Consider the following 121896-nt stretch of genomic DNA (forward strand, 5'->3'; position numbering starts at 1 on the left):
TGGGTTTGTGCCGGGTCGATACGCATCTATGAACTTAATGAAGGTCTTGGGAGCGATTCATGACAGGGTAGGCAGGGGGGGACAAGAGGCGGTGGCGGGACTGGACATGGAGAAAGCATTCGATAGCATCTCTTGGGATTATCTCTTTTGGGTCTTACGTCGGGGCGGATTTCGGGGTGCCTTTCTGGCCTGGGCTTCTGCCCTATATCACAACCCCAGGGCGCGCCTAATGATCAATGGGGGTTTGACGGAAGATTTCGGTCTGCAGAGAGGAACTAGACAGGGATGCCCGCTCTCACCGCTCCTTTTCCTACTGGCTATCGAACCCCTTGCGGCGAAAATCCGGCAGGATGTGACAATTCAGGGAGTTGCGGTACGGGGACAGGAATGCAAAATCAGCCTGTTTGCTGATGACATCTTACTCTATTTGGACCATGTTTCTGTGCATTTGCCCAGAGCTCTGGAGGTGATTCGAGCCTTTGGAGCACTGTCGGGATTACAAGTAAATTGTAATAAATCGGAACTTCTGCTACTGGCTGGAGGCCGGGCGGAGACCTGGCACGCGGTGTTGCCTATCGCACCCACGACTAAACCAATGAGATACCTCGGCATATACCTCAGCACTGATCTTCCCACGCTTTACAACGCGAATATCCGCCGGCCCCTTGAGGCCATCGCAAAACTGTGCCAAGCTTGGCAGGACCTGCCGCTGGGGATTCTGGGTCGGGTGGCCTTAGTGAAAATGAGTCTGGTACCGAAACTCTTGTATCCCTTGCAGGCCATGCCACTTTGGCTCACCAGGAGGGACGAACTTGTCTTTAAATCTACTATCTCTCGATTTGTTTGGAGGTCTCGCACTCCTCGGATAGCGATGTCCAAGCTTGTTTTGGATAAATCACTGGGGGGACTTAATGTCCCGGATATTCGGCTTTATAATGTTGCCTCTCTCCTCCGTTGGATTCACGAGGGCTATAGTGAATGCCCCCGCTACTCCCCCCGAGGATGGTTGGCGAGCTGGAGTGCCCCCTTTCAATTTATGAACCTCATACATCGACATGACGATCCTGGGAGGCGCTATACGGTTTGTTCTCGTTTTCTGCGCCCGTTCAGACTGGCATGGCGTTGGTGGAGGCGACGACAGCAACTACCACCGGACATATCCCCTTTTGTGTGCCTGGAGGGCAACCCCAGGTTCCCACCGGGCAGGGGAAGATCTGTATTTCAGCATTGGTCGGCCCGGGGTTGTAGGCTGATGGAACACGTAATTGACCTGTCTCCGTCTGGATTTCCCTCCTTCCAGCAGGTCCGGGACGCGTGGGGCCTCCCCTCGAGCTATATGTTTTCTTACTTTCAGGTTCGTCACTACTGGGAGACGGAACGTAGGGGAGTGGCGGGGGCCTGGGTCAGGGGCCCTCTGGATATCTTGTTCTCGGCCACCCAGCCCGCGCTAAATTCCCTGGCGCGCTGGTATCGCATCCTTAAGTTGTCTCTTGTCACGTCGGTACTTACACCGGTGCGTACATCCTGGGAACGAGACCTGGGGCAGGATATTTCTGAATCACAGTTTACTGCCTGCTTTACAACACTATATTCTTACTCTAAATCAGCAGACTTCCAGGAACTCCAGTATAAGATCCTTCATAGGGCATACTTTACGGCACAGAGGGGTGCGCGAATGGGAATATGGGAGAGCGGTCTTTGTATTAAATGTAAGAGCAGCGCCGGAACATATATACATTCCTTTTTGGAGTGCCCACGGCTGGATGTGTGGAGGGAAGCCCTCCCCTTGTTGGAACGGGTGGTGCAGCGCACTGTGGAATGGGACTATGGGTTCATACTCCTGGGTCTGCAGACCTCCCTCCAGGACCAGGGATTCACCACACCCCAATGCAGGTTTCTCTATAATGCTATTTTAGTAGTAAAGAAAATGATCTTGACATACTGGATGTCTGAGGAGCCCCCTCCGCTGCCGCACTGGAGGGGCCGGCTTCGAGAGGTAGCTCTGTTTGAAATTCGATCCCAAGCGAGAACAACGAGCGTGCTTAAGCAACATTACGCTGGATTATGGGCGAGACTGCGGGACCTGGTGCCGTCGACCGCACGAGAGGGGGACCAGGGGCTTTCTTAGCAGGGAACTGATTTTCCGTTTCTTGGCCGGCCCTTGGGGTTTTGCCTCCTTTAACTGACTCTTTATAGCCGTCTTTTTCTCTCTCTTTTTCTTTTGCTTTTCCTTTCTATACTTTAGTGCCCTGGGATGGGGGGGAGGGGAGGGGGGGAGGGAGCTTCCTGGGATATGAGTGAATGGTCTGTATGAAGGGATGATGATGAGTGCGCTTGATGATTTGAGTGTTGCGTGGGTTTTTTGGGGGTTCTTCTCATGGAAAAAAGGCGGGAGATCACTGCTCCAGACGGGTGACCTTCCTTCTCGAATGTTCCTCTCAGCTTATACCCTCAAATGCTCTTTTTGTCTTGCTCTGTTTTTGTCTATCACATGCATGGGGGGGTACCCTGGGGGACGTATTGCTTTTGTTGTTGCCTGTTCTGAGTGTTGGACTGTTATTTGTCTCTTCAAATGATTGCTGTTGCGCCCTGCTGGGCGGTGTACTCTCTCGCTGTCAATAAACATATGTTTAAAAAAAAAAAAAAAAAGAAACCTTGCAGAGAAATTTAGACAATATTTTTCTAGGCATTTAAACTAGAAGGTGGGGGTGGTGTATGCACGAAGGACAATTATAGAGACCACCCCTGGCAAAAGAAAAGATGTGATAGTAGTAAAGGCTGCAACATAAGCAATATCAGCAACTCATTTCTTAGTATTGCAACGGAAAGTGAAACAACACAAAAATCCATACGAAAAAGGAGATTATCGCTGAAAAATAGCTGGAAAGCGATGACCACAAATGCTCGCAGTCTAAGCAACAAAGTTCATGATCTGCAAGCCCTGATGTTAGAGGCAGATCTAGATATTGTTGCTATCACAGAGACATGGTTCAGTGAATCACATGGATGGGATGCAAACATACCGGGATATAATCTTTTTAGGAAGGACAGAGATGGTCATAAAGGTGGAGGAGTAGCTCTCTATGTAAAGATCAATATCCAAGCGACCGAAATGCAAGGGACCTGGGGAGAGGAAGAAGAGATATGGATTGCTCTGAAAAGAGAAGATGGAACTTCTATCTACGTGGGTGTAGTCTACAGACCTCCGACTCAATCGCAGCAAATTGATAAGGATCTGATTGTGGATATCCAAAAGTTTGGAGGAAAGAGGAGGTTCTGCTGTTGGGAGATTTCAACCTGCCGGATGCGGACTGGAATGTTCCGTCTGCGGAATCGAAAACATAAGAACATAAGCAGTGCCTCCGCTGGGTCAGACCATAGGTCCATCCTGCCCAGCAGTCCGCTCCCGCGGCGGCCCAAACAGGTCACGACCTGTCTAAATCACCAGAAGGGGCCCCCATGCCTCCTTGGTTTCCTAATTGAGTCCTATCTTCCTATCAAAGTCCTAGCCCTCCGGTCTTGCACCTGCACGACCTGGTTGGGTTTCTACATTAATTTTCTGGTTAGCTTTCTCAGTATCCCACGATCCCTTTATCCCTCAGGAATCCATCCAGTCTCTGTTTGAATCCCTGTACCGTACTCTGCCTGATCACTTCCTCCGGTAGCGCATTCCAAGTGTCCACGACCCTCTGGGTGAAAAAAAACTTCCTTGCATTCGTTTTGAACCTATCTCCCTTCAATTTCTCCAAATGCCCCCTCGTACCTGTTGTCCCCTTCAGCCTGAAGAATCTGTCCCTATCCACCCTCTCTATGCCCCTCATGATCTTGAAGGTCTCTATCATATCACCCCTGAGCCTCCTTTTTTCCAGAGAGAAGAGCCCCAGCCTATCCAACCTCTCAGCATATGGGTAGTGTTCCAGCCCTCTTACCAGTTTCGTTGCTCTCCTTTGGACTCTCTCAAGTACCTCCATGTCTTTCTTGAGGTACGGCGACCAATATTGAACGCAGTATTCCAGATGCGGACGCAGTAGGGAGATTGTGGATGCCTTTCAAGAGGCTCTGCTCAGACAAATGGTGACGGAACCCACAAGGGAAAAGCGATATTGGATCTGGTTCTCACAAATGGAGAGAGTATCTCTAATATTCGAGTGGGTGCTCTCCTGGGAAGTAGCGATCATCAAACGGTTTGGTTTGATATAATGGCTAAAGTGGAGAGCGGCCGCACGATACTTAAAGTCCTAGATTTCAAACGTACGGACTTTAATGCAATGGGTACCTGAACAAAGAGCTGTTAGGATGGGAGGACATAGTGGAAAGACAGTGGTCTAAGCTAAAAGGAGCGATAAAAATGGCTACGGACCATTTTATGTGAAGAAAATCAATAAAAACAAGAGAAAAAGGAAGCCGATATGGTTCTCCAACCTAGTGGCTGAGAAAATAAAGGCGAAAGAGTTGGCGTTCATGAAATATAAATAAACCCAAGAAGAGGAGAGTAGAAAGGACTACAGGGTGAAACTGAAAGAAGCCAAGAGAGAGATACGTTTGGCGAAGGCACAGGCGGAAGAACAAATGGCTAAAAATGTAAAAAAGGGAGATAAAAATTTTTCAGATATATTAGTGAAAGGAGGAAGATAAAAAATGGAATTGCTAGGATAAAAGATGCTGGGAACAAATATGTGGAGAGTGAGGAGAAAGCAAATGTGCTAAACAAATACTTCTGTTCTGTGTTCACAGAAGAAAATCCTGGAGAAGGACCGAGATTGTCTGGCAAAGTTACACGAGAAAATGGAGTAGATTCTGCGCCATTCACGGAGGAGGGTGTTTGAGCAACTTGAAAAACTGAAGGTGGACAAAGCGATGGGACCAGACGGGATCCATCCCAGGATACTAAGGGAGCTCAGAGAGGTTCTGGCGAGTCCTATTAAAGACTTGTTCAACAAATCTCTGGAGACGGGAGTGATTCCTAGGGATTGGAGGAGAGCGGATGTGGTCCCTATTCATAAAAGTGGTTACAGGGATGAAGCAGGAAACTATAGGCCAGTGAGCCTCACTTCAGTTGTTGGAAAAATAATGGAAGTGTTGCTGAAAGAAAGGATAGTGTACTTCCTTGAATCTAATGGGTTACAGGATCCGAGGCAACATGGCTTTACAAAAGGTAAATCGTGCCAAACGAACCTGATTGAATTTTTTGATTGGGTGACCAGAGAGCTGGATCGAGGACATATGCTAGATGTAATTTACTTGGATTTCAGCAAAGCCTTTGATACAGTTCCTCATAGGAGGCTGTTGAACAAACTTGAAGGGCTGAAGTTAGGGCCCAAAGTGGTGAACTGGGTCGGAAACTGGCTGTCGGACAGATGCCAGAGGGTGGTAGTTAATGGAAGTCGCTCGAAGGAAGGAAAGGTGAGTAGTGGAGTCCCTCAGGGTTCGGTGCTGGGGCCAATCCTGTTCAATATGTTTGTGAGTGACATTGCTGGGGGGTTAGAAGGAAAGGTGTGCCTTTTTGCAGATGATACCAAGATTTGTAACAGAGTAGACACCGAAGAGGGAGTGGAAAATATGAAAAAGGATCTGCAAAGTGAGAGGAATGGTCTAATGTCTGGCAACTAAAATTCAATGCAAAGAAATGCAGAGTAATGGATTTGGGGATTAATAATAGGAAGGAACTGTATATGATGGGAGGAGAAAAGCTGATATGCACGGACGGGGAAAGGGACCCTGGGGTGATAGTGTCCGAAGATCTAAAGGCGAAAAAACAGTGTGACAAGGCAGTGGCTGCTGCCAGAAGGATGCTGGGCTGTATAAAGAGAGGCATAGTCAGTAGAAGGAAGAAGGTGTTGATGCCCCTGTACAAGTCATTGGTAAGGCCCCACTTGGAGTATTGTGTTCAGTTTTGGAGACCGTATCTGGCGAAGGACGTAAGTAGATTTGAGGCGGTCCAGGGGAGGGCGACGAAAATGATAGGAGGCTTGCTCCAGAAGACGTATGAGGAGAGACTGGAAGCCCTGAATATGTATAGAGGAAAGGAGAGACAGGGGAGATATGATTCAGACATTCAAATACTTGAAGGGTATTAACGTAGAACAAAATCTTTTCCAGAGAAAGGAAAATGGTAAAACCAGAGGACATAATTTGAGGATGAGCGTGGTAGATTCAGGGGCAATGTTAGGAAATTCTACTTTACGGAGAGGGTAGTGGATGCCTGGAATGCGCTCCCGAGAGAGGTGGTGGAGAGTAAAACTGTGACTGAGTTCAAAGAAGCATGGGATGAACACAGAGGATTTAGAATCTGAAAATAATATTAAATATTGAACTAAGGCCAGTACTGGGCAGACTTGCATGGTCTGTGTCTGTATATTGCCGTTTGGTGGAGGATGGGCTGGGGAGTCCAAGAAACTGCCAGTCCAAAAATTTTAATGTTCTTTCTTCTACCACGGTTCTCATAGTCCACCAGCCTTTTCTGTAACTCTTTAATGATTTTATTATCTTCCTTAGCTTGAACAGCAGTTAGTTCCATCTGATCCATCCTGGATTCTAAAACTGTCATTCTTTGAGAAGCAGCCTCTAACTGCCTGTTAATGTTTAACACTTCTTCTTTTACATCCTGAATGCTTAATGCATTCTTCTGGATCTGTTTTGATATTTTTTAAAGTTCAGCCATTATATCCTTCTTCCCGATTTCTTCTTCCTCAGGAAGTGGGGCTTTTGCAGCTGCCGCCAAATCTTGCTTGAGGCGCTTTGCCGTACCGGATGTCGCAAAAGCCGCCTCAATTTTCCCCTGGCATGTGCTGGTCATCTTCTCACAGCACCCGGACGACAAAAATTTAATTTTTTGGCAAAAATGTATAATATATTTATAATAACCGCTGCCTGGCTATCAGAGCTCCACGATCACACCTCCATCCACTGCACGTGCCAAGCCACGCCCCCCTCTATACAAGGTTTTTTAATCATTTGTATAAATCCCGAACCAGTGCCAAACCATTCCATGGTCTGATACATAAATGTCCACTCCACCCGATCAAAAGCCTTCTCTGCGTCCAAAGATACAGAAAAAGCTGGATCTCCTATTTCTTTTGTTAAGTATAGCATCTGAAAAGCCAATCTAGTATTATTGGAAGAGTGTCTCTGAGCAACAAACCCTGTCTGGTGCATACCAATTATATAAGGAAGAGCCTTTGCTAAACGCATAGCCAAGTTTGGCTAATAAAAAACATTAATCAAAGAAATAGGCCTGTAATTTGAAACCAACATGGGATCTTTATTTGGCTTTGGCAAAACAATGGTTAACGACTCAGCCATAGTGCCTGAAATACAACCTTTATTTAGTTGATTTTGATACAAATTTATTAGATGAGGTAATAGGTTAATTTGAAATGCTTTATAAAACTCTACCGTAAAACCATCACCACCTGGAGCGGTCCCAACTCTAAGAGATTTCAATGCTGTTTGCAATTCCTTCAATGATATCGGTTCTTCCAAACTTCTTTTATATGATCCGAAATATTTGGTCCTTCAATAAAACTTAAAAATATACCATCCTTTTCTTTATCTGAATAAGACTCAGAAGAATACAAGCCCTTATAAAAACTTAAAAATTGTTTTAATATAGGCCCAATTTGAGATTGAGTATCTCCCTTTTCATCTTTAATTGCACTTATTTTCATCCTCCTTTTTTTTTTTTTTTTACTTTAAGATAATTAGCCAATAATCTTTCCACTTTATTTGCATTACCATAATATAAAGCTTGCTGACAAAGAATATATTTCCTAGCCAATTTAGAAGATATCTCATATTTGCACTTGACTTTTAAAAGAGCATGCAACGTAGAATTTTCCCATTTTTCAATCAACTTTGCCTCTAAAATCTTAATCTCTTTCTCTAGCTTAAAAAATTGCTTTTTTAATTGTTTTTTAGAATAAGCTGAAAATGATATTATTTGTCCTCTCATAGTTGCCTTAAAAGCATCCCACAAGATTTCTATCGAGGCTTCCTCCGTATTATTAATTTGAAAATACTCATTAATCTTTATCTGAAAGACTTTACAAAATTTTGGATATGCAAGCAGTGCATTATCAAACCTCCAAACAGGCCTATCTTTATCTTGATCAGCAAGATTTAAACTTATCCACACACTGCCATGATCTGATAAAATTATTGGATCTATAGCAGCTTGAGTAACATTTTGTATTAACTTATCAGAAACCAAAACATAATCAATTCTAGAAAAATATTTATGAACCTGCGAACAAAATGAAAATTCTCGATCATTAAAATGAGGAATGTGCCAGATATCTTTTAAACTACAGGAATTTGCAAAATTATCCAACCCTAATGATTTTAAAATTTTACTAGTTTTTTAATCTAGGATCCATAACAGCATTGAAATCTCCCGCCACTATCAAATTATTAGCAGCCAGTGGTAAAACTATTTGTTGCAGAGTTTTAAAAAATTCACCTTGATTCGAATTAGGGGCGTACACATTAAAAAGCGCCACAGCAGTACTGCCCATACTCATGTTCACATGCAACCATCTTCCTAATTGATCCGCAGCCACCATATTAAATACTGCATTACATTTTTTATTAATCAAAATAGCTACACGAGCTTTCTTCCCTACCGCAGGAGCAAAAAAGCAATCCTTCACCCAATTCCCAGTTAATTTCTTTGATTCATCCCCAGTAAGGTGAGTCTCCTGTATAAAACAGACATCCGCATTCTGCTGCTTCAAATATGATAGCGTCTTTTTCCTTTTAATCGGATGATTAAGGCCATTAACATTTAAAGAAAAAAATTTAAAAGCCATTAAATAAAATGAAACATAATAAATGCATACATCTGCAGAATAATTATTAAATAATCATTTCCCCCATATTGAAAGCTTAATTTAATCCCCAACCCACCTCTAAATACCTACCCAATACCTCCCTCACCCAAACCCACCACCCCCTCCCAATATAACAATGCCAACTTCGAAACGTACATACTTAGCTCAAGTAAATGAAAAACTCCCCCCAGGCTAAACTCATAAGAATTCTCATAAACATGCAATCAACCTAATTATTACAATGTAAATCATTTAATTAATCATAAATCACTTAAAATTTTATTTCCAATCAGTGTTTTTCCTCTCTTTTTTTTCTTAATAACATAAAGAAATATTTGCAATATACCACATAAAGCATAGAGTATTCTCCTTCTATTTAAACTCATAAAGTAGACTTCTATTAACCATAAAACACTTGATCCCATAAAATTTATATTCCCCATTCCCCCATTCCTTCCAAAACAATAAATTCTAATCATCCTTACATACAAAACATCCTTCATTATCATATATATTCACAAAATAATAAATACCCTTCATATAATTTACTTTCCCATACATTCAAATTACCATGCATCCTTCCACACTATATTCTTGGAACATATAAAAGGATATACCCAGAAATGAAGAAACCTCATAATATAATCTAAAATAATCCCAAAGTTAATACTTTTTTTTTCCTCAATCAAGTTAATCTATTTTCTATGAAAATTCAGGCTCATACCACCATGAAGTTCATTAAATGATGCACAAATAAATCAACCTACATCACCACCTTATCATGACTTTAAGCATTAATTATATTATACATATAATATAGCAGTCCAACAACTTTTCCCAAGCGCAGCAACATTCTATTCCCCACACCTCCAGGCAATGACAATACAGCAATTCATCCAATCATCTGAGAATCAATTCAAAGTTCTTCATAAATTCATCTGTATTTTCCATACATCTCCAATAAAACACCTATGTATCATCAAACTTTAAGCTAAACAAAGCTCTGATGTGAAATATAAATCAAAGTGATGATCAAGCCGTATCATACAAGCGATCCTCACAATCCCAGCATTTCACATCCTGCTCCATTGCATTTTCCCAATAGTCAAAACCTTCATCATCTTCCATTTTTATCCAGGCAATGTCTATACATCAATTCATCCAATTGTCTGAGAACCAGCTCCAGGTTCTTCTTAAATTAATCTGCAGTTTTATTACAGTTCCAGTAAAACACCTATGTACCACTAAGCTTTTAGCTAAGTAAAGCTCAGATGTGAAATATAAATCAAAGTGAGGATCAAGCCGTATCATACAAGCGATCCTCACAGTCCCAGCGTTTCACATCAAATTCCAGTGCATTTTCCAACTTGTCAAAATCTTCACCTTCTTCTATTTTTATTTATCTTTTTAAAGTTCTACTACCTCTTTGTAATATAAATATCATCCAAAGATATGTTTATTCTTCCATATTATCCCAGGACAAGCAGGCAGCATATTCTTAACACATGGGTGACGTCACCGACGGAGCCCTCGGTACGGACCTTTTTAACTAGAAGTTTCTAGTTGGCCGCACCGCGCGTGCGCGAGTGCCTTCCCGCCCGACGGAGGAGTGCGTGGTCCCCAGTTTCTTCGTTTCCGCGGAGCGAAGAAGACGCGTGTGTTTTTTCAACGGCCGTTGAAACCACTTTTTTGCCTTCCCGCTCACGCTTTTTTCCTTATTTTTTCTCTCTTTACCTTCGGGTTTATTTTTTCTTTGATTTGCAAAAAAAAAAAAACTTTGCTTTTTTCCCTTTTTTTCTTTCGTTTTGCCCCGGCGGGGCCTGTTGCCAGTATACAGGCCTCGGGCTTCGATTTTGCGGAGGCTATCTTCCCCTTCATGCCCCCGCAGGTCGGTTTTAAGAAGTGCCAGCGGTGTGCACGCCCGATCTCCATAACTGACCCACACAATTGGTGTTTGCAGTGTCTGGGTCCGGAGCATCGGGCGGACTCCTGCACCCGCTGTGCCACTCTTCAAAAGAGAACTCTTAAAAACCGAAGAATTCAACAAACTCTTCTCTTCGGCACCGAGTCGGCGATGGACTCCTCACCTTCAACGGCGGTACCTCAAAAATCGGCACCGTCGACCTCGACACCGACCGACCCCACATCGGCGTCGCTGGCGCCAGGTAAGCCGGCTAAGAAGCCTTCCTCTTCCCTCGAGCGCCCTCCAGCTACGGTGGCGACACCGTCCTTACCGGCATCGCACCGGTCCCGCAAACGCTCCGCCCCGATCTCGGTGAGTGCCTCGTCATCGGCCTCCTCATCGCCGGGGCGTGGAGCGGCATCTAAGGAACCGAAGAAAAAGAAAGCGGTTCCGATGCCACCCCTAGATGACCGTATCTCGGCCATCTTAAAGGCTCAACTCCAGGAGCAGTTGAAGAAACAACTTGAACAACTGTTGCCCACTATCCTGGCACCGCTCCTTCCGGTACCAGACCGGCCCGAGCCCCGTACCGAGCCCCGTACCGAGCCCCCGGTGTCCACCCCTTCGGTACCGGTGAACACCTCCATGCCGATCCTTTCGGCCCAACAACTTCATGGCGATCCAGTGGTTCATTCTCAGGCCACATTGGATCCTCCTCGGCACCAGGCGGTACGGCACTCTTCTCGGGACCGAGATAGACGCCGGTCGTCCTCCCCTGGTACCGTTTCGGTGCGCTCTGGAAAGTCTTTGTCCAAAACTCGCCATACCGCGCCCTCCACCCCGGTGTCTCGACATGCACCAGAGGTCAGGGACCCTGACTTATGGGAGGAAACTCCTCTCGGTACCGAGGAGGATCCCTCCTCATCTGATGAGGAACCATCGGCACCCGATGCCACCTCTAAACCAGAGCAGTCCTCATTTTCTAAATTTCTGAGAGAAATGTCTGCTGCCCTGTCCCTTCCTCTAGAATCTGACTCAAAAAAGTCTCAAGCCTTTCTAGAGGCTTTAGACTTTGAGCAACCTCCTAAGGAGTTCCTCAAGCTTCCCGTGCATGACATCCTACGGGAAACGTTCTACAAAAACTTGGAAAATCCCCTCACGGTACCGGGAGCCCCCCGTAAACTGGACAACCTTTACCGTGTCATTCCTATTCCTGGATTCGACAAATCTCAATTGCCCCATGAGTCCCTTCTGGTGGAATCCACCTTAAAAAAGACTCAGGGCTCCAGTGTCTATGCCTCTACCCCTCCTGGCAGAGAAGGTAAGACCATGGACAAGTTTGGCAAGAGGCTTTACCAGAATGCCATGCTTGCCAACAGGGCAAACAACTATTCCTTCCATTTTTCTTTCTATCTGAAACACTTGGTCCAACAACTGTCTGCCCTCCAGAAGTACCTTCCTGAGCGCAAGGTCCCGCTATTCCAACAACACATCTCTGGTCTTCTCCAGATGCGAAAATATATGGTCCGCTCAATATACGACTCCTTCGAGCTCACCTCTCGGGCCTCTGCCATGGCCGTAGCCATGCGTCGATTAGCCTGGCTCAGAGTCTCCGACCTGGACATCAACCACCAGGATCGTTTGGCCAACGCCCCCTGTCTCGGGGATGAACTCTTTGGAGAGTCCCTGGATTCCACCACCCAGAAACTCTCGGCCCATGAGACCAGGTGGGACACCCTGATCAAGCCGAAAAAGAAGGCTCCGCCTGCTCGACCCTATCGGCCTCAATCATCTTACCAGCGGAGGTTCTCAGCCAGGCCACTCAATCCGCCTCCTCAACAATCTCGGCGACCCCGTCAACAGCAGCACCATGCCCAGGCTCGATCTCAGGCCACTCAACCCTCCAAGCCTTCTCAGCCTGCTAAACAATCTCAGCCCTTTTGACTCTTCTCTCCAGGGCATAGCCAGTCATCCACCCTCGCTGCCTCTTCCACAGCCTATAGGGGGTCGTCTCACCATTTTCTCAAGCCGTTGGGAAGTCATCACGTCAGACCAGTGGGTCCTCAACATCATCCGCCACGGCTACTCTCTCAACTTCCAGACTCTTCCACCGGACAACCTTCCCGTAGAGTCTGCTTCACACTCCTCTCAAACCCCCCTCCTCCTGAGGGAGGTTCAATCCCTCCTCCTTCTCAATGCCATCGAAGAAGTACCTCCAGATCAAAGGGGTCAGGGATTCTACTCCCGCTACTTCCTCGTACCCAAAAAGACGGGAGACCTCCGTCCCATTCTCGATCTCAGGGACCTCAACAAGTGTCTGGTCAAGGAAAAGTTCAGGATGCTCTCCCTTGCCACACTTTACCCTCTTCTTTCTCAACACGACTGGCTATGTTCCCTGGACCTCAAAGAGGCCTACACTCACATCTCCATCCATCAGAACTCTCGCCGCTACCTGCGGTTCCAGGTGCTACACCACCACTATCAGTACAAAGTGCTACCGTTTGGCCTCGCTTCCTCCCCCAGAGTCGTCACCAAATGCCTGATAGTGGTGGCGGCCTTCCTCAGGTCTCACAACCTCCAGGTGTTCCCCTACTTGGACGATTGGTTGGTGAAAGCACCTTCATCTCAACTCGTGCTACAAGCTACTCATCACACCATCTCTCTCCTCCACCTCCTGGGGTTCGAGATCAACTACCCCAAGTCGCATCTGCTTCCCACCCAGCGACTTCAATTCATTGGAGCAGTTCTGGACACCACGCTGATGAGGGCCTTTCTCCCCTCCGATCGCAAGCAGACCCTGCTCCATCTCTGCCGTCAGGTACTCATGCATCCCTCCATTCCTGCCCGACAGATGATGGTCCTCCTGGGTCACATGGCCTCGACGGTGCATGTCCTTCCTCTGGCGCGACTCCACCTCAGGACACCTCAATGGACTCTCGCCAACCAATGGTCACAGACTACAGATCTTCTTTCTCATCCCATCTCTGTGACATCATCTCTTCAGCAATCTCTCCAATGGTGGTTGAACTCCTCAAATCTTTCCAGGGGTCTACTCTTTCATCTGCCCCCTCACTCTATGATCATCACCACCGATGCGTCCCCCTACGCATGGGGAGCTCACCTAGGCGATCTACGCACCCAGGGACTTTGGACCCCACAGGAGCGTCGTCATCACATAAATTTCCTGGAACTCAGAGCCATGTTCTACGCCCTAAAGGCTTTCCAACATCTTCTCTGCCCTCAAGTCCTCCTCCTGTGCACAGACAATCAAGTCGCCATGTACTACATAAACAAGCAAGGCGGCACCGGATCTCGCCCCCTTTGTTTGGAGGCTCTGCGCATCTGGACCTGGGCCACGGACCGCAATCTCTTTCTCAGGGCGGTCTATATCCAGGGCGAACAGAACTCTCTGGCCGACAATCTCAGCCGCATCCTTCAACCTCACGAGTGGACGTTGGACCCTCCGACTCTGCTCTCCATCTTTGCTCGATGGGGCACTCCGCAGGTGGACCTCTTTGCAGCACCTCACAACCATCAGCTGCCCCAATTCTGTTCCAGACTCTTTTCTCCTCACCGTCTGGCTCCGGATGCATTCCTGCTCGACTGGAGGGATCGGTTCCTCTATGCCTTCCCTCCACTTCCTCTGATGTTGCGGACCTTGTCCAAACTCCGCAAGGACAACGCCACCATGATTCTCATCGCCCCTCGGTGGCCTCGTCAACACTGGTTCTCCCTCCTGCTTCAACTCAGCTCCAGGGAGCCCATCCCTCTTCCTGTGTTTCCTACTCTGCTTACACAGCAGCATCAGTCTCTACTGCATCCCAATCTATCTTCACTCCACCTGACAGATTGGTTTCTCTCGGGCTGACCTCTCCGGAGAATCTATCTCAACCGGTCCGCCTCATTTTGGACGCCTCCAGGAAACCGGCCACTCTCCAATGTTACCATCAGAAGTGGACCAGATTCTCCTCGTGGTGTCTCCGGCATCATCAAGAACCCACCTCCTTAGCGGTGGAAACTGTCTTGGAATATTTGCTCTCACTGTCCAACGCTGGCCTCAAAACCACCTCCATCAGAGTCCACCTCAGTGCCATCACTGCATTTCATGAGCCTATTCTCGGAAAACCCCTCACGGCTCATCCTCTGGTTTCCAAATTTATGAGAGGGCTCTTCAATATCAAACCGCCTCTCAAGCCTCCTCCTGTCGTCTGGGACCTGAATGTGGCTCTCATGAAACCTCCGTTTGAGCCTCTTGCCACAACTTCGTTCAGACTTCTTACCTGGAAGGTGCTTTTCCTAATTGCCATCACCTCTGCCAGGAGGGTTAGCGAACTGCATGCACTGGTTGCCGACCCACCTTTCACGGTTTTTCACCATGACAAGGTTGTGCTGCGTACCCACCCTAAATTCCTTCCCAAGGTGGTCTCGGCTTTTCACCTTAACCAGTCCATTGTGCTACCCGTCTTCTTCCCTAAGCCTCACTCGCATCCTGGGGAACAGGCGTTGCACACACTGGATTGTAAGCGTGCCCTTGCTTACTATCTTGATCGTACCAGAGCTCACCGAACATCCCCTCAGCTATTTTTATCTTTCGATCCCAACCGTTTGGGTCGTCCTGTCTCCAAACGGACACTTTCAAATTGGCTTGCTGCCTGTATTGCCTTCTGTTATGCTCGGGCCGGTCTCTCACTGGAAGGAACTGTCACGGCCCACAGAGTCCGAGCTATGGCTGCTTCTGTAGCTTTCCTCCGTTCCACGCCCATCGAGGAAATCTGCAAGGCGGCCACTTGGTCCTCAGTTCACACGTTCACTACTCACTACTGTCTGGATGCGTTCTCCAGACGGGATGGACACTTCGGCCAATCTGTGTTACAAAATTTATTTTCCTAATGGCCAACCATCCCACCTCCCTCTTTGTTAGCTTGGAGGTCACCCATGTGTTAAGAATATGCTGCCTGCTTGTCCTGGGATAAAGCACAGTTACTTACCGTAACAGGTGTTATCCAGGGACAGCAGGCAGATATTCTTACGTCCCACCCACCTCCCCGGGTTGGCTTCTTAGCTGGCTTATCCTAACTGGGGACCACGCACTCCTCCGTCGGGCGGGAAGGCACTCGCGCACGCGCGGTGCGGCCAACTAGAAACTTCTAGTTAAAAAGGTCCGTACCGAGGGCTCCGTCGGTGACGTCACCCATGTGTTAAGAATATCTGCCTGCTGTCCCTGGATAACACCTGTTACGGTAAGTAACTGTGCTTCACTGTTCTTCCAACTTAACATAGCAGTAAACCACACTCCAATCTAATCACCTGCCTTTGTTAGAATATTGAGCCTTTTTCAAACAGTAACTGCTATAAATCCTTGTTGAAAGATATTATTCTTATTTTTCATTTCTTCAATAAAATATCTTTAAATTTTTCAGTAAAATAATATACAAACAAATCAAAACTCTAAACTTAATAAGTACAGTACCAAAATATTTTCCTGAGTCCATAGGTAAATCATATTGATCCAAAAATTATTTTATCTTAACTGCCTCCTCAAAATTGTAAGTTTTATTTTCATAGGTCACCCTCATAATGGCTGGGTATACCAGACCATATCTTGCCACCAATGCTCTCAGTTTAGGTCTTAAATCCAAAAGCTGTTTTTTTCTATAAGCAGTAGCTTTTGCAAAGTCTGGAACTATAAAGATTTTTGAATCCTGGCATTTAAGATTCTTATTATTTTTAGCTAGTTTTATAATTTCTGCCACCTGATGATATCTTAGCAGCTTGAAAATTAGTGGACGGGGACCCTTTTGGCTGCTTGATCTTTTCAGTGGGATCCGGTGCGCCCTCTCTACTTCTAGCGGGAAAGGACTTTTAAACGGTAAAATCTTTGGAATAAAATTCATCACAAACTTTATGGGATCATTCTGTTCAACCCCTTCAGGCACCCCGATCAGACGCAAATTATTTCGCCTTTCTCGGTTTGACAAATCTTCAAGGGTTTTTTTTTAACATCTCTATTTCCTTGTGATCCTTTTTATATACCAGCAAGTCTGCATCAGACTTTTCAGCGCGCTTCTCCAACTGCTCAATTTTGAAGTCAACCGCCTGCATTCTTTTAGTCAGACTCCATTTTTCTCCTAAACCTCTTTTATGTTTTTAGTGTTTTCCATTACAATTTCTTTAATTTTCTGTAATTCATTCATCAGGTCTCTATTTTCCACTTCTTCCGAAGGCAACGGGATCGCTGACGGGGAAACCGAATCCAGTTTTGTTCTTTTTACACTTCCCGCACCTAAATTCGCTGCGTTATTTTTACTGTGTTTGCCCGAAGCCATTTTCTCACTGAAATCTTCCTTTCTATCCAATTTACATAAATTTTAACTACCAAATCTTAACAAAAGTAGCCTTTCACTACGGAGCCATTCATCTACCCGACCATCTCCGTACGCTGCGAAGCCTCGCCCCCGTGCCACTATATCTTTTTTGAGATAAGGACACCAGAACTGAATGCAATACTCAAGGTGAGATTGCACCATTGAGTGATACAGAGGCATTATAACATTCTTAGTCTTGTTAACCATCCCTTTTCTAATAATTCCTAGCATCCTGTTTGCCTTCTTGGCCGCCGCCACAGCACATTGGACGGAAAGCTTCAGTGTATTGTCTACGATGACACCCAGATCCTTTTCTTGAGCGCTGGGACACAAGGTGGACCCTAGCATCTGATAACTATGATTTGGATGGATTATTCTTCCCAATATGTATCACTTTTTTTTTTCCAGTTCTTTATTATTTTCCAAACTTACAATAAGTGGAGGAAGAAACGACCAGTGTTATTGTCAAGTTTGCAGATGACACAAAGCTATGCCGGACAATCAGGTCACAAAAAGACAGCGAGGAACTTCAGAGAGATTTGAAGCTACTTGAGAGATGGGCAGAAAATTGGCAGATGAGTTTTAATGTGGAAAAATGCAAAGTGATGCACCTGGGCAGAAAAAACAAGGAGCATGAGTATAATCTGTTAGGTATAACATTGGGGAAGAGCGAACAAGAAAAAGACTTAGGGGTACTGATAGACAGGACCTTAAAGCCGTCGGCTCAATGCACAGCGGTGGCAAACAAAGCTAACAGGATGTTAGGCATGATAAAGAAGGGAATCACGAGTAGATCAAGGGAGGTCATAATGCCGCTTTATAGAGCAATGGTCAGACCACACTTGGAATACTGTGTCCAACACTGGTCTCCATACCTGAAGAAGGATATAACGCTGCTGGAGAAGGTGCAGAGGCGAGCAATGAAGCTAGTAGAAGGTATGGAGAACTTGAGCTATAAGGATCGCCTCAGAAAACTGGGATTATTCACCCTTGAGAAGAGAAGACTGAGAGGGGATCTAATAGAGATTTTTAAATTGCTAAAAGGAATCGACAAAATGGAGCAAGCTCCCTCACCAGCAGGGGGAAAGGATGGAGAGCAAGAAATAGCTTTATTCACATTGGCGAATGTGACCCAGACTCGGACCAGAGGTCATGGCCTGAAGCTGAGAGGGGACACGGCCTGGACAAATGTCAGAAAGTTCTGCTTCACACAGCGAGTGGTGAACGCCTGGAACTCTCTCCCGAAAGAGATGGTGGAGGAAACTACCATTCTAGGATTTAAGGGAAATTTGGACGCACATCTTCTTGCAGAACACATTGAGGGATACGAGTGACTAATGTATGCACCAGGGTACGCCTGGCTGAGCCTCCGCGTGTGCGGATCACCGGACTGGATGGACCCCAGGTCTGATCCGGTGTAGGCATTTCTTATGTAATAAATACATTTTATACTTCAATAGCACACTTAATATTCCATTAATATCCATTTCAGAAATAGTCCCTCCCCTCCTAAACAATCACAATGCCCATCACATAAAATTTCTATAATGAACCCCAATTCAATATATCTAAATTCATTAACCCTCAACCTCCCCCCTCCCGGATGTGCATGTTTATAGGGGAAAACAGTAATTAGATGTTACAATATTTTGCTAATGGCTCCCAAGTCTCATGAAATTTCTTAAAATTCCCTTTCTGAAAGGCTAATGTTCTTTCCATTTTATACATATGACACAATGAATTTCACCAAAAACTATAATTAAGCCTCTTCCAATTGCTCATAATTTGTTATATGGCAACTCCTGTCATTATTAATAAAAGCCTGTTGTTCTTAGATGATATTTGGCTTTTAGCTCTCATTGACATACCAAATAGCACAGTATCATAGGATAATGCCACTGGATTTTCCAACAAACAGTTTATTTGGCCCCATATTGATTTCCAAAAAGCCAAAATAAATGGACAATAGAACAATAAATGATCTTGATAAATGGCATTTGTCCACATTGAATTTCATCTACCAACGCTCAGTCTTCCAATTTCCTAAGGTCTTTCTGCAGTTTTTCACAGTCCGTATGCGTTTTAACAACCTTGAACAGTTTAGTGTCATCTGCAAATGTAATCACCTCGCTCGTAGTTCCAATTTCTAGATCATTTATAAATAAGTTAAATAACACCAGTCCTAGCACAGATCCCTGTGGCACACCACTTTTTACACTCCTCCACTGAGAGAAATTGCCATTCAACCCTACCCTCTGTTTTCAGTCCGATAACCAGTTCTTAATCCACAATTGAACATTGCCTCCTATCCCATCACTCTTTTCTCAGGAGCCTCTCATGAGGAACTTTGTCAAAAGCTTTCTGGAAATCTAGATATACTACATCAACCGGCTTGCCTTTATTCACATGTTTATTCACACTTTCAAAGAAGTCAGGCCCCATGGCTCACTCAGTTTGTCACTGGTCCCTTTTCTTTGAAACATTTATTTGTTATAAAACATATATGCCTTAATCTTTGAATATAGTGGTTCAATATAATTGTACTTAACTGAAAGGAGGACCCTGTGCCTTGCCAATATGGGTCATGTTTCGTAATAAACTTTTGCTGCTTCAGGGCGTGGCCCTCCTGATGAGACCAACAGCATTCTTCCTTTCAGTTAAGTACAATTATGTTGAACAACTACATTCAAAGATTCAAAGTTTTCAAAAATTAAGGCATATATGTTTTATAACATAAATGATTGAAATAAAAAGGATCTGTGTCAAAGTGAGTGAGCTAAGGGACTGTGTTTCTCATGTTAATTCCACGGTATGAGAATTTAATCATAAGCTATAAAAGAGATATTATCAGTACTGGGTTTCTCACCTCTTTATGAACTAATAAAGAGTATTTGGGGGCTTTGTTTTTGACAGGAACTGTTTTCTTCAGACAGCTATATTCATAATATGACGGCATCTCTGGACATGCTGCATCGTGAGGTAAGAAAAGAAACACAGGAGAATAATAAAAGTGACTGACCACCAGCTCCATAATATTAGGATCAACTGAGTCAGGCTGGCTTTGATCCATGTCTTATGGCTTGTGAATTTTCAGTATTCATAAGACAGAATGATATGATTCTGGGCCTGTTGGTTACCTCTTCAGTAGTATGTCTCAACCCTGCAGAATGTTTTCCATTTGCCTCCCACTCCATCACTGAGTTGGCTATCTTCTAGAAAGAAGACATGTCCAGATGTTTGATATTATTATAACTCGTATTTCAGAGGTAGGGTTACCAGATGTCTGGATTTCCTCAGATGGCTTTTCAAAACCTGGCACTTTGAGTTTTGAAAAGCTTCTGGCAATGAGCGACGTCGGTACAGCATTTGCGCATGAGTGGATGCAACGTGGTGACATCACACACATGCGGGTGACATCGCATCACACTAGCGCATGTGCAAATGCCGTCTGATGTTGCTCATGCATGTCGAGGGGGTGGGGCCTGAGGTGGGCCTAGGGGTGGAATGGGGCTTGGCAGGCCAGAATGGAGCAGGCCATGGGACGTGGCCATGGGTCCAAATTTTCCATCTGGAAAATCTGGTAACCCTACTCAGGGGTCATTTTACTAAAGTTTAGTGTATACTAAATGCTAAGAAGTTCATGTTATACCTATGGGCATCTTAGCATTTAGGGGGAAATTCTGTGCATGGTACACAAAATTTGGCACCCAAAAATCCAGGCTGAGCATCTTTTAGAGAATATAGTGCTGGGATTTATGCTTAACTTTGGGCATGAGGAATTACACCAATTGAAACCAGGTATAAATCCCAGTGTGAAAGTTGGGCATGGATCCCCAGAATGATATAACACTGCACATCCAGGCCTTCCCATGGCCACACCTCCTTTGTGGTTCTCCATGGAAACATTTAGGCACTATTATTTAAATTGTTTATTGGAAGCTTCTAAACCGCTACTAATGACTGGGGAGTGGTTTGCATGAGCTTCAGTAGTGGTGTTATAATACATGAGCTCCAGTAATGATGTTATAGTATATGAGCTCCAGTAATGGTGTTACAATACATGAGCTAAATATATGTGTACCTTACCTATACCATTTATATACATGTAGTACAATTATTAGATGGGAGCATACGTGTACTTTTTCACATTTCTGCCCCATTTTGGCAGAATTGCCACAGAATTGCATCTTTTAGAAAGCTTTTACGCACCGATAATTTAGAGCAAAATTAGCTCCTAATATTCAGTGCCATATACAGAATTACCCCTTAGGATGTGCTCCTCAGCTGTCAACATGGGTTATTAATCCTTCCAAAAGTGTTAAATTTAAGTATGAACAATGCTAAATGTCACCAGTACATCATTTCAGGTTATGCCATCCTGAATGGAAGATTTCCACTTCCCTAGAGAAATTTGGAATGGGGTTGGAACTTGGAATAAAGAATCTTGGAAACTTGATTTAGGATTTGTCAGGAAGAAAGGGTTTACTGAACATTTTTTAGATTAAAAAAATTAAGAATAAATTTGGATTTGGCAATAAATCTTTAATTTCAGTAAACATCCTCAAGCTTTGTTTAGTTAAATGTACTAACATTTTCTAGACTACTTTTCATAAATAAATACAACAAAGCAGAGAAGAGAGAGAAGATGAGAATGATGGAAAATAGATTCAAAGATTCAGCTCACAGCACCGAGGAAAATCAAAGGAAAGCCACCAAGGCACCAACTTCCTCATAAATCATAGTCCTTCGTCAATTAAATTGAGGTCAACATTCAATTGCATTTATCTAAGTAATGGCTATCATTAGCCAGAAATTTTTTTCAGATGGGCCTGCCAATATTCAGTGGATACCCTTACCGACTAATTCGGCACTATATATATATTGCCAGGGTGGTCCATACAGGAGTCATTTTCTGTTTAGTGGTGATATGCAACCTCCTAACCAGATAACTATCTGGATACAACAGTTAGGAGAGTGAGAAAGCTGGGTAGATATCTGACAGGTTGAATATCAATGATATCCACAGAATTCATATATTTAATGCTGACCACTTTCCAGATATGGGTACTGCATAGCTGGAAATCCAGTGCAACAGGTATGTCATTCTGTACAAACATTAATTTTTTTCTCCTGCACCACCGACACAGAAGAGGAGAGGAGCGTGGGAGCCCTGCTCCGCCCCCCCCTCAGTCCAGCGCGAGCCCTCGGGAGCCTGAAAAGTTCTCCCCCACCGAAGTGCAGCCTTTTCTCCTGCACCACCGACACAGAAGAGGAGAGGAGCGTGGGAGCCCTGCTCCGCCCCCCCCTCAGTCCAGCGCGAGCCCTCGGGAGCCTTAAAAAGTACTCCCCACCAAAGTGCAGCCTTTTCTCCTGCACCACCGACCCAGAAGAGGAGAGGAGCGTGGGAGCCCTGCTCCGCCCCCCCCCCCCCTCAGTCCAGCGGGATCCCCAAGCGATTCTATTCAGGGGAAGGACTCCCTGGCTGAAACCTGCAGCTAGCAGTGTTTCCAGAGTCCCTGACCTGACCCCCCCACGGAGCTTCTTCTTTTCTTTGTCTTTTTGCAAACTCCTCAGCAAAGCACAAAGCATTCTGGCTCAGACTTCTGCATGCCTAACCTGCATATATAATTCATGTATAACTGTTTAGCATACATGTATATCTCGTACAAGCTGCATGCTTTTAACTAATATAACTGCAGATACAACTTATTATAACTAGCAGCAGTTTAGTTATTCAGTCTCCATCAACTCAGCTTGTTTGTTCTCTGATCTATCTCTTCTTTCTGTTTTCTAGCTTTTTCTTTCACTAGTTGCTCCTCCAGTTATCCCAACAATAACAATTTGGCTCCAAACTCCTGGCTTAGCTCCGTCAAAATTGACCCTCCATCGGACCGTAGCTACAACAGCAGGTCTTAGCAGGGACTTGATAGTGGGACTCTCCTGAATTCCCTCCGACCCAACACCTCAAACCCCATCCTGCCATGCCCCCAACTCTTCAGCCCACCACCTTCCCCGCCCCCCCTCCCACCACTTTTCAAACCACCCTCCCGCCCACCCCCACCACTTCCCCTACACTCCTTACAACACTATACTTCACCATCCCAATTATTACAGGCCACGGCAGATACGGTGATCTCTCCCCCCAGCCCAAAAAAAGCCGTACCAGAAACCTTGCCAACCTCATCCCCATTCTTCCCTCCCTACAAGCCCCTCCCCGCAACACACTCAAACTGGCACTCATCAATGCAAGATCAGTTAACAACAAATCCTTTCTCCTTCACGACCTCATCTGTGACAAGACTTGGGACGCCCTCATGATCACTGAAACCTGGCTCCAAGACAATGATGGGATAACACTAGGCGAACTATGTCCTCCAGGCTACCAGGCCCTAGCCTGCTCACGTACCTCTGGGAAAGGAGGTGGAGTGACTACCATCGTCAAGACCTCCGCCACACCAAAACTGATAAACTCCATTAATATTCCCTCCCTAGAAGCAATTGCGTTCACCATAGGCCACAAACACAAAATCGCCCTCATACTCCTCTACAGAACTCCCAGCTCCCCAGCAGATACCCTAGAGACCCTCCTCGAATTCATCACTGAACTATTCATCTCACACAAACACGTGACAATCCTGGGAGATTTCAATTTCCCAGACTACCCCAACACTTCAGGACAAATTGACAACTTCCTCTCCTCCCTCACTGACTTGGGATTCCACCAAGCTATAACCACCCCCACGCACTCAGCAGGCAACACCTTAGACTTGCTCTTCACCCTCAGAGACCCAACTGCAGAGCCCCAACAAACTTATACCACCACACCTGTCCCATGGTCAGACCACCACCTCATTGAATTCGAACTCCTACTCGAAACTACCCTAGCCCCGCGTAAAGATCCTACCCCTCCCACCCTACGTCAACTCCCTAATTCAGTCAGCCCTCCAGCCATGGCCGCGGGTATTCGCACCCTAAATGAAACCTGCACCCAACATCCCCACTCCATTGACCTAGCAGCCTCCACATGGCACTCCAACATCCAATCCCTCTATAATAGCCTTGCCCAGACAAAAACAACCCAAATAATCACCAACAAAGCACCTGCTCCCTGGTACACTAGTGACCTCCGCTCCATAAAACGATCGCTGAGAAAAGCAGAAAGGATCTGGATCAAACACCCGTGCTCTGAAACCAAAGCACAGTGGAATAACATATCCATCACCTACAAGGCTGCCATTCTAGAAGCGAAAAAGACCTACTACACTCGCCTCCTACAACTAGCCCCTTCTAGATCCAAACAATTGTTCACCCTCACAAACCAACTCTTCACCAACGCCCAAAGAAAAAGTCACAACAACCAAACAGAACTTGATAGCGAGACTCTCTCGGACTTCTTCCAATCCAAAGTACAAACCATCCGAGATAATCTTGACACCAGCACCACACCCACTCCTACTCAGCCCCACCCGATTCCAAATACCCCATCCTCCGCCGCTCTCTCCCAATTTCAGATGGCCACTCATGCCGAGGTTCTCGAAACTCTGAGAGAACTCAAACCCTCCAACACCATCCTCGATCCCTGCCCATCCAGCCTCCTGCTGTCCACAGAAGACGCCATAGCAGAATCCATCCTCCCCATCATTAACGCCTCTCTAACCACTGGGACTGTTCCCCTCAGCTGGAAGTCAGCTATTATCAAGCCCACTCTCAAAAAGCCCACCCTTGATCCTAACGAACCTGGCAACTATCGCCCAGTCTCCAACCTCCCATTCGTCTCCAAACTCCTTGAACGAATTGTGCTCCACCGACTACACCCTTTCATTGAAGAACAAGCTGCTCTATCCCCAGCCCAGTCCGGCTTCCGAAAAGGCCACAGCACAGAGTCAGTACTCCTTGATATCATTCCAGGATGGCTCTTCCTATCTCCCCAGTTGAGATTAATGTAATTTTTGTATACTTGTTTAGACATAGATCTGACTTTGCTTTGGAAAAGCGGAGACTTAGAGGAGACATGATAGAAACCTTCAAAATCCTGAGGGGCATAGAGAAGGTGGACAGGGACAGATTCTTCAGACTGTGGGGAACCGCAAGTACAAGGGGTCACTCGGAGAAATTGAGAGGGGACAGGTTTAGAACAAATGCGAGGAAGTTCTTTTTTACCCTGAGGGTGGTGGACACATGGAATGCGCTTTCGGAGGTTGTGATAGGCCAGAGCACACTACAGGGTTTCAAGGAAGGTTTAGATAGGTTCCTAAAGGATGAGGGGATTGAGGGTTACAGAAAGATGTAGAGGTAGGTTAAAGAAATGATCAGGAACCACTTCACAGGTCACAGACCTGATGGGCCGCCGCGGGAGCGGACCGCTGGGCACGATGGACCTCTGGTCTGACCCAGTGGAGGCAACTTCTTATGCTCTTATGACAGCTGGTCAATACTCGACAAAGGCAGTGATGCCCTACTAGTCCTACTTGACCTCAGCGCTGCCTTTGATACAGTCGACCACCACCTCCTCACATCCAGACTCTATGACCTCGGAATCAAGGACACAGCCCTCCAATGGATCACCTCCTTCCTCCATCAAAGGACACAGACTGTCCTACTAGGGTCACACAAATCTAACCCCAAGCCTATCAAATATGGTGTTCCTCAAGGCGCCCTTCTATCCCCCCTTCTATTCAACCTCTACATCAGGCCTGTCATTGATATAGCACAGAAATATAGCATTAAAATCCACTCTTATGCAGATGACATCCAGCTGCTCCTCCCACTAGGTGAGAACCGGTCGTCCCAAATTGCTAACCTCCAACACTGCCTCTCTGACATGAAAACTTGGATGTCAAAAAACAAACTTCAACTGAACGCCTCTAAAACCGAACTCTTATGGATTAGAAAAAAAAGCACCAAATACACACGTCCTACACTAGCATGGGACTCCACTCTACTAACGGCAACAGATCAGGTTCGCAGCCTAGGAATAACCCTAGACGGACATCTATCCCTATCTGCCCACATATCCCAAGTAATCTCCACCTCCTTCTACTACCTTCGCCAACTGAAAAGGATCAAACCCTACATCTCCACACCTGACCTCGCCCAACTCCTCTACGCATATGTCCTCTCCAGAATGGATTACTGTAACTCCCTATTTAATGGACTAACCAAAAATAATCTCAAACGCCTCCAACGGGTCCAAAATGCAGCTATCCGCCTCCTACACAACCTCAACTACCATGATCCCATCTCCCCAGCACTCCGTGCTGAACACTGGCTCCCAATTAGCCAACGCTGTGCTTTCAAGGCCCTGGCAATAGCCCACAAGAGAATTTACTCCACCACCCCCTCCTACATAAAATCCAAGCTTCCCATCTACACCCCCACTCGCACCCTCCGCTCAAAATCGGAAATACGCCTATGCACCCCCCCCCCGGAAGGTCCATCCTCTCAGAAACTGCCCGCAATCGATCCTACAGCCACTTCATTCCACATCTCTGGAACCAACTCCCCTTTCAACTCAGACAACAGAACTCATTATTAACATTCCGTAAAATGGTAAAGACCCTCCTCTTCAGCTAAAGATCACACTCAGTCTACTCCCCCCCTTAAGCCCACCTCTCTCCTCTCTCCCCTGTCTTTCTTCTCCATAAATTTCAGTATAGTCCTCTCTTAGTCTATACTCTGACAAATCGTATCTAAACTCAAATAACTTATACTTAAACTAAACTACTTATTCTTAAACTCTGCTCTTAATTTGCTGTATACTCCCTGTATTTAAATTATGTATGTAAATCTCATATGTCCAAACACTTAAACCTATTGTACTTCTTATATGTCTAATTACTCTCCATTGTGTATGTTCACTTGTAGACCGTTCTGAGCTACTGGGAGGACGGGATAAAAATCTAAATAAATAAATAAATTTCCCCATTGCCGCGATCTATGCAGAAGGAATCGACGCTGGGGTTTTTTTTCTGTGACACCCTTTACTTCACTGGGAACTTTACTGTCTCCTGCAGTTTTTCCCTTATGCTTGTGAGCCTGAAGGAGTGTTTCTGTTCTGCTCTCCCTTTTTCTTGATTTTACATGGTGTTTTCCTATGAATTTTTGATGGTGTTGGTGCTCGGAGCGTTCCTATTTCGAGGTCAGCTCTGCCTGGGTGAAGGAGAAGCAGACTGAGGTCCGCAGCTAGCAGGCCAATACCTTGTGGTACCTGTTAGCCAGCCTGCAAAAGTATTTTTGGAGCTTGGGGTTGTTCCCATTTTCTGTCCTCATCTACTGCGCAGCAGGGGTTTGAGCGCAGGCTGTCGGGCATCCATAGGAGGCTCAGCAGTGTCTCGCAGGGTGCTGGCTGCATTTTCGCCTCCTTCCTTCGGTCTGTGGGGGTTCAGTCAGACATTGTATCTGACTGGCAGCCCGAAGATTGGCATTGGAAAGGACTTTCAGCATGAGGCAGTGTTTTCTTCTCCTATTCCAGCTACTGTAAAGAGCTGAGGCAGGCTGCAGCACATTTCCAGCACATTTCACAGAGAGTAAGGCTGTTACAGCCTATGAGGAGAATTGGGGGGTAGGGGGACTCTGAAAATACAGTTTTTGGTGGTTTTTGCTTGTTTCCCTGTGTTCCCCCTCCTGAAAAATCCTAATCTCGCTGTTTTATTTTTAACTTTTCTTTAGTGTTTTTTAAGCTATTTTTGGCACCAAAAATCTGATGGCAGCCATCTTGGATTTTTAGCAATCTTTTTTTTCTTCAAAAGTTTCTTGCAGCTCCAAATCGATTCTTTTTGCCTCAAAACTTGTTAGAATGGAATACCTACCAATTTTAAGGACTGCGCAAATCTTGCACCTCTGGAGCATCCATGCACTTGGGAGAGCATCTTAGGCATGGAAGGGTGCCTCCACATAGATGTCACTAGGCATCATAAGAATTTGCTGCCAAACTCTTAAATTGTTTAATTGATGGGATTTTTTGATTGGCTGAAAACCTTAACGGTCAATTACCATGCCAATTAAGCCAATTTTTTTTTTTTAAGTTACGTGCGCATCCTGAGCTTATGCATCACAAGACAGCCACAATTAGGACGCCTAGTGGTGCCTTATGCAGGCGCCGTTTATAGAATATGTCCGTAAGTATAAAATTTTGAAAAATCCTCTGCTTAACCAGAAGTCAGTGCTGTGGAGGGAAGTCACATGACTGTTTCCTTAATTCCCTGCCATGTTTTGAACTATTTGCAGCTGCCTCAATTCTGTTGTTCTTATGTCACAATATAAAGCATTACAGTAGTCCAAAAGAGTCATTATGAGGGAATGAATAAAGATTCTGAGGAATGAAGCAATAAAGAGATATCAATATTTCATAAACTTATCTTTAACTTTTTGCAGTGATGACAATTTAGTCTGAAGCACAGATATTCTGGTGGATTGTTAATCCAACTGTTGAGAATAGTCAGTAAGAACTTAGGAAATATCATTAACTTTATCCACGAACCTGTTAACTACCAATGAAAGGGAAACATTTCCATTCTGGATAGCATCCCACAGTAACTTGAGTAACACAACAGCTAGCTTTACCATCTCCCAACAATTCATGGGGAGTTTCCAGTCTCACACCCAAGTTCCCATCATTCACTGTACCTTATACCAACTAGATCCAGATCTTACCACCAAATCAACTGGAGAAGACTTAAACTAAACTAAAACTTAGTTTTATAGACTGAGTCATCAATCAAGAGGAGCTCGACTCAGTTAACAATGATGTAATACATAATACATAAACTTGACAAAGAAAAGTAGACTTAAATAGTTACTTTCCTAAATGTTTAGCGAACAAAAAAGTTTTCAGAACTTTCCTGAATAAAGCAAAAGAACCTAAACTTCCTAATGTAAGCAGTAAAGCATTCCAGAATTCGGTTAATTTAAAAGCAAAAGAATGACTAAATCTCTTAAAGGTTCTGTTTTTACCACTGAGAGAGGGAAATGTAAGTTTTAATTTTGGAGAACTTCTGGCAAGATGAGACCTATGAACATTCCAGTCTAAAGGAATCAAAGTGGCAAAAATGCCAAATAGGATTTTAAATGCAATCCAAATGCACTTAAACTGAATTCCCTCTGAAGAGAAAGTCAGCGTTTTCCCACTAGAGAACGCAGAAATTTGCCACAAACGACCACAGGATTCATTATTGGGTTGCGTAGAAGCTGGCTTTGGATCAGAGCTCAATGAAACCCCTTTTAGGCTGCACTCTGTCAATAATTGAAAAGGAATCACCCCAGGCTTCACAGAGAGTTTGGTTGGTATCTAGAATCACTCGTGAGCCTGTATGTTATTGTATATCGCAGAGTCATAGTAACATAGTAGATGACGGCAGATAAAGACCCGAATGGTCCATCCAGTCTGCCCAACCTGATTCAATTTAAATTTTTTTTTTTTTATTTTTCTTCTTAGCTATTTCTGGGCAAGAATCCAAAGCTTTACTCAGTACTGTGCTTGGGTTCCAACTACCGAAATCTCTGTTAAGACTTACTCCAGCCCATCTACACCCTCCCAGCCATTGAAGCCCTCCCCTGCCCATCCTCAAACAAACAGCCATACACAGACACAGACTGTGCAAGTCTGCCCAGTACTGGCCTAGTTCAATATTTAATATTATTTTCTGATTCTAAATCTTCTGTGTTCATCCCACGCTTCTTTGAACTCAGTCACAGTTTTACTCTCCACCACCTCTCTCGGGAGCGCATTCCAGGCATCCACTACCCTCTCCGTAAAGTAGAATTTCCTAACATTGCCCCTGAATCTACCACCCCTCAACCTCAAATTATGTCCTCTGGTTTTACCATTTTCCTTTCTCTGGAAAAGATTTTGTTCTACTTTAATACCCTTCAAGTATTTGAACGTCTGAATCATATCTCCCCTGTCTCTCCTTTCCTCTAGGGTATACATATTCAGGGCTTCCAGTCTCTCCTCATACGTCTTCTCGCACAAGCCTCCTATCATTTTCGTCGCCCTCCTCTGGACCGCCTCAAGTCTTCTTACGTCTTTCGCCAGATAGGGTCTCCAAAACTGAACACAATACTCCAAGTGGGGCCTTACCAATGACTTGTACAGGGGCATCAACACCTTCTTCCTTCTACTGACTATGCCTCTCTTTATACAGCCCAGCATCCTTCTGGCAGCAGCCACTGCCTTGTCACACTGTTTTTTCGCCTTTAGATCTTCGGACACTATCACCCCAAGGTCCCTCTCCCCGTCCGTGCATATCAGCTTCTCTCCTCCCAGCATATACGGTTCCTTCCTATTATTAATCCCCAAATGCATTACTCTGCATTTCTTTGCATTGAATTTTAGTTGCCAGGCATTAGACCATTCTTCTAACTTTTGCAGATCCTTTTTCATATTTTCCACTCCCTCTTCGGTGTCTACTCTGTTACAAATCTTGGTATCATCTGCAAAAAGGCAAACTTTTCCTTCTAACCCTTCAGCAATGTCACTCACATACATATTGAACACGATTGGCCCCAGCACCGAACCCTGAGGGACTCCACTACTCACCTTTCCTTCCTTCGAGCGACTTCCATTAACCACCACCCTCTGGCGTCTGTCCGACAGCCAGTTTCTGACCCAGTTCACCACTTTGGGTCCTAACTTCAGCCCTTCAAGTTTGTTCAACAGTCTCCTATGAGGAACTGTATCAAAGGCTTTGCTGAAATCCAAGTAAATTACATCTAGCATATGTCCTTGATCCAGCTCTCTGGTCACCCAATCAAAAAATTCAATCAGGTTCGTTTGGCACGATTTACCTTTTGTAAAGCCATGTTGCCTCGGATCTTTTAACCCATTAGATTCAAGGAAGTACACTATCCTTTCTTTCAGCAACACTTCCATTATTTTTCCAACAATTGAAGTGAGGCTCACCGGCCTGTAGTTTCCTGCTTCATCCCTGTGACCACTTTTATGAATAGGGACCACATCCGCTCTCCTCCAATCCCCAGGAATCACTCCCGTCTCCAGAGATTTGTTGAACAAGTCTTTAATAGGACTCGCCAGAACCTCTCTGAGATCCTGGGATGGATCCCGTCTGGTCCCATCGCTTTGTCTACCTTCAGTTTTTCAAGTTGCTCATAAACACCCTCCTCCGTGAACGGCGCAGAATCTACTCCATTTTCTCGTGTAACTTTGCCAGACAATCTCGGTCCTTCTCCAGGATTTTCTTCTGTGAACACAGAACAGAAGTATTTGTTTAGCACATTTTCTTTCTCCTCATCACTCTCCACATATTTGTTCCCAGCATCTTTTAGCCTAGCAATTCCATTTTTTATCTTCCTCCTTTCACTAATATATCAGAAAAAATTTTTATCTCCCTTTTTTACATTTTTAGCCATTTGTTCTTCCGCCTGTGCCTTCGCCAAACGTATCTCTCTCTTGGCTTCTTTCAGTTTCACCGTGTAGTCCTTTCTGCTCTCCTCTTCTTGGGTTTTTTTATATTTCATGAACGCCAACTCTTTCGCCTTTATTTTCTCAGCCACTAGGTTGGAGAACCATATCGGCTTCCTTTTTCTCTTGTTTTTATTGATTTTCTTCACATAAAGGTCCATAGCCATTTTTATCGCTCCTTTCAGCTTAGACCACTGTCTTTCCACTTCTCTTATGTCCTCCCATCCTAACAGCTCTTTCTTCAGGTACATTCCTATTGCATTAAAGTCCGTACGTTTGAAATCTAGGACTTTAAGTATCGTGCGACCGCTCTCCACTTTAGCCGTTATATCAAACCAAACCGTTTGATGATCGCTACTACCCAGGTGAGCACCCACTCGAACATTAGAGATACTCTCTCCATTTGTGAGGACCAGATCCAATATCGCTTTTTCCCTTGTGGGTTCCGTCACCATTTGTCTGAGCAGAGCCTCTTGAAAGGCATCCACAATCTCCCTACTTCTTTCCGATTCCGCAGACGGAACATTCCAGTCCGCATCCGGCAGGTTGAAATCTCCCAACAGCAGAACCTCCTCTTTCCTTCCAAACTTTTGGATATCCACAATCAGATCCTTATCAATTTGCTGCGATTGAGTCGGAGGTCTGTAGACTACACCCACGTAGATAGAAGTTCCATCTTCTCTTTTCAGAGCAATTCATATCGCTTCTTCCTCTCCCCAGGTCCCTTGCATTTCGGTCGCTTGGATATTGATCTTTACATAGAGAGCTACTCCTCCACCTTTATGACCATCTCTGTCCTTCCTAAAAAGATTATATCCCGGTATGTTTGCATCCCATCCATGTGATTCACTGAACCATGTCTCTGTGATAGCAACAATATCTAGATCTGCCTCTAATATCAGGGCTTGCAGATCATGAACTTTGTTGCTTAGACTGCGAGCATTTGTGGTCATCGCTTTCCAGCTATTTTTCAGTGATAATCTCCTTTTTCGTATGGATTTTTTGTGTCGTTTCACTTTCCGTTGCAATACTAAGAAATGAGTTGCTGATATTGCTTATGTTGCAGCCTTTACTACTATCACATCTTTTCTTTTGCCGGGGGTGGTCTCTATAATTGTCCTTCGTACATACACCACCCCCACCTTCTAGTTTAAATGCCTAGAAAAATATTGTCTAAATTTCTCTGCAAGGTTTCTTTTTCCTGCTGTAGTAATATGTAGCCCATCAGTGCAATATAGCTTCTTGTCCTTCCATGTATTTCCCCATCCTCCTATGTACCTGAAGCCTTCTTGATGACACCAGGCTCTGAGCCATCTATTAAAGTCCTCTGTGTTTTTCACTCTTTGCTCTCCCTTTCCATATGCAGGCAGTATTTCAGAAAAAGCTAAAGTCTTTACAAAAGGTTTCACGCCCTCACCAAGCTCCCGAAAAGCTTTCTGTGCTGCAAGTGTGGAGTTGTTGGCCAGGTCATTTGTTCCCAGATGGATAACATCATCAGTGTTAAAATCCTTAGTTTCTTCCTTAATTATAGTCAGTATTTGCCTGGAACTCCTGGTAGCTGAGGATCCTGGAAGACATTTCACTATTTTGGTCTCCTCGCCCTGTGTTCCAAGGTTAATGCCTCTGATGATGGAATCCCCCAACAGTAATAGTTTTCTGTTTTTGGCTTTTTTATTTGTACTTAGGGTGCGTTTGTTCTCTTGAGTTACCTTCATTGGTTCCAGTCCCACCTCCCTTCTGTTTTCCTGAGTATTGCAGTGCACTAGTGGAGCGAAGGAATTCTGTAGAGGTAATATTAGTGAAGGTGGATGTTTCTGTGTTACATGTCGCAGTCTTCCTGAGCCTACTGTGACCCATTTATTCCTGGGCTGTTTTATTCTTTGAGGTAGAGGTGGTAAGTTGATATGATTTTGTGGAGTGATGGAAGCTGCTTTAATTGTATTCAATTCCTGTTTAAGTTTGCAGAGCTCCTCCTTAATACTGGCAAGTTGAAGACAGATGGGGCAAGCCTTAAGCCTCCAAATAGTATGTCTTGGAATTAAAGCACCACAGTGATTGCATAGAATAAAGGTCATCTTGATTGGTTGTGAAGTGACTTGATTTGAGTAGTCCTGATTATATGGGTCTCTATATATGAATAGTGGTCCCTGGGGTTGGTGGGACTATAAGTCTTACCCTTATTCCTATGAAGGGAAAGAGGAAATAAGATTTAACAGAGGAGAGAGAAGGGTTTATTTTTTTGTGCTTTTTTTTTTTTTTAGTAAGAAATAGGGATGAGAAGAGAAATTAATCAGATATAATGCTGAAACCAGTGAAAAGAGCAGAATATGAAATGCTGAGTAACTTAGCTTTTAGAAGTTCACAGGGCAGCCTTGTTCACAGCACTGTCCCAAAGATAATGCAATTAACCTTAGAAGTAAAACAGAGCCCCTCCCTTCTCCACCTAATCAGCAGAAAACAATGGTTGAATACTAGTAAGACAGAAATATAGGCTCTATACCACCTAAAACACAGTATTTTAAACAAAAATGCAGGTTCTATCATTGCTACCCTAAAACACAGGATTTATAACAGGATTTTCCCTACTTTAGTCACCCTGAGCCACAGGCACCAGGATTTAATTAGAGTTAACAAAGTCTTACCCTTTTTCCTATGAAGAGGAAGAGGAAATAAGATTTAACAGAGGAAAGAGAAGGGTTTATTTTTTTGTGTTTTTTTATATTTTTTTTAGTAAGAAACAGGGAGGAGAAGAGAAATAAGCAGATATAATGCTGAAAACCAGTGAAAAGAGCAGAATATGAAATGCTGAGTAACTTAGCTTTTAGAAGTTCACAGGGCAGCCTTGTTCACAGCAGCTTATATGGGAACGAAAGTCCCTCTTTAAATTATTGCTAAAATATAAATACGGGTTCCAGAATTCATTTGTAACCTACTCCAAAAATCTCTTTACTGCTTAGGCCTTCAGAGTCTTAATTCATTCCCTCATAATGACTCGTTTGGACTATTGTAATGCTTTATATTGTAGCATACGAACAATTGGTTAAAGATAAGTATATGAAGAATCAATCTTAAGGTTAGAAGTGGAATCTAGATTTCACATTAAATTAAATAGGAGTGCAGAATAATATCCTTTTATTACAGAGCAAAATTTTTTATTTACGGTGGTCTAGCAGCTTTATAGAGTAATGCAGTCTTCCTTAATTGTTTATCTGTTTTAGCTGCCAAGAGCTATCGTCAATGTGGTACAGATATTTTGGATGGAACATCTCCGGAAAATTGATGATGGAACAATCGGCTGTCAGCTTCAAAAGTAATCCTCTCTACATTTTCCTAGAATCATAACCCTGCTTGTTAGCCTTAGAGCAGTGGCAGTGAACAGAGACTTGCTCTAATGGGCCATGACCCGTCACCTCCTTTACGCTCTCAGACACCATCAGACAAGGTTGAACCTGAGTCTCTTGGGCACTGCTGTTAGACCACCTGCCAGTCAGTTTGCTACCCTACAGCCTGTATAACCTTTTCTGTCTTCAAAATACCCACAAGTACCTCAGCTTGGAACAGGACACAACTCTTAATCTCATTGCAGGCAATTTTGTTCCTGTTTAGTCAGTCCAGCCGATGGCTCTGCAGAGTTACAGGAGCTGCTGAACCAAAATGCCTTATTCCAGGTATGACTAATTCCAAATGAAAAGGAAACAGAAAAAAATCCACAAGAAAAAAAAAAAAAGAAACATACTTTCACTCTTTCCACCACCTACTGATATTGCTACCAGCCTCTGCTTACCAAAACCCAACAATAATCCGACCTCCACAAACACCAGGGGTAGATCTTTAATTTTGCTCTCGGACCCTTTTGCAGATAAAGCTAGAGAAGCTGATAGGCTCTGGACGATACGACAAGAAAAATAACTTTGCAGTGGTGCTCCAACCATTTCTGAAGAAAGCTCTGCCCCCACAGAAGAGTGTGAGTATTAAGGATCCACAAACGAGTCAAAGGTATCTACTTGGGCAGAGGGGCTTGCTTCATGTCAGAGACAAAACTAAACTTGAAGAAAGCATCACTAGGCTTTAAAAACAAATGCAACCCCTCCTTGGCTACAATTAATATTGAGTGAAGTCTATAGTAGCTTCCAAGGACTGATGAGTCTCTCTATGCCCACTACTCTCTCAGTCCTTCTGTGGATTTGCTCTTTTGGGGAAAAATCTACTTCAGTGCTCAGATAGTAGGATGCATGAATATGACCACTAGAGAGTGCTGCAGGGACAAAGATTAATCCCAATTCCCTCTCCACAACAAAAGATTTTTTTCCCTGTTCCCATTCTGTCCTGGCAGTGAAGCATCCCCTCGCCGTCCCCATATATTTCATTCCCATCCCCACAGTCTTAATTTTCTTCCCTGCATCAACCCACTCAAAGCAGAAAGAAAAATTTTATGAGCCTAACAGGCATTGGGTATAAACTACTAGGCCGATGGGGGGGGGGGGGGGGGTTGGTTGGTAACTTTTTATGCTGATTGAAAGAATATCAATAAAAGTACAAATTGTGAGGCATGCCCTCTATTTTGCGCATATTGTAGGATTTGTAATGACCACATTTAAATGCATCTACGTGCATTTAAATGTGGTCTGTGCTAATGGTTTCAGCAACAGTGCTGAAAACATTAGAGCATTCTGCATACCTAATGACAGTGATATTTTGGCGCTAATCGCCTCTAGTGCTAGAATTAGGTTCTGAGCATTGGCCCGCTGGACAAGTAAGAGTTACACATGTTTACAGATGAGATTAAAGGAGTCCTTTTACTAAGGCAAACACTAAAGCGTCCTTTATAGTCTTTGCACGCATTAGCGTTTAGCACGCACTAATATTTAACGCACGCTAAAACAGATAGCACGCCTTACTAAAAGGACCCCAAAATTTGCTACAGAGCAGATATGCCAAGATGAAACGTGCATTTAAAAACTTAAGCTAATGGTTGATGATATAGTAGGAATACCATGTTTTTTTAAGGTGAGGAGCTAACAGTTGCCAAATAAGAAACAGACCCTGGAGCATCATCATTTCCTGTTTGATGACTGCTAGCCCTTTATCTAAAAAAAAAAAAAAAAAAATAGATATTTTACTCTTGGATTTCTCCTAAATGCAAGATTCTGCATTTGTTAGGGATGGGGGGAGGGAAGGTGAGTAGAATACAGTACACTATTACTTCCCCTCCTCCAACCTAACATTTGTAAACCCCATCCTGCCAGAGAGCTTTTGAGGACATGTCCGGGGATACAGAAGGCTTTTCAAAACCCAGCACTTTTAAAAAGCTTCTCGCAACGAGCAACGTTGGGAGGGCATTCGTGAATGTGTGGATACAAGGCAGTGACATCATCGCGTCACACCAGTACATGCGTGAATGCCATCCGACGTCGCTCGTTGCTCATACAAGTCGAGGGGGTGGACCTGGGGGCAGAACAGGGCGGGGCCATGGGTCCAGATTTTCCATTTGCCGGGGAAAGGGGAGGAAGGTAAGTATCGAGTGCTGCTGCTGCTCTGCTCCACGCTTTCCTGCTCACTGCTACTGCTCTGCCTTGAGACTGCTGCAGGAAGTCTCATCAGCCATTTTGAAGAAGCAGGCTCATCAGGCAGAGCAGCGACTGCAGGCAAGAAAGAGTGGGGTTGATCAGTGAGGGTGCCTAAATCATTTCAAGAACAGTAGTATGGTTCAGACAGAAAAGACTGTATGGAGTGGATCACTGAGTAAAAGTCAGGTGCAACTTGCTGTGACCTCCCAGGATAAATTCCCGATTCTGCCCCTGGTCCCAAATCAACAAATCTGATGTGTGCCCCTTCCACCCAGCTTCCGTGGCTTTCACCAGGCAGCCGCCTAGGTGTGCAGTCACTTCATTGGCTCCCTGTCCATTTCCGCGTATAGCTCAAACTCCACTTATTGACCTACAAATATATTCACTCTGCAGCTCCTCATTCAAGTCTCTGTTGCTTGTACCCTTCGCCTCTGCTGCTCATTTCTGACTCGGTCCCTTCTACTTTGCTGCACCATATGACTGAAACAAACTGCCTGGCTCAATACATCAGGCTCCATCTCTGGAAGAATTCAAATCCATGGCAAAAGCCCACTTGTAAAGCACCAATATCTGTTTGTTAGTCCCCCACCCTATCTGCCTTACCATTCCCTCTGTAATTCCCTACCTGAGTGGCGTGTCTCGATTCACCCTTTTTGTCCTGTGTAGATTGTAGGCTCTCTCGAGCAGGGACTGTCTCTTGCGTGTGAATGTACAGCACTGCGTGCGTCTGGTAGCACTTTAGAAATAAGAAATACTGTAGTAGCAGCAGTCGTATTTTGAATGTCTTTAATGAAATCTGGAAAGGAGGCTTGCATATCAGTTTCTCTGACTCATCAGCACTGAATACCATTATCCATGTCTTCTTTGGCGAAGACCAAAGCAAAGAATTCATTTAATCTTTCCACTCTGGCTTGTCTTCCCTTTGTACCCCTTTTACCCCTCGATCATCTAGCGATCCAACTGATTCTTTTACCAGCTTCTTGCTTGTAAACCTTAAAAGCCTCCACAGACTTCAGCGGATTCAGAACGCCGCAGCTAAGCTTGTTTTCGCGAAAAGCAAATTTGATCACGTCTCACCACTCCTGTCTAAGCTCCATTGGCTCCCAGTAATCCCCAGGATCCACTTCAAATGTGCGTGTCTGGCCTACAAGATCCTACATGGCATCCTTCCTGCCGTTATCCCTCTATCCTGGAACTCCCCAACCCCTACTTCCTCCAGATCCTCCCAAATTTTTAAACTATCCTTCCCTTCCATAAAAGGTATTTCCCATATAGGCAAACTTGGGTCATCCCTCCCCTTTAGAATCACTGAGATCTGGAGTAACCTCACCTCCCCTCTCCGAACCTCAAGCTCCCTCCAACTCTTCCGCAAACACCTAAAAACCTGGCTATTCTCAAAACTGTAACACTTCCCCCCTCTTAGGCCTCTCACCTTCCCCCTTTACACCTAACTCTTTAATCTCTCCACTGTAGTTCCTCTCTCATCTTTCTTCCTGTAAACCGTGCCGAGCTCCGCATTCGTGGAGATGGTGCGGTATATAAACCCAAGGTTTAGTTTAGTTTAGTTTATGTGCTTTTGCCTCCAATGCAATCTTCTTCCATAGTAGTGATTTGCATTTGCCTTCCCATTCTTTATTCCATTTTCGGAAGGATTTTCCTTTCGCTCTAATAGCTTCTTTCACCTGACATTTTAACAATGCCGGCTGTCGTTTGCAGGGCAGGTACTTGGTCCTCTCTTCATACCGAGTGATGTGGCAGCTCATTCTAATGCCGCTTTTGGGATCATTCTGGTCTTTATCTGCTGTCATCTACTAGGTTTACCCTTTATTATTGTGTTACCCAGTTTGCTAGCCTCCCTACTTTCTCGTAACATTTCTGCATCTGTCTGTTTATCTTGGCCAGATGGTCAGTAGTGCACTCCTATCACTATCCTTTTCCCCTTTATGCATGGAATTTCTATCCTGCAGAATTTTTAGTCTATCTGAGTCAAGGGTTAATGTATAATGCTACCAATCCACTAGTTTGAACCACCCTGTCACTATGATATAATTTGTACCCTGGTATCAGAGTGTCTCATTGGTTATCTTCCTTTTACCTGGTATCAGAAATGCATATTATATCTATCTTTTCATTTAGTGCAATATATCCTAACTCTCCTATCTTATTTATTTATTTTTAATATTATATACCACTTATAGTCTAAGTGGTTTACATTCAGGTACACAAGCATTTTTCCCTGTCTTTCCCAGTGGGCTCACACTCTTTCTAATGTACCTGGGGTAAGGGGGGGATTAAGTGACTTGCCCAGGGTCACAAGGAGCAGTGTGGAATTTGAACCCACAACCTCAGGCTGCTGATGCTGTAGCTCTAACCACTGCACCACACACTCCCCACTCTTGTTTCTTAGGCTCCTGATATTTGTGTACAGACATTTCAAATGCCATTTGTCATTCCTATTCAGAACTTGCTGAGCAATTGACATGGATAATTTGCAGTCTTTAAAATCAGTCTGCTCTGTATTTAAGAACACCTGGTCTACTGTGATCTCTACTGCAACCTCTATAGGGATGCTCTATCTTCCCTAATGTGGTGAAATCTTTTAAAGATATCTTGTTCCAAACTATTTGCTTTTGAGTGACTGTCAGCCTTTCCCCAGTTTCTAGATTAAAAGCTGCTCTACATAGTAACATAGTAGATGACAGCAGATAAAGAGCCGAATGGTCCATCCAGTCTGCCCAACCTGATTCAATTTAAATTTTTTAATTTTTTTCTTAACTATTTCTGTGCAAGAATCCAAAGCTGTACCCGGTACTGTGATTGGGTTCCAACTGCCAAAATCTCTGTTAAAACCTACTCCAGCCCATCTACACCCTCCCAGCCACTGAAGCCCTCCCCAGCCCATCCCCCACCAAACGGCCATACACAGACACAGACCGTGCAAGTCTGCCCAGTACTGGCCTTAGTTCAATATTTACTATTATTTTCTGATTCTAGATCCTCTGTGTTCATCCCACGCTTCTTTGAACTCCACTGTTTTCCTCTCCAACATCTCTCTCGGGAGCGCATTCCAGGCCTCCACCACCCTCTCCATAAAGTAGAATTTCCTAACATTGCCTTTGAATCTACCACCCCTCAACCTCAAATTATGTCCTCTGGTTTTACCATTTTCCTTTCTCTGGAAAAGATTTTGTTCTAGGTTAATACCCTTCAAGTATTTGAACGTCTGAATCATATCTCCCCTGTCCCTCCTTTCCTCTAGGGTATACATATTCAGGGCTTCCAGTCTCTCCTCATACGTCTTCTGGCACTATTTCCTTTGTAAATGTTGATGCCAGCAGTTTGGTTCCACCCTAGTTAAGGTGGAGACCATCTTTCCAGAACAGGCGCCCCCCCTTTCTCAGAATGTTACCTAGTTTCTAAAAAATCCTCCTCCCTGCACTATTGCCTCATTTATTCATTGAGTCTTCAGAGCTCTCTCCTTGTCTCTTGAGTCCTGCGTATGGAATGGGAAGCACCTTCTAAAAATGCTACCTTTGGGGTTGTGGACTTCAGCTTTCTACATAAGAGTCTTCCAGAACATATGTACTAAGACAGCAAACTTCTCCCGAGCACTGTCTAAAATCTTATCTAGGTGATATGAGGTGAGCGTCCTTTGCACCAGGCATGCAAGTGACTAAGCAACCCTCACATCCACCGAATGCCCAGGACCTTCACTTTCTGATTTAAGTAACCCTTCCCCCTCTTCAGTTGAGTTGTAAAAACATTTTCCCCAAGTCTCTATAACTTCTTGTAGAGTGATGTAACTGAGCTTTCTGGCTATCCGGCACTTCCTTAGACATGTAACAATAAACTTCTACATATTTCTTCCTTTGCAGGATGGTAGCATCGATTATTCGTATTTTTCTGTGGACTGCTTCCACTTTAGCATAAAGGGCCACGAACAGTTAGCATTGGGACTGTGGAATAACATGGTAAGTAGGTAATCGGTTCATGTAACATGCAGAAGGAGCTCATCATATGTTAAACCTAGAACAGAATGGAGTAAGGAAGACAATGTGCAGTGACACAGAGGTCTTTGCCTCACCTGACAGAAATGAAGCATCCCCCATGGGCTCTTGGGGATATTCTTCCAGGGATTATAGAAGAAATTCAGAAATTCTTCAAGGATAAAGTGAAGATAGCTGCAGCCAAGGATAATGGTTCACACACTACAATATTAAAGTGAATGAAATTCAACGTGATGGGGGGAGTCCTCAGTTTACACAACTGAATGCTAACAAGACCAAAGCGTCAGCTGTCGCTCTTTAAACCCACTCAGGGTTTAGGAAGTGTAACATCCCTGGTCTCATCCCCGTTGTGAATTACTTTATCCTTGAAGAATTTGGGTTTTTACATTTGAAATCATTTCCAGGGATTATGACAGCACTTGGGTTTAGTATACCATCACCAGTACTGGACGATTTCTTTTGAGGACCACATGAATGGCAGGTTCCCCCTCTTATGCTGATGTAAGAAGCCTCACTATGCTTTAGCTTGGCAGTATGCTCAGTTTTTGGATTTGGATCTCCCCGTGCTGATATTTCTACATCATGGGGTGAATTAAGGACTTTAGCACAGTAGAACCACATAAAAAGACTTGAAGTGGTTCAGAGAAAAGCAATAGAAATGGTATGGGTAAGGTTATCAGTCATCCAGATTTCCCCAGACAAGTCTTCCTTTTGAGGACATGTCCGGGGGTCTAGACGACCTTTAAAAACCTGACACTTTGTCCGGGGTTTGAAAAGAAATCGCGTCGGGAGGGGGCATCTGCACCTGTGCGGATGTAATGCATGTGCGTGATTTCATTGTGTCGCAGCCGCGCATTCGTGAATGCCTTCCTGCCCGATGAACAGGCAGCAGGGGCGGAGCTGGGGTGGAACTGGGCGTGGATGGGTGGAACTGGTAACCCTAGGTATGGAGGTTTGTGCCACCAGACATACGAGGAAAGACTTGATGACCTGAAGATGTACAGTACACTCTGGAGGAAAGGAGAGACAGGGGTGATATGACACAGACTTTGAAATATTTGAGAGGTATTAATATACAAACAAACCTTTTCCAGAAGAGGGAAGACATTAATTTAGATTGCTGGGGGGGGGGTGCGACTCGGAAATAAAATCAGGAAATGCTTTTTCACAGAGAGGGTGGGAGATGCCTAGAATGCCCTCCTGCGGCAGGTGATGGTGATGAAAATGGTTACAGAATTCAAAAATGCATCAGATAAACATAAAGGAATCCTTCATGGAAGGCATGGAACCGAACAAGCTTAGAATTAGGTGGCAATCTAGTAATTGAGAAGCGAAGCCAGTACAGTCTGTGCCTTGGAAATGACAAGGCCAATAACATTATTCGCCGATGATGCCAAACTGAGCAATGTAGTGAGCAAAAGCACAACAGACAAAAAAGCAATGGCAGACGATATGGTGCATGACTTCTGCTGGAGCACTGGTCTAGGTCCTGGCAACTCAGCTTCAATGCCAAAAAATGCAAAGTCATGCACCTGGGAAGCCAAAATCCATGCAAGATTTACACCCTAAATGGCAAGATTCTGACAAGAACTGAAGCAGAAAGAGACTTAGGGGTGATTGTCAGGGAAGACATGAAGTCTGCAAACCAAGTGGAGCAAGCTTCATCCAAAGCAAGGCAAATCATAGGTTGCATACGCAGGAGTTTCGTCAGCCGTAAACCTGAAGTCATTATGCCACTGTATAGATCCATGGTGAGACCGCACCTGGAGTACTGTGTGCAATTCTGGAGGCCACATTACCGTAAGGATGTGCTGAGACTGGAATCGGTCCAGAGAATGGCCACCAGGATGGTCTCGTGACTCAAGGAGCTCCCGTACGAGGAGCGGTTAGGGAAATTGCAGCTCTACTCACTCGAGGAACGTCGAGAGAGGGGAGATATGATTGAGACATTCAAGTATCTCACGGGCCGCATCGATGTGGAAGAAGACATCTTCTTCTTCAAGGGTCTCGCGGCAACAAGGGGGCATTCGTGGAAAATCAGGGGCGGGAAACTGCACAGTGACACTAGGAAGTTCTTCTTCACTGAAAGGGTGGTTGATCGCTGGAATAGTCTTCCACTTCAGGTTATTGAGGCCAGCAGTGTGCCAGATTTTAAGGCCAGATGGGTTAGACATGTGGGATCTATCCGCAAAGATAGATAGGGAGGGTCACTGGAGTGGGCAGACTTGATGGGCCGTGGCCCTTATCTGCCATCTATTTCTATGTTTCTATGTTTCTAAATCAAGTATGCATATAGTATCACACCGCATGTTATGAGTTTATAAGAACATAAGAATAGCCTTACTGGGTCAGACCCATGGTCCATCAAGCCCAGTAGCCCGTTCTCACGGTGGCCAATCCAGGTCGCTAGTACCTGGCCAAAACACAAACAGTAGCAAAATTCCATGCTACTGATCCAGGGCAAGCAGTGGCTTGCCCCACATCTTGTTAGGCAGACTGGAATAGGGTTACCAGACGTTCGGGAAAATTCAGACATGTCCTCTTTTTAGAAGACTGGACGGATTTTAGAAGTCCCTGAGCTCTGGGTCGTGTCTGGAGGGCCTTTGTGCATGTGCGGACATCGATGCAATGACATCATATGCAAGTGCACATGTGCTGATGTCATTGTTGATGTCATTGCTGATGCATCAACATCTGCGCATGCACAGAGGCCCTCCAGATAAGGCTCTGAGTTTGGGGACTTCCAATACCTAGACAGGCTCTGAGATTGAAGTCTACAAAATCCTAAGTGGAGTAGAACCGGTACAAGTGAATCGATTTTTCACTCCCTCAAAAGTTACAAAGACTAGAGGACCTCAATGAAGTTACAGGGAAATATTTTTTTCACTCAGAGAATAGTTAAGCTCTGGAACGTGTTGCCAGAGGTTGTGGTAAGAGCCAATAGCGTAGCTGGTTTTAAGAAAGGTTTGGACAAGCTCCTGGATCAAAAGTCTATAGTCTGTTATTGAGAAAGACGGGGGAAGCCACTGATTGCCCTGGATCGGTAGCATGAAATGTTGCTACTCCTTGGGGTTCCGGAATCTTTTGTTACTCTTTGGGATTCTAGAATCTTGCTATTCTTTGAGATTCTGCATGGAATCTTGATACTCTTTGGGGTTCTGGAACGTTGCTACTATTTGGATTTTTGCCAAGAACTAGTGACCTTGATTGGCTACTGAGAGAACGGGCTACTGGGCTTGATGGACCATTGGTCTGACCCAATAAGGCTATTCTTATATTCTTATGTGTGGGGTCTGGGGGTGGAATGGGGCAGAGCTGAAGATGGAACAGGGCAGGGCTGGGGGATGGAATGGGGTGGGGCCAGAACGGGCTACTGGGCTTGATGGACCATTGGTCTGACCCAATAAGGCTATTCTTATATTCTTATGTGTGGGGTCTGGGGGTGGAATGGGGCAGAGCTGAAGATGGAACAGGGCAGGGCTGGGGGATGGAATGGGGTGGGGCCAGATGCTCTCATTTTTTTAATGAGGAAATCTGGCAACCCTAGACTGGATGGACCATACAGGTCTTTATCTGTCATCAACTAGTATGCATATTAATAGATAAGCTAAGAGTGTGTGATAACTCAAGTAAATTGTCAAAATAAGGAATCACAAGAATTGCATTAAATTTTAATGTAGTTTGTTTACTTCTCGCTTAATTCAGAAATTTTACTCCATCTCGGAGTTGAAATAAAGATTGTGCAGTAGTGCAAGAGGCAAACAGGCGATGGTTATTGAAATGAAGAGAAAGTGGTTTATGTTGGCAGCAATAGGAAGAGTGGCAAATTAATGTTTTTCCTAGGGCAGGCTGGGGCAGAGGCAAGTGCAGGTGCAGATGAAGTGTTGATGAGTACCGGAATAGCAGGGAGGCACTGCCTACTCCAGAATATAATCATGATATTGCAGCTGCATAGGGATAGGGCTACCAGATTTGTTAATGTAAAAAAGAGGACACATGGCCCCGCCCCATTCTGCCCCCAGCCCTGCCCTCATGCAAAGCTTGTCTTTTCTTCCCTGAGTCCAGGCCGTATCTGGAGGGCCTCTGAGCATGCGCCAATGTGATGCAATGACGTCACACACATGTGCGCATGCTCGGAGGCCCTCTGGAAGTGGCCCCGGGCTCGGGGCCTTCCAAAACCTGAACAACCTGCTGGGTTTTGAAAATCCATCCAGGCACCCAGACAGCCCTCTAAAAAGAGGGCATGTCTGGGTTTTCACAGATATCTGGTAACCTGCACAGATTGTCATATGTATGACTACCTCCCCTTGGGGAGACAGTCATATGTATGCGGTTGGTGTCAGGAGCTGAAAAGCTTGAGAAAGAAGTCAAGCGACTTGAGGACAAGATATTGGAGCTAGAAGGACTTTACACCATGGAGGACCCTATCAAGGCATTTGAAGACACATCGAGAAGGAAGTGAGAGACACATCGAGAAGGAAGTCAGGGAACTCGAGGAATTCATTGAGGAAGCATACAGGAGGAGGGTGGCAGAGAACGAACTCCAGATGAAGGATGAAGTTACACCAACATGGAAGGGGGAGCAAGAAGCAGATGACCTCAAAGAAGACAACCACAGAGGAATACCACAAGACGGGGAGGAATTGGCTAGTCGATGCCTAGAAGAGAGAGAGAAGCACACCAAGGATATTGACCTGAGACCGAAGCGAAAACTGAAGAAGGGAAAGTCAGTGATCCTAGTGGGAGACTCGATTCTGAGGCATGTGGACAGCCTCATAGCAGGAGGAAAAGAGGATTGACTGGTGACCTGCCTCCCAGGAGCGAGAACCAAGGACATCGTGGACAAAATTGGGAAGATCCTGGAAGGAGCGGAGACAGAAGAAACCGCAGTAATGATTCACATCGGGACGAATGAGATGAGCATGGAGAGACTACAGAAGAAGCACACTCGTAGAATAGTTCAAGATTCTGGGAAGGAAGCTGAGGATGAGGACCCAGAAGATAGCATTCTCAGAGATCCTACTGGTACCGAGGGCAGATGTGAAAAGGCAGGAGGAACTACAATAAATAAATGCGTGGATGAGGAAATGGTGTGAGGAAGAAGGATTCCACTTTGTGAGGAACTGGACAACGTTCTGGGGCAAGAGCAAGCTTTACAGGAGAGATGGACTGCACCTGAGCACAGTGGGAACAAGACTTCTAGCAAACAACGTCATGAGAGGAATAGAACAGGCTTTAAACTAAAAGGAAGAGGAAAGCCGACAGTCGATCTAGCGTCGATGATTCGGAAGAAGGTATCCCGTGAAGATACTAAGGGGAAAAAAGGCTGGGAAGAAACAAGGGACAAATTACAGGAGTCGACTAACCCAGAAGAGGAGGTTAAAAAGAGTGTAGCAAAAGAGAAGACACCAAAGACCGAAGCACAGGGAAAGTAGTGAAGACAACAAAATGCCAGGACCTAAATTGCATATATACTAATGCAAGGAGCCTAAGCAACAAAATGGGGGAACTAGAAGCTGTGGAAAATGCAGAGGACATAGACATCATTGGAATCTCTGAAACATGGTGGAATGAGGAAAGCAAATGGGATACAGCACTGCCGGAGTACAAGCTCCATCGCCAGGACAGGTCAGGACAGAAAGGAGGTGGAATAGCCCTATACATAAAAGAAAACATACAATCGACAAGAATGGACACAGCGGAGACGACCAACAAGCTGGAATCGCTATGGGTTAAAATACCGGGTAGGAAAGGACATGAAATAAAGATGGGCCTATACTATCGTCCGCCTGGGCAAACCGGAGATATCGATAGAGAAATGGAAACCGAGATGAAGCGAGAATGCAAAAGCGGTTACACAGTTATTATGGGAGACTTCAACTACCCCGGGATAGACTGGAATCTTGGAAGCTCAAGATGCGCTATAGAGACAGAATTCCTGGAGGCTACACAAGATTGCTTCATGGAGCAGCTTGTTAGAGAACCGATGAGAGGAAATGCCACTCTGGATCTAATTCTAAATGGGTTAATGGGCCCTGCAAAGGAAGTGGAAGTAGTGGGACCGTTGGGAAACAGCTATCATAATATGATCAAGTTCAAAGTTGAAGTAGGAATACCGAAAGGAAAGAGAACCATAGCGACAACTTTCAACTTCAGGAAAGGAAACTACGAAGCAATGAGGGAAATGGTAAGGAAGCCAAGAAATGGCAAACGGTAGAACATGCCTGGTTTTTTTTCAAGGACACGGTGAGCGAGGCGCAAAATATGTACATAACCAGATTCAGAAAGGGAGCAAAAAGAGTCGAACAAAAGACCCGGTATGGCTGACTAAAATAATGAAGGAAGCGATAGGCAATAAGAAAAATTCATTCAGGAAATGGAAAAAGGACAAAACTAAGGGGAACTGGAAGGAGCACAGGAAGTATCAAAAAGAATGTCACCATGTGGTTCGAAAAGCCAAAAGAGAATATGAAGAGAGGCTAGCCAGGGAGGCACGAAATTTCAAACCGTTCTTCAGATATGTTAAAGGGAAACAGCCAGCTAGGAAGGAGGTGGGACCGCTGGATAATGGAGACAGGAAGGGAGTAGTGAAGGAGGAGAAAGAAGTCGCGGAAAGACTTAACATGTTCTTTTCGTCTGTATTTACGAACAAAGACACAACCAACATACCGGAACCTGAGCAATTCTTCAATGGAAATCAAGCAGAAAAATTAACATCCATGGAAGTGAGCCTTGAAGATGTGCGCAGGCAGATAGAAAAACTAAAAACTGACAAATCCCCGGGTCCGGACGGAATCTATCCAAGGGTTCTGAAGGAATTAAAGGAGGAGATAGCCCTGAAAACAGGCATGATACCAGAGGATTGGAAGATAGCCAACGTCACGCCCATCTTTAAAAAGGGATCAAGAGGTGACCCAGAAAACTACAGACCGGTGAGTCTGACCTTGGTTCTGGGGAAAATGGCGGAAGCGCTGATAAAAGAAAACATCGATGAACATTTGGAAAGAAAAGAACTTCTGACACCAAGCCAACATGGTTTCTGCAGGGGGAGATTATGCTTAACTAACTTATTGCACTTCTTCGAAGGAATCAACAAACGGATGGACAAAGGAGACCCCATAGACATCATATACCTAGATTTCCAAAAAGCCTTTGACAAGGTGCCTCACGAGCGTCTACTCCGGAAACTGAAAAACCATGGGGTGGACGGAGACGTACATAGATGGATCAGAAACTGGTTGGCGGGTAGGAAACAGAGGGTAGGGGTGAAGGGCCACTACTCGGACTGGAAGAGGGTCACAAGTGGTGTTCCGCTTGCTCGGTGCTCGGGCCTCTACTATTTAATATATTAATAAATGATCTAGAAACAGGGACGACATGTGAGATAATAATATTTAGTGGAGCTCGGACTAAAGAGGAATGCGAAGAATTGCAAAGGGACCTGAACAAACTAGGGGAATGGGCGACGAGATGGCAGATGAAGTTCAACGTTGAGAAATGTAAAGTACTTCATGTGGGAAGCAGAAACCCGAGGTACAACTATACGATGGGAGGGATGTTATTGAATGAGAGTACCCAAGAAAGGGACTTGGGGGTAATGGTGGACATGACAATGAAGCCGACGGCACAGTGCGCAGCAGCCGCTAAGAAAGCAAATAGAATGCTAGGTATAATCAAGAAGGGTATTACAACCATAAGAACATAAGAACCGCCATCTCCGGATTAGACCCATGGTTCATCGAGTCCGGCGATCCGCACACGCGGATACACCTGATGTATACACCTGATGTAGTTTTAGTCACCCATATCCCTCTATGCCTCTCGTAAGGAGATGTGCATCTAATTTGCCTTTGAATCCTAGTACAGTGGATTTCTTAATAACCTCCTTTGGGAGAGCATTCCAGGCGTCTACCACTCGCTGCGTGAAGCAGAACTTCCTGACATTTGTCCTGGACTTGTCCCCCCTTAGCTTCAACCATGTCCTCTTGTCCGTGTCACGTTGGACAATGTAAATAATTTATTTTCCTGCTCTATTTTATCAATGCCTTTCAGTATTTTGAACGTCTCGATCATGTCCCCTCGCAGCCTCCTCTTCTCAAGGGAGAACAGTCCCAGTTTCTTGAGTCGTTCCTCATATTCCAAGTTCTCCATACCTCTTATTAGCTTCGTTGCTCATCTCTGCACCCTCTCCAGCAGTTTTATATCCTTCTTTAGGTTGGGAGACCAATGTTGGACACAGTATTCCAAGTGTGGTCTGACCATTGCTCTATAAAGCAGCATTATGACTTTCTTCGATCTACTCGTGATACGAAAGAAGTTATCTTGCCGTTGTATCTGGAATACTGCGTCCAATATTGGTCGCCGTACCTTAAGAAGGATATGGCGTTACTCGAGAGGGTTCAGAGGAGAGCGACACATCTGATAAAAGGGATGGAAAACCTTCCATACGCTGAGAGATTGGAGAAACTGGGTCTCTTTTCCCTGGAGAAGAGGAGACTTAGAGGGGATATGATAGAGACTTATAAGATCATGAAGTGCATAGAGAGAGTAGAGAGAGTTATTCAAACTGTCAAATAATAAAAGAACAAGAGGGCATTCGGAAAAGTTGAAAGAGGACAGATTCAAAACAAATGCTAGGAAGTTCTTCTTTACCCAACATGTGGTGGACACCTGGAATGCACTTCCAGAGAACGTAATAGGGCAGAGTACAGTACTGAGGTTTAAGAAAGGATTGGACAGTTTCCTGCTGGAAAAGGGGATAGAAGGGTATAAATAGAGGATTACTGCACAGGTCCTGGACCTGTTGGGCCGCCGCATGAGCGGACTGCTGGGCATGATGGACCTCAGGTCTGACCCAGTGGAGGCATTGCTTATGTTCTTATGTTATGTTCCTATTCAGAGTTATCCTTTCAATAATAAGTCACAGACCTTAATATATATGGACTTTTGCTGGATCGAGTTGGTCAATGTTAATTTTATTTATTTTAGTACACTAACAGATGTTTGTTATGTGGCAGCTGCGTGCCGTTAGAACCTGTCTTGGCAGGTCAACTATATGCGGGCTATCAGTGGTCCAAAACCCCCTTTTTTATTTTACAATTTAATGTTTTATATACTTTTTTCTCTATTCTTTTCTGTTTATCTGAATGTCTTTGTGTTCATATATTGATATATGGCCTCTATAGGAGTCCTTAACCCAATAAACTTATACGTAGCTTGGGATTTTTAATGCTCTGAGGAGCGTAGAATTTTGATGTCTCTGCCTTAGGGGTCCAGGCGGCTATATGTGTTGGTCTTGTGGCTCGTGCCGTGTTTCGGTGGGCCGAGCGTGTCCTTAACCGCGAGTCTGATGACTGGTCCTTGGTGATTAGAAGGTGGCAGAAATTGAGGTAACATAGTAAATGACAGCAGATAAAGACTCGAATGGTCCATCCAGTCTGCCCAACCTGATACAATTTTAATTTTTTAATTTTTTTTCTTAGCTATTTCTGGGCAAGAATCCAAAGCTCTACCTAGTACTGTGCTTGGGTTCCAACTGCCGAAATCTCTGTTAAAACCTACTCCAGCCCATCTACACCCTCCCAGCCACTGATGCCCTCCCCAGCCCATCCCCAACCAAACGCCCATACACAGACACAGACTGTGCAAGTCTGCCCAGTACTGGCCTTAGTTCAATATTTAATATTATTTTCTGATTCTAGATCTTCTGTGTTCATCCCATGCTTCTTTGAACTCAGTCATAGTTTTACTCTCCACTACCTCTCTCGGGAGCGCATTCCAGGCATCCACTACCCTTTCCGTAAAGTAGAGCTTCCTAACATTGCTTTTGAGTCTACCACCCCTCAACCTCAAATTATGTCCTCTGGTTTTTCCATTTTCCTTTCTCTGGAAAAGATTTTGTTCTACGTTAATACCCTTCAAGTATTTGAATGTCTGAATCATATCTCCCCTGTCCCTCCTTTCCTCTAGGACAGTATTCTTCAACCTTTTTACACCCATGGACCGGCAGAAATAAAAGAATTATTTTGTGGACCGGCAAACTACTAGGACTAAAATTTTAAAACCCCGTTTACGCCCCATCTCCGCGAGCTCGGTCCCCGCAAACCATCTGATCCCATCTGTACAAGCCGCAATTATGATTTTATATTGAACGTATTTTATTAAAGTATAAAAAGAAACAATATTCTGAACAATTGTGATTTTATAAATACAAATATACAGAGCACGGACCAACAAAACCCCTGTCTCCCCTCCCCTTCACATATATCCCCTCTACTATCAAGAAAACTGAACAAGCCAAGTTATTATAGAATGCTACATAGAAATATCTGCAGTCCCCAGTTATGTCTCTAGCAGGATATATATTTCAAATCTGATATATTCTAATGACAAAATAGAAATAAAATTATTTTTTTCTACCTTTTGTTGTCTCTGGTTTCTGCTTTCATCTTCTTTTCACTCTTTTCCTTCCAGCATCTGCCCGTTCCATCCAATGTCTGGCCTCTCCCCCTTCCATATGTATCTGACTTCTTTCTATGCCCCTCTTCCCTGTACATCCAGCCTGTTCCTCCTCTCTCCTTTTTACATCATTCATTCCAGCTTCACTGCCTTTTTCATTTTTATCTCTCCTACACCAGATCTAGCATCTTTATCCCTCTCTCATTTCTCTGCTGACCCCCTTTCCAGCATCAATGTCTCTCTACTTTCTCATTCCTCTCTCTCCTCTTTCCCTCATCTGATCTCTCCATTCCACCCTGACCCCCTTCCCCTCTTGTAATCTCCCTGCCAGCTGTTTCCTTCCTTTTTTTCTTTCTCCCTTCCTTCCTTCCTTTTTTTCCTTCTCCCTTCCCTCCTCCCTCTATCCAACATTAACTCTCTTCCCATCCCTTTCTTTCCTCCCCTCCCAGCAGCATCTCTCCTTCTTCTCCCTTCCCTCCTCCCTCTATCCAACATTAACTCTCCTCTCTTCCCATCCCTTTCCCTCCTCCCCTCCCAGCAGCATCTCTCCTTCTAACTCTCTCCAAGTCCAGTAACAGCTCTCCCTTTATCCAGCAGCTTCCCTGCCTCCTACAGTGGCTTCCCTTCCAGCAGCTCTCAGTACTTGCCTGCAGGAAGTTGCCGGTAAATCACTACCCTGGCAAGTAGGAGAGCTGGTGGGAGGGGAGGAAGTCACTTTGAAGGCTCCCCAGGATCTTGCTCGCACACACTGACCTCCCTCCACCTGCACCTGAATCTGCAACTCTCTCCATTCTACTTGTAGCTTCCCCGCGGCCCTCTTCAGCAACTCGGCAGGGGCGGCGATCAAGATAGGCTGCCGACGTTGGGACCTTCACTCTCTGAGTCGCCTATTTTGTTTCAACTTCCTGTTTCCGAACAGGCGAGACTCAGAGAGGGAAGGCCCCGACGTCGGCAGCCTGTCTTAATCGCCTGAGGCTGGGAGGAACATTAGTGAGCAGGAACCGCAGTCGGCAGGAAATTTAACTGCCGACTTGATCTCGCTGGCCCTGCGCGGACCGGCAGAAATTTTCTGCGGACCGACACCGGTCCGCGGACCGGTGGTTGAAGAACTGTGCTCTAGGATATACATATTCAGGGCTTCCAGTCTCTCCTCATATGTCTTCTGGCGCAAGCCTCCTACCATTTGATGGCTGCCTCTTATCTCTCTGATGCCCTGTATAACTTATTGCAGATGTCAGCCAAGTCCATGTCTCTCAGGGTGGCCACGCATCGTACTTTATGGCTTCAGGCTTGGTCGGCAGATGCGGTATCTAAGGCTAAGCTGACAAAATTTCCCTTTCAGGGGTCTTTTTTGTTTGGCGAGGATTTGGACAAATTGATTCAGACCTTGACGAACTCTAAAGTGCCCTGTCTGCCTGAAGACCATGCCCGTCCACCTGCACAGGGTGGCATTTTTTGGGGGCATTTGCATGATTTCCACAGGTATCACCCTGGTCGATAGGCTGCTTCTTTTCCGGCCTCTTGAGGTTTCTCAGGGCCATTTCTTTCAGCGTTTGCACTGCAGTCCTTTCCGGATGCCCGCTGGGGGGATGCGATTCCTCCCTCGGCTCCTCTGCCTCCCGGCCCACCTAATGACTCCTTGTTGGCGCATCCCTTGGTTCTGCTTGGTTGTGAGGGCGCCTCCCTTGGTGGGCGCTTGGTTACAAGGTTTTTACCGAGGTGGGCCGAGATCACAACAGATCAGTGGGTCCTGGAGGTGATTCAAGACGGTAACGCTCTGGAGTTTTCCCACTCGTTCAGAACAAAAGTGGAATTGTCCCAATCAGAATGGTGCACAACAAAAAGTGTCTTTCAACTCATCTGATAAATCCAAATGCCTTTATTCATCCAAAATTCATAAAATGACTCTGCGACTCAACATGCACATGTTTCGGCCCAAACGGCCTGCCTCAGGAGTCTACAAGTGCATACATAAGCATAAATACATTAATAACATACATGGTATATATATAAAACATATATTTAAAAAACAGCAAAGAATAAAAACTATATATAAAAACATTATAAATGGAACAAAAGAATACATCTGACGTCAAATATTTGATCAAAGTATAGTCATAACAATTCATCATGCAAAGCAAATATAAAGAAATCCATCACACGAAACAAATATTAAAACATTAAGAATTATAGTTAACAATTTATATGAATGCCCAATATATCGTATATTACTGCTAAGAATTATGTTTTTGTTAATAAGTAAATAAACACTTTTTGTGCACCTATAAAAGTTGTGACTATAAAAAATATGTCTATGAAAAATAAAAACAATAAATAATGTGCTGTTTGTTTGACGATAAATATAAAATCAATTGAAACATATCAAAATACAAAAATATGTTAAAAACAGAAATAAAACCTTAAAAAAATCAATAAACAACAAAAATTTTCATGTGAAGTAAATTAATGACTTGAATAAAAACAATAGGCCATTTGATAAGACTGTAGGAGAACATTATTTAAAATAAAATAAGAGTGCAAAAATGCCTTGAGAGGTAGAGTAAGGAGATCATTGTCAAAATGCTAAATATTCAAAAAATATATAGATAAAAGGAACATACCTTATGAGTCTTTGAGTATATAAAAAAATGCACAATTTGAAGCTTTCTTTGGAACTTGAATAAAATTCCAAAGAAAGCTTCAAAATGTGCATTTTTTTTGCAAACAGTCCATCTCAGGTGGATCTGTCAGTTGTTAAACCAGAATCTAAGTAGTTCCTTCCGGGCCCTATAGACCCATTGATTGAAGCTTTTCATCAGTGTGTATCACATGATATTGCGACCTTAGAAAGAGATCATAAAAAAAAGCTGTTTCATAACCTTGACAAAAGTGAACTCTCTGCAATTAAAGATTTAAGGAATAATATGGACATAGTCATTAAACCGGCAGATAAAGGGGTTGGTGTCATTATCATGGATCACTTAGCTTATGTTACAGAAATAGAGAGACAAGTACAGTGGTACCTCGGTTTACGAGTGCACCGGTTTGCGAGTGTTTTGCAAGACGAGCAAAACATTCGCAAAATCGGCACCTCAGAAACCGAGTGCCCCCCAATTTGCGAGCACCCCCCCCCCCCCCGCGATCCGGCATCCCACCACCACCGTCGGGCACCCCCCGCCGTGACCTGAAGTCCCCCCAACCCACCCGAACCCTCTTCTTACTTTGCTGTAGCCTCCGCAGCGGCACCGGCACCAGCATGTCCTGTGCGTTGGTGCCGGTGCCTGAAGATCTGCCTCCTGTGCTGGGCCTTGAGCATGCATGCTCAAGGCCTGAGAGTTCACGTTGAACGTGAACTCTCATGTTCGATGTGAACTTTCAGGCCTTGAGCATGCGCACATGCTCAAGGCCCAGCACAGGAGGCAGATATTCAGGCACCGGCACCAACGCACAGGACATGCTGGTGCCGGTGCCGCTGCGGAGGCTACAGCAAAGTAAGAAGAGGGTTCGGGTGGGTTGGGGGGACCTCAGGTCGCGGCGGGGGGGGTGCCCGATGGCGGCGGGGGGGTGCCGGTTCACGGGGGGGGCCTTCGGGGGGAGCAATGCCGGTTCTCGTGGAGGGAGGGAGCAGCGCTGCTGGCCTCGGGGGGGGGGGGGGGGGAGGGGGGGAACCTATCAAAGTGAGTTTCCATTATTTCCTATCGGGAAACTCGCTTTGATAAACGTGCATTTTGGATTACGAGCATGCTCCTGGAACGGAATATGCTCGTAATCCAAGGTACCACTGTATCAGACTTATTATGTGCAACTAACTGAGGATCCCACTGTACAGCTTAAATCAGAAATTGACTCTGTGATTTCAGTAGTTTCCCCGTGTTTCCCCGACACCGTGTTTCCCCGATGATAAGGCAGGGCCATCAAATAAGACAGCCCCCCCTTTTTAGAAAAAATTGTAAAATAAGGCACCCCCCCCCCCGCATATAAGCCACCCACCGATACCTGCGCTTACCCGAATCGGGTGGTACAGTGGGTGACTCCGTGTGGTCCCTCCGTCTACCGCGGGGGTCGGCAACCCGCGGCTCCAGAGCCGCATGCGGCTCTTTTCCACCTTTGCCGTGGCTCCGGTAGTGTGTCACGCAGGCATGCAACTTACAAGTCCGGCGTCGCGGCGGGAAATAGCCATGATGAGCAGTGAGCTCAGCACGTACTGAGCATGGGGCATTGACGCCATTTGTGAAAGTTTCAGGTTTGAAAATAATTCTACATGCAAAATGACACCAGCGCAAGGTTTTAAAATTATAACCAGGATTTATTGAATTATTGGTTCTATTTTCCCATTATTAGATCAAAAGAACAGCATAATTGCTTACGTTGCGCTCATGGGAGATCATCATCGTGGCCAAAGGCTGGCCTTCTCACAATGGTCTCTCTTTCTATCTCATTACAGTCTATTATATAACTTTTGGTTTAGTGACATCATCAAGTTTGACGACCAATAACATTTCTCTGGGTGGTCTTAAAGTTTAGACAAAGAAACATTCCTCCATGTTTAAAAGTTAGTCAAAGTTTCAGATGATTTCTGAATTAACATTAACATTCAAAAGAATTCACAATTATTAACATGGTAAATTCTCAGTCCTTCCATGCTGACAAGTTCTGAGCCTTAAAGGAAAAAAAAAACTCCTAAGCTGACAGATTCAAATTGCACAGCCTTACACAGAAAGCTTACTCTGGAGGAAGGGGGGTTTAAATCCCCCTCCCCTCTGCTGGAGACTGATACAGCATCTCAAATTCTAACTTAACTACTTCCAGATGTTACTTTTAGGATTTTCCTCAGTGTTTCTTCTTATAAACCACATTCATGGGCCCCAAACATTCATAATTTCATTCATATCTTGGCCATTCATACTTCATACATTTTATATCTCAGTTTGGAATATGGAGTCTAATATGCTTTTCCTAACTGACCTGAGCACATCTGTTAACAATTAGAACCACGAGGCTAAAGGCGGGAAGCTGAACAAAGAACAGAAACTATTCACTGGCACAAGATGGTGACCTAAGACAGGACAGTTATAGCACATACAAAAGAACCTAAACTGGACTCCATGTAATCATGTAATCATGATTTCCACCATGATTTAGCTCAACAGCAAAGTACACAAGAAAACACCATTCTTTTCCTTATATTAATCTTTAGTGTGTTTTTTCTTCTGGCCTTAGCTACATTATATTTAAATGTTTTATTCACCTATTTTTCGTACACTTCTATTTGGGCGCGGTCCTTAACTAACACAGATGTTTGTCTAACTAGAATTACCCAGAATCATACGAAAAACTGGCGCTACAAAAATACTGCACTATCATGCTTCTGACATCCATTTCATCGTACCATAAACAGCGCTAGCCACGAGTCAGTCCCCTCTTGGATATTACTGAATTTATGAAGTAATATTCATAATTGAGCTCGTGGTCTTATCTGTGGCGCTGAGGTTTACTCTGGGTACGGTTCTTCTTATGGATCAGTGTGTGTCTGTGCAAGTATATTCTTTTAAATGCCAATTAGATAGCAAAAGCCAGAAAAATGTACTACCTAGGCCTGCAACGGCAGGTGCCTAGAAGATCTTACCCAAAGCTTACTTGAATTCTCTAGTGAGAATGCAAGCAAATCCCATCCACTATTCTAGATAAAACCCATTCAAGTGTACATTTATGTAAGTTGCTGTCTAAACCATATCATACAGGAAACTTACCATTCCAGTGGTAGTTAGACAGTGTCTGTTCTAGGTGCAAGTACAGTCCTAGAGCAGAGACGTCTGTTGTTTTATTCATAGAGGTATTCATGAAACTCCAGTACTTTTAAAGTTTAAAAGTCAGAAAATTTAGAGAAAGTATAGCTAAAGAAAAATAGAACCCTAGATTTCCCTAAGATAAAGTGAACCTTAGTATTACCTAATTTAATTAGTCCCTATGCTCAAAAGTGTTATGTTATAAAATTTTGGAATTAAATCAATAAAGTGTAAAATAATGCACAGTGTTAAGAAAACCCAAATATATGCTTAATATGGAAATGTACTTATGTGCAGATAATGCATGCACATCAGATATAAGTTTTCTTTTTTTGTGTGTGTTGCAGGAACTCATTTCTCAAATTTAAATTAAAATCATTAAATGGACTGATGATATCAGCTGTTAAACCCAATTAAACAATATTGTGGCACTGTGTAACAGCTTAGAAGCTGCCACTGTATATGGAAATACAGTCATATGAAATAAAATTTAAAATACAGGATACACAAAATATTTTCTGAGAACAATGCATGAAGACAATGATAAAGAAAATACAGTTATTAATACAATATCAGAATAAGTCTATGAAATTATGCAAAAGCATAATTAAAGTTCAGAAGCCTAATTCAAATGAAGTGATTTAAAGTAACATGGTTTAAGATAAAGTCTGTTTTTTTCGTTCAAAATTTTTTATATGAGTCCAGAAATGTCTTTTGCAAATAGTTTTAGCAACTTGTAAGGTCGGAGTCTCTAAATTAATTTCAGTGAAATTTAAATCATGGCTTTAAAAAGTTCATGCTGCAACGTTTTCAGAATTCAAGCTTGGCTTTTCTGTAACTATGGAACTGCTTTTTTCTTTACACCCGTACTGGTACAACTGAAAGGTAAGCACAGCTCATTAGTTGAAGACAAAGGAACACTGAAATTCCCGCCGAAAATTCAGCATCGGAATTTTTCTCTGTGTTCTCCACAGCTCTAGTGGTGGAATGTGGTACTGCGGGTCAGTGTAAATCCTGGAAGGAATGTAATGTAATGTAATGTAATTTATTTCTTATATACCGCTACATCCGTTAGGTTCTAAGCGGTTTGAAGAAAATATACATTAAGATTATAAATGAGAAGTAAAAATTAAAAAGCACATGTTCATTAACAAAAGAACAAAGAAAAAAGAAACACATGGCACGTTATCCCCTCTGCAAACTGTACTAATTCTTGTATTGCAGAGTTACAGTCTCTGTGTTGAATTGTTGAAAGGATTCAAAGAAGGTTCTTAACTGAAACACAAAACATACAGATTAAATAGACTTTTTTCAGGGTCCTGTAGTACCAAAATATGGCCACAGGAAAATTTAAACATGCAGACACATTCTCTACATGGTAAAATTAGACTTTCTTTTTTTCTAACATCAGGGAATTATTCTCAATTCCATATTCTTTATTAGGTTCCTATCCTGAAGAGCTTACTTGTAAAAAGTAAGCAAAATTTCAATTCCGAATTCATCCACTTACATAAAAGTTTATTATAATTGTTCTTTTCCGGTAACCAAGTTAGCAAGCCCTTTGTTTCACATTTATTTCGATTTTCAAAAAAATATAGGTACTTAACCTCTATTTTTGTCAATCTTTTTATTTTAAACTTCCCAATTTAATTTTAAAATGCATTTAAATTTAATTACTCCCTAATCATACATTTCGGACAATGCACAAGTTTAAAAATACTTTATAAACCATGCAGGGGCACAAAAATTCATATTCAAAACTAATTTGAACCCTGAGATAAAAATATAAAGGCAAGGAATTTTTTTTTTTTTCTCATGCACTGCTTTGCTTGCTCACAAAAACAATCTTTCTTGTAAGCATGGTATCTGTTTTTTGGAATAAATCTTTTTCTTTTCCACAAAATTATCCTTTCACTGTTGAATACATTCCCAAGTCCAGCAGAATTCTTCCTTTTCTCCCATCTTCCCTATCGAACCTTCTCCTCATCTTCTGCCCGATTCCCACTTAAAATATCCCTTATAATCAGGTCATAATTCATAGCACATCCTTCCTTAACACGTCTCACAAAACTTTCTTCCACATTCTTGTACGTTCGTTCTACAGACTATCTCCCTGCTTTGAAATCGCCAGACATTTAACTTTCTTTTCCTTTTCACTTAACCATCTCGTTTAAATATCACTTTCCAATTCCTTCAGATCCTACAGTTCTGTTCTTCCAACATTCTGATAACCTTTTTAAAATATAAAGAAACAACATACAGGCTACATAACATCTTTTTAATGCATTCTTTGACATAGCCCTAGGCTACAAACAGCTCTGAAGCTACTAAAGTACCTCAATTGTTCTTAACAGCACAGATCTACACTACAAAAACAACATACACAAACTTTCCGGAACTCTAAACAGCATGCTGGTAAAGTTTTATCAGAGAGAGACCACATTGAATCCTGATATTCACACTACATAAGCTTTTCTTTTTTTCTACTACATCGGAAACAAATTTAAGCCACGGATACATAGGATTCTCATGTCTTGCTAAACTACCAGTTCTCAATAAACCCTTTTAATATGCAAACAGACTTGCTCTGAGACTTCTCAAAAAAGAAGAATCAAATTCGTTAACTGACTAGTATATAAGCAAATACCTGTTGGAAAATCTGTAGCCCTGAGACAAAAGAACTCCATTGCTGCTCCATTCCCTCCCCCTCTTTCCTCACGTGATAGCTCTGTGGAAGGCATCGAGGGAGGAAAAAGGTGGGGGTGAAAATCCCCCATTTGCAGCCCGCTCTTTCAAACAAAGGAACAGCATAGAGCGAGAGGACTTCTTGTAAGATACCATTAACTTTTCTTTTCTTTTTCCAGAGACAAGAGAAACAGTTAGGGCAGAGCAAAAAAGACAGAGAGAGACAGAACTGGAGTTTAGAAAGACAAAGCTGAGAAACACAATTTCTTTTTTCTTTTCAAAGTAGTTACTTCAGATAGGCACTGAAAATGCAGAGGGAGACAAAGAAGGAGGGGGTGCCCTCAGCCCGTTTTTTCAAACAAAGAGACGGGTGAGGGAAACTTTTCAAAGTCAGATTAAAACAGACAGTTTTCTTTTTCACAGAGAGAAAGGCGTTAGTTCAAAGACAAAGCTTAGACACACAGCCGGAGAATATATATTTTTTTCTTCAAACTCAGTAACTTCTGTTATCAGACAAGCAAAAACTTACGTTCACAGAGGAGACCTGCTCTCTACTGGGCACTTCTACCTTAATTTTTTTCTTCTTTCAGACAGGCACTGCTCAGTTTAAAAGCCAGATGGAAAAATGCCAGCACTGCAAGGGATTTTTTTTTCTTTCTTTTCACAACATTCTTTCTGTGTTACTTTTATTTCTAATTTTTTCTTTTTCTTTTTCCATTAATATTTAATTTCCACTAACTTCATATCCCTCTACCCACAAATTTATACAATAATGTACAGATATATACAAGCAGCATGCTCCTTATTGTTAAATAAATTTTTTTTATTATTATTTTTAATTAATTTTTTTATTTTTTTTATTATTTTTAATTTTTTTTTTTTAATTTTTTTTTCTTTAAACAGGCGTAATACTCACAATTTTCCAGTTTTCCGGTCCCGTTTTATCTCTAATTTCCGCCATATTCCTGCGCAGCCAGTCAGCCTGTGACTACCTTTTGTTACACAACCATGCGAAATCTCTAGAGTTCCTAGAGTTTCTATGAATAACCTATAAGCTTTTTCAAGGCGTCAAATTAGTAGTTCCCGGGTTTCGGCACCAATTGAGCATGGGGCATTGACGCCATTTGTGAAAGCTTCAGGTTTGAAAATAACTCTACATGCAAAATGACACCAGCGCAAGGTTTTAAAATTATAACCAGGATTTATTGAATTATTGGTTCTATTTTCCCATTATTAGATCAAAAGAACAGCATAATTGCTTACGTTGCGCTCATGGGAGATCATCATCGTGGCCAAAGGCTGGCCTTCTCACAATGGTCTCTCTTTCTATCTCATTACAGTCTATTATATAACTTTTGGTTTAGTGACATCATCAAGTTTGACGACCAATAACATTTCTCTGGGTGGTCTTAAAGTTTAGACAAAGAAACATTCCTCCATGTTTAAAAGTTAGTCAAAGTTTCAGATGATTTCTGAATTAACATTAACATTCAAAAGAATTCACAATTATTAACATGGTAAATTCTCAGTCCTTCCATGCTGACAAGTTCTGAGCCTTAAAGGAAAAAAAAAACTCCTAAGCTGACAGATTCAAATTGCACAGCCTTACACAGAAAGCTTACTCTGGAGGAAGGGGGGTTTAAATCCCCCTCCCCTCTGCTGGAGACTGATACAGCATCTCAAATTCTAACTTAACTACTTCCAGATGTTACTTTTAGGATTTTCCTCAGTGTTTCTTCTTATAAACCACATTCATGGGCCCCAAACATTCATAATTTCATTCATATCTTGGCCATTCATACTTCATACATTTTATATCTCAGTTTGGAATATGGAGTCTAATATGCTTTTCCTAACTGACCTGAGCACATCTGTTAACAATTAGAACCACGAGGCTAAAGGCGGGAAGCTGAACAAAGAACAGAAACTATTCACTGGCACAAGATGGTGACCTAAGACAGGACAGTTATAGCACATACAAAAGAACCTAAACTGGACTCCATGTAATCATGTAATCATGATTTCCACCATGATTTAGCTCAACAGCAAAGTACACAAGAAAACACCATTCTTTTCCTTATATTAATCTTTAGTGTGTTTTTTCTTCTGGCCTTAGCTACATTATATTTAAATGTTTTATTCACCTATTTTTCGTACACTTCTATTTGGGCGCGGTCCTTAACTAACACAGATGTTTGTCTAACTAGAATTACCCAGAATCATACGAAAAACTGGCGCTACAAAAATACTGCACTATCATGCTTCTGACATCCATTTCATCGTACCATAAACAGCGCTAGCCACGAGTCAGTACACAGATGAAAGCCTTGCTTGCTGATTGGTCCGGCGGCCGTGCCACCGGACCAATCAGCAAGCAAGGCTTTCATCTGTGTAGTGCTGAGCTCACTGCTCAGCATGGCTATTTCCCGCCGCGACGCCGGACTTGTAAGATGCACGCCTGAAAAAGAAATCATCCTGGCCGGGGTCGGTGTCATGTTCCGGAGATCTACAGCCTTCCTATCTCCCTCTCCCTTCTACCTGCTTCCGGCCATATCCCCTGCTCCGCGACTCTCTTCGGCAACTCAGCAGCAGCGATCGCCACAAGCTTCTGACGTCGGGGCCTACCCTCTGCGAGTCCCACTTGTTTCAACTTCCTTTTTCCACAAAGGCGGGACTCGTAGAGGGAAGGCCTCGATGTCGGTAGCTTGTCTTCATCACCGCTGCTGACAAGTTGCTGAAGAGAGCCGCGGAGCAGGGGGGTGTTGCCAGGTGCAGGTAGAAGGGAGAGGGCCAGATGCAGGACTCGTGGGTGAGGGAGGAGAAGAGAGAGAGAAAGAGAGAGGGGAGGGAAACAAAAGGAAATATTTCATACTGGGCTGGGCCGGAGTGGAGGGAGGGTGGAAAGATTCTAGCTACAGGGTGCAGTAACAAAGGAAAAGGGGGGGAAAGCTGAAAATGGAGATAGTGACACAAAGAAGAGAAAGGGTAAGCAGGACCTACTGAATAAGGATAGAGATACAGAGGGGACATGAAAGGGTAAATAAGGCATCCCCCCGAAAATAAGCCCTAGAGCATATTTTGACCTTCCAAAAAAAATAAGACAGTGTCTTACCATCGGGGAAACACGGTATGAAGGAAAGTCTATTTTTAACTGTCAATCATCCTATAATCCCTACAATTTATGTACTCCCTAAGATACATAAATCGAATACAGACCCACTTGGTCGTCCAATCATCTCTGGGAATGGCTCTATTTTAGAACCCTTGTCGAAATTTGTGGATTTTTTCCTTAGACCCTTCATTCCATGTATAAAATCATACATCAAGGATTCATCTGATATGATCAACATTATTGAACAATATGATGGTGCTCTTTCTGATATCATTTTGGTCACGATGGACATTGAGTCATTGTATACCAACATTCCCCAATTGTCAGCATTAGGGATTATTGAAAGAACACTTAAAGGAAGGGAAACTCATAGACGGGTACCAAACCACTTCATTTTAACATTAGCAAGTATGGCCTTAATGAACAACTATTTTTGTTTTCAAGAGAAATTTTTCCAATAAATTAAGGGTACAGCCATGGGGTCATCCATGGCCCTAGACATTGCGAATCTTTATGTAGCAGATTTTAAAGAAAACTTTTTAGAATCACATCCGTTTCAAAGAAATGTTGTTCTTTACAAAAGATATATTGACGATGTATTCATGCTATGGAGAGGCAGCAGTGATGAGTTGATTAATTTTCATCAGTGGTTAAATACATGTGTTATTAATTTAAAGTTTAAGATTGAATATAATGAGCAGTCTATTTCATTTCTGGATATCCAGATTTATAAAACAAGATATGGCTTGAAAACTACAATTTATAGGAAAGAAACAGATAGGAATACTTACCTTCACTTTACTAGTTTTCATAACAAAAGCCTGAAAAAGAACCTTCCTTATTCACAATTTTTAAGATTACGCAGATTGTGTACCGATATGGATGAATTTGAATGACAGGCACCATTGATGGCAAATAATTTTCTAGCAAGAGGCTATCCGCAGGGATGTGTTAGGGAGTGTTATCGTAAAGCACAAATGAAACATAGGGAGGAATTGTTGAATCAAGTGGTGACCAGACCCAAACCAGATTTAGTTTGTACGCTCAGATTCTCTCATCTTTCTAATGACATACAGGGTATCATTAAGAAAAATTGGCATATTTTACAATCTCATGTATGTTTTGAAAAAATCACACCAGTAATAGCATTTTCTAGAAATAGAAATCTCAGGGATATGCTGGTCCCTTCCACTCTTCCTGAGCCATCATCTAACAACATTGGCCATGTTGGACATATACCCTGTGGGCATTGCTCAATATGTAAGCACAGCATGACCCAACATTGGCCATGTTGGACATATACCCTGTGGGCATTGCTCAATATGTAAGCACAGCATGACCATTGAAAGTTATGAACATCCAGTTACTGGTATTACAGTTAAATTAAGGGAATATAGTGATTGTCAGACTTCACAAGTGATTTATGCAATTATATGCCCATGTAAGAAGTGGTACATTGCTAAAACCAAACGTATGGAAGACGAGGATGATTGAACATAGGAGTTGTATCAGTAGGAATGTACAGTCTGCTCCAATTGTGGAGCACTGGTATGAAAAGAGTCACTGCATTGATGATTTAAAATTTTTTTATTGAGAGTGATTCGGACAAGGTGGAGGGGAGGGAACTTAGATATTACGCTTATGAGAGAAGACCAACGTTTTATCCATAATTACAATACCATTAATCCACATAGTTTGAATATGGATTTGGACTTGAGACCATTTATGTAATTTTCAAATTTCATGATCTTCATTGTATAAAAAATCTGTTATCCCAGGACAAGCAGGCAGGTATTCTCACTAGTGGGTGATGTCATCCGACAGAGCCCCGATGTGGACGTCTCACAAGCATACTTGCTTGAAGAAACTTCAGAAGTTTCGAGATGCCCGCACCGTGTATGCGCGAGTGCCTTCCCGCCCGATGCACCGGGCGTGTCTCTTCAGTTCTTTTCTTTCCGCGGAGAAGTTTGCTTCAACTCTCTGCGCTGAGTGAACCCGTGTTCTTGCCTTCTAGTGCCGCGGTTTTGAGTTTAATTTCTCTTAATCGTGTGTTTTCTTCTGTCGTTTTATTATTTTGTTAAAAAAAAAATTTTTTTCCAAAGATTCAACCGGGTCAGCCGCGTGGCTGGGGCCCCGCTCCTTCGATCTAGCGGCGGAGCTTTTTCGGCCTATGTCCCGGCCTATTACCGGTTTTAAGAAGTGTATCAAGTGCCAGCGCGCGATTTCGTTGACGGACCCGCGTCGACGCTGTTTGCAGTGTCTCGGGCCTGAACATCTTCCAAAATCGTGCCGGCCTTGTTCCACTCTAACAGCACATGCTTTCAAGCGTCGCTGTTTCCTGTGGGAGTCGATGTTCGCGATGGAAGCTTCCAAGGAACCTTCGACTTCGACCAGCGCTTTGCCTTTACCTGCGAAGTCGTCATCTACTCCTGCTGCATCGGGTCTTTTGAAGCCGGCTTCCTTCGTTCCGGCTTCGACCCGAAGAACAGGAGCGGACCCAACAAGCAGCTCCATCTGATGACCGATTCCCCCCCCCCCAACGAAAGAAGCGCAGAGTAATAGTCATTGGGGACTCCATGCTGAGGGGCACAGAGGGACCAATCTGCAGGCCGGATACACTCTCGAGAGAGGTTTGCTGTCTACCTGGAGCCAGGATATGGGACGTCACCACCAACCTGGGTAAACTACTCACACCTAATGACCATTTTCCTATGTTTCTTATCCACATAGGTACGAATGACACTGCAAGAAACACCCAGGAGACCATCACCAGAGACTTCGGAGCCTTGGGTGTGAGGCTGAAGCAGACGGGTGCGCAGGTGGTCTTCTCTTCAATCCTCCCAGTTAGAGGCAAGGGAAGAGCCAGAGATGAATGTATCCTAAGAACCAACGAATGGCTACAAGGATGGTGTCGGGATATGAACTTTGGATTCCTGAATCATGGAGAGGCGTTACAAGGACTTCTGGGACCAGACGGACTCCACTTGACCAGCAGAGGTAAGAACATCTTCGGACACCGACTAGCCCGCCTGCTTCGTAGGGCTTTAAACTAGGTAAGTTGGGGGAGGGTACCTACTCATGTACTGGTGCGGAAAGGAACTATCCTGATGGGATGAGTCGATACTCTGCTTCCGAGGTAAGGGCCCACATAGCAAACAGTTCTCTAGGTGCCACACAGACTCAGGTGGAAAACGCCTTACAGCGACCTAGCAAACACAAAGTGTGGAGGGCCATGTATGTTAATGCTCACAGTTTAGGCAATAAAATTCTAGAGCTGGAAACTGAAATAAGGGATGCCAACCTAGACGTGGTAGCAATAACCGAAACATGGTTTACGGACTCACATGGGTGGGATATGGCTATACCGGGGTACAATCTTCTTCGTCGTGACAGAGAGGGCAGGTTAGGTGGTGGGGTAGCACTATACATTAAAGAAGACATCAAAACCACCAGGATCACTGATGTCAAATACACCGGGGAGTCCCTCTGGGTTAACCTGGCAAGAGGTGGCAATAAATGCCTGTATCTTGGTGTGGTATACAGACCCCCAAGACAACTGGAAGACATGGACATGGAATTAATTGAAGACATAGAGAATATCACTCTACGGGGCGACACTGTACTGCTAGGGGACTTCAACATGCCTGATGCAGACTGGAACACATTTTCAGCAACCACCAGTGGCAGCAAGAGGCTTTTGACCTCCATAAATGGTGCACAACTAAAACAGATGGTAACGGAGCCCACTAGGGCCCAGGCGATCCTTGACCTGGTACTCACCAACGGGGAAAGCGTCTCAGAGGTCTCAGTAGGGGATACGCTAGCCTCCAGCGACCATAACATGGTATGGTTCAACCTTAGGAAAGGATTCCCTAAATCAATCATAAAAACAAAGGTACTTAATTTCCGGGGCACCGACTTCACACGCATGGGAGATTTCGTCCATCAGACGCTGTAGGACCAAGCAGAGACTGGTAATGTGGAAGCTATGTGGTCGTACCTGAAATCATCAATACACGAAGCTACTAATCGCTACATAAAATCGGTAGACAAACGGCAAAGAAACAATAAACCCCAATGGTTCACTGAGGAGATCTCGCACCTCATTAAGGAGAAGAAAACAGCATTTCTTTCCTACAAACGTACGCAGAGAAGGGAAACTAAAGTAGAATATAAAACCAGGTCTGCAGCGGTCAAAACAGCAGTTAAGGAGGCCAAACTTCGAGTGGAAGAAACTTTGGCAAAAAACATTAGAAAAGGGGACAAGTCTTTCTTCAGGTATATTAGTGATAGGAAAAGGAACACAGACGGCATAGTACGCCTTAGGAGACCGGACGGAAACTACGCGGTGGCGGATTCCGAAAAAGCCGAAATACTAAATGAATATTTCTGCTCAGTCTTCACCTGTGAGGCACCGGGACACGGACCACAGTTGAAGGCAAAACAAATTGCGATAGACCCGTTTCAGAATTTTGAGTTCTGTCACCACCACTATAGCCCAGGGCTGGGCTCTATAGCAATCCCAGTGGTTAACACAAACAGTACACCAGCGTGTGACCCGGCATGGAGTCACCCTGCAGGACTGGGTTCTCAGCAGTAATCAGAGTTAAAGCCAAGAAAAATAAAGTTCCAACAATGGTAGTAGTTGAAAGAAATAGTTCAGTTTACTATTTTCTTCATGCAGGTAAGTAGTTCATCAAACATTTGCAACATTAGTCAGGATTCCAAACAGCAACAAAGCAAAACTGCCAAAAGAGGCAAGAAAATAAAACAGTCCAAAATAAAGTCCAAAACTTTCTTTCAATCCTAATTAAGTCCCAATTGCTCCTGAGACTTCAGCTCTCCACAGAGCTAGCCCTGCCTGCTCCTAAGCAGGTAATTCAACAAATCAAAAAATAAAGTTCAGGATACTTGTTTCCACAATGATTAGTAATTAAAGAAAATGAGAAAAGCCTCTGACAACATTATATGACTGCCAGGAAAGGAGAGTGACACAGGTTTTGTCAAAAATAAAGCCACAGATATGGCCTTCAAAATCCCACCCAGGGTGACAACAAAACCTCTCCCCACACACTCCTAGCTTTCTCAAAAAACCAACATCCAAGAAAACAAAACACAGCAAGCAAACAGTTCCAAATAATCCACACTCACTGTTTGTAGCTTGAGGCCAAGTCCACCTGCATAGGCTCAGGGTAATTAGCTTCACAACCTGCACCGGCTTCATGACAGTCCATAGGCTCTCCATTCAAAAGTGGCAAGTCCTCATCTTGCCCGGCCTCTGTCAGCTCCATAGGCATAGGGTTGTTGCTCCTGTTTGGCCCAGGTGGATCTTTAGGGAGGCAAGGCCTGAACTTCCTCCCTAACCGGCCTGCTGGCTTGAATGCCACTGCTGGCTTACATACCCTAGGGGTGTGGCCTGATCTGAGGGAGTCAGCAGAAGTCCAGGGGCCTCTTGAGCTCCCCCGGTGGTGACTCGAATCAAGCTCACCTACTTCCTCCTCAGATGAATCCAGCTCCCTCTGGTGGTCAATGGCATTATCTCCCAAAATATAACCTTGGGAGATCCTGGAATTTTCCTTCCGTGTTTTTATTCTTACTTTTTCCCCTGGCTTAACTGGGACCTTGTTTCCACTATCAGCAGGGACAATGTAACCAAGAGTCAGAAAAATCACTATATAAACAAAACAGACCGACTCTATAATAGTAACTCAACCCACGAGGAGGACCCGTTATACAAAAATTCAGCTCAGAGATATAAAACTCTAAAGAGGAAGAGGTGACCCCCTCTTAGGAAAAGAGTTTATCTTCCAATCATTGCTTCATAATGTAACAAACGAGTCCAACTCAAAGGTATGAATGATTATAACTGTGTATATATCTCAATAATGATGCAATATGCATTCAAAGAGCTTTCAAAATACAAGCAAAATTTTCTGCATTCAGGTGAGCACTAAAAAACTTTACATTCATACGGTAAGTTCTCAAAAATACTTATCAGGGCCCCGACGCGGCCCCGTTTCGGTGTCTACTTCAGGAGACCTTAACTGGGACCTGGGCAGAGCCCAGGACTGACTGGTCACAGTTCACACCTGAAGACGTCTACAGAGAGCTGACAAGGCTTAAGGAGAACAAGGCCATGGAACCGGACAATTTACACCTAAGAGTGCTTAGAGAATTGAGAGATGTTCTGGCGGAACCGTTGGCCGTGCTCTTCAATCTCTCACTAAGCACGGGGAAAGTTCCATTAGACTGGAAAACAGCTAACGTCGTTCCTCTGCATAAAAAGGGTTGCAAGGCTGAGGCTGCGAACTATAGACCGGTGAGTCTCAATTCAATAGTGTGTAAACTCATGGAAACACTAATTAAGCATAAATTAGATACGATCTTGAATGAGGGGAATCTCCGGGACCCCAGTCAACATGGATTCACCGAGGGTAGGTCCTGCCAGTCCAATCTTATCAGCTTCTTTGACTGGGTAACAAGAAGGCTGGACTCGGGAGAGTTCTTGGACGTCGTATACCTTGATTTCAGCAAAGCTTTTGACAGCGTCCCACACCGCAGACTGCTGAACAAGATGGAATCGATGGGGTTAGGAGTAACACTAACTACATGGGTTAAAGATTGGCTAAGTGGCAGACTTCAGAGGGTGATGGTTAATGGTACCCTCTCTAAAACGTCGGAAGTGACCAGCGGAGTGCCGCAGGGCTCTGTCCTGGGTCCACTTCTCTTCAACATATTCATTAGGGATTTGACTCAAGGGCTTCAAGGTAAGGTAACCTTATTCGCTGATAACGCCAAACTATGCAATATCGTAAACGGCTACAATCTACAGGATACTATGGAACAGGACCTCCGTACTTTAGAAAGTTGGTCCTCTATCTGGCAGCTGGGCTTCAACGCCAAGAAATGTAAGGTTATGCATCTCGGAAATGGAAATCCATGCAGAAATTACACCTTGAATGGAGAAACTTTGACCAAGACTATGGCAGAACGAGACTTGGGAGTGTTCATCAGTGCAGACATGAAGACTGCCAATCAAGTGGAGAAGGCTTCATTTAAAGGCACGGCAGATGATGGGTTGTATCAAGAGAAGTTTCTTCAACAGGAAACCTGAGGTCATGATGCCATTGTACAGAGCCATGGTGAGACCTCATCTAGAATACTGTGTGCAATTCTGGAGGCCACATTACCGTAAAGATGTGCTCAGAATTGAGTCGGTTCAGCGGATGGCCACCAGGATGGTCTCGGGGCTAAAAGGTCTCTCGTACGAAGAAAGACTGAACAAATTGCAGCTCTATACTCTCGAGGAGCATAGGGAGAGGGGAGACATGATTGAGACATTTAAGTATATCACGGGACGGGTCAAGGTGGAAGATGATATCTTTCTTCTCAAAGGACCCTCGAACACAAGAGGACATCCGCTCAAACTCAGGGGAGGGAAGTTTCGTGGAAATGTCAGGAAGTATTTCTTCACGGAACGAGTGATAGAGCATTGGAACAAGCTTCCAGTACAGGTGATCGAGGCCCGCAGTATCCCAGACTTCAAGAATAAATGGGATACCTATGTGGGATCACTGCGAGGGTCATACCAATGAATAGGGTCGCTAGGATATTGACTTAATAGAGCAGGTCAGTAGAGTTAAGGGGGCCAGTAGACTTATAAGGGTGGGTCAATGGTGTGGGCAGACTTGATGGGCTGTAGCCCTTATCTGCCGTCATCTTTCTATGTTTCTATGACCCCGCCTCCTGCTCCGGTGCCTGCTTCGGTCTCCTCAGATCAGGTACCTCCTCAGGCCATTCCCCCAGTGGTTATTAAGGTGCCTAAGGCTTCTAAGGCTAAGCACTCGACCACACGGGACCGCGAAGACCGTACAGGGGGTCCCACTTCGAGTGCTGCTCCCCCCTTGTCGGCTTCGCTGCGGTCGATCATGGAGGCCCAATTCATTGAGATAATGACTACCATGGGGCCCAAGTGGCTTGCCACAATCCAGCATGGGCATGCAGAACCTCCTCGTGGGGGCGAGCCGCCCCCTCCTCCTCCGCCTCGCTGCTCGCTCTCACTACTAGGGGAGGAGGAGCGGCACTTGGCCACCAGTTCATCGAGGCGCGCTTCGTTTAGTGAGATGCCGCCTCTGGAACCCATCCCCGTCCCGGGCGAAGACAATTGGGATGTGCCTTCAGGTAGTCGAAGCCCTAGGCATCATCAGGAGAAATTCTTCTGGAGCCCCTTCCATGCCAAGCCATCTCTCGACCCATGGAATGCTGTTCGAGAGGCATCGGCCCATCCTCCTCTTCGCTCTACGGCCTCCAGCCCCATCTATTCATTGGAGGCCTCTGCGGAGCCATCTGGGCGTCACCGTTCCAGATCTCCTTCGAGACGAAGGGAGGGGCACCGTTCCAGGCATTCTTCGAGACATTCGTCTAGGCATTCTACAGTCTCGCCTCAGAAGAAGCTTCCTCGTGTGGGGTATTCATCTTCGGATATCTCCCCTCCTCTGGGCCCGGAGTTCGAGGATGCCTACCGGTCGTTCTCTCCTTGTCGATCCCATGTCTCCTTGGATCAGGAGGCCTCGACTTCATCAAGTCCGTCCCAGCGTCCTGTCTTGGCGGACCAGCTGTCTTTTTCATCTTTTCTACAGCAGATGGCGGATGATCTCGACATCATCTTGGACTCGGGTTCCCGATACTCCAAGGAGTACCTGGATACCATGCATCTGCCTCATCCTCCTGCTGAGTCTCTTCGCCTGCCTCTCCACAAGCTCCTCGACCAAACCTTCATGCGATGTTTTGAAACACCGTACTCCATTCCTGCCGTTCCTGGCAAACTGGATGCCAGGTACCGCACAGTGCATCATAAGGGGTTTGAGGGCTCCCAGCTCTCCCATCAGTCACTGTTGGTCGAGTCCTCCCTCAAGCGATCTTATCCGTCCCAGGTATATGCCTCGGTGCCACCGGGCCGAGAGGGGAGGACCATGGATAAGTTCGGGAGGCACATCTACCAGAACTCGATGATGGCTTCCCGAGTTCTCAATTACACCTTCCATTTTGCCACCTATTTGGAGTTCTTCCTTCCAGTACTTCGGAAGTTTATGCCTTACATCGAATCTCAAGCTCATTTTGAATTCGAGGAGGTCGTCGCCTCGCTGTCCCAGCTGCGTCTTCAATTGATGCAATCCTCGTATGATGCATTTGAGCTCTCGGCACGGGCTGCCACCTGTTCCGTGGCCATGCGTCGCTTGGCATGGCTTCGAACCATTGACATGGACCCGAACCTCCAGGACAGGCTTGCCAACGTCCCATGTGCAGGTGCGGATTTGTTTGATGAGTCTATTGAGACCGTGACGAAGAAGCTGTCGGACCATGAAAAGTCATTCCAGTCCATCCTTTGTCCCAAGTCTAAACCTGCTCAGTCTTGACCTTCTTGACCGCCCTTGATATATCAGCGGCATTACACTCCCAGGCAGGCTCCTGCTGCGAGGCAACCAGTGAAGAGACAGCCGCCGCAGAAATCTCAACAAAAACCTCAGCCTTCTGCTGTTCCCAAGGCTCCTCAGCCTTTTTGACTCTCTTGTCGAGAGCATAACCAACACTGTTCTGCTATCCCTTGTCTTTCCAATTGGGGGTCGCCTTCCTCATTTTTATCATCGATGGATGGCTATAACCACAGACCTTTGGGTCCTTACCATCATCAGGGAGGGATACTCTCTTCAGTTCCATCGGGTCCCCCCGGACCATCCTCCAAGAGAGTATCCTTCCAGCTTGACCCAGACCGCCCTTCTTCTTCAGGAAGCTCAGGCTTTGCTCCGGCTCCGGGCCGTCGAGCCGGTCCCTGTGGACCAACACAACCGGGGGTTTTACTCCCGGTACTTCCTTGTTCCGAAGAAGACGGGCGACCTGCATCCAATTCTGGACCTCAGGGTGCTCAACAAGTTCCTGGTCGAGAGATTTTGCATGCTGACCCTAGCTTCTCTCTACCCCCTCCTCGAGCAGAACGACTGGTTATGCTCTCTGGATCTCAAGGAGGCCTACACTCACATTCCCATTCATCCGTCCTCTCGCAAATTCCTCAGATTTCGGGTGGGACATCTGCATCTGCAGTATCGAGTGCTTCCCTTCGGCCTGTCCTCGTCTCCCAGAGTCTTCACAAAGTGTCTGGTGGTGGTGGCCGCTGCACTCCGGAACCATGGTCTTCAGGTGTTTCCCTACCTCGACGACTGGCTCATCAAAGCTGCCTCGGCTCCAAGGGTCATCTTGGCGACCCAAAGGACTATTTGGTTCCTGCAGAGTCTGGGGTTCGAGATCAACTTCCCAAAATCTCATCTGCAACCGACCCAGTCTCTTCCCTTCATCGGGGCGGTTCTCGATACTATTCAACTCAGAGCATTCCTTCCTCCTCAGCGCCTGGATGCTCTGCTTCATCTCTTCCAGTCAGTGTCTTCTCGCCAGTCCATCTCAGCGAGACACATGATGGTTCTCCTGGGCCACATGGCCTCTACAGTTCATGTGACTCCTTTTGCCAGACTTCACCTCAGAATTCCTCAGTGGACCCTGGCTTCTCAATGGACACAGGTGTCAGATCCTTTGCCTCGTCACATCCTGGTCACTCCTGCTCTTCAGCAGTCTCTATGTTGGTGGATGATCTCTTCAAATCTATCCAGAGGTTTGCTGTTTCACACTCCTCCCCACCAGAAGGTTCTCACAACCGATTCCTCGACCTATGCATGGGGGGCTCATCTGGACGGTCTTCGCACTCAAGGCTTTTGGCCAGTGCGGACCAGCTGTGCCATATCAATCTTCTGGAACTCAGGGCGATTTTCAATGCTCTTCAAGCTTTTCAACATCTGCTTCACGACCTGGTGGTCCTCATTCGCACGGACAATCAGGTCGCCATGTATTATGTCAACAAACGGGGGCACGGGATCAGACTCCCTCTGTCAGGAAACTCTCAGAGTCTGGGTTTGGGTGATTTGCCACAACACCTTCCTCAAAGCTGTCTACATTCAGGGGGCGGACAATGCCTTGGCGGACAACTTAAGTCATCTCCTCCAGCCTCACGAATGGACCCTCCATTCCAAGCCCCTTCATCAGATCTTCTCTCAGTGGGGGATGCCTCAGATAGACCTCTTTGCGGCTCCCCACAAATTCAAACTGCCTCAATTCTGCTCCAGGATCTACACTCCTCATCGCCTCGAGGCAGATGCCTTTCTTCTGGACTGAAGGAATCTCTTTCTATATGCGTTTCCTCTCATTCAAAAGACTCTGGTCAAGCTGAAGTCCGACCATGCCACCATGATTCTGATAGTTTCTCGGTGGCCCAGACAGCCTTGGTACTCCCTTCTACTTCAACTCAGCAGCAGGGAGCCATTCCTTCTTCCAGTGTTTCCTTCACTGCTTACTCAGCATCAAGGATCTCTGCTTCATCCCAACCTGCAGTCTCTCCACCTGACAGCTTGGTTCCTCTCAACGTAACTCCCCTCCAGTTTTCCAAAGCGGTGAGGGATGTGTTGGAGGCTTCCAGGAAGCCTGCTACTAGACAATGCTACTCCCAAAAATGGACTAGATTTTCTGCCTGGTGTGTATCTAATCGTAAGGAACCTCAACGAGCCTCCCTATCTTCTATATTGGACTATCTTCTACACCTGTCTCATTCTGGCCTCAAGTCTACATCAATACGAGTCCATCTAAGTGCAATTGCGGCTTTCCATCAGCCTCTGCAAGGGAAACCTCTCTATGCTCATTCTGTGGTTTCCAGATTTATGAAAGGACTTTTCCATGTCAATCCTCCTCTCAAACCTCCTCCAGTGGTTTGGGATCTCAATGTTGTCCTTTCTCAACTTATGAAACCTCCTTTTGAGCCTCTCAACAAGGCTCCACTGAAGTTTCTCACTTGGAAAGTGGTTTTTCTTGTTGCCCTCACTTCTGCCCGCAGAGTCAGTGAGCTTCAGGCCTTAGTGGCGGATCCACCTTTCACAGTATTCCATCATGACAAGGTGGTCCTTCGCACTCATCCGAAATTCCTGCCTAAAATTGTCTCTGAATTTCATCTCAACCAATCCATAGTTCTTCCTGTGTTTTTTCCAAAGCATCATTCTCATCCTGGAGAATCAGCTCTTCACACTCTGGACTGTAAACGTGCTTTGGCTTTCTACCTGGATCGCACCAAACCACACAGAACTGCTCCTCAACTTTTCGTCTCCTTTGATCCGAACAAGTTGGGACGCCCTGTCTCGAAGCGAACCATCTCCAACTGGATGGCGTCTTGCATCTCTTTCTGCTATGCCCAGGCTGGATTACCCCTTCCCTGTAAAGTCACAGCCCATAAGGTCAGAGCAATGGCGGCCTCTGTAGCCTTCCTCAGATCGACACCGATTGAGGAGATTTGTAAAGCTGCCACTTGGTCCTCGGTTCATACCTTCATACCTCTCACTATTGTCTGGATACTTTCTCCAGACAGAATGGACAGTTTGGCCAAACAGTATTACAAAATCTATTCTCCTAAGTTGCCAACTCTCCCTCCATCCCATTGAGGTTAGCTTGGAGGTCACCCACTAGTGAGAATACCTGCCTGCTTGTCCTGTGATAAAGCAATGTTACTTACCGTAACAGTTGTTATCCAGGGACAGCAGGCAGCTATTCTCACGTCCCACCCACCTCCCCTGGGTTGGCTTCTCTGCTAGCTATCTGAACTGAGGAGACACGCTCGGTGCATCGGGCGGGAAGGCACTCGCGCATGCGCGGTGCGGGCATCTCGAAACTTCTGAAGTTTCTTCAAGCAAGTATGCTTGTGAGACGTCCGCATCGGGGCTCTGTCGGATGACATCACCCACTAGTGAGAATAGCTGCCTGCTGTCCCTGGATAACAACTGTTACGGTAAGTAACATTCCTTTATGGGCTGAATGCTGGTTCTAATTTGGACTTGGCTCTACTACCATATAAGCTTATTGGTTTACTTTTCCAAAAATTTTTGACATCATATTATATTTATATGCATTTTTAATTAATTTTTTGTTAGGATTTTATGGTCTCTTTCATTGTTTACTTATAGCCATTTTATATTTTTTGAGTTATTTCTGTGCTTTTGATTACATACATTTTTGGAATATCTTTTTTACTTCCCCTCCTTCTTTATTAGATTAGTGTTTTTACCATTTGTTATCTCTTTATTATCTTTTTATTGTCTTGATGCTCGTATAAGTGTATTTTAGAATTGTCTTTTTGTCAGAATTTGCCTGGTTAGTATGTGCACGTCCGTTTAACCACTTTCTTTTGTTTCGGGTTTTTTGTTTATAATATGGCTGACTCGATGATGTCAGCACGTTGACGTCCTGTTTTATACCCCGTGTTTTTCCTCCCTTCTCTACTATTTTGCAGCAACGTCGCAGCATTTGACAACGCGATACGTCTCTCCAGTAAGTTTGCCTTTGTGCTTTGTTTTTTGTTATTTTCAAGTTCCTTCTGCTTGGTATCTCTGTATTTTTAGGTAGACAATGCCTCTGTGTATCTTGTTTTAGTTTGGATTTTGTTCCCTTGGTGCTGTAATTGACTCGTGCCTTCTTTACTGTTCTGGCCTTTTACGTTTTTCCCTTCCGTAGTTTTTAAGCTTTTCTTTAGGTTATATATCAGTCCCGGTTTTGTTTCAGTTTGTATAGTTACTCACAGCATTCATCTGTTCACTTTTCTTGTCCTGTATATGATTTGTATAGTCTTTCCCTTGTCCTTTTATATGCTTTTTGTCCAGGTTTCTTTCTAGTTTTTGATAGCGTTCAGTTTTGTTCCCCTCCCCCTCCTTTTTTGTCATATCGTGTCCTCGGTATTTGTTTTTATGGTTCTGGTTCTTTTTCATTCGTTTTGTTTTATTCTTTATTTAGAAGCAGCATTTAGTGAGATTATGCACTTTTTTTTTTTTTTTTTTTTTAATATTTAAGTTTTTTATTGATTTTTTTTTCATTTAACAACAAGTGTCATAAATTTTCATACAATTATCTTAATAATACACTTGATATTTCTATAATGTATTTTATACATAACATTTCTTATCTTATATTTCTTATGATTTTATATATCATATACCGTATTTGCTGGCGTATAAGACGACTTTTCAGTACCTTAAAATCCTCCCCAAAGTCGGGGATCGTCTTATACGCCGTGTACTGTTTACATCACAGCTCTTCAACCGCCGGTCCGCGGACCGGTGCCGGTCCGCAGAAAATTCCTGCCGGTCCGCACAGGGCCGTCGAGATGGACGCTGTTAAATTTCCTGCCCTGGTGGTGTTCGGGGAAATCTTCTGTTCCGCCCAGCCTCGGGCGATCAAGACAGGCTGCTGACGTCGGGCATTCCCTCTGAGTCTCGCCTATGCGGAAACAGGAAGTTGAAAAAAATAGGCGGGACTCAGAGAGGGAAGGTCCCGACGTCGGAAGCCTGTCTTGATCGCTGCCCCTGCCGAGTCGCCGAAGAGGGCCGCGGGGAAGCGGCAAGTAGAAGGGAGATGCGCGGTGGTCAGCGTGCGCGGTGGGGGCAGCGTGTAGATTGGGGCCATCAGCAGCGTCTGTGCTGAGAGTCTGCCCACGTGCAGGATGCGGCGGATAGGGGACTCCGGCTCGTCTTGGGCGGCAGGGCCTGCGGTGCAAAGTTTTTGCCGGCTTGGGGGGGGGGGTCGCGAATCTGCAGGGAGCCTTCAACAGTGGCTGTCTCCTCTCCTAGCAGCTCTATACTTACCAGGGCAGTGATTCACTTTGGCAACTGTACCTTCCTCAGAGGCAGCAATGACTTAAGGCTGCCTAAGGAAATCACTGCTGCAGGCAAGTACTGAGAGCTGCTGGATGGAGAGGAAGCCACTGTTGGAAGCTGGGAAGCTGCTGGATAAAGGGAGAGCTGCCACTGCACCTGGAGGTAGAAAGAGAGATGCTGCTGGGAGGGGAAGAGGGAAAGGGATGGTTAGAGAGTTACTGTTGGATAGGGGGGAGGAGGGAAGGGAGAAGGAAAAAAGGAAGAAAACAGCTGGCAGGGAGATTAGAGGAGGGAAAGGGGAGAGACAGGAATGAGAAAGTAGAGAGAGATTGATGCTGGAAAGGGGATCAGCAGAGAAATGAGAGAGGGATAAATATGCTAGATCTGGTGTAAGAGAGATAAAAATGAAGAAAGCAGTGAAGCTGGAATGAATGATATAAAAAGGAGAGAGGAGGCACAGGCTGGATGGAAAGGAGAGAGGGGCATAGAAAGAAGTCAGATACATATGGAAGGAGGAGAGGCCAGACAGTGGATGGAACGGGCAGACGCTGGAAGGAAGAGTGGAAAGAAGATGAAAGCAGAGACCACAAAAGGTAGAAAAAAATCATTTTATTTCTATTTTGTCATTACAATATATCAGATTTGAAATATATATCCTGCTACTGCTAGAGACATAACTGGGGACTGCAAAGCCTAACACTATTTCTATCATGTGTGACTGCAGTATTCTGTTAGCATGATATTTCTGTGTAGCATTCTGTAATAATTTGGCTTGTTCAGTTTTCTTGATAGTAGAGGGGATATATGTGAAGGGGAGGGGAGACAGGGGTTTTGTTGGTCCTTGCTCTGAATATTTATATTTATAAAATGACAATTGTACAGAATATTGTTTCTTTTTATACTTTAATAAAATACGTTCAATATAAAATCATAACGGAGGCTTGTGCAGATGGGATCAGATGGTTTGTGGGGACCGAGCTTGCGGAGACGGGCGAAAATGTGTTTTTTTATTTCGGTCTTAGTAGTTTGCCGGTCCACAAAATAATTCTTTTATTTCTGCCGGTCCACGGGTGTAAAAAGGTTGAAGAACACTGGTTTACATGCCCTTACTTTACATGCCCTAACATCTCCTTCCTTACCTCCTTACGGTGCTTACGGTACTAGTAAACCTGCCGGGACATCAGCGGGGCCATGGCGGGACATCAGTGTGACAAGGGGGCCAGCTCCTTCATCCTGCGCAGCAGGAAGCAGCGGCGCTCTGGCCCCACCCCTTTTCTCTTTACTACGTCTCTCGCACATGCGGCCATGTGTGGAGTCTAGCCCTTAAGGAAGTTGCGGGGGCGAACAGGAGGCTTTTGAAGGCTTTTAAAGGGAAACTGTCATGCCAGCAAACTTGCTAGGGACTTGCCCGGCACTTGCTCTCTCCCTCTATGTGTTATCTTCCTTCTATCATTGACAGTTTCAGTTTGGTTAACAGTTTAGAAAACAAATAGCATGGCAGCTCCCATGGGTTTATTGTTCTATTCAGCTTTAGTGAATTAATTAAAATTGTTGAAATAAATTCTGATGTTCTTTTAAGTTTTATTTGTTGTGCAGAAGGTGTGCGGAAGAAGGGGTAGTCTTATATGGCGAGTATATAACAAACTCTATATTTTAACTGTAAAAGTTGGGGGGTCGTCTTCAGTGTTCCCTCTAAGCGGGCGGGTGTTGTGAGCAAACTTTTTTCACTGTGAGCTAAAAATATCGGGCGCCAGCAAGTTATGAGCCAAATAAATATGTTGCTTTCTACCACAGAACTTCCTTACGTTTGTATGGAATCTATCCCCTTTCAACTTTAGAGAGTGCCCTCTCGTTCTCCCTGCCTTAGCTACTAAGTCTATTCCCTTCAGTACCTTGAATGTTTCTATCATGTCCCCTCTCAATCTCCTCTGCTCAAGGGAGAAGAGGCCCAGTTTCTCTAATCTTTCGCTGTACGGCAACTCCTCCAGCCCCTTAACCATTTTAGTTGCTCTTCTCTGGATCCTTTCGAGTAGTACCGTGTCCTTCTTAAAGTACCAGTGCTGGACGCAGTACTCCAGGTGAGGGCGTACCATGGCCCGGTACAGCAGCATGATAACCTTCTCTGTCTCTTCAGTCCAGCATCTGCCCCTTCCATTCACTGTCTGTCTTTCCCTGCCATCTCTCCTCCTGCCCCCCCCCCCCACCCCCCAATTTGGTCTAGCATCCATCATCTTCCTTCTGTTCCCCTCATGGTCTGGCATCTCTATCCTTCCCTCCCCCCTGTGGTTTTTAGCATATCTCTCTTCTCATTTCCTCCACTCAGATCTGATCATTCTCTGCTCTCTCTTCCCTTTTCTTCTCTGGTCTTCCTTCTCTATTTTCTGCCTCCATCTAAATTAAATTCTTTCTTACTATTTAGTCCCGTTTCCCTCTTTTCACTGTGTCTACACACAGCTTGTCACCCCTTTCCCTCACCCCTCCATTATCTTACTATTTTCTTCCCCCTTTATTTATCTCCTCCTTCCATCCAGTATGTGTTCTTTCCCCACTTCCATTCAGCATCTGCTCTCCCTTCTCAACTGACATCCATCTGCCTTCTGCTCTCTCTCCCTTCTTCTCACTTCCATCATCTGTCCCCTTCTCTCTCTCTCTCATCTCCTCCATTCCATCATCTGCCCCTTCTCTCTCTCTCTCTCTCCCCCCCCCCCCCAACTTCCATCATCTGCCCCCCTTCCCCTCACCTTTGTGGGTCACTTTCTTTCCCCTGAGGGTGGCTCATGTCACAGGGGAAGCTTTGGCCGAGCAGAACCGCTTGATTGACAGTGGAACTTACTTGATTGATGTCGATGCTGGGGCCCGTTGCCGTTTGAAGGAAAAAAAAAAAGGTGGAAAAAAGGAACCTGTAAAGGCGAGAGGAAGGGAAACCTCCAGGACAGCTGCTTTTTGCCCTCCTTCAGCAGCCCAAGAGTTCAGACCAGCAGCGGCAGCTCTGTATGCTTTTAACTTCGGCACAGAGCTGCCCCTAATCAATAGTTTAGCGCGGTTTCATGAGGCAGCCTCGGGGCCTTTGATAGCCGGCCCGCTTCGATGATGCGATGTGGGCCGGCCTAGCAAAGGCCCCGAGGCTGCCTTTTGAAACCGCGCTAAACTATTGATTAGGGGCAGCTCTGTGCCGAAGTTAAAAGCATACACAGCTGCCGCTGCTGGTCTGGAGGTGCGGAGACAAGGCAGGAGGCAAACGCGGTGGAAGGCAGGAGTCCCGGCGAAGGCAGGAGTCCCGGCACAGCGACTGCAACAGGAAGTTGCAAGTCAGCTGACGCCGGCCTTTCGTTGCGGCGGGGACCGAATCCTTCGCGGACCGGCAAGATTTTGTTTGCGGACCGGCGGTTGAAGAACTGTGCTCTACACTGTGTGCGCTGTGACGAGAAACTTGTGCGCTGCGAGGTAATATTTTGTGCGCCAGCGCACCCCAGCGCAGCTTAGCGGGAACACTGCTCGTCTTATACGCCCAGTCGTCTTATACGCCGGCAAATACGGTAACTGTAATTATTTTTCTTATAAAGTTATACAACATATATATTGTAATGATTTTATCAATTATTTTTTAAATTATTAACCTTTTTCCCCTCCCGTTATTACATTGTTTTCATGTAAGAATACCATCTATTAATAATATTTTATTTATAATTTATAATAAAGAGTATAAATCCCCCTCCCATATCCCCTCCCTCCCTTTCTTCTTTAACTATTTTCTTATTATGGGAAAATGAAATTCAATTATTACAATATTTTGTTAATGGTCCCCAAATCTTTTTGAATTTATCCATATATCCTTTTTGTGTTGCAAATGTATGTTCCAGATTGTGCACTTTTTTATATACTCAAAGACTCATAAGGTATGTTTCTTTTATCTATATATTTTTTTAATATTTAGCATTTTGACAATGATCTCCTTACTCTACCTCTCAAGGCATTTTTACACTCTTATTTCATTTTAAATAATGTTCTCCTACAGTCTTATCAAATGGCCTATTGTTTTTATTCACGTCATTAATTTACTTCACATGAAAATTTTTGTTGTTTATTGATTTTTTAAGGTTTTATTTCTGTTTTTAACATATTTTTGTATTTTGATATGTTTCAATTGATTTTATATTTATATCGTCAAACAAACAGCACATTATTTATTGTTTTTATTTTTCATAGACATATTTTTTATAGTCACAACTTTTATAGGTGCACAAAAAGTGTTTATTTACTTATTAACAAAAACATAATTCTTAGCAGTAATATACGATATATTGGGCATTCATATAAATTGTTAACTATAATTCTTAATGTTTTAATATTTGTTTCGTGTGATGGATTTCTTTATATTTGCTTTGCATGATGAATTGTTATGACTATGCTTTGATCAAATATTTGACGTCAGATGTATTCTTTTGTTCCATTTATAATGTTTTTATATATAGTTTTTATTCTTTGCTGTTTTTTAAATATATGTTTTATATGTATACCATGTATGTTATTAATGTATTTATGCTTATGTATGCACTTGTAGACTCCTGAGGCAGGCCGTTTGGGCCGAAATATGTGCATGTCAAGTCGCAGAGTCATTTTATGAATTTTGGATGAATAAAGGCATTTGGATTTATCAGATGAGTTGAAAGACACTTTTTGTTGTGCACCATTCTGATTGGGACAATTCCACTTTTGTTCTGTGCTTTTGAGGTTGTGGTTTTGTTTCCCCTGTTTTGTCCTTGTTTTCCCGCTCGTTGCCAGATCACTTTCTCGCTTCTCCTTGTCAGGCGGCATGGAAGAAGTAAGCTTTTCGCCAGACGCTTCAAAGATTGTTAGATCTCATAGTGGTAGTGCCCATTCCTCCATCAGAGTAGGGCACTGGTTGGTATTCAATTTACTTTGTAGTGCCCAAGAAAGAGAGGACTTTTCAGCCCATCTTGGATCTGAAGGGGTCAACAGGGCTCTGCGAGTTCCATCTTTTTGCATGAAGACCCTATGATTTGTCATTCTGGCGGTTCAGCCAGGGGAATTTCTGACCTCTCTTGATCTGACGGAGACCTACTTGCATGTTCCAATTCAGGCTTCCCATCAGTGGTTACTTCGCTTTGCGATCTTGGGCGGGCAATATAAGTTTTGCGTTCCTCCCTTTGGTGTGGCCACTGCTCTTCGGATGTTCACCAAGATTATGGTGGTTGTGGTGGTGGTCTTGTGCAAGGAAGGCATTCTGGTTCACCCCTATCTGGGCTACTGGTTGATCTGAACAAAGTCTTTTCAGGAGAGCACCTGGGTTATGGCTCGGGTTGTGGAGTTCCTACAGTCGCTGGGATGGGTAGTCAACCTGTCCAAGAGCCGGTTGGCCCCATCTCAGTGCCTGGAGTATCTTGGGGTTCTTTTCGACACTGGCTTGGGGAAGGTCTTCCTGGCGGAGGCACATGTGGTCAAGTTGCAGTCCCAGATTTACCTTGTGATGGCTTCCCGATGTCCTCGAGCTCAGGGTTTTCTCCAGGTTCTGGGGTCGATGGCAGCTTCCCTGGATGTGGTTCGGTGGGCCCAAGCTCACACGCTTCAGCATGCTGTGCTACAGCAGTGATCACCCCAGGTGCATGATCTGGACTCTCCTGTTCCTCTTCGGGGGTTGGTTCGTTGCAGTCTCCATTGGTGGCTACAGTCTTCCAATCTGGTTTAGGGAGTGAGCTTGGATCAGCCCCAGTGGACAATTATTCTCATGGATGCCAGTCTCCTCGGTTGGAGAGCTCAGTGTCTCGGTCGCTTGGCTCAGGGCAGTTGGTCTCTGAAGGAGGCGTCTTGGTTGATCAATGTTCTAGAAACCAGAGCTATCTGGCTGGCATTGCTAGCGTTCCAGACCTTGTTGACGGGCAAGTCTGTTCGGTTTCTCTCGGATAATCAAGTTTCAAGTTTATTAAAAATTTGATTAATCGCTTAATCTACATTCTAAGCGATGTACATGTTATTAAAATTACAATAAAAAAAGGGGAATAATATACTAAATAAGACTGAACACATTATTGACGGAAAAAAATACAAAACGAAACAAAACATGATACATAAGGAAAAGGAGGGGTAAAAGTTACAATATATGTTAAAGATAGAAAAAAACAGGTAAGGAAAATACATGAGGAAGGGAAAAAACTGAATATTTCAGTAAAAGATTAGAGGTAAAAGAATTGTTATTAATTTGTGTAGAAAGGATTAAATAGAAAAGGCATCTTTAAAGAGAAAACTCTTCAGGTTACCTTTGAATTTTTCTATGTTTGTTTCTTCCCTTAGATAGATAGGGAGAGAATTCCAGATTTGGGGTGCTGAAACAGAAAAGATAACTTGTCGTCGAGTATTTATGAATTTAAGAGAGGGGACCGATAGCAGATGTTGTTCTGTGGATCTTAATGTTCGATTAGTAGTATATGGAATCAAATATTTGTGAATGAATGCTGGGGTTTTGAAAAGAAGAGTTTTGTATGTAAGCAGGCATATTTTATAAGATACTCGGTGGGTGACTGGTAACCAATGTGCTTCCCTAAGAAGAGGTGTCACATGGTCAAATTTCCTTGCTTTTGTAATCAATTTTATAGATGTGTTTTGAATAATCTGAAGGCGTTTAAGTTCCTTTTGAGCAATACCATTATACAGAGAATTACAATAATCTATTCTGGATAAAACGAAAGAATGGATAAGAATTTTAAGAGACTTTTCACAAAGAAATTGGGAAATAGAACGAATTTGTCTGAGTCTAAAAAAGGATAACTTGACGACACTGCTGATATGATCGTGAAAAGTGAGTTTATTATCAAATATAATCCCTAAGATTTTTATTTTTTTTTTGACTTCTTGTAACGGGATGCCCTTGATAGTGATTGGGGAATTAATACTTAAATTATCTTTCCAGGGAAAGAGCATTATATTTGATTTATTTATGTTCAACGCAAGCCGATTGATATTTAACCAATCTGATATTTTTTCTAGTTTCGTGGTTATTGTTGAAATATCCAAAGGGTTACACTGCACAACAAAGTTTTTGCTTCCTGAACACTGCTGGGTGTTTCTTATAGAATTTTGGGTGCTGATCATGAATATTACATCAAAAATTACCCATCACGTACCATTTCAGAGAAATCTTCAATTTTGTCGTGATTTTTTCTTATATTTGGATGCAAACAATTTTTTCTCCCATAAGTGTCTTATCAACAACGGTTTGTGCCGCCTGGGTATGTCCATGCATAAAATCTAGCCAGGTTGGAAGCTGTTTTATGGAAGATGACATCCTGGGCATGTCTGGGCAGGTCTGAACGAGCTTGCGCTGTCTCACCATGCTATAATGGTGGCTTCCATACACCGATCCTGCTCATTTGGTTAATATAGATAGTCTGTGTGTGTATATAGTATCAGTATAGTAAAGTATAGTAGTATAGTAGCTGTAGCAATATAACAGTAAGTAAGCTTGATGCTATAGACGTTTTGGTGTCGGGCAATATGTCTCGTCGGTGTCGTAACAGCCGCGACACATTCTGCTATATCTGTGGGGAATATACACTTACGCCTCAGAGACGTTCGATGACTGCCCTTGTAAAGAAAGCCTATCATCTGTATTTTGGCTGCAAAATAGGTGATCAAGACAAGCAATGGGCGCCTCACATTTGCTGTGCGACATGTGCTGTTAGTCTGAGAGCCTGGCTCAGAGGTACTCGAAAGACGATGCCATTTGCTGTTCCGATGATATGGCGAAAACAGAAAGACCATGTGACGGACTGTTATTTCTGTTTGACTAATGTGTCTGGTTTCTCTGCCAAAAACAAGAAGTCAATTGAATATCCTAATCTGCCTTCAGCAATGAGACCCATGCCACATGATGACAGTCTTCCAGTTCCGAAACCACCAGAGGATTGGACCTTAGACGAACCAGATGAAGAAACTGCAGTGCAGGGTTCTAACAGTGACATTGACCCGGATTTTGAACCATCCTCATCAGGCGATCCACATCTGATAACACAGTCCGAATTGAACGATTTGATCAGAGATTTGGGTCTGTCAAAAGCAAAAGCTGAGCTGCTAGGTTCGAGACTGCAGGAATGGTGTTTGCTATCACCAGGTACGAAAATTTCTGTGTTTCGAGACCGGCATCATGATATAACCAAATTTTTTGCACAAGTCGACAGTCTCTGTTTCTGTTGTGACATTGAAGGATTGTTCTCGGTCTTTGGTTGTGATCACAACCCGGAAGAGTGGCGTCTTTTCATTGATTCGTCAATGTTAAGCCTGAAAGCTGTTCTGTTGCACAATGGCAACGTTTATCCTTCAGTACCTGTTGGCTATGCAGCACATATGAAAGAAACATATGAGAATATGGAAATGTTACTAAAGTATGTCCAGTATACCAGGTATAACTGGAATATCTGTGGAGACCTCAAAGTCGTTGCTCTGTTACTAGGACTGCAGCTTGGCTATACAAAGTACTGCTGTTTCATCTGCGAATGGGACAGCCGAGACAGAGAGTCGCACTATTCTAGAAAGAACTGGCCACTCCGTAAAAAGTTAGTTCCAGGACAGAAAAATGTAGCACATGAATCGCTTGTTGACCCGACAAAGATATTTTTGCCTCCTCTTCACATTAAACTGGGACTCATGAAGAATTTTGTGAAAGCAATGAACAAGGAAGGGGAAGGTTTTCGTTATTTAAGACAGATGTTCCCAAGAATAACTGATGCCAAGATCAAAGAGGGTATTTTTGTTGGCCCCCAGATCAGACATGTTATGAGTGACAAGCGATTTGAAGATCTGTTAGTTGGGCCGGAAAAAATTGGCTGGAAAGCCTTGAAAGACGTTGTTGACAATTTTCTGGGCAATTACAGAGCCCCAAACTACATTCAGCTGGTAGACAAACTTCTCAAAGCATACAAGAGAATGAAGTGCAATATGTCACTCAAGATTCATTTCCTCCATTCACACTTGGACTTCTTCCCCGCAAATCTCGGTGCTGTGAGTGACGAGCACGGTGAAAGGTTTCATCAAGACATAGCTACGATGGAGAAACGATACCAGGGCAATTGGAATCCGTCAATGCTTGCCGACTATTGTTGGATGCTACAACGTGATGCACCAGACACTGAATATAAAAGAAACTCGGGAGCAAAACACTTTTAATTCTGTTTCATTTAGTCGCTTGTGCGAAACGTAAACTTGACTATATATTTTATTGTCAGTAAACATAAAAATGTCTATTTCTCATAGTTCTTACGTGATGCAGTAAAACCAAAACCATATTTGAGCATACCAAGTTGGTACCTGTCATAATCACCAAAAACTTTTCAGGAATCAAGACTTAACCAAAAAATTGTTGTGCAGTGTTATTAGTATCGATGGGATGTAATAATTGAATGTCATCGGCATAAGCAAAGACATTAAAACCGATGGACTGACATAGAGTAAGAAGTGGTGCAAGAAAAATATTGAATAGTAGTGGAGATAATATTGAACCTTGCGGAACACCGTATGTTAGAGAGACATTATTAGAAATTTCATTATTGAATAACACGGAAGATGTACGATCGGAAAAGTAAGATTGAAACCAGGAAAAAACCTGGTCTGAAACACCAATAGATTGAAGCCTGTTTAATAGAAGTTCGTGGTCGATAGTGTCGAAAGCGGCTGAAAGGTCTAGTGAAATTAATAGAACTGACTGGTGGTGATCTAAGAAATAATGTATGGATGTGGTCATACCTAGTAATGAATATTCTGTTGAGTGGTGTTGCCTAAAGCCTGTCTGATTTGGGTGTAAAATATTGGTTTTTTCGATGAAATCTGATAACTGATTAAAAACTATCTTTTCAGTTAATTTTGATAGAAAAGAAATGTTAGCTATTGGTCTATAGTTTGACATGTCATTAATACTAGTTTTTTGATCTTTAATGATGGGGCGTATAGTTGAGTTTTTCCAGAGTTTTGGCATATAGCTTTGTTTTAAGCTTTCACTAATAAGTGTAAGAATTGCTGGACCAAATATCCTGAAATAACGCTTGAGAATAAACGGTGGTATTGAGTCAGCTGAGGAGCCTTTAATGTTAATAGAATTAAAGAGTGTTTCGATCTCAGTTAAATTTGGAATTTTGAAATGGGAGCATTTCGACAAAAATGGGCTGGGTTCTGTTTGTTCATAAGTAGATAAGAGTGATTGGTGTGCGTTAAAAGTTGCCCTAATGTTAGTAATTTTATTAATAAAATACGTAGAAAGATCTTGGGCAGTAAGGGTGGATTGTTCTTCATGATTTTTCCGTTTGCTTGAATAAGTAATTGAATTCAAAATTCGATAGAGTACTGAGGAATTATTAGCTTTCAAAATTTTAGTTGAATAATACTTAGTTTTGGCATCATTAATTTTTAATTTATAGAATTTAGAGTGTTCTTTAAATGATTCAGTATTAACTGGTGATCTATTTTTCCTCCATTTACGTTCAAGTGATCTTAATTGTTTTTTAATAAGAGAAAGTTCTGAATTGAACCAGGGATTTGTAGATTTCTTTGATGAGATAATTTTGGTTTGAAAAGGAGCTAGAGAATCTAATAATAAAAGAGTATTGGTAGACCAATGATTTAGAGATTCATCCAATGAAGAAGTATTAAAATCAAAGAAATTTGGTGAGAGAGTTGCTAAGATAGCTTCAAAGGAGAGAGTATTAAAATCTCTAAATTTAACTGTTTTATTTTTGGAAGAGTGGGAATTAGTATGTGTTGTTTTATATGATAATGAGATCAAATAATGATCCGACCAGGGAACTGGCAAACAAAAGTTTAGTGAGTAATTATCGACTGAAGAAGTTGAAATAAGGGCCATATCTATTGTATGACCTAATCGATGTGTGGGTTCTGATATTAAAGGATGAATATCTAATTGTTTGATGTATGATAAGATATTTTTGGTGAAAGAGTTATCAGGGTTATCAAAATGGATGTTAAAATCACCCAAAATAATTGGATTCAAAGAAGAAGAACCAAAATCAAAAAGGAGTGACTGAAGTTGAGTTAAATTTTCACTCGTGATAGGGGGGGGCAAGTAAAGAAGTAGAACATCTAATTTTGGTTTAAATTGAAAAGAAAATTGTAAAAATTCAATAGGAAAGTTAGGGGGGGAATAATCGATATTTGTTAGTAATTGATTACGGGAAATAATGGCTAATCCTCCTCCGCGTTTTAGACGGCGGTGATTAAAAAAGTATGAATAACCGGGGGGACAAATGTAAGATAAATACGCTTCGTCTCCATCAGTCAACCATGTTTCTGTTAGGCATAATATATCGAAAGAGTGTTGAATTATCAGATCTTTGAGTAAATGATGCTTGATTTTTACAGACCGGACATTAATTAAACCAATATTAAGATGTAAGTTGTTGGGGACTGAAATTGGGGAAATAAAATCTGTAGTCGACGTCATTGGTGAAGCCGATAAAATTTTAATGTGTTCTGACTGATTGGGTATTGTTAAGTGATTAAATGGTTTTGTAGGTCTATGACCCCAAATGACAGGAATTGGGTTGGTGTAGGTATCCATATTAAGGGAAGAGGAATGAAAAATTTGCTTATGAAAAATGAGAGGAGAAATGTTAATTAGTAAAAGATAAAGAAGGAAACAGTAAGAAAGAGTAATGAAAAAATTGTAATGTTTGAAGGCCCTGTATTTTGTAGTAGCGCACTGTAGTAGCGCACAAAGGAGCGCATCAAGGAGCAGGACCTGCTCCTTAGGTGCGCTCCTTTGGCGCGCGCCAGAGGCGTGCGCCGCAAAGTGCTTGTTTTTGTATGACATGTACCGGAAGGGGGGCGGAGTCCACAGCGGGCCGCCGCTATGCGGCGGCAGAAGGGTCTTGCAGAGAGCTGTTGAAAAGAGAGTTGCAAAGACAGGTAAAAACTAAACGTAATTAAACTTGAAAAAGAATAAGTAATATAATAAAAAAAACAATAAAATCTATACAAATTAAAAGCATGAACAAGTCAAGGTGCTGTGCAGATAATATCCAGCGGGGGGTGGCCTATGTCAATCATCAGGGGGGAACCAAGAGTCATCTGGTGATGCAGGAGGCAGCTCTGCTCATAGCTTGGGCAGAGTTGCATCTTCTGGACATCTCAGCTTCCCACATAGCAGGAGTGGAAAATATTCAGGCGGACTTCCTCAGTCAGCATGTGCTGGATCTCGGAGAGTGGTGTCTTGATCCAACAGCCTTCGGGTTGATTGTGCAGACTTGGGGTCAGCCGGTCATGGATATGATGGCCACAAGTGTGAACGCTAAGGTGCCCCGGTTCTTCAGTCGGTGCAGGGATGTTCAGACTGAGAGGCTGGATGCTCTGTACATCCTTGACCGACAGCGGACATCCTGTACGTGTTTCCTCTGTGGCCGATGTGAGCAGAGTTCTTCTTCACATTGCTCAGCACCCAAGCCGTGTGATTCTGGTGCCCCAGATTGACCCCGGCGCCCATGGTACATGGATCTGGTTTGTCATCTCGTAGCAGATCCTCTTACGCTGCCCCTCTTGCCCGACCTTCTGACTCCGGGTTCCATTCCAATGTTCGATCCGGGTCTCTTGTCTTACCGCTTGGCTCTTGAGTGAGAACGCCTCGGTAAGAAAGATTATTCAGATAAAGTGATCTCCAGTCTCTTGGAGTCCCCGAGACTTTCCATTTCCAGGGCTTATCTGCATGTGTGTATTTGAGGAGTGGTGTGCTGCATGTGGAGTGGTTTCCTTTTGCACCTCTTTGCCTAATATCTTGGAGTTCTTGCAGGATGGCCTGGACAGTGGCCTGATTTCTCTCGGTTCAGCTTGTGGCCTTGTCTGCTTTTTGCAGGTTGCTGCAGGGTCGGCACTTAACATCTCTGCCTGACGTGGTTCATTTTTTGAGGGCGGCCAAATTGCTTCGGCCTCCAGTGTGGCCTTCGGTTCCGTCTTAGGATCTCAATCTGGTCCTAACTGTGCTTGTGCGCCCTCCTTTTGAGCCCTTAGGTTCCTGCTTGTTGAAGGACCTTACTCTTAAAGTGGTCTTTTTGGTGGCTATTACTTCTGCGAGATGCATTACCGTGTGGACGTTCAGCCATATCAGGATGTGGTGTTCAGTGAGCGTGTTCTGGTGTCAGTCCTTTGGAGGTCCCACACTTGATGGGTACTGTTTGGTACGTCCCATCATTGAAGTCTGTACAGGTCTGGAGAGGTGACAAAGAAGGAGAAATTAGGTTCTTACCTGATAATTTTCTTTCTTTTAGACTCTCCAGATCAGTTCAACACCCCACCCTGTCTGTTGTCATTTGTTTTTGCGTGTTTTTTCGTGTGAAGATTTTGCTTTTTCTGCAGGTTCTAGTATTTTTCTAGGGCTGAGGAGATCAAAGAACAGTGGCTGTGGCTCAGCTGGCAAGCTGTGGTAACATTTTACTGAAGGGGCCAGTTCTATGCATTTTCCAACAGCATTCCTGTTTATTAGTTGTTACTCCTGTTAGGAGTGTTGTTACGGTTTCTAATTAGCTATTTTAGTTCTGCTTGGCTATTCGGCAGACTGTTAGATAGTGGGAGGGACAGCTATTAAGTATTATAACCAAAAGTTTGGTCTCAGTCTCCACCTGCTGGTCATGGTGAGCTATTACCCATCAGTGAAGTCTGTACCGGTCTGGAGAGTCTAAAAAAAAGAAAATTAGCAGGTAAGAACCTAATTTCTCCTTCCTTTCCAAGCTTAGGCATTAAGAAACCCATGCTAATTTTTTGGCATGAATGTTTTTCCTGTGATTTTCTTATAAGGACATACTACACCCTGTAGAGATAAATTTTAAAACTCAGTCTGTTTTGTGCTTTCTTCTAGGTCCAGCCAGAAAATGAAAAGTTTAAATTTGAAATATTTTCCAACCCAGTTAAGATATTGTGTCCTTCTCAGGTATAATAAGAATTACTTACCCAGTACCACCCTGGGGGAAGCCACTGCTTTCCCTGGGATCAGTTGCATGAAATGTTGCTACTATTTGGGTTTTTGCCAGGTACTTTTGACCTGGATTGGCCACTGTGAAGATGGGATACTGGGCTAAATGGACCACTGGTCTGACCCAGTAAGGTTATTCTTATGTTCTTATGTACAGTCCCCAGCACTGAAGTAGAGACCGGACATGGTACCAATGTAGGTTTGTTGTGTGTAACAGTCAAAAAAATTCATAACCATGTGGTAAATAGTAACTACTATAAAATATAAAAAATCCACTGCTGAACACAAAAAAGTGGTGAGAGATAGGTTCTAATGTGTTTCAATTTTTTTTAAGTTTTTCAATATTTAATCTCTAGGGGGGATAATGAAGCCTCAGAAAGTAGAGCAATCAACCCAAACCTGGGTTTCAAAGTTCCCAAAATTCACAAGCTTCTGATCACATCACTGGCTCTGCCCCCACTCTACCATTTAATTTATTATTTTTAACTAGTCTTTAAGCCCATTACATTCACGGGTGCTAGAATAGATGTATGTGTCTGTCTTTCTTTCTTTCTCTCTCTCCCCTTGGCCACTGTCTGTCTGTCTATGTTTATTTGTTTTTTTCTCCTTGGACACTGGCTGTCTCTCCTTAGACGCTGGCTGTCTCTCCTTTGACGCTGCCTGAATGTCTTCCTTTCTGTCTATCTCACTAGCCCCCTGTGTGTCATTGTTTGTGTCTGTGTCCTTGTGTCATTCCCCCCCCCCCCCAGAGCAAAGCTGTCTGGCCCCAACATACCCCTTCCCCCAAAGCAGCCCCCTTTCCCTCTCCCTGACCCCCTTGTGTCTTCCACCTCCCCCCCCAGCAAAACTGTCTACGCCCCAGCACACCTCTACAACAAAAGCATCCCCCTGTACCTGCAGCATTGGCACGACACCCTTTAGCCAATCGTGAGTGCTCAGAGCGCGAGAGGGAGCAGGGCCTGCAGCTTCTTCGGCGTCGGTGAGGAAGGAGAGGTTGGCCCAACTCTCCGCAGGGGCTTTGGGGACAGTCTTCTGCATCTCAAAGCCCTCCTCCCAGCATCCACTTCCAGCAGCACTCCGTACTGCCTTCTTTCCGCTGCCCAGAGTAGATGTCTGTACGTCTAGGTTTTTTAAATTTGTCTCTCTCTCTTTGGACGCTGTCTGTCTGTCATTCTTTGTGTCTGTGTCTCTCTCTGGTCCCCTGTCTGTCCTTCTTTCTTTCTTTCTGTCTCCCTGGCCCCCCTGCTTGCCAAAGCAGCCCCCTTTCCCTCTCCCCCTGTTCTGCAATGCCTACCTGCTCCATGGCCCCCTTCTGTTCCTCCCCCCCCCAATGATTGCTGTCTGCACTCAGCACAACCCTCCCACCAAAACAGCCCCCTTTCCTGCCTTCTCCATGGCCCTTCTTTTTCCTCTTCCCCTCCAGCACACCCCTCCCCCAAAGCAGCCCCCTTTCCTGCCTGTTCCATGGCCCTTCTTTTTCCTCTTCCCCTCCCTCCATCCATGATTCCTGTCACCACTGCCATTCCTATTTAAAACAGCCTGCTGAGGTTCGCGGCCGGCTGTAGTGAACCTCGCAGGCCGCTCTCCACCTCAGTAGCATGTTCCCTCTGACCTACAGCGCACAGAACACGCAAAAAGGAGTGCGCATGCGTGGCTAGTTCTTTTTTATGTAGGATAATTAAATATTAAATAGTTTCTTCTTTTTTTATATATAAAAATTATTAAATAGTTTTTGAAAAATTCCTTATCTTATATAGAAAACCACCGGTTTAGACCGGGGGGGATAAAAAGGTGACAGTAACCTCACTACTTGTTTGAGTCGGAATCGGCATAACAGACATCTCTTATAGTTCAAATGTATAGAGAAAACAGTAAGCAGTATTTATCTTTGAGACGTTTTTTATACTCAATGTCTCCCACTGCATATACTGCCTCTTTTTGCAAAAAAAGTTGTTCTTGTACAATCCTTCTGGAGGTTGAACTCGTGGGATCTTGTATCCTTTGTAGCTTCAGCCTCAGGGCTAATAAAACTTGTTCCCTCCCCTTTAGGCTATCTGCCTGGGAGCTTCCTGTCATGCTCAGTTTGTTCCTGCAGCCTCACTGCATGGGTGAAATTAGTCTCTTCTGCTTGTGATTTGTTTTCAATTCCTAGTCTTTATTTGATTTGTTTCACGGGTTTGCCCCACGTGTTGCAGATCAACTATGTGGGAGTGATCCTTTGGCAGGAGATCGCAGACTTTTTAAATTTTGTCTGCTTCTGGAAGATGCTCTGTAAGCTTAAACTGCAGTAAGCCCTCTAGACAGCCTGTAGATTGGATTGGGTCTCTCGGATTGGGAGCCATCTCTCCCCTGGTTCATCTGCAAAGGGGTGGAGCGCAGGCTGCTACAGTTCTGTGGCGGTACACTGGGATCGGAACCGGACCGTGTGTCTTCCCTAATTTCCCTGAGGGTTCCTGGTGGTTGTGATCTGTGGTGACAGGGAAGGTGAGGCAGTCAGAAGACCTGAAAAATCCAGTTTAATCAACTCCTGAGGTACTGATCTCCTTGCTTGTACTGTGTATTGCAGGCTGCCATAGACTTTCATTGCAGCACAAGTCTCTGTGATGTCTGTGAGTCACAGAGTTCTGGTGATTTTGGGGGTGCTGAAATCGGGGTTTTGGGTGGTTTTCCTGCATGCCCTGGCCCCCCACCCCACCTGTAAAATCGCCTTTTTTCGCTGTTCCCTGCGTTTTTAATGGGCGTTTTTCAGGCAAAATCAGCACCTGTGGCGGCCATCTTAGATTTTCTTTAAAGTTTTTAAAACTATATTTTTTGTACTTAGAAACTTCATTTGTGCTCCAAACTTCACAGATGGCCACCTCAGGACAGAATGACATGGATTCAGGCTGTAAATGTGGCGGATGGCTTGCAGTTTCGCAGCCGTGTATTCTGTACGCCACGGCCCTCGAGGAGCATGAACCACTATCCTCCGGAGAGGCCCTGCTTTCATCCGATTCCACCGGAGACGCGATTCCAGTGTCCAGGACGCCAAAATTGGGTGAGGAGTGCGCTTTTGCGAAATGCAAGCACAGTTCCGGGGGAAAATCTCATAAGTCTTCAAAGTATTCCAAATCTGAGTCCCGCAGATTGACTCTGGCTGCCAGGGACTATTTTCCGCCAGAATTTGTGGATATGATGTATCAGGCTTTCATGTGAAAACGGGCTATGCCTGTGTCTCCCTCTCAGATTCCAGTGCGGCAATCTGTTCAGCCTTTGGATTCCAGCATGTCAGTCTGCTCCCTCGCTAGTCCGCCTGAAAGCCAGCAGCAATTTCCCGCTATTGCCTCGGTGCCTGCATCAATTCCTATGCCGTTGCTGTCACACGGCTCTTCGGTGGGCTCCTCTGACGTGACTAGCCTAGCGGATCTCGTGGATTCCCAGAACACTGATTTCCATGATCTGGGAGAGGATCAGACAGTGCACAGGCTCTTTAAGTTCATTTGCCTTCCTGATCTTATCTCTGAATCCCTGCGGACATTGAAACTTGATTCACACTCAACAGATCAGATGGAGTATTCCGTCATGAGTTCTAAGCCCCTGCTTTCTGTTGCATCACGTGGAAATGCTCTTGGAGGTTTGGGAGGCCCTGGAGGGTCCCCTGAAGTGCGCTAGGGCCATGGATAAATTGTATACCATGGCATTGGAATTTTCCAAGCGCCTAGTCCTGCTGAGGGTGAATTTAGCGGTGGTTCAGGTCGCTAAACGTACCTCTTTGCCCTCGAATGGAGGGGTTGTCCTGAAGGATGTCCAGGACCGAAGACTAGATTTTGTCATGAAGCGTCTTTTGATTCCGCTGTGACAGGAGTGTGAGCTGCAGCGGCCACTTCCTTCGTCAGGATCCTGAGGAGGTTGTCCTTCAGGATCTCGACTTCCAGGTTTCTGAAATGAATTATTTGGCAGACGCACTCTATGATATTTTGAAAGTTTTTGCTAAGCTGGGAGCTTATTCAGTTTCTGCTAGGAGAATGTTATGGATTCACCAATGGTCGGGTGATTCTTCATCCAAGGCTACGCTGAGCAAATTGCCTTTTAAAGGTTTGCTCTTGTTTGGCCAGGGTTTGGATGACCTGATGACAAATGGGCAGGACCTTAAGCATAATGCGCTTCCTGGCTCTATACCTCACCTGACCAGGGGGAAGGGATGGCCGAATTATCGTCCCTTCTGGAGAACCTCACAGTACGCAGGATCCCCTGCGGCGGGCAGTGTTTTGGAACATCCTACAGACCTCGCTTTGGAGGTGCAGTGCACCAGCAGCCTTCCAACTCTTGACCTGTCCCTCCAAGAGAAAATTATGATGCCAGGTCTCTGGTGAGGCCCCCTGCCCCTGAATCGGTGTATGGCTTTTTGGCCTTCCTTCCAGAATGGCTAAAGATAACCTCGGACCAGTGAGTCCTAGAGATACTCAGGGATGGTCTTCGACTGCAGTCCTTCCGGCCGCTGGCAGACTTCTTTCTGTCCTCTCCCGAGGGAAATCCGGACAGGGCCAGCAATATGCACACTACGGTGTGCCAGTTGCTGGATCAGGCAGCCATAGAGCCAGTCCCAAGGGATTACTTGGGCTTCGGAATATACTCGATTTACTTCTTCGTGCCAAAGAAGGACTCTGATGATTGCAGACCAATTCTGGACCTGAAAGCAGTGAATACATTCTTGCGAGTTCTGCGTTTCTGGATGGAAACGGTGCATTCTGTCATAGCAGTGGTTCCCAGGGAGCTTTTGGCTTCCTTGGATCTCATGGAAGCATATCTCCACATCCAAATTTTCCCAGATCATCGGAGGTTCCTGAGGTTTCATGTTCTCAGGAGGCCTTTCCAGTTAGCGGTGCTCCCTTTCAGTTTGGCATCGGCGCCCAGATCTTTTACCAAGATCATAGTGGTGGTGGCTGCCCATTTGTGATCTCTGGGTGTGCTCGTGCATCCGTACCTCCACGACTGGTTGATCAGAGCTCCCTTGTGGGCACAGGGCTGTTTGGTGGTTCGCCAAGTGGTGTCTTTGCTGAAACGTCTCAACTGGGTGATCAATCTGAAGAAGAGTCGCCTCGAGCTGACCCCAGGACTTGGAGTACCTGGGAGTCCGGTTCCACACGGGTCTGAACCAGGTATTTCTTCCATAATCCAGAAAACTCAAACTCAGGAGTGCGATTCGGGACATGTTAGCGATCTCGGCCCCGAAGGCCTGGCAGTACCTACAGTGTTGGGTCTCATGGTGGCAACCACAAATGTGATTCCGCGGGCGAGAGCTCGCCTGTATCCGATTCAGTTTTCACTTTTGATGCGGTGGAATCCCCAGAAAGAGGTGCTGGGGGTGAAGCTGCCTGGTGGGCAGCGGCGTGCAGCAGTATGTTGTAGTGGTTGAACCCAGTCACTCTGAACAAAGGGGTCCCTCTGCAGGTCTTGGACTGGGTGATCCTAATCATGGACGCGAGTCTCTCCGGCCGGGATGCATGGTCGGTCCTGGTCCAGGGCCACTGGATGGCGCAGGAGAGCAGATGGTCCATCAATCGACTGGAGCTGCGAGCGATCCAGTTAGCTCTACTGAGATTTTAAGGGTGTCTCTGCCAGAAGGCTGTCTGTGTGTTCTCGGACAATGCAATGGCTGTTGCCTATGTCAACCGTCAGGGGGGTACAAGGAGTCTCCTGCTGGGCTTGGAGGCTCAGTTACTCTTTGCTTGGGCAAAACGATATCTGTTGGCCTTGTCCGCGGCTCATGTGGCTGGCATATACAACGTTCAGACAGACTTTCTCAGTCGTCAGACTCTGGACATTGGAGAATGGTCCCTGTCCGGGCTGGCATTAAAGACCATAGTGCGCTGTTGGGGTTGTCCTACCTTCAATCTGACGGTGTATTCTCAGAACAGATTTTTCAGCCGATGATGGGAGGTTGGCAGCGAAGGACTCGATGCTCTGGTTCAACCTTAGCCTGAAAGGAAACTTCTGTATGTCTTTCCCCCATGGCCTATGATAGGGCGAGGTCTAGTGATCCTTGTGGCTCTGGACTGGGCCAGGGGACCTTGGTATGCAGACCTTGTAAGACCTCGGAGAGGGGTCTGTGTCTTCCTTGCCATCGGAGGTTGCTCAGGCAGGGGCCAATTGCACTTTAAGATCTGGACCGCTTTGGTCTTTTGGCCTGGCGGGCAGCCATGATGGCCAGGGGTTATTCCTCTGAGGTTTATCGCCACGCTCCTGCAGAGCAAGCGGTAATCGACTGTATTGGCCTACGCAAAAGCCTGGAGGTGTTTTTAGGCTTGATGTGCAGGGGGTCTGGTGGACCCTTTGGTACCGTTGGTGGCTCATGTTCTGGACTTCCTGCAGGCTGGCCTCAGGAAGGGTCTGGCAGTCTCTTCTCTACGTGTTCAGATTTTGGGACTCTCCTGTTTAGGGCCCTCTTCGTTCAGGGGTCCTGTGGCTTCTCACCTGGATGTTGTCCGGTTCTTGAGGGGGGCTGGGAGGCTGAGGCCTCCCTTGTGACTGCCTTGCCTGTCATGGAACCTGACTCGTGCGCCCTATGAACCCCTGCATGGGATTTCTCTGTATGATCTTACCATTAAGACTGTCTTCCTGGTGGTGGTCACATCAGCAAGGCAAGTGTCAGAGCTTCAGGCTTTGTCATGCAGAGATCATTTTCTTCGCATCACGGAGTCTGCAGTGATTTTGAGCACTGTGCCTACTTCTCTTCCAGAAGTCATTTCCACTTTCCACATCATTCAGGAAGTTCTTTTGCCAGCCTTTGTTCCTTCGGGTTCCAGTTCTCAGGACCATGTTTTGAGGTCTCTGGATGTATGGCATCTCATTTTGAGACACCTAGAGGTCACTTACAACTTCCGTCTGTCGGACCATCAGTTTATCCTGGTAGGCCCTGCATGTCAGGGTTGACCTGCTTCCAAAGCTACCATTTGGATACATGCGGCCATTTCCACGGCCTATGTGGCGGTGGGGAAGAAGCCTCCCCTCGGGGTGGAGGTTCACTCTACCAGAGGAATGGCTTCCTTGAGGGCTGAATCTCATGTGGTCTCGCCTGAGGATGTTTGTTAGGCGGCCACGTAGGCTTCCCTTCATACCTTTTCCAGGTTTTACATGCTTGATGTGGCGGCTAAGGGTGATACGGCCTTTGGCATTTCTGTTCTCGCAGCGGGCTCATTGAGCCCCCGCCTGAGATTTGGGACTGCTTTGATACATCCCTCAAGTTCAGCCTCCAGAGGGATTGTACAAGAATGAAAGATTAGGTTTCTTACCTCTGCTAATCTTCCTTCTTGTAAATCTTCTCTAGAGGCTGAACTCCCGCCCATCTGTTTTGTCCAATTCGTAGGTCACCTCTTCAGTAACTAGTAAGCTGGATTTCTGTCTTTGACCAGCCTCACCAAGAACTACATGCGTATTCCCCTTTGTAAGGTTTAAGGGTTGATGGGGGTTCCCGAGGGGGGGAGGGGGGCCCCTTCTGATTTTCAGGTTGTGTCTACGTTCCATAAATTTCCTTTGTTTTGCAGTTTTATAATGTTTACATTATGTGTTTGATTACAGTTGGCCTTTTTTGATCGTAGTTTTTAGTGTAATAATTTCTTGAGCAGAATTGACTGGTAGCGGGAGTTTCCGCGCTCTCTCTTTCTTTTCTTCTGTTTCTTGTTGTCATAGATCTACCTGGCTTTTCTACTAACTAAGCATGACAGGAAACTCCCAGACAGGAAGCCCAAAGGGGAGGGATCAAGTTTTAGTAGCCATGCAGCAGAAGCTACCAGACATACAACCCTCTAGTTCAGCCTCCAGAGGAGATTTACAAGAAGTAAAATTAGCAGAGATAAGAAGCCTAATCTTTCATTATCCCAGGACAAGCAGGCAGGTATTCTCACTAGTGGGTGATGTCATCCGACAGAGCCCCGATACGGACATCTTGAAAGCATGTCTTGCTTGAAGAAACTTAGAAGTTTCGAGATGCCCGCACCGCGCATGCGCCAGTGCCTTCCCGCCCGATGTACCAGGCGCGTCTCCTCAGTTCTTTTCTTTCCGCGGAGCTGAGAAGTTGTCTTCATTCTGCGCTGACTGAATTTCAGGGTTTTTTTGCCTTCTTTAACCCGCGTTTTTGTTTATTTCTTTAAATTTATTTCAACTTTTATTTTATTTAAAAAAAAAAAAAAAGTTAAAAATTATTTCTTCCGGCGGTTCGGCCGGGCCGGCCTCGTGGCTGCGGCCTAGCGGCTTCGACCTTGCAGCGTCGATTTTCCGGCCTATGTCCCGACCAATCACCGGTTTTAAAAAGTGCAGCAAGTGCCAGCGTGCGATTTCGCTGACGGACCCGCATCGACGCTGCCTTCAGTGTCTTGGTCCGGAACACGTTCCGAAATCGTGCCGGCCTTGTTCCACGCTCACTGCGCGCTCGTTTAAGCGGCGCTGCTTGCTCTGGGAGTCGATGTTCAAGATGGAGACTGCCAAAGACATCTCTGCTGCTGCGGCTGTTGAGGTTTCGCCGGTCCATTTGAAACCTACATCTGCGACTCCTGCATCGAGCATCGTGAAGCCAGCATCGTTTGCCCCGGCTTCAGCTTCGAGTTCTGCATCGGCGCCTGCCTCCGTCTCCTCGGTTCAGGTACCGCCTTCCACTGTCCCTCCCGTGGTCATCAAAGTGCCTAAAGCTAGCAAGCAGAAGCACTTGGCCACGAAGGAACGCGAAGACCGTGCAGGAGGACCCCCTTTCGGTGCGGATCCCTCCATATCGGCTTCGCTTCGATCCCTGCTAGAAGCTCAGTTTGTCGAGCTTATGCACACTATGGGACCCCGGCTTATCGCCAACATTCAGGGTGAGATTCCCACCCCGGTTTCAGGGGGCGGTCCGCCCCCTCCCCCTCCTCCTCGTCGTTCGATCTCTCTGCTCGACGAGGGGGATCGGCGGAGGGCGGCGGAATCCTCCAGGAGGGCTTCCCTTCCTGAGATGCCGCCTTTGGAGCCCATCACACCTCCACGACAACAGGGTGCTAGGGCGGCTCCTGATAATCGTAGTCCTGGGCATACTGCATCGCAGGAGGAGTTCTTCCGCACTCCATGCCAGACATGGGTGGCGGTGCGTGAATCCGCATCTCTGCCACCTCTGCGATCCACTGCATCGAGTCCTATCCATTCCTTTGAGGCTTCGAAGGATCAATCGATGCATAGAAGATCTCGTTCTCCGTCCCGTCACCGGGAGGGGCATCGATCTCGGCACTCTTCTCGGCACTCCTCACGTCATTCGGAGGTGTCTCCGCAGAAAAAGATGCAGCGTTTGGGGTACTCCTCGTCGGATGTGTCCCAGCCAGAGGGGCCAGAATACGAGGAACCATCTACCTCCTATTCTCCATGCCGATCTCAGCTCTCCCTGGACCCGGAGGCTTCCACTTCTTCTAGTCCGTCTCGTCGGCCGGCCTTGGCAGACCAACTGTCTTTCTCATCCTTTCTCCGACAGATGGCGGATGACTTGGATGTGACTTTGGACACTGGGTCCAAATATTCTAAAGAGTATTTGGATACCATGCATTTGCCTCACCCTCCGGCGGAGACTCTTCGGCTTCCTCTACATAAATTGCTGGACCAGACTTTCATGCGCTGTTTTGAGACACCGTATTCCATACCTGCAGTTCCCAGTAAGCTGGATGCTCGATACCGCATCGTTCACCACAAGGGGTTTGAGGGAGCTCAACTTTCTCATCAGTCCCTTCTGGTCGAGTCTTCTCTCAAGCGTTCTCACCCTTCCCAGGTCTACGCTTCCGTGACTCCGGGCAGGGAGGGGAGAACGATGGACAAGTTTGGTAGACGTATCTACCAAAACTCGATGATGGCGACTCGAGTGCTCAATTACAATTTTTTCTTCTCTTCATATTTGGATTTCTTCTTGCCGGTGCTCCGCAAGTTCATCCCTTTCATCGATGCTCAGGCTCGTTTCCAGTTTGAGGAGGTGGTGGCGACCCTGTCCCAGTTGCGGCTGCAGCTGATGCAATCCTCCTACGATGCCTTCGAGCTCTCGGCACGTGCTGCGGCCTGTTCGGTCGCCATGTGTCGCCTGGCCTGGCTTCGCACTATTGATATGGATCCGAACCTCCAAGACAGACTTGCTAATGTGCCTTGTGCGGGAGCGGATCTGTTCGATGAGTCTATCGAGACTGTTACTAAAAAGCTTTCGGACCATGAGAAGTCTTTTCAGTCTATTCTGCGGCCTAAACCGAAGCCTCAGCAGTCTCGTCCCTCTAGGCCGCCTCAAATCTACCAGAGGCATTATCAACCGAGGCAGACTCCTCCTGCGAGACAGCCTGCGAAGAGGCAGCCTCCACAGAAGACTCAACAGAAGCCTCAGATGCCGGCTGCACCCAAGGCTACTCAGCCTTTTTGACTCTCTTCCAGGGAGCATAACCGACGTTCTGTCTTCCCCTGTTTTTCCCATAGGGGGTCGACTCCATCATTTTTATCATCGATGGGAGTCAATCACCTCGGACCTGTGGGTCCTTACCATCGTAAGAGAAGGATACTCTCTTCATTTCCAACGGGTCCCCCCGGACCACCCTCCAAGAGAGTATCCTTCCAGCTTGACGCAGACCGCTCTTCTCCTCCAGGAGGCTCAGGCTTTGCTTCGGCTTCGGGCCGTCGAGCCGGTCCCGTTGGATCAGCAAAACCAAGGGTTTTACTCCCGGTATTTCCTGGTCCCAAAGAAGACGGGCGATCTGCGGCCCATTTTGGACCTTCGAGTCCTCAACAAGTTTTTAGTCAAGGAACGGTTCCGTATGCTGACCCTTGCCTCGCTCTACCCCCTCCTCGAGCAGCACGATTGGTTATGCTCTCTGGACCTCAAGGAGGCCTACACTCACATCCCGATTCATCCGGCCTCCCGCAAGTTCCTCATATTTCGGGTGGGACATCTACATCTGCAGTATCGAGTGCTTCCATTCGGCCTTTCCTCGTCGCCCAGAGTCTTCACGAAGTGTCTGGTGGTGGTGGCCGCTGCACTCCGGAACATGGGTCTCCAGGTGTTTCCATACCTCGACGACTGGCTCATCAAGGCACCGTCGGCCCAAGGGGTCATTTCGGCGACCTTGACTACAATTTCTTTCCTGCAGAACTTGGGCTTCGAGATCAACTTTCCCAAGTCACATCTTCAGCCCACCCAGTCTCTCCCCTTTATCGGGGCGGTACTGGATACCATCCAACTTCGAGCATTCCTTCCTCCTCAACGCATGGAGGCTCTTCTTCTACTCTGCCAGTCGGTGTCTTCTCGCCAATCCATCTCAGCGAGACACATGATGGTCCTCTTGGGTCACATGGCATCCACAGTTCATGTGACGCCTTTTGCCAGACTACATCTCAGGATTCCTCAATGGACCTTGACATCTCAGTGGACTCAGGTGTCCGATCCGTTGTCCCGCCACATTGTGGTCACTCCTGCTCTACGGCAGTCTCTTCTCTGGTGGATGACCTCTTCGAATCTATCCAGAGGTTTGCTGTTTCACTCTCCTCCCCACCAGAAAGTTCTCACGACCGATTCATCGAACTATGCATGGGGAGCTCATCTGGATGGTTTTCGCACTCAGGGGTTCTGGACCAGTGCGGAACGACTTCATCAAATCAATCTCCTGGATGCTCAGAGCCATCTTCAATGCTCTCCAAGCTTTTCAACATCTGCTTCACGACATGGTGGTCCTAATTCGCACCGACAATCAGGTCGCCATGTATTATGTCAACAAACAAGGGGGCACGGGCTCGGCCCCTCTTTGCCAGGAAGCTCTTCGAGTGTGGGATTGGGCAGTCCGCCACAACACCTTCCTCAGAGCTGTCTACATTCAGGGGAAGGACAACGTCTTAGCAGACAAGTTGAGTCGTCTTCTCCAGCCTCACGAATGGACTCTCCACTCCGACCCCCTTCATCAAGTCTTTGCACGGTGGGGGACGCCTCAGATAGACCTCTTTGCAGCCCCCCACAACTTCAAACTGCCTCAGTTTTGCTCCAGGATATACACTCCTCATCGCCTCGAGGCAGACGCTTTTCTACTGGATTGGGGGAATCGCTTCCTATATGCGTTCCCTCCGTTTCCTCTCATTCAAAAGACTCTAGTCAAGTTGAGATCAGACCATGCCACCATGATTCTAATTGCTCCTCGGTGGCCCAGACAACCTTGGTTCTCCCTTCTACTTCAACTCAGCTGCAGGGAGCCAGTACTTCTTCCAGTGTTTCCTTCACTACTCACTCAACATCAAGGTTCACTACTTCATCCCAATCTGCAGTCCCTCCACCTGACAGCTTGGTTCCTTTCAACATTACTCCTCACCAGTTCTCTCAAGCAGTGAGGGAGGTTTTGGAGGCTTCAAGGAAGCCTGCTACTCGACAATGCTATTCCCAGAAATGGACTAGATTCTCTTCCTGGTGTATTTCCAATGCCACAGAACCTCAGCGTGCTTCACTATCTTCTGTATTGGACTATCTTCTACACCTGTCTCAGTCTGGTCTCAAGTCTACCTCCATACGAGTCCACTTGAGTGCTATTGCGGCGTTCCATCAGCCTCTACAGGGGAAACCTTTGTCTGCTCATCCTGTGGTTTCTAAATTTATGAAAGGTCTTTTCCATGTCAACCCTCCTATCAAACCTCCTCCTGTGGTTTGGGATCTCAATGTTGTCCTGTCTCATCTTATGAAGCCTCCGTTTGAACCTCTCAACAAGGCTCCACTTAAGTATCTCACCTGGAAGGTGGTTTTCCTGGTGGCCCTCACGTCAGCTCGCCGGGTCAGCGAGCTTCAGGCCCTAGTGGCGGATCCACCGTTCACTGTTTTCCATCATGACAAGGTGGTCCTTCATACTCATCCAAAATTCTTGCCTAAAGTGGTCTCTGAATTTCACATCAACCAATCCATCGTGCTTCCAGTGTTCTTTCCAAAGCCTCATTCTCATCCTGGGGAATCTGCTTTGCACACTCTGGACTGTAAACGTGCTCTAGCTTTCTACTTGGATCGCACAAAGCCACACAGAACTGCTCCTCAACTTTTCGTCTCCTTTGATCCAAGCAAGTTGGGACGACCTGTATCGAAGCGCACCATCTCTAACTGGATGGCGGCTTGTATCTCTTCCTGCTATGCCCAGGCTGGATTATCCCTTCCCTGTAAGGTCAGAGCCCATAAGGTCAGAGCAATGGCAGCCTCTGTAGCCTTCCTCAGATCGACACCAATTGAGGAGATTTGTAAGGCTGCCACTTAGTCCTCGGTTCATACATTCACCTCTCATTATTGTCTGGATACTTTTTCCAGACGGGATGGACAGTTTGGCCAAACAGTGTTACAAAATTTGTTCTCTTAAAATTGCCAACTCTCCCACCATCCCATTGGGGTTAGCTTGGAGGTCACCCACTAGTGAGAATACCTGCCTGCTTGTCCTGGGATAAAGCAATGTTACTTACCGTAACAGTTGTTATCCAGGGACAGCAGGCAGCTATTCTTACGTCCCACCCACCTCCCCTGGGTTGGCTTCTCAGGCTAGCTACCTGAACTGAGGAGACGCGCCCGGTACATCGGGCGGGAAGGCACTGGCGCATGCGCGGTGCGGGCATCTCGAAACTTCTAAGTTTCTTCAAGCAAGACATGCTTTCAAGATGTCCGTATCGGGGCTCTGTCGGATGACATCACCCACTAGTAAGAATAGCTGCCTGCTGTCCCTGGATAACAACTGTTACGGTAAGTAACATTGCTTTCCAGATGCCAGGGAAGAAATGTAGGGGGGTTAGCACCCAAGAAAGGGATCTGGTTGTCATTGTAGACAATACGATGAAACCTTCTGCCCTGTGTATGGAGGCAGCCAAAAAAAGCAAACAAGATGCTAGGAAATATTTTAAAAGGGATGGTTAACAAGACTAAGAATGTTATAATGCCACTATCGCTCTATGGTGCGACCTCACCTGGAGTATTGCGTTCAATTCTGGTCTCCTTATCTCAAGAAAAATATAGCGGCAATAGAAAAGGTTCAAAGAAGAGCGACCAAGATGGTAAAGGAGATGGAACACCTGTCATATGAGGAAAGACTAAAATGGAGAGGGCTCTTCAGCTTGGAAAAGAGATGGCTGAGGGGAGATATGATTAAAGTTTACAAAATCTTGAGTGGAATAGAATGGGTGCGAGTGAATCGATTTTCCACTCTATGAAAAATTACAAAGACTAGGGGACGTCCAATGAAGTTACAGGGAAAGGCTTTTAAAACAAACGGGAGGAAACATTTTTTCACTCAGAGAATAGTTAAGCTCTGGAACATATTGCCAGAGGATGTGGTAAGAGCGGATAGCGTAGCTGGTTTTAAGAAAAGGTTTGGACAAATTTCTGGAGGAAAAGGCCATAGTCTGTTATTAAGACAATGGGGGAAGCCACTGCTTGCCCTGGATTGGTAGCATGGAATGTTGCTACTCTTTGGGATTCCAGAACCTTGCTATTATTTAGGATTCTGCATGCAATCTTGCTACTCCTTGGGTTTTGGCCAGGTACTAGTGACCTGGATTGGCCACCATGAGAACGGGCTACTGGGCTTGATGGACCCAGTAATGCTGTTCTTATGTGAGGTCAGATGCTTATGCACGGTGAATAGACAGTCCTATAATCAAGGATGTTTGAACCATGAGTTGTTGTTACAGGCCAAAGCACAAGTGACTCTGAACAAAGGGACAGAGAGGAGGAGCTCACAAGGCAGGGGGAGGGGTGCAAAAGAGAAACCAATAGGAACAGAGCTTAGCACCAGGTAGCAAAGAAAAGGTAACACCTTGCTGACCTTGTCAGGGCAAAGGTATAGAAATAACCAGGAAGTCTCTCCAGACCAGACCAGGACCCAACCAAGTGCATTAAGATGTATCAATGCTGTAGAGCAGAGATGGTTTAAGGTTGAAAGCCTACTTAGAAAAAATAGAAAATGCAGGGTTGTTCAGTTGTAGAAGGTTGTCTGGAATTGTGGTCAATTTAGTTCTTGCAGAATTAGTTTTGTGTGACCTGCTGCTTTGGTAGATTAAATACTGAGTGCTGGGAGATGCACAGGGTATGATATGACATCACAGTTAGTTCTCAGTCTTCACACATTGGTAAGAAGGAACAACTCGTGTGTCTGGACTGGTCTGGAGGGACTTAAGGAAAGAAAATTAGCAAGTTAGACCTACTTTAACCTTCCTGGGCTATAGTATCATGAGCCTTATTTACCATTACTCAAGGTTTTTGTATCCTCTTACATAGTAATTGTAGCATAATAATTGTAGCAAACCCAAGCAAAGAAGAAGGACCACAGACAAATCGAAACAAAAGCACAAAGTGGAAAACAAGCCTCTGGATGTCCAGGAGAACGAATTTATTCAAATAGTCAATTAAAATCCAATAAAAGCAACCTCAGGATTTATTTAGGTATGAAATGTGTCATTTAGTCATTGTAGCAACAGGTCCTGACTAGGGCTACAGACTGAATCTCTCTCTGAAATTCAAGCTAACATGGACCTTAAGTTGGCTATTAAGTGTAGATGAGTGATAGCTGAGGCACCCTTCTCCAGGTCTAGGACGATTCATTGCGGCTGTTTCAGCATGATGAACTGGCCGCAATGAATTGTCCAATTTCAGCATTTGGGGGCAATGCCCACCAACACCCCCCCCCCCCAATAATTCTGCACTATCCCCCTCCCACACCCCAAAATTATACCCTCCCTTTCTCCTCCGTATTTGCAATCTAGCACCTTTGTGGTTGCTGGCAGAAAGCCCAGGACCTAGGGGCAGAAGCTGCTACCAGAGCTACAGTACGGTCCATGTAATCTATCCTCACAGATGGGATCGGAGGCCAATCCAGTTGGGAGGAAGGACACAAAGCCTAATCCTCTAACCTCTACCAAGATCAGCAGGTGTGAGTTAAGCCCTAGTTTGGAATTGGAATGGGATGATTCATTGCTGTGCTGAAACGTTCTACGATGAAACGGATGCGATGAATTGTCCCATTCCACCCATCTCCCCCTAGAGATCGTGAACACCAGCTCGACAGCATCAGGCTGCATTGCCAGAGGTTGAGGTTAGAGCATATAGTGCAGTTGGTTTTAAGAAAGGTTTGGACAATTTCCTGGAAGAAAAGTCCATAGTCTGTTATTGAGAGACGTGGGGGAAGCCACTGCTTGCACTGGATCGGTAGCTTGGAGTGCTGCTACTCTTTGGGTTTTGGCCAGGTACTAGGAACCTGGATTGGCCACTGTAAGAATGGACTACTGGGCTTGTTGGACCATTGGCTATTCTTATGTTCTTATCTTCAGTCCTGTCCCCAAATATAGTTTTCTTCCTGTATAAGCCACTGGGATGACTCCAGTTATGGCAAGCGGAGTTATAATTATGCTGACCCAAATTCTGGTACCTTTCTTCTGTCTTATCTCCTTCCCCATCTCAAATCGTCACCTTCTTTAGCAATCTCCAGACCAGTAGAGGTTAATCTTTACAAATGGGTATATATCCAATCATGACCAGCAGGTGGAGACTGAAAACAAAACTGTGGGACAGTATATAATATACTCCCTTCTCTATTTACATCAGTCTTCTTTCAGTCTCCAGCAGGTGTTGAGTAAGCTGTACCCATCTCCCTTGGTAGGGCTTTTGGAATTTGTTTGGAGTTTTTTTCTAGTCCCTGTTTTTGGCCGGACAGAGTGTTTGGGGGTTCGTCCGACCTCGGGGGTGTCAAACCCGGCGGGTCTCGAGCAAGATCCCTCCCCCCAATTCCTCCATCTCCCCACATTTTTTTAGAGGAGCCTCAGCAATAAGCGTTGCCCCCTAACTCAAGCAAGGCATATTGCTTTGAGAGCCTGTGGAGTCTGTTCTGGAAAAAAAAAAAAATCCTGAGGTAGTGCTGGTCTGGAAGGTTGTTTCCCTTTAAGAAAACTGTATTTTACTGTATTTTTCATCTAACCGGCACTTTATTTCTAGCTAGGTCGCGTATGGAGCAATGAGCACTTCGAAAGGGAAAAAGTGCTCATTGTGCTCCAGACGCGAGGCACTCGCGGCCGGCCTGTGCAAGTGGTGTTCAGGCCGGTGCGGTGGAGGAGCTCCGTTGGCAGTGGCTGCAGGCGCCCAGAGCTCCCCGCCGATGGTGCCTCGCGAGTCAGCTGGTCTTCCCCAATCGCCCACGGAGGGATTCCCCAAACCATCGACGGTCGGGTTGTAAGGGATTCCCTCTAAGCTGATTTTTTGACAGCTGATGCCGACTTGCCTGTTTTAGCGGCTGGGACTGTTCAGGCTTCTCAGCCACTACAGGCTGTAGAGGGAACTTTTTGGCGGGAAAGTCGCCATTTTCTCAGTCTGGGCCCTCCATTTTGTCTGCAACCTCAGGTGACCTTCCCCCTGTATTGGAAAAACAGGGGCAGATAGTCCCTTGGGACGCCCGGGGTTTTTTCCCCTGATTGTATTTTTTCTTTATACAGAGCCTATTTTCAGGCAGCTGAGGATCCCGGATGCACCCAGGGGGTTTCGGGGAGTGGGGTTTCCTCTTGTGGCTTTGTCTCCCTCGTCTGATGTGGCGTCCCCTCCTCCGCCCTCGTCCAAGCGCCCGAGGGTGTCTTGGGATGAGGATTTATGGTCTGAGGAGCATGTCAGCCTGGATGAGGACCTGGACCCTTTTGAGGATTTCCAGGATCCTCTCGAGGGGACGGCCGCTGGCGGTGGGTTGTCGGTTTCCCATCCTCCGGTGAAGAGGCGTCCGTGGTGCGCCTTTTTCAGAGGGATGAGCTACCAGACCTGATTCAACAGGTTTCATTGGTGTTGCGTTTTGAGGATGTGCCACCGGAGACTCCGCGTGTGGAGGGCCCTCTACTCAGGGGGATCCGAACCGTTTCCCGCTCTTTTCCTATGCATCAGGATATTCGGGATATTGTACTGTCACAGTGGAAAAGCCAGAGGCGCCGTTTCGGTTGGCACGCGCCATAGCTCATTTGTATCCCATCCCGGAGGGGGATCGAGCTATGTTGAAGTCACCAGTGGTTGACGCGGTGGTCTTGGCGATTTCTAAACGGCATACTGTGCCTGTTGAGGGCGGTTCTTCCTTGCGGGACTCTGAGGAGCGCAAGTTGGATACCATTCTTAAGCAGAATTTTCAGGTTTCTGCTTTTGGTGTCCAGGCGGCTATTTGTGGGGGGCTGGTGGCTCGCACCGTTTTTCGGTGGGCTGAGCGTGTCCTGGATCGGGAGTCTGATGACTGGTCCTTGGTGGATCAGAAGGTGGCGATGATTGAGATGGCTTCCTCGTTCCTCTCGGATGCTCTTTGAAGGGACACATATCATGTACCTTGGTAGTTTTCCTTAGGCAATGTTTTGAAGCTGTAAGAAAACCAGACCCTGTTTATTTTTTCTTCTCTGAAATAGTACAAGGACATTTATGTTTGAAAAGATATGTTCTTAACTTGTTGTGAGGTGAATTCAATTGTTTTTTATAAGCCGTATTTGCAAACAGCTTTAGATTAGAGGCTTTGCTGGCCAAGGCTCTTCTGACCCTTTGGACTCCAGTCATGAGATAGAAACATGCTGATTTCTTTAAAGTTTCATGTGACCTGCGTCCATATATGGTTTGTGTTTACGTCACATGCTGACACATGCTGGCAACACTAATTCATGTAGAATGATATTAAAGAGATGTAAAGCTCACAATAAAATTGGACATGTTTTGGAAGATAATTTCTGGTCTTTAAGATATGTCCCCAGGTGCACCTGACCTCCAAATGACAGACACAGAGAAAGTATGGGGCAGGAATTGGGACCTAATCCTTTTCACTCTTTATGACTTGGTGTTGATCCCGGCTAAGTCTATGGCCTTTGGCATGGCCATGAGGCGTATTTTGTGGCTTTGCGCTTGGTTGGCGGATGCAGCATCCAAAGCTAAGCTTACTAAATTTCCCTTTCGGGGGTCTTTTCGGTTTGGAGAGGACTTAGATAAGTTGCTTCTGACTCTGACGGACTCAAAGGTGCCCCGTCTGCCTGAGGACCATGCCCGCCCAGCGTCTCGGGGTGGCACTGCCCGGGGGCGTTTGCGGGAGTTCCACAAGTATCGCCCTGGACGTGGGGCTGCTTCTTTCCCAGCTCTGGGGTTTTCCCAGGGTCGGTTTTATCGGCGCATGCAGTCCTTTCGGGGGGCTCATCGGGGGGCAGGGAATCCCTCTGCCGGTTCCCCCGCTTCCCATCCTGCACAATGACTCCTTTCCGGTGCCCCCTTTGGTTCCGGTGGGGGCCCGGCTGTGCAAATTTTTTCCCAAATGGGCCAAGATCACATCCAATCAGTGGTCCTGTCTGCCTGAGGACCGTGCCCGCCCGGCGTCTTGGGGTGGCTCTGCCCGGGGACATTTGCGGGAGTTCCACAAGTATCGCCTTGGGTGTGGGGCTGCTTCTTTCCCAGCTCCGGGGTTTTCCCGGGGTCGGTTTTATCAGTGCATACAGCCCTTTCGGGGAGCCTGTCAGGGGCTGAGAATCCCTCCGCCGGTTCCCCCACTACCCGTCCTGCACAATGACGCCTTGCTGGCGCCTCCTTTGGTTCCGGTGGGGGCACGGCTGTGCGAATATTTTCCCAAGTGGGCCAAGATCACGTCCGATCAGTCCTGGAGGTGGTGCGGGACGGTTATGCCCTGGAGTTTGCATGCTCTTGCCGGATCTTTTCCTAGCCTCTCCATGTCAGGCGACTTGGAAGACGCAGGCCTTTCGCCAGACCCTTCAGCGCTTGCTAGATCTCAGAGCAGTTGTTCCAGTGCCCCCTCAGGAGTGTGGCACCAACAGGTACTCCATTTACTTTGTGTTGCCCAAGAAGGAGGGGACCTTTCGGCCCATCCTGGATTTGAAGAGGGTCAACAGGGCTCTCAAGATTCCCTCTTTTTGCATGGAAATACTGCGGTCGGTCATTCTGGCGGTTCAGCCGGGGGAGTTTCTCACTTCTCTCGATCTGACGGAAGCCTACTTGCATGTTCCCATTCGAGCCTCTCATCAGCGCTTCTTTCGCTTTGCGATCTTGGGTCGGCACTATCAGTTCTGTGCGCTTTCCTTTGGCCTAGCCTCGGCTCCCCGGAATTTCACCAAGGTGATGGTGGTCATCACGGCAGCCTTGCGGTCAGAGGACATTCTGGTGCACCCCTACCTGGACGACTGGTTGATTCGGGCAAAGTCGTTGCAGGAGAGCTCCCGGGTTACGGCTCGGGTGGTGGAGTTTCTCCGGTCACTGGGCTGGATGGTCAACCTTTCCAAGAGTCGGTTGGTCCCAGCTCAGTGTCTGGAGTACCTTGGGGTTCTATTCAACACCTCCTTGGGGAAGGTCTTCCTGCCAGAGGCCCGGGTGAGCAAATTGTAGTCTCAGATTCGCCTTCTTTTGGCGTCCCGGTGATCTCGGGCGCGGGATTTCCTCCAAGTCTTGGGGTCCATGGCGGCGTCCCTGGACGTAGTGAGGTGGGTGCGGGCCCACATGCGTCTTCTTCAGTATGCTCTGCTCCGGAGGTGGTCACTCCAGATACACGGTTTGGACGTCCCTGTCCCTCTGCGAGGCTTGGCGCGCTGCAGTCTTCGTTGGTGGCTCCAGACTTCTCATCTGGTTCAGGGGGTGAGTCTGGATCTCCCACAGTGGACGGTGCAAGTCTCCTTGGTTGGGGGGCACAGTGTCTAGGTCACTCAGCTCAGGGCCTCTGGTCCATGGAGGAGGCATCCTGGTCGATCAACATGTTGGAGACCAGAGCGGTCCATCTGGCACTGTTGGCCTTCCGCTCCCTTTTGTTGGGCAAGTCGGTCAGAGTCCTGTCGGACAATGCCACGGCGGTGGCTTATGTCAATCGTCAGGGGGGCACCAAGAGCACTCAGGTGGCTCATGCTTTGGGGCGGAGTCCCACCTTCTGGACCTCTCGGCCTCTCACATAGCCAGGGTGGAGAATGTTCAGGCAGACTTTCTCAGTCGTCACTTCTTAGATCCCGGAGAGTGGTGTCTCAGCTCCGTGGCCTTTCAGTTGATAGTGCAGGCTTGGGGTCAGCCCCTGATGGACCTGATGGCCACAAGTGGCAACACCAAAGTGCCCCGCTTCTTCAGTCATCGCAGGGACAGTCTAGCCGAGGGTCTGGATGCTCTGGTTTGAACCATGGCCAACGGAGGGGCTGTTGTACGTGTTCCCTCCGTGGCCATTAGTGAGCAGAGTTCTTTTCCAAATTGTGCACCATCCGGGTCTGGTGGTTCTGGTGGCTCCAGATTGGCCTCGACGTCCGTGGTATGCGGATCTGGTGAGGCCTCTGGTGGCGGATCCTCTCCCTCTGCCTCTCTTGGACGACCTTCTGACACAGGGTCCCATTCCCATGTTCAACCCATCTCTCTTCTGTCTTACGGCTTGGCTCTTGAAAGGGGTCGCCTTCGTAAGAAGAGGTATTCAGATAAGGTGATTTCTACGCTCTTGGGGTCCTGGAGGCTTTCTACCTCTCGGGCTTATGTGCGGGTTTGGCGTCTCTTTGAGGTGTGGGGTCAGGCGTGGGGAGTGGTGTCTTTTTGCGCTTCCCTGCCTACCATCCTAGAGTTCTTGCAGGCTGGCCTGGATAGAGGCCTGGCTTGGTCTTCTCTCCAGGTTCAGCTTGCGGCCTTGTCTGCCTTTCGGGGGTTAGTGACAAGTCAGCGTTTGACAGCCATTTCTGATGTGATACGCTTTTTGCGAGCGGCCAAGTTGCTCAGGCCTCCCATGCAGCCCTCAGTTCCATCTTGGGATCTCAATCTGGTTCTATCTGTTTTGGTGTGCCCGCCTTTCGAACCGTTGGGCAGCTGTTCTTTGAAGGACCTTACTCTGAAGGCGGTCTTTTTGGTGGCCATTACTTCCGCTAGGCGTGTTTCTGAGCTACAAGCTTTCTCTTGTAGGGCTCCCTTTTTGGAGTTTTCTAGGGAGCGGGTTATCTTGAGGCCTGTTCCTTCCTTTCTGCCGAAAGTAGTTTCTCCTTTTCATGTCAATCAATCTGTAGTCCTCCCGGTCTTGGGTAGTTGGGAGGGCTCTTCTGAGCAAAGACAGCTGCGCAAGCTAGATGTCGGTCGGGTTCTTCGCTCTTATGTGCAACGGACCCAGGATATCAGGAAATCCAATCATCTTTGTCCTTCCGGCAGGTCCTCGCCGGGGATCTGGCGCTTCTAAAGCTACTATTGCGCGCTGGATCAAGGAGACTATTGCTTCGGCTTATCATCTGAGGCAGAAGCCTTTTCTGGAGTTTCTCAAGGCTCATTCCACTCGGAGTCAGGCGGCTTCTTAGGCTGAGTCGTCGCTTGTGCCTCCCGTGGACATTTGTAAGGCTGCGGCTTGGTCTTCCTTGCATTCCTTTGTCAGACACTATCGGGTAGATGATCAGGTGCGTCGGGACGTGGTATTCGGTGAACGTGTTCTGGTGTCTGCCCTTTGGGGGTCCCGCCCTTAAGAGGGACTGCTTTGGTACGTCCCATTCGTAAAGATTAACCTCTACTAGTCTGGAGAGTGCTAAAGAAGGAGAAATTAGGTTCTTACCTGCTAATTTACTTTCTTTCAGCTTCTCGAGACCAGTAGAGGTCCCCACCCTGTCTGTTATTGTTGTGTTGGGGCTGTTGCGTGGGCAGTTTTGTTTTTTGCTGCGGGTTCTAGTATTTTTCTAGGGCCGGGGAGTATTAAAGAACAGCGGCTGTGGCTCAGCTGGCTTAGTTGGCGAGCTGTGGGGACATTTTTCCCTCTGCATTTTCCAACAGTTTTGGGTATGTTAGTTGTTACTCCTCTTCGAAGTATTGTTATTTCTGTTTCCAGTTCTTCTGCTTGGCTATTCGGCAGACTGATGTAAATAGAGAGGGGAGTATATTATATACTGTCCCACAGTTTTTGTTTTCAGTCTCCACCTGCTGGTCATGATTGGATATATACCCATTCGTAAAGATTAACCTCTACTGGTCTGGAGAAGCTAAAAGAAAGTAAATTAGCAGGTAAGAACCTAATTTCTCCTTTCTGTCCCATTCCCTTTCTACTTTGTGCTCTCTGTGAAATAAAACCCATATGTTTCTGCTGGTTTTTCATCATTAAGAAAAGAAATGCCAATAAATTTTCCAAGTGCTCATTGAAGACATAATGCCTTGCTTAACTTCATCCTGTATACTAATGCTTTAATATTTATTTTGGAACAGTTGCATCCATACCTCTACACCCGGAAATCTCTGGCCTCTCTTGCATTGAATGGCTCTTACTCCATCATCTTGCTCATCTTCATCTTAGAATTAGGATTTTGGTGATTCCTGAAGGATCCTCATCATGGAGTATCATCCCCGTGTAAAAGTAAAATTTTGCAGCAAGATATGTATAGGGGGCTGCTAGCAGGCTCCATTTTTTTGAGGACTGCACCGATGAACACCCATCAGGGAATTAAGAACTACAAGTCCCAGCATGCACCACAATAAAACCAGGACTTTGCCAAAATGCCCTGAATAAATACAACCTTATGGTAACACTACTTGGTTGTTGATTAAGCATTACATTTAAGAAGGATCGTGTTATGGCTAGAAATAGGGACATTCATGAGATCGTAACTCATCCTCGTGCATTCTCAGTTGCAGGTCCACAGTTGTGGCATGTGCTGCCTGAGGGATTACTTCAGAAAGGGTTTTATTGTATTTTGCAAGAAGTTGAGAACTGTTGCATATACTTGAATTTTGATGTTAACGCTTTAATATTTACAAATGTAGGTTTATAACTCAGCTAAGGATAGATGAAACATAAATATATTTGATGGACTGAATGAACAATTCTATTGTGTATCAATAGAAACAGGAACATCAGTTGCAGATGTCCTGATTTTGTCCCTGCCCAGTTCTCCTGATATCCAACCGACACTTTGCCCTTCCCCCTGTGCCTTTCTACCCCAGGCCTACCCTACCTCCTCCTCTTCCAGCTTGCTTTCAGTTCAGTTAACACAGTGGTCTCAAACTCGCGGCCCGCCAGGTACTATTTTGAGGCTCTCGGTATGGTATCATAGTCACAAAAGTAAAATAAAACCGTTTCTTGATCATATGTCTCTTTAGCTATAAATTACAATATTATTATTAAGACTTAGCAAAGAGGAAAGATTTATAAACTATAAAGAGTTTTATCTCATGCAAAATTGTCATTTCTTTAATAAGACATTAACTACTTTTTTCTGAGGCCCTCCGAGTACTGACAAATCTAAAATGTGGCCCTACAAAGGGTTTGAGTTTGAGACCACTGAGTTAACAGTAGCAGTGGTACAAACTCTCTTCAGTAACAGGCACTTTGTGAAAATAAAGCGGGACATGACATGAGGCCTTTACTGTACTGCAGCGAAAGGTACATGTGCTGGTTAAAGGGTCAGTAGCCGGGTAGCAAATCTACCCATTCCAAAACAGCCTTAACGCTCAGGACTCATGTGCCAACATCCCTCTTAAGAAAAGGCGGCACTGCTTTTCTCTTACTGAGCACTAGAGAACCAATGGGAAAACAGAATAAACCAGCTTGCTACAGATCCCTACCCAGGATATGATGGCAGAATGAGACAATAAAACACAAGTGATAATCGCGCAGTGGCCCATTTTGGGAAAAACAAGTCAGACATACCAGTTATCAAGGGGATAGAAGACACAACAGATATTTATTAGACAAACTCGACATGGACCCTTGTTTGTTCAGTAAATGTCTGTCTTCTGTCCACTTGACATCTGATGTGTTTAAACCAGTATTTCCCAGAATGGACCACTGTGTGATTACAAGAACAGAAGAACTCATTCCACAAGAGAATTACAACAAAAACAGTCTTTAATGTAAAACTTGGAAGCTGGACTCAGCTATTTTTGTGCACTGTGTGGTTACCACATCATCTGATTGGACAGCACTGACCCTCCTGTTGGCGATTCGTTCCTTTGATGTTGGCAGGACCTGAACAAAGTGCTGTTGTATTTAAGACACCTTCCACCCAATATGAAAGCAATATTTAGTCAGCCAGGAACAGCTCCTGACCAGCTAAAAAGCACTAAGCCATCTAACCGCTAATATCAGCTGACTATCTCCCACTGAATATCCCAGTCAGCGGCTTGCCCAGGAACAAGCTATGTCAGGTGATATTCATTGGCCGACCTGCTAAGTTTAACGGCCAGATAGACCTGCCTACATCCAAGGTCTAGCTTTGGCTGCTGTGACTTAGCCAACTCATATAGGCTTGGCCAGCTACATTAAAATAGACCAGAAATTCTATGCCAGCCACCGGATACGGCCCTAGTATTGAATTTCCAGGTTCACTGTCAACTGAGGGAGGTAGCGTGGCTGACTCCCTTGTAAATATCATTCATTTGAATACAGTTGTATAGCTAGACAGAACATCTTCATTCCCCCCTCCCCGCTACTTTTATGGATAACATGGGGCTCTCACTATATCATGATGCTTAAAATTCACTGCAAGGAACTTATATGTTAACCCCCTAATTCTATAAATTGCACTTAAAGTTGTGTGCATACATTTGTGCTCGTAGCTGATGTACATGCAAAACTCAATAGACCTAATTAGCGCTGATAATTGTAATTGATACCTCATAATTGACATTAATTGGAGTTGATTGAAAGTTACACACACAGCTATAAAAGTTAGATTAATTCCACATTGCATGAAGAAATATTTTCTCCAATTGCATGCCCCCTAGACCTTGTGTTTTTGGAAAGAGTAAACAAGTGATTCCGTTCCACTCAGTATTTTATAGACCTCTATCATATCATACGAACATAAGCAGTGCCTCTGCTGGGTCAGACCAGAGGTCCATCACGCCCAGCAGTCCGCTCACGCGGCGGCCCATCAGGTCCAAGACCTGTATAGTAATCCTCTATACCCCTCTATCCCCTTTTCCTTCAGGAAATCATCTAATCCCTTCTTAAACCCCAAAACTGTACTCTGACCTATCACCCTCTGGAAGCGCATTCCAGGTGTCCACCACCCTTTGGGTGAAGAAGAACTTCCTAGCATTGGTCCTAAATCTGTCCCCTCTTAACTTTTCGAATGCCCTCTCATTCTTGTAGTATTCGAAAGTTTGAAGAGTCTGTCCCTCTCCACTTTCTCTATGCCCTTCATGATCTTGTAAATCTCTATCATGTCCCCTCTAAGCCTCTGCTTCTCTAGGGCAAAGAGCCCCAGTTTCTCTAGTCTTTCAGCATATGAAAGGTTTTCCATACCTTTTATCAATCTCGTCGTTCTTTTCTGTACCGTCTCGAATATTGACATATCCTTCTTAAGGTACGGCGACCAATATTGGATGCAGTACTCCAGATGTGGGCGCACCATCGCCCGATACAACGACAGGATAACTTCCTTCGTTCTGGTTGTAATACCTTTCTTGATTATACCTAGTATTCTATTCGCCTTCTTAAAGGCCGCTGCGCACTGTGCCGAGGGCTTCATTGTCTTGCCAAGCAGTACCCCCAAGTCCTTTTCTAGGCTATTTTCACCCATTACCAGCCCTCCCATCATATAGCTGTACATCGGTTTTCTGTTTCCTACATGCAAGACTTTACATCTCTCCACGTTAAAGTTCATCTGCCATTTATTTGCCCACTCTCCCAGTTTGTTCAGGTCCCTTTGTAAATCTTTGCAGTCCTCTTTAGTCCTGCAGTGGTCCAAGCACCGACCCCTGCGGAACTCCACTTGTGACCCTTCTCCAGTCCGAGTACTGACCCTCTCATCTGTATTTTCCCATCCCCTTCACCATTGTCGTCGCCCTTTTCTATACCTTTTCTATGTAATTCTTTTCTGAGATACAGCTACTCCAAAGAACTGCCATTCAAGGACCTCAGAGTAGGAGATCATCCACCCCACTTAATTTGAACCATTCCCATAAACCACCAAAGATAAGCATTGATCCCTTCCCTACACTTTCATAGCAACAACCTTTATCAAATTGAATCTTCTTCCCTATCTCTTGTCTGACCAGTTAAATGTCAGGTCAAAGGGAAAGGAGATGAGATTTGATATACAGTCAATTCCGCTTAAGTGCAAGCCCTTTGGACCGGTTTGCCACGTGCACTTAAACGGAGCGTGCATTTAATCGGCGTACCATGTGAAGAGAGTCGAGCACTGTCATTTTTCTCGTGAGATCAACAGCTCGGGGGCAGGATTCCGTGTTAGCATCAGGTACCACGTGGGAGATTCTGGAGATGACAGCCTGGAGGCCCGAGCGAGTAGGCATCATTCCTTTCTTTTTAAAGGTTTGGGAGTCTGGGGGGAAGGGCTTGGAGTTGATGAGTTCCCTTAGACAGCAGGTTGGGATGGGGGGATTTAATAAGAATAGCATTAGACATCAGGGATACAGTTTAAGGAGAGAGGGAGGCCGATTAGTCCTGTTGGCTGGTGCCAGTCTTGTTGAGGGGGCAGGGGCACAAGACACCAGGGAAATCAATATTGAGGGGAGAGACTGCAGACTACTAATGCCTTTTTTTAAGGTCTCCCTTTCTCTCAGTGCCTGAGCCAATCGCAGCTCAGGTAGTGACAGGAAGGATGACATTTTGCAATGAGCTGTGGATTACTGCTGCGATTTCAACACAGCAGTAATTTGCATTCTTATTGCTTGTATATGTACGTTTGCATGAGGATTTCTGCAGCCTCTTGGTTAGGCATAAGTAAGCAGGATAAAAAGGACAGTTTCAGTCTACAATTTACCTTACAGAACTCCTGCACACAGCTGTGGGAAAGCACTTAGGAGGTTTCTCCAAAATGCTGTGCCAGACAGTATAAAAACGGACAGTTTAATACATTTTATCTGTTTGAAGTTAGACTATAACTTGTTTCTTTCAGCTTCAGTGGTTTCATTTACAAAATCTTTCTACCGTTTTCCCTAAGCATACGTGGCCTTGACTAGGTTCCACATTCTCTATCTGGTACGTCTCACTTCTCAGTCTACCCTGATAAGGCGCCTCTGGAAGCAAACAAAGCTCAATTTCCCTCTCTTGCTGGCTCTGGGTTCACAGAGTTCATTTTTCCCATTCCACATTCTTTCTGAACATCAGGGTGTAGCCATAATGGAATGAGCCTGGCAAAATGCCCACAGCTGCCGGCGGTTGGGGGACGGTGTCACCCACTGCCTCAGTTCCAGCATTCTGATAATTGCTGCTGCAGTGCCAGCACTCAGAGGAGAAGTGGGGGAGGCCATCATAATTTCTCTGCCCAGGGTCGTTTCCTCCTAGTTACACCATTGACATTGGCTGGGAGGGTGTAGATGGGCTGGAGTGAGCTTTGATGGAGACTTCAGTAGTTGGAACCTAAGAACAGTACCGGGCAGAGCTTTGGATTCTTGCCCAGAAATAGCTAAGAAGAAAAAAAACATTTTTTTTTTTTTTTTTAATTGAATCAGGTGAACCTTTCCGGTCTTTATCTGCTGTCATCTACTATGTTACCATGGCTGACCAAACATGCCTCGACAATCAATTTGTACCTTCATTTAATCTTTTGTAAACCGCATAGAACTTCACGGTATTGCGGTATATAAACTGTTATTATTATTATTACATACATGCCTGGACCAGATGGTATACTTCCCAGAGTACTAAAAGAACTCAAACATGAAATTGCTGACCTGCTGTTAGTGATCTCTAACCTGTTGCTAAAATAATCTGTAGTACCTGAAAATTGGAGGGTGGCCAATGTTACGCCAATTTTTAAAAAGGGCTCCAGGGGAGATCCGGGAAATTACAGACCGGTAAGCCTCACTTCAGTGCCGGACAAAATGGTGGAAACAATTATAAAAAATAAAATTGTGGTACACGTAGACAAACATGATTTAATAAGACGGAGTCAGCATAGGTTCAGCCGAGGGAGATCTTGCCTCATCAATTTGCTTGACTTCTTTGAAGTTGTGAATAAACATGTGGACATAGGTGAGCCGGTTGATATAGTGCAGTGGTCTCAAACTCAAACCCTTTTCAGGACCACATTTTGGATTTGTAGGTATTTGGAGGGCCTCAGAAAAAATAGTTAATGTCTTATTAAAGAAATGACAATTTTGCATGAGGTAAAACTCTTTCCTTTTGGCTAAGTCTTAATAATAATATTGTCATTTATAGCTAAAGAGACATATGGTCAAGAAACTGTTTTATTCTACTTTTGTGATTATGATAAACATACCGAGGGCCTCAAAATAGTACCTGGCGGGCCACGAGTTTGAGACCACTGATATAGTGTATCTAGATTTTCAGAAAGCTTTTGATAAAGTTCCTCACGAGAGGCCCCTGAGAAATTTAAAGTGGCAAATTAAGGTGGCAAAGTTCAGTTGTGGATTAGGAATTGGTTATCGGATAGAAAACAGAGGGTAGAGTTAAATGGTCATTTTTCTCAATGAAGGAGAGCAAGCAGTGGAGTGCCGCAGGGGTCTGTACTGGTACCGGTGCTATTTAACTTATTTATAAATGATCTGGAAATTGGAACAACAAGCAAGGTGATTAAATTTGCAGATGACACTAAACTGTTCAAAGTTGTTAAAATGCATGTGGATTGTGAGAAATTGCAGACAGGCCTTAGGAAATTGGAAGACTGGGTGTCCAAGTGGCAGATGAAATTTAATGTGGACAAATGCAAAGTGATGCACATTGGGAAAAATAACCCGAATCACAGGTTGCTAGGATCCACCTTGGGTGTTAGCACCACAGAAAAGGATCTGGGTGTCATCGTAGACAATACAATGAAACCTTCCACCCAATGTGTAGCGGCGGTCAAAAAAGCAAACAGGATACTAGGAATTATTTAAAAAGGGATGGTTAACAAGACTAAGAATGTTATAAGGCCCCTGTATTGTTCCATGGTGTGACCTCATCTGGAGTATTGTGTTCAATTTTGGTCTCCTTATCTCAAGAAAGATATAGCGGCACTAGAAAAGGTTCAAAGAAGAGCGACCAAGATGATAAAGGGGATGGAACTTCTCTCGTTTGAGGAAAGACTGAAAAGGTTAGGGCTCTTCATCCTGGAAAAGAGACGGCTGAGGGGAGATATGATTGAAGTCTACAAAATCCTGAGTGGAGTAGAACGGGTACAAGTGGATTGATTTTTCACTCCGTCAAAAATTA

The 121896-nt window shown here is 45.2% G+C and overlaps 1 protein-coding gene across 1 annotated transcript; it reads left to right on the forward strand.

The window, feature by feature from the left end:
• The first annotated feature begins 20013 nt into the window (after positions 1–20013).
• LOC117364292 (phospholipase B1, membrane-associated-like) lies at positions 20014–115091 on the forward strand. The gene is made up of 7 exons (XM_033953350.1): positions 20014–20075; positions 34734–34825; positions 35102–35183; positions 35375–35479; positions 40958–41053; positions 91724–91795; positions 114981–115091. Exons 1-7 carry the CDS (start codon positions 20043–20045, stop codon positions 115083–115085), a joined length of 585 nt encoding a protein of 194 aa, XP_033809241.1. The 5' UTR covers positions 20014–20042; the 3' UTR covers positions 115086–115091.
• Positions 115092–121896: the final 6805 nt, after the last annotated feature.

The sequence above is a fragment of the Geotrypetes seraphini genome, chromosome 7 (genome assembly GCF_902459505.1).
Source record: "Geotrypetes seraphini chromosome 7, aGeoSer1.1, whole genome shotgun sequence".
NCBI classification, from domain to species: domain Eukaryota; kingdom Metazoa; phylum Chordata; class Amphibia; order Gymnophiona; family Dermophiidae; genus Geotrypetes; species Geotrypetes seraphini.

Coding starts and splice junctions, on each gene's coding strand:
- LOC117364292 (XM_033953350.1), top strand. CDS start 20,043: ATGACGGCATCTCTGGACATGCTGCATCGTGAG. Junction 35,184..35,374: donor ACCAAAATGCCTTATTCCAG/GTATGACTAATT, acceptor ACCCTTTTGCAG/ATAAAGCTAGAGAAGCTGAT. Junction 41,054..91,723: donor TGGGACTGTGGAATAACATG/GTAAGTAGGTAA, acceptor GCTTTCTTCTAG/GTCCAGCCAGAAAATGAAAA.